The following is a 144,179-nucleotide window of genomic DNA, read 5'->3' on the forward strand; positions in this document are numbered from 1 at the left end:
AAAATTGAAGTATTAAAGGAAACAATCATTGAGCATTGAAGATCATAGCTGAAATTTTGAATATTCATAGAGAATTAAAGTCACTCGCATTTACTGTTCAAAATAACCTTTGTTAAAATCATTTGGGACTCTTCAAAAGTGCCTCACGGTTGGGTTATCAACTGAATAACATTATTATTGGCATAAACCGATTAGCCGAGTAACTTTGTACGAAAATACGGAAATAACTCAAGCTGATGTAATAAATATTTGAACAAACTGATAAACAAAGCATATAATCCAATAAAAGTGTTTGTGGGACAAAATGGTAAAAAAACAAATAAATGAAACACACAAATTTTTTTTTCGAAGTTCGAAAACCAAATCTCTATACATCTAACTTTCTTATATTCCCGTAAAGTTTCTTTCGAAACTTGATTTATACAATCCTCATGTTGTAAAAACATGATAACCGATAAGCCCAAATCTTATAGAGATTTTTAAGGATTTTATTTGTGCTTATCTAGATTTTTTATCTCTAATTATGTGCTTAATTGAATTAATAATTGTAGATTTAAATAAAAGATGAAAAATGATTAAATTTGGAAATAAAATAAATTTACAAGACTTCAAAAGAAAAAATATTAAAATAAATGAAATAAAATATTTTTATTTTATTATCTTGATATTATTGAAGTTCTTGATAAAGATGAAGTCTAATCTTTGAAAATAAAATCTACAATCTTATTATCTACAAGATTTAAGTGGAGATGAGCTTAAAAAGAATACAAGGAGGAGGCCCATTTAGAAGAATAAAAGGAAGAAAAGCATACAGAAAGCAGCCGTAACAGCAGAAAAAGAAGAGAAGCGCAGGAAAGGAAGTTCAGAACAGAAGGCTACTGTGAAGTAGCACCAGAGCGGAAGAAGAACCTAAAGGAGAAAGACTGAAGGAAGAAGCAGGAGGAGTTCCTCACACATGCTACAAATCACAGAGAATCTATTTCATTCCTTCTTGATTATGTTTTCTTCATTGAATTTAAACACTGATTTTGACTTGTATTTTAAATTTATGGAGTAGATTTTTATAGACTAAGGCCACGATAGGGCCGAGACAGATTATTTTTTTTTGTTTTGAGTTTGATTCAGTTTAGTATTTATTTTTATTCATTGATTGACGTCGTGTATCATGTGTTCTTTTAATCTAACCAATTAAATTGAATATTTGTTGGTTAATCTAAAACCGAAAGGCGATGGATTAATATTTGCTTCACATATCAATCAACACATGGTTAAATTGACTAGAAGTAGTATTCGATTTCAGTGTGCGACTTTAGGTTGAAAAACTGGAAATTCACGACGATCTAATGCGGTTGAATCTAATTAAATTCAGTTAGGAATAATTGGACTGTTAGATTTAATTAGGTTTATTAATTCGAGGAATCATTTAATAAATAATTTTGGGAATTCCGTCGTGAATTAAAAATTAATTTATTGAATATGAATTTGACACGTAGATTATAAGTTGTCTCGGTACCGTTGTGCGCCTTACTCATTTTTAAATCATTTGAATTTTCTTCTAATTTAATAATTTGTATTTTTTGCATTAGTTAATTTATTTAGATTGTTTAATTTAGTTTTAAGTAATTTATCTCGCACCATGCATTTGAACTTTATTAGCTTAAATTAGGAAAAATAATTCATATTCTAGTAAGTAAACATCGATCTCTGTAGGTACGATACCTGGAATCATCTCCAAATACTAATACTTGACCTATTCCGCTTGCTAGATTTATTTCCAACTGAAATCGTTGGTCAAGTTTTTGGCGTCGTTGCGGGGGATTGGATTGTTTAATATTAGAATCTATTATTTTCTTGAGATTAGGTTTTTATTAAATTTTGTTGATTTTACGCATATTCGTACGTTTAAAGTTTGTTTCTTATTTTCAGGATTTATCTAGCTGTGCATGAGCCGTGCTAGAGGAGACACATAATTAGAGCAATTTGATCCAGAGATTGAGAATACTTTTCGACGGAAACGTAGAGCACAAAGGGTGAAATCCTCAGACTCTGACGTGGAAGAAGAATTCAAATCAGAGGACAAGGTTGAAATAGCAGGGATTGAAGCAATGGCCAACGAGGAGGATGAGCGCATTGTCTATGATCTTACTAGACAAACTACTGGAGGTAATGGTTCAAGCATTACTCGTCCTACTGTGGAAGCAAATAATTTTGAGTTGAAGCCATCCATCATTCAAATGACACAATATCAAGTGAGATTTGGAGGATCACAGACTGAGGATCCTAATGCACATCTGGAAGGATTTTTATCTATCTATGACACAATCAAATTTAATGGAGTGACACTGATGCCATACGATTGAGAATATTCCCTTTCTCTTTGCATGGTGAAGCAGCAGAATGGCTTAGAGATTTACCAGCTGGCTCTATTACTACATGGAATGGTTTGGTGGAAATGTTCATGAATCAATATTTTCCACCCACCAAGCTAGCACAACTACGTATGCATATTTCATCTTTTCGCCAGAAGGATGGGAGACACTACATACAGCTTGGGGAAGATTTAGGAAGATGTTGAGCAGGTGTCATCGACACGGTTTCTCTTCATCTGAGTAAGTTCAGATTTTCTATAATGGAGTTGATCCTTCCGTGCGTTCCATGCTAGATGCGGCAGCCAATGGTAGCTTATACAGGAAGACTCCACGAGTTGCACTGGAAATAATTTCAAATATGGCCGAAAATAGTGCTGGTTGCTCGGACATTAAACGAGAAAAGATGGGGGGAGTTTTTGAAATGAATGTCTTGAATACACTTACTGCTAAGATTGATGGGTTGGCCCATAAATTCTCTCAGATGTAATCAAATCAAGCAAATCAAGTCCAAGGAATAGTCATCGAGGAACAACCCATTTTCGATGAAGTAGTGAATTTCATGGGGAATCAATGGAGACAGCAATCCAATCCATACAGTTCCACATATAATCCAGGATGGAAGCATCACCCTAATTTGCCTTGGAAGAATATGGAGAATTCCCTTAATCCAACACATATTCCCGGGATTCAAGCAAGAAGATCAAAGACCAATTTATAAGGATTTTATGATGAAACATGTTGTGGGAATGGAGACTGCAGAATCATGATGCTATTTTACGAAGGTTGGATGCTCAAATGGGTCAAATAGCCAATCAATTAGCAAATTGAACCCTAGGAACACTACCAAGTGATACTGAGAAAAATCCGAAAGGAGTGAATGCAGTGAGTACAATGATCAAGGTCGAGGAAGAGGCACCAAAGAGGCAGAATTCTACAGATGTGAAGGAAAAGAATGATGGAGGAGTGGAATCAAAGACAGAAGATGCTAAGGAAAAGAACACTCACACCACCCCTACACTGAAGACAGTTAAAAAAGGTAAGGAATTTGATTCTAATGATAATATTGATATTAATATACTTCCTTTTCCTCAAAGAGCAAGGCAACTACAATTGGATCAACAATTTTCGAAATTTCTTGAAGTTTTTAAGAAATTGTACATAAATATTCTTTTTGTAGAGGCTTTGGCTCAAATGCCTTCTTATGCTAAATTATTGAAAGATATTTTGACTAAAAAGAAGAAACTTGTTGATTTTGAAACTGTTAAGCTTTCTGAGGAATGTTCAGCTATTCTGCAAAATAAATTACCTCCTAATCTTAAGGATCCAGGTAGTTTTATCCATTCTTGGCACTATAGGTAATTCTAATTTTAACAAGGCATTGTGTGATCTTGATGCTAACATAAATGTTATGCCTTATTCCTGCTTTGATAAATTGGGGATTGGAGAAGTTAAACCAACCACTATTTCCCTTCAACTTGCTGATATGTCTATTAAATATCCTAGAGGGGTTATAGAGGATGTTTTGTTTAAGGTTGATAAATTTATATTTTCATTTGAATTTTTTGTGCTAAACATGGAGGAGGATCGTGAGATCCCCCTAATTTTAGTTCGTCCTTTCTTAGCTACTGGAAGAGATATCATAGATGTGCAAAAAGGTGAGTTAGTTTTGAGGTTGAATGATGAGAAGGTAAATTTTAATGTTTTTCATAGTATGAAATACCCTGGATCTTCTGATTGTTATAGAATTGATGATATTGATGATATAGTTGAGTGTAGTGTGCTGGATACTTTGATTGAAGACCCACTGGAAAAGCTTTTGGTTAGCCCAAAGTCCACGGAATCAGACAGAGAAGAGGTGGAGGAATGTATGAACTTCTTGCAGAGATCAAAACCAATGCCAAGATCGGTGAATTCGAAGATTGGGGAGCTCGGACATATTCCAAAATCACTTAAACCATCCATAGAAGAACCCTCATTCCTTGAACTCAAACCACTTCCTCCTCATTTAAAATATTTATTTTTGAAGGAAGAAGATAAACTGCCAGTAATTTTTTCTTCTTCCTTGACAGGTAATGAGGAAGATAAGCTCTTGAGAGTGCTGAAAAATCACATATGTGCCATTGGATGGAGCATAGCCGACATCAAGGGGATTAGTCCATCCATATGCATGCACAAAATTTTAATTGAGAAAGAGCACTCTCCCACTACTCAACCTCAAAGGAGATTGAATCCAGCTATGCAAGATGTCGTCAAAAAGGAGGTAATCAAACTCCTTGATGCATGTATGATCTTTCCTATATCCGATAGCAAGTGGGTAAGTCATGTGCATGTTGTTCCTAAGAAAGGGGGAATCACTGTTGTTGAAAATGAAAATAACGAATTAATCCCCACTAGAACTGTGACTGGGTGGCGTGTTTGTATTGATTACCGCAAATTGAATGATGCCACAAGAAAGGATCACTTCCTTTACCTTTTGTTGATCAAATGTTAGAGCGTTTGGCATGTCATGCTTTTTATTGTTTTCTAGATGGTTATTCTGGATATATGCAAATCCCCATAGACCCCGAAGATCAACATAAGACGACTTTTACTTGTCCCTATGGTACGTTTGATTAAATTTGTCAAAAGTTCTAAAGAGATGTGAAGAAACGAATCTTGTACTTAACTGGGAGAAATGTCATTTCATGGTAAGGGAAGGAATTGTTCTTGGTCACAAAATTTCTGAAAGGTATTGAAGTGGAAAGAGCTAAGGTAGAGATCATAGAAAAGCTTCCTCTTCCTATTAATGTCAAAGGAATTCGTAGTTTTATTGGGCATGCAGGTTTCTATAGGCGATTTATCAAGGATTTCTCGAGTATTACTAAGACTTTAACTAATTTGCTAATGAAACATGTTATTTTTGTTTTTTCTGAGGATTGTTTACTAGCTTTTCAGGTATTAAAGCAAAAGTTGACCACCACGCCGATCATTGTTGCACCAGATTGGAATCTACCTTTTGAACTCATGTGTGACGCAAGTGATTTTGCTTTAGGGGCTGTTTTGGGGCAAAATTGGGACAAGTTCTTGCATGTAATCTACTATGCAAGCATGACACTTTTAGGAGCTCAATTGAACTACTCTACTACAGAAAAAGAGTTGTTGGCTGTTGTGTTTTCTTTGGACAAGTTTTGGCCATACCTTGTAGGGAGTAAAGTGATAGTCCACACGGATCATCCAGCTTTGAAGTATCTCTTAAACAAGAAGGAGGCCAAGCCAAGATTGATAAGATGGATCCTTCTACTGGAAGAATTTGACATAGAGATTGTGGATTGCAAGGGGACTGAAAACCAAGTTGCTGATCTTCTATCGAGATTGGAGAAGCCCGAGGAAGGTAAGTATATAATTAGAGATGAGTTTCCGGATGAGAAACTTTATGCCATCTCTAATTTACCATGGTATGCTGATTTTGTCAATTATTTGTCATGTAAATTTATTCTTTCTCATCTTACATATCAGCAGAAAAAGAAGTTCTTTTCAGATTTAAAATTTTATCTTTGGGAAGGTCCGCTTTTATTTAGAATTTGTGCAGATGAAATTATTCGTAGATGTATTCCAGCGGAAGAGCTAAGTTCTATACTTTCTCATTGTCACAGTGGTCCAACTGGAGGACATTTTGGGGCAAGTAAACCGGCTACAAAAATCATTCAAGCTTGATTCTACTGGCCTACAATGTTCAAGGATGCACACAATTATGTTTTGAATTGCAATGAATGCCAACGTGTTGGTAATATTTCAAGAAGACACGAAATGCCATTGAATAATATTTTAGTTTGTGAATTATTTGATGTTTGGGGAATTGATTTAATGGGGCCTTTCCCAGATTCCTTAGGAAATAAATATATTTTGGTGGCTGTGGATTACGTATCCAAGTGGGTGGAAGCAAGTGCTTGTAGAACCAATTACTCTAAGGTTGTGATCCAATTTTTAAAGAAAAATATTTTTGCAAAATTTGGCACACCTAGAGCCATTATTAGCGACGGAGGAAGACACTGTTGTAATCCTCATTTTGAATCTCTTTTGGTTAAGTATGGGGTCACGCACAAGGCGGCAACACCTTATCATCATCAAACTAGTGGTCAAGTAGAAGTGTCAAATAGGGAGATTAAGAAAATTCTTGAGAAGACCGTTGGATCTTCGAGTTAGGAATGGGCTAGTAAATTGGATGATGCATTGTGGGCATATAGAACATCATTCAAAACCCCTATAGGAACTTCCCCTTTTTCGTTTGGTCTATGGAAAAGCTTGTCACCTTCTTGTTGAACTAGAGCATAGGGCATTATGGGCTACTAAATTTTTGAACTTTGATGTGCAAGCTACAGGAAATCAGCGTCTTCTACAACTCAATGAGCTTGAGGAATTTCGTCTTGATGCATATGAGAATGCGAAAATCTACAAGGAAAAGACAAAGAAGTGGCATGATGCAAGGATTGTGCACAGGGAATTTGAGTCTGGACAAAAAGTTCTTCTTTATAACTCTTGTTTAAAACTCATGCCAGGTAAACTTCGTTCCAAATGGTCCGGGCCTTTTACTGTTACTGAAGTTTTTCCATTTGGTGTTGTAGAAATCCGTGGAGATTCTGGAAATCCCTTTAAGGTGAATGAACATCGACTGAAAATTTTTCATGAAGGAATTGTGGAGCAAGAGGAGCATACAGTACTCCTTTGCACGATCCAACCTAATTTATAAAGGGAGTTGTCTAGATGTAGACAAGAAATTTAGCACTTGCTGGGAGGCAACCCAGTGATTTATTTTATTTCGTTTCATTTTATTTTTTTTACTTTTTCAGTCTATTAAGTGATTTTGGTGTGTGCAGAGAATATTGGAATGAAGCAAGATGTTTAGATTCTGGAAAAACTAAACTGTTGAAATAAAATATTTCCAACACTGAGGAATTCTACCATCCCCATGTAGCACTCCATGGAATTTAAAACAACACTGTCATGGAAGTGTTCTCTTACTATTCTATATACAACTTTTATATTCTTTTTGAATGGCATGACACCGAGAACAGTGTAAATAAAAAGTGGGGGAGAATTTGTGTTTGGTTTCACGTCACAACACTTAGCATGTGCTTCAATGTTTAATCCTCGAGCATGAAAATTTTTCTGGTTATTTTTTGAGAAACTGCACTTGTGATTACATGACACACTAATTGACTTTCTAGATTTTTGATCACTCAAAAAATTGAATCACACCTAGAATTGATTGAGATGAGTTGTAGTTGTAACTGAAGGACTTGAGCGCAAACTAGTTTTGTATCATGTTTTTAGACATCATCTATGCACTTTAGGTCATACTTATATGAATTAATCATGAATTGATAAAAGGTGAGCTCATAAAAAAATTGAAAAAAAAATAAGAAAAGAAACAATCTAGAACTTGTCTGATTATCCTTCGAGGCGAAAATACGGAGGAAGATGACTTAGGCTATCTTTGGACCGTTTGAGCCTTTCGAGCCTACCCAAAGCATCATTTATATCCCTAGTAACCCATTTTGAGCCTATAAAAAACCGAATGGAGTGTGTCAAAGACATACAGTTAGCCCCCATTTGTATTCCTTCAAAATCCCACATCAACTACCCAATTTTAGCATATACACTATTCCTCTACCTTAATTTTGAGAGAAATAAACCCTTTTAGCGCTTTAAAATTTTCAATAACTCCCATGTGTTGATAATTGATAAGAAAATTGGAGGAGTTTGAAAAAATCATGAAGAATGAGAAAGGGATTGATGAAAAGATATATATAATTATAAAAGAAAAGGAGGAGGAATGAATGTTGTATGATGTGGTGATTGGAAAAACTAAAAGGGAATGTTGTTGAAGATTACAGAAAAGCTGGAGAAAAAAAATGGGAGAATATGAACGAAAGTAGAAGGAAGATGAAAAGGTTAGATGAGAGAATGATGAAATTCCATAAGGGAAAGAAGATAAGAGATGAAGGAGTGCGTTGTATGATTAGATTGTTTATTTTCTTTCATTTTGAATCTCCCTACCTATATTGTAGCCGTGAGCCGTGGCATAAACATTATAAGCTTCAAAAGATCTATTGACCGAGTCATATTCCTCCAACATTTAGTGGAGAAGGATATGAAAGATAATCTTATGGAGAGTTTCTTTATATATATATATATATATATATATATATATATATATATATATATATATATATATATATATATTCAGAAAATATAAGCACTCCTTGAACTAAACACCTTTGAGGAATTTGAGTTTTGACTACCACACTACACACGTCTCATTATATTGATCTTTTTTGGTGAACGCTTGGGTTCTGAAGTTGCAGCAAAAGTAAATTTTATGATTTTCGAAGTGCGATCTTTTGATTGAGTGTGATTGTTGGGTGCAATAATTGTCCCTGCTTGGTAGAGTGATCGAACCGTGGTGCTTGTGCTGCTGTGCGGTTTACAAGATTTGAGTTGCACCATTACCACCAGCTATAGCTTTTGGTAAAGCGGCAAGCGCTCGGTCCTACAATTGGTATCAGAGCCAAGGTCACAGGTTCGATTCCCATTGATTGCAAGGAGTGCAATTATTGGAAGGGAGATTGTTGGGTGCAATAATTGTCCCTGCTTGGTAGAGTGATCGAATCGTGATACTTGTGTTGCTGTGCGGTTTACAAGATTTGAGTTGCATTACCACCAGCTATAGCTTTTGATAAAGCGGCAAGCGCTCGGTCCTACAGTGATGGAATTTGGTAGGTTGAAAAGTGTTGATTGTGTCATTTTTGTGGTGAATCATTGAATATTCCTTCGATATATTTTTATTCTCTTATTTTCTCGAGGACGAACAAAGGCTAAGTGTGGGGGGATTGATAAGCCCAACTTTTATAGAGATTTTTAGGGATTTTATTTGTGCTTATCTAGACCTTTTATCCCTAATTATGTGCTTAATTGAATTAATATTTGTAGATTTAAATAAAATATTAAAAATGATTAAATTTGGAAATAAAATAAATTTGCAAGACTTCAAAAGAAAAAATACTAAAAGAAAGGAAATAAAATATTTTTATTTTATTATCTTGATATTATTGAAGTTCTTGATAAAGATGGAGTCTAATCTTTGAAAATAAAATCTACAATCTAATTATCTACAAGGTTAAGTGGAGATGGGCTTAAAAAGAATACAAGGAGGGGGCCCATTTAGAAGAATAAAAGGAAGAAAAACGTACAGAAAGCAGCCGTAACAGCAGAAAAAGAAGAGAAGCGCATGAGAGGAAGTTCAGAACAGAAGGCTACTATGAAGTAGAACCAGCGCGGAAGAAGAACATAAGGGAGGAAGACTGAAGGAAGAAGCATGAGGAATTTCTCACACATGATACAAATCACAGAGAATCTCTTTAAGTCCTTAATTACGTTTTCTTCATTGAATTTAAACACTGATTTTGACTTTTATTTTAAATTTATGGAGTAAATTTTTATAGACTAAAGCCACGATAAGGCCAAGACAGATTATTTTTTGTTGTTTTGAGTTTGATTCAATTTTATTATTATTTTTATTCATTGATTGATGTCGTTTATCATGTGTTCTTTTAATCTGGCTAATTAAATTGAATATTTTTTGGTTAATCTAAAACCGAAAGGAGATACATTAATATTTGCTTCACACATCAATCACCACATGGTTAAATTGACTAGAAATAGTATTTGATTTCAATGTGCGACTTTAGATTGAAAAACTGGAATTTCACGGCGATCTAATGCAGTTGAATCTCATTAAATTCAGTTAGGAATAATTGGACTGTTAGATTTAATTAAACTTATTAATTCAAGGAATCGTTTAATAAATAATTTTAGGAATTCCGTTATGAATTAAAAATTATTTTATTGAATATGAATTTGACACGTAGATTATAAGTCGTCTCGGTACCGTTGTGCGCCTTAGTCATTTTTAAAGCATTTGAATTTTTTTCTAATTTAATAATTTGGATTTTTTGCTTTAGTTAATTATTTAAATTGTTTAATTTATTTTTAATTAATAGATCTCCCACCATTTGAACTTTATTAGCCTAAATTAGGAAAAATAATTCATATTCTAGTAATTAACATCGATCTCTGTGGGTACGATACCTTGATTCATCTCCAAATACTATTACTTGACCTAGTCCGCTTGCTAGATTTATTCCCAACCGAAATCGTCGGTCAATAACCATTATATCATACTATCAAGTAGCACTCGTAGTATACTCAGTCAATCGATATGACAAGTCCCAACTAACTTAGATTCGATCATCCACATGACAAGCCTGGTGATCAACTTTAACTTCTACAACAACTCTACTTCATCTACCGAGTTATTGATTCGATCATGGATGCTCCTAAGAAAGTAGTATGGGACCCGTTGGACTTACCGACATGATCAATCACGAGGGTACATAGCAAGAAGTTCAAGAAATTTCTTCAAGGATTCATGGCGAGCTATTAAGGGCATGTTAATCAAGTTTGGAGCCACTATAATGTTATCCAGATGTTGAAGGACCAAGTAAAGAGCTTTTAGGCCAAAGCGGGCGCACCCCAGCATTTAGAAACAGCTTCCCCAGCCTGCCAAGCCAACCTAGGTGCATCCTAGCGGGAAAAATGAGCCGCCCCAGTGCAGCTGCGTGCCCCAGCAGAGATTCATGTGCGCCTTAGCGTATTCTCCTCGGCCAGAACTTCAGAAACTCAAGATTTTGACACAAATTAAATAAGGAAACAATATTTTCAATTTTTGAAAGATACTTACCATATTTTTTATTAATATACCTTGTAATTTGGATTATGGAAAATTATTGAAGATTTTTATCAATTTTTTCGATTTTTTCCCTCAAATTTCAAAGGCTTTTTCCTTTGTTCATAAAAAATCAAACTTATCAAAGATCTAATATTTGTAGCGTCTTTCGATTATTTTCATGTGGATTGTCAAAAACTAGTCCTTTGAATATCCGTTTGAATTTCAATTGTTTCATATCATGTTATTTGTTACTAAGATTTTCGTAATTTAGGGGTGATTGTTACAAACAATTACTTGTTTCAAAATATCGGTAAACACAACAGTTCATTATTTCATTGAACTGAGGGTCTGTTTTTTATTTTAGATCATGTTTTCTTTTCTTTTTTGAAGAATCACATAATTTGGTATCGGATCAATTTGGTTCCTTTGATTCAAGTAAGTATCTTGTTATTTCAACTTTTCGCTTATCTATCGTTAGTCATTGTTTCCATGGATCTTGATATTCTCGAAATTCCTCGAGTCTTTCTTCGTTTGTTTTGTGTCGAACGAATTCTTGTTTTGCAAGTTAAGAAAATACAAAATTCGAAATTTTTTGTATTGTTTGATATTGAAAGTTTGTTATGGTCTCTATCATGAGTCATTTCAAGTGTGTGAGGACCTAGTCAAAGAACGAAACATCTTAAAGTGTGCAAAAATTCAGCATAGTAGAGCTCGGGACGTCACAAAAACCGACCAAAGTCGAGTATCTCGAGGATGTAAACCCCAAGCTCATGAGCTTGAAACTTTAGCTCAAAGAAGCTTCACTATTATGTCCTAAATAAACCAAAATTATATCCAAGGGAAGAGCTTAAAGATTGGAAAATTTTAATTTGCAAGAAATGGCCTTTGAGTTAACCAAAGTGACTCTTGGTTTGTGGATAAAATTTTGACTACTTGGGCACCAAGTTTTTGGACAAGACAAGCCCTTGGAGTGCCACAATTCAGCCTATAATTACATGTAAACCCTTTCACAAAACCTTGCAACCAAAATCCTCCCAAAATCCCCTCAAAGTTTTGGCCACTTCAAGCAAAGAAGAGAGGTTACATTCGGCCATTGCAGAGCTATCCAAGTGCTACCCAAATTGTGACACAGGTGCTGCCCAAAATTTTGAAAATCACGTTTATTCTGAAATCACGAGGATCGTGCAACATATATCAACATTCTAAGGTGTTGTACTATTTGTAAATCACGTTTGAGTGCAACCCGAACCCTTGTCGATATCTATCCCAAATTTTCCTAGGATCCATCAAAGTTTCGATCAAGTTTATACGATACATTTAAAAAAATGGTAAATGTGCTTTTATACGTTTTAAAGACATATGTATTTGTTAAAATTCGATTGTATACTGTATGTTTTGCTTTGAATCAATTGCTTCGTATTTGCATTTTTTGTTAAGTTCTGTTCCGATCTGATTCGTTCCATCCATTTCATTTGATATGTTCGATCCGTCTGTTTTTTCCCAATAGGATAAGTTTGTTTGATATGATTCAAATAATGGCGCACGGGGAAAGCCTATAAGTGAAAAGGGCCATAGATGGAGTCTGTCTATGAGAAAAGGTCCCCAAGGAAGCCCATTTACAGTAGAAGGTCTCACAGAAAGCCCAAGATCAAGGATAGCCCGTGGCGAAGAAATCTAGAGTTATGAAGACCAAGTCATTGATTTCATGATTATAATTTATTCACTTCTGCATTTCACAATTTTATTCGTAAGAACAACTTCTGTATTATTTTTATTTCACATATGTAAAGACAATGTTCTTTTATGAATTAGAATGTATTTTGGCTATTTGCTATGATGCTTATTGGTTTCAATAAAATTGTTATACAATGCCAGATGCATCTACGCCTCGATCTCGTGCGTGGTAGAGCTGTTTGGTTCATAATCCCTTTGGGATTGTGATAGACCAAATTTGACTGGCAAAAGCCTAGTGAAATATGACCTGAATCGGTCCAATGAGTAAAACTCTCTTTGAAAGTTCCCTTCATTTTGGCATCACTTTCGAAATCGTGTTTTTTTTTTTTGCCATTTTTTGGATCTTCAATCGCTTCATGTAAGAAACATGAATTTGATGATTGTTCCGTAAACCAAACGATGAATGATTTCAATCTATATCAAAATCTTGAGATTTTCCATTTTTTGAAAAATCTCTTAAAAAAATTCATTTCAACACGTAAATTGTACTTATTGTCGAATTAGTAATAGTTAAACAATTTTTTTTGACTTATATTTTTGGGAAATATATCTATCAAGATAAGTTGACTTACATTTTTGATAATGTACTTATCTAAGATAAGTTGACTTAAGATGAAATATTTGACTTGGAGATAATAAATTATTTATGAAAGCTGAGATAAGAATTATATAAGTTTTGATATTCAGATATAGAAGCTGATTTTTGTGTCAATAATTTATGATATGGATATTAAATTTGGGATGTTAAGTGTTAAATTTAAATATGTAAGATTTTGGAATATCTTATTAAGGTAACAAATAATAAGAAATTTATATTATTTTGGGAAAAAAGGTTGTTACCATATGTAAATAAGTAAATTATCAAATATTTGTGAGTATCGAGAAAAGTGTAGCATATATAATAAGTTTTAACTCTTCTTATAGCACAACAAAAAGGTACAATTTTAGGAGAAAGACATTCAACGAAACTTGTGTCTGTTAGAGCATGCTAGGCTCATAGTCTTGATGCGATAAAGATTTAGTAAAAGAAGAATTATTTGCCGATTATTTTCTTTCGTACAAGGTCGAATGAAATTTTAGTAACAACTAGGTTATTATTCTTGGGACTTAAGTAAATAGGCTGATAAGGATTTATGTTCCAAGATTTTATATTGGTGAAACGTCCACTACTTTTTAAATTTAAAATCCTACTAATTTTTTTAATAAACATTATTTCAAAAATTAATAATTAAAATAAATTAACAATTTTATAAATTAAAATAATTTAACATCTAAAATCTCAATTGCATAAAAATCCCAAAACCGTCAATTACAAAAATTCAACATCGACCTCTTAACATGATCGAACTATCCTCAAAATAAAACATAAAAATCTCTAATAAATTATTAATACAAATATTTTAACTATCAAGCTAATGCGTAAAAATAAAGGCTATCAGGAATGTACTGCCGGACTTTATCCACTCAAGCGTCAGCGCCTCCCTCAATAACATCATCAACTGCAACATTCAAATCTAGTGATTCTAATGACTCAGCATGTTATAAACATGAGTAAAAAATAATACATATACAAGCACATTAATTAAAATCATACTTCTATTTAAAATAATTTCGTAAGCATAAATAAATCGTAAATCGTCAAATCGTAGAATTGTAAAGTTGTCAATCATTTATCCTTTTGGGTGAAGTTTGATCCTTGAAAGTGGCTAGTGTTTGGCCTCTGGTCAACTGATCAGTATTATCTCACCATTGTGTATGGGGACGAGCGCTCGGCACCTACGTAAAATGGAAATACGATCATTGGACTCTCTCTGGACATTTTTCCTCACGATATTCCCAAATATCATATATCATATCCTTTATGTCACAGTCAATTCACTTTCTTCAAGATATTTTTTCTTTTCTTTTCTTTTCTAATCATAAAATATCGTATCCTTTCCACATTTGAAAAATAGCATTTTAACAGTAAAAATTTCACATCTTTACCATAAATAATAAAATCTCTTTTTTTCATCATAAAATTTTTAAAATTCATTTAACATACGTTATGATTCTTCGGTAGACTGCCAGACCTTTCGTACTACTCGGGACGCCAAATGACCATTTTACCATTGGTCTCATAACTTCCCGATTTTTGCTTTTTCTTACTTTTATGGACTCGAGCTCATACCAAATCATCGTATAAGCTTAAATTTGACTTGTAATATTTTTCTTAGACATAAACCCGAGAATTTCGATTTAATAACTTAATGATTAACCCATGAAGCGTTTTAAATTTCGAATTAATTCAAAACTTAATATTTTATTCTCAAAATTTAAATATAAACTTTTCACACCTAACTACCCTCGTGACCCACAAACCACGCCCCGCGAACCATGGTTCGAGCCACTTTCCTTGCCTAGGTTATAGTGGAACTGTAGTGACCCGTTCCAGAATCACCTACTAATTGAGAACTAAGCATGCAATTAACTTAATTAATAAAAATCAGAGTTAAATGCGGAAAAGGCCAAAGAATCAAACGTTATACAACCCAACCGAAATCTAGAATAACCCAGAATAAAAATATTCGGTACAACCATATCGAATCAAATGGAAAACACTGAAAACTAAACCAACCAGCTACTCAACGTCCTCCTCCTGCTCCTCCTGAGCCATCCAACCTGAGGCCTGCCCCGTGGGAATGGGGTGTCCAAGAATAAACAAAACCGAGGACGTGAGCGATAAGAACGCCCAGTACAAAAGTATGAGTATACAAACCTATATGAAATGCACATGCTATGATATGATACCAGGGTAGTCAAGAAACAGGAATCACAAAGGATCTCAAAATGCTCAGTCTAGAGGCGCCAAGTGGATAGTGCCGCGCGGTACACCTCTGGGTCACTGCATCCACTACAAGACAGACGTGGACCTAAAATGTCCCGGACCACCGAAGCCCTCCCGACCCGTCGGCCACTGTGTACTCTCGGTGTCCATGCGTCCACAAGACAGGGCTGAGCGGCCCCAAGATATAGCTTATCTCGAAAGAGATACAGCTCAACAGTAAAGGCTATCTCGAAGGAGATACGGCTCAACGTGAAATGCAACGTGCAGTAATAAACGTGACATAATAGCATGCATCAAATGACATATATCAATGCACCACATAATCATGCAACACATATATGAATGTATACTCAACCAGTATATCTCGGATAGTACTTTCGTACCTCTATCACAGCAATCCTAATCCACTGGAACAACCAGACAACAGGTCTAGAACAAGCCTTCGTCCGTCGACAGCCCTTTGATGTCGATTGCCTCGTAACTCAGACGTCGCTACGCTACCACTCCTGGCAGCTCCCGGCTATCGCTCGACCAACAACTAAATCCCTAGAAACCTTCCAAATTCTCCAAAATGAGAGAAAACTCAAGAAATTGGCAAGTCAAAATGAGGAAATCCGAGCACTATTTATAGGCCATGTTCGGATCGTCCGAACCCTCTTCGGAACGTCCGAACTCTTACGTGTCCATCGGCTCTTGACAGCTCATGTTCGGATCCACCGAACATACACTTCGGACCGTCCGAACGTGTATGCAAACTGACGTGTCGATCCACTCTTGACACCTCATGTTCGGATCCACCGAACCCACTTCGGATCGTCCGAACTCTTCGGTGCTTCCGAACCATCTTCAGACCTTCCGATCATGATTAATCACCATTAGTCCGTTGATTACCCAATTCGGCATTCGGGCTACTACATTCTCCCCCCCTTAAAAGATTTCGTCCTCGAAATCAGGCTTAGAGAATGAACAAAACGAAATAACAACATCGTTATTACAGCTCAATGGTTGTTGAATACAACTGATATTACGATTACAACTGAAAACACAACATACATCTGTAATACAACTACAGTACAACTCAAAAGAGCTCTGGATGTTCTGAACGCATACGACTCTCTAACTCCCAAGTGGCTTCCTCAGTGCCTCTGCGCTGCCACTGCACTAAGACAAGAGGAATGATCTTATTCCGCAACACCTTGTCTTTGCGATCTAGAATCCGAACTGGTCGCTCCACGTAAGACAAATCCGAATCAAGTTGAACTTCAGATGGATGCAAGATGTGAGACTCATCTGCTACATAACGTCTCAACAAGGATACGTGGAACACATCATGAATACTTGATAGGTACGGCGGCAATGCAAGTCTGTAAGCTAAATCTCCCACACATTCCAGAATCTCAAAAGGACCAATAAATCTCGGAGACAGCTTACCCTTGAGACCAAATCTCAATATCCTGCGAAAAGGCGAAACTCGGAGAAACACTTTCTCACCTGGCTGAAAATGAAGAGGTCGACGTTTAGTGTTCGCATAACTAGCCTGTCGATCCTGAGCAGTTTTAATCCGTTTCTTGATTACTGCAACCTTATCAATAGCCTGCTGGACTAACTCTGGTCCCTCCACCTGTCGTTCCCCAACTTCGTCCCAGAATAATGGAGTACGACAACGTCGCCCGTACAACGCCTCAAATGGTGCCATACCAATACTACGATGATAGCTGTTGTTGTACGCGAACTCAATCAAAGGCAAATGATCCTGCCAAGCGGGTCCGAAATCCATAACACAGGCTCGCAACATATCCTCAAGCGTACGGATAGTCCTCTCTGATTGACCGTCAGTCTCCGGATGATAAGCAGTACTCAGACTCAGTGTAGTACCCAAAGCTGACTGGAAACTACCCCAAAACCGTGAGGTAAAACGAGGATCTCTGTCACTAACAATACTGACAGGCACTCCATGCAAACGTACAATCTCCTGAATGTACAATCGAGCCATACGATCGAAAGTGAAATCACGATTATACGGCAGAAAATGAGCAGACTTGGTGAGTCGATCCACCACTACCCAGATAGCATCGCTGTTCCTCGAAGATAATGGCAAGTGAGTAATGAAATCCATCGTAATATGCTCCCACTTCCATTCTGGAATAGGTAAGTTCAACAATAATCCTCCCGGTCGACGGTGCTCTGCCTTAACCTGCTGGCAAACTAGACACTTGGAGACAAACTGATACACGCTGCGCTTCATCCCTTTCCACCAAAATCGAGTTCTCAAATCTTTATACATCTTATTGCTTCCTGGATGAATACTCAGCTTGCTTCGATGAGCATGAGACAAAATCTCGTCCCTCAAAGTGTCATCCCCTGGTACTACAACCCGATTAGATAAGCACAGAAGACCATTGGACTGATAATGGAAATTGCTATCACCACCAACTAACCGAGCTAATCTCTGAGTCTTGAGATCAGACATCTGAGCTTCTCGAATCCGAGTGAACAATTTGGGCTCAGATAAAATGGTAGCAACACGAATGCTCTCCAACCTTTCCGATGCTTGAAGTTAAACCCCAACGAGCAACTATCCTGGATGGCACTAGTCATAGCACAAGTCTGAAGTGCAGAGGCTCTCACCTTGCGACTAAGCGCATCAGCTGTGAGATTCGCAGAACCTGGATGGTACTTGATCTCGCAATCATAATCCTTCAGCAAATCCATCCAACGACGTTGCCTCATGTTCAACTCAGCCTGAGTGAACAGATATTTCAGACTCTTATGATCAGTAAAGATCTCAAACTGAACACCGTACAAATAATGACGCCAGATCTTCAGCGCAAACACAATAGCTGCCAACTCTAGGTCATGAACTGGATACTTTTCCTCGTGAGGTTTTAGCTGTCTAGAAGCATAAGCTATCACATGACCATTCTGCGTCAACACACATCCTAAGCCTTGCGAGGAGGCATCGGTGTAAACACTGAAACCATCAGATCCTGACGGTAACGCCAAAACAGGTGCGGAAGTCAGAAGTCGACGAAGCTCTCTGAAACTATCTTCGCACTCGGATGACCACTCAAATGGAACATCCCTCCGAGTAAGTTGCGTCAATGGTCTGGCTATCTGAGAGAAATTCACGATGAAGCGACGATAATACCCTGCCAGACCTAGAAAACTACGGATCTCAGCCACCGTCGTCGGACGTGACCAATTCAGCACTGCTTCAATCTTGCTGGGATCCACAGAAACTCCTTCCTTGGAAATCACATGACCAAGGAATACCACACGATCAATCCAGAACTCGCACTTACTCAGCTTAGCATACAATTGCTTCTCGCGAAGAATCTGCAACACAATCCTCAAGTGTTGGGCATGCTCTTCCACACTGTGGGAATAGATCAAGATATCGTCAATGAAAACCACCACAAACTGATCCAGAAAATCTCGGAAGACTCGGTTCATCAGATCCATGAACACCGCTGGCGCATTCGTCAATCCGAATGGCATAACTAGAAACTCGTAATGCCCATAACGAGTACGAAATGCAGTTTTGGAAATATCATCATCTCTGACTCTCATCTGATGATAACCCGATCGCAAGTCGATCTTGGAGTAAACAGAAGTACCCTGAAGCTGATCGAACAAGTCATCAATACGGGGTAAAGGGTACTTGTTTTTGATCGTCACCCGATTCAGCTGGCGATAATCAATGCACAACCGCATCGATCCATCCTTCTTCTTGACAAACAAGACTGGAGCTCCCCAAGGCGAAACACTCGGGCGAATATAACCCTTATCAAGAAGATCCTGCAATTGCTGCTTCAGCTCTCTCATCTCTGACGGAGCAAGACGATAGGGGGCACGAGAAATCGGTGCAGTCTCTGGCATTAACTCAATGCCAAATTCCACCTCTCTAACCGGAGGAAAACCAGGAATCTCATCTGGGAAAACATCAGGAAATTCACAAACCACTGGAATATCCTCTAGACCAACACTACCTGTGGATGAATCAATCGCATAGATGAGGTAGCCTTCCCCGCCCGACTCTAAAGCACGACAGGCTTTCAGAGCAGATACCACTGGCATCGGAGGTCGCGCTCCCTCACCATAGAAAAACCAACTAGAGCTTTCAGTCGTACGAAACTGAACAAGCTTCTGGTAACAATCCACAGTAGCTCGGTAGGTAGTCAATAAGTCTATACCCAAGATACAATCAAAATCTTCCATCTCTAGGATCATAAGATTCGCAGTCAACTCGTTACCCTCAAAATCTAAGGGACAACCCATCACTAGACGCTTCGCTAACACCGAATGACCCATCGGAGTAGAAACAGAAAGAATGACGTCTAGAGAAACATAGGGTAACTTATGACGCTTAACAAATCGTGCAGAAATGAAGGAATGAGAGGCTCCTGTATCAATAAGAACAAAAGCAGGAATACCGCATAAATGAAAAGTACCTGCTATGACTCTCTCCGTCTCATCTGCAGCCTGATCCTGGTTCAGCGCAAAAACCTGACCTTGGGCACGAGGTCGAAGATTCGAACTACCCACTGCCTGACCCTGCCTCCTCTGCTGAACAGTCGTCTGAGATCCAGAACCGGATTCTGCTCCACCTCGCAACTGAGGACAATTCTTCTTAATATGACCCATCTCTCCGCACTGAAAACAAGTTCCTGCGGCTAATCGGCACTGCTCCGACGGATGGTTCTTCCCACAATGCGCACAAGACTCCTTCTTCTTACCAAAACGGAAAACACCGCTAGATCGAGATCCAGATCCAGAAGAAGAACCAGACTTCTTGAAAGACTGAGATCGAGGACCCAAAGTACTCGGAGGTCTAGAAGAAGAAAGAATAGCCCTACCACGCTGGAGACTGATCTCTGCCTGGCGACACCGGTTCACTAACCCATCATAAGAAGTAGGATTATCACAGACAGTGACTCGATCAAAGATCTCCTGATTAAGGCCCTGGAGGAAATGATCATACTTGGCCTCAGAACTGCCACTGATATGAGGAGCGAAGGGTAACAACTCAAAGAATTTCTGCTGATACTCATCAACAGACATACTCCCCTGCTTAAGGTTCAGGAGCTCAATCGTCTTGGCCTGGCGAAGGGCTGGAGGAAAGTACAGCTGCATGAACGCTGCACGGAAATCGACCCAAGTCGCTCTACCCTGCGACTGAACTATCGGCGCAGAAGTCGATCGCCACCACCTGCGAGCACGGCCCTCGAGAAGAAAACTAAGGGTCTCCATCTTCTGCTCATCGGTGCACTGGAATGCACGAAAACAACTCTCCATGCGCTCTAACCAATCCTCCGCATCATCGGGAGTCTCACCGCCGACTAAAGGCTTAGGCCCCATCTGCATGAAACGATGCATATCGAAACGCCTAGGACCATCCCGACGATGACGATGCTCACGATGACGTCTATGATCGTCCTGGTCACCCCATCGACCTACACTCCCCTGACTACTCCCGTCATCAAAATGGTCAGCCATCGCTACAAGATAGAATAGGGAAAATGGTAAAATGGTCAACGGAAATCCCAAAACAGAATCTATATCCCAAAATCATACGCATGCTCTGATACCATAAATGTAGTGACCCGTTCCAGAATCACCTACTAATTGAGAACTAAGCATGCAATTAACTTAATTAATAAAAATCAGAGTTAAATGCGGAAAAGGCCAAAGAATCAAACGTTATACAACCCAACCGAAATCTAGAATAACCCAGAATAAAAATATTCGGTACAACCATATCGAATCAAATGGAAAACACTGAAAACTAAACCAACCAGCTACTCAACGTCCTCCTCCTGCTCCTCCTGAGCCATCCAACCTGAGGCCTGCCCCGTGGGAATGGGGTGTCCAAGAATAAACAAAACCGAGGACGTGAGCGATAAGAACGCCCAGTACAAAAGTATGAGTATACAAACCTATATGAAATGCACATGCTATGATATGATACCAGGGTAGTCAAGAAACAAGAATCACAAAGGATCTCAAAATGCTCAGTCTAGAGGCGCCAAGTGGATAGTGCCGCGCGGTACACCTCTGGGTCACTGCATCCACTACAAGACAGACGTGGACCTAAAATGTCCCGGACCACCGAAGCCCTCCCGACCCGTCGGCCACTGTGTACTCTCGGTGTCCATGCGTCCACAAGACAGGGCTGAGCGGCCCCAAGATATAGCTTATCTCGAAAGAGATACAGCTCAACAGTAAAGGCTATCTCGAAGGAGATACGGCTCAACGTGAAATGCAACGTGCAGTAATAAACGTGACATAATAGCATGCATCAAATGACATATATCAATGCACCACATAATCATGCAACACATATATGAATGTATACTCAACCAGGATATCTCGGATAGTACTTTCGTACCTCTATCACAGCAATCCTAATCCACTGGAACAACCAGACAACAGGTCTAGAACAAGCCTTCGTCCGTCGACAGCCCTTTGATGTCGATTGCCTCGTAACTCAGACGTCGCTACGCTACCACTCCTGGCAGCTCCCGGCTATCGCTCGACCAACAACTAAATCCCTAGAAACCTTCCAAATTCTCCAAAATGAGAGAAAACTCAAGAAATTGGCAAGTCAAAATGAGGAAATCCGAGCACTATTTATAGGCCATGTTCGGATCGTCCGAACCCTCTTCGGAACGTCCGAACTCTTACGTGTCCATCGGCTCTTGACAGCTCATGTTCGGATCCACCGAACATACACTTCGGACCGTCCGAACGTGTATGCAAACTGACGTGTCGATCCACTCTTGACACCTCATGTTCGGATCCACCGAACCCACTTCGGATCGTCCGAACTCTTCGGTACTTCCGAACCATCTTCAGACCTTCCGATCATGATTAATCACCATTAGTCCGTTGATTACCCAATTCGGCATTCGGGCTACTACAGGAACCCTAGACCCTTCCTAATGCATGTTTTTCCCAAACCCGAGCCACCCTTGAGCCATCATGCACCAGACCATTACCAGACCCTCCAGGACCCTACCCGAACTCTCTTGTACCAGCGAACTAGTCCCTAGCCCAGCCATCACCAAATTCGAGCCCTAGCTCCTAATTCGAACCTCGCACCTTATTTCTCCGAGCCACGGCCGAACCACCTTGGACCTAACTCTGAACAGACCCTCCTGGACTATGCATGAGCCCCCTTGGACCAGCGCATCTGTAATGTCAAAAAATCAGTTTACGTAAACCGCATGCGTGCAAAATTATTTTAATTGCTTAATTGTTTTAATTAATTGATTTTAAATACTAGAATGATGTTTATTATATGATTAAATATGTGATGGCATGATTAAATGATTATGTGACGTGATTACATGAAATTAAGGATTTTGCCGAATATTCGATAATAGGCAGGGAAAAGGAGACTACGGACGACCAAGACAAGAATATGTAATTTTCACTAAATAATGACAAGGCTTCCTAATATGATTTAAAAATTATTTAATTTTCTTAAATATGTTGGAGTTCGAATTATTTTACGAGTCGAGCTCGATTTTTCACAAGAAGCCGATTTTGGGCAAATAAGGAGTTTTAAAAGTTCAAAAATATTATTTTATGGAAATTAATTTTATAACATTTATCATTTAATTAAATAAGTGTTACTGGGCTCAATTTAATTAATTTAAGTAGGCCCAATTACCTCAAAACCAAAGCCCATTAGAATGTTAATTTATTTATAAATAAGTTACAGAGCTTTTAAAAACACCATAATCAACCCTAGTAGCAGCCGAAAATTCACTCTCACACACCAAGTAATTTTCATAAATTAGGAATAGAAGAAAGGCTTGTGTTCTTCGTCGTCCGGTCGTCCAAAGTAGCACCCTCGCCGAAGATCGTATATTCGAGCATTATAAACGCAAAGACAGGTTTCCTAAACCTTTTTTAAATCATCATACAAATAATAATATGTGTGTGTTAATTGATTATGCATGAAAAATATGTGGGTTTCGATTATTTTATGGTATGATACGTATTTTCGACGTTTTTACAATTTTACGCTTGTTTTAAAAGAATCGTTATGAACCCAACAGACACGCTGTCAATACATGATAAAATATGAACAAACATGACAATTTTTAAAAATAAAACCATGCTGGAAACCATAGGAAAATATCAGAGAAGGAACCGTGAGTTGTGGGTTGTGCAAAGTTCAAAGGCTCGGTTACTATGCATGGTGCTTGGGGGCTCGACCAGGTCTGGAGGTTGGGTCCTAAGGGTAATGGTTAGGTCCTAGGAAGAGTCCTAGGAGGGCTAGGGCTCGCGCTACTGGGTGGAGAAGAGTCCTTGCGTGAAGGAACTCTTCTCGCGCAGGATCAAGGGGGTGGCCGAGAGTTTCAGATGATGGCTCGGTTTTGGGCTGGGTTAGGTGGTCCATCAGGGTCCTAGAGTGATGGTATAGAACCAAAAAATCAGATTACATATATGCCATGCATAATTGCTATTATTTAAATTAAAAAATGAATTTATATATTTATATATATATATAAATATATTGTTGTTGTTTTCAAATAAATTAGAATATATGTTCTCATATTTTTGTTTAAAAAAACCGTAAAACCGACAGCAACCGCTTGAAACCGTTCAAAACCGCAAGGCTGATTTTTTTACGTAAAATCGCTATTAATTTTTCAAAATACTAACCGACCGCATATGGCAATTCAGTTTGATTTTTTTAAAAAAAACCGCAAAACCACACCGTGATCACCCCTAAGTGTGAGATTAAACATGAATGATAAGAAAAACACGGAGTTTGTTCGAAGCTTGCATGAGAAGGTCAAGGCATACATTGAAAGAAAGAATTTTGCATTTGAGAAATGAGAGGTTTCCAGATAAGAGGTGCTCAAAACTCATGTGAAGGGGCGATGGTCCATTTCAAGTAATAGAAAAAATCAAAGACAATGCAGACAGATTGGACTTACCAAGTGAGTAGAATATGAGTTAAACTAAAATGTTACTGATCTTTTGTTATTTGATGTAGGAGATAATCAAGATTTTAGGAGAAATCTTTTTTGAGAAGGGGGGTGATGCAATCACGGATGCTCCTAAGAATCTTTTTTGAGACCCGTTGGAGTTACCCACCGCATTCTGAAACATCTACTTATTTAAAATGGGGAAATATTTTTTTTTAAAGGCTCACATTCGAAAATCCCATTCAAACATTTTGCATGCATGCACTCCACTAAAAAAAATATCATTTAAAAATAATCGTAAATATTTGATAGTAAACCTAGAGCAATTTAATATGACCAATCTCATCCAACAAAATATGAGTAAATATAAACGAGTAAAAATTCTAAAAATCAACAACGTATAAAAACGGGTGTATAAAAATTCTCATGCCCTCTCAAAACTCATAAAAACATCATGTGCGGAACAAATGTGGTCCTCAGGTCGTGCACGCACATCCAATCTTGCCGAATCAGAGTTCGTCACTCCAGTCCCCTTCAAAACCATGCTCACCTGCATCACACACGCCTAGTGAGTACAAAGACTCAACACACATGTACCAGAAATAAGAACTACGTATACATAGCACAAAAGTGAAAATATACTGTAATCAACATACCTTTCATGCATTAAAAAAAACGTAAATGCAGATGTGCCATATGATATCATTACATGTCAAAATAGCTCATCATTATCATCATTCATTATACATAATTTCTTTGGTGAATTAAGTTCATTAGCTGTGACTATCGTACATCAATCATCATTTACGATGGATCCATCTTACATAGAACTGCGATACCCGTTAGCTGTCGGACATCAGTGACAGTATTACCCATCCACTGTGCCTAGGCCCCATCATCATCATTTACATATACTTCATAAGCATTTACATATACTTCGATAGCCACAAATAATCATCCTTCAAAATATCAACATTTTCATCACTTATCAAAATCATGCACATGCGTAACTTTTCTTAAAACCAAGCATGCAACGTATATTTCATAAATTCATAAAATTCATGATCGCTGCATAAAGGTAAAAAAAATCATGATAAATTGTGCTCAGGCGCTGCCAAGACAAAAATTTCGACTTGGGTGCAAAATGACCATTTTGCCCTTGGAAGCCCGAAATGACTAATTTACCCTCGGACCTCTAAATTTCAACCAAAAGCTTACCAAACTCCTTAAATCATCCCAAAACGTTTTTTAAAAGTGTTTTTTAGACGTATACTCGAGCCCGTTTCAAAACGAATCGAACCTTAATCGATTCGTTTTAAAACTTGGACTAGAGTCTCGGTTTTAACCCGAATCGACATGAAATTTAACCAAATTAATCCAAACTTAAACCATGCCTAAAATAAATCCTACCAGCCTCTAAACAACATTTTCCAGCCCACTTAAACCCACGAAAATGAGCCCATAAGCTGCTGGAAATTTCTGCAACTCGCCATTCGAACCCTAGATGCACGCAATTCGCAAACTAGCGCCCTTAGGCTCTATCGGCTCGGACCAGCCACGAACCAAGCCACCTAGGACTGAGACCAAACTCTACTGGACCTACCTTACCCACGACTACACTTCCATGCAAGCCGTCACTCACCCTCGTTCGCTAGTCCCCAAGAAACCACAACACGTTGCCAACTCTTCTACCCTACGATCGATCGGATTCATGGGTGGCTCCAGCAGCGTTCAAGCCATCCTCAACCATGACTCAGACCCATCATGGTCTGGTCTAATCCTTGGATCGTCCCTTGCACCGCCAACTCCAATCCTTTCACGCGATCTCCCAAAAAACTGTACCAAGCACAACACTACACCTCACTGCCTCTAGCGTACCGCACCATACCTCGACTCCAGCCTATTGACAGCAATAAACCACCGTTCCTAGCCTCATAACAGCATGAACTCGGCAGCCCCTTTGCAACAATTCAAGAAAAACGTGAGTTGATCAAAAGAATGCATGAGTTTGCAACAAAAACGAAAGAAGCTTTTAACACCAAGCTAGATAGATGGTTTTACATGCACTAACATAATTTTTTTATAATATCAGCGTGTATGATGCACAAAGGAAGAAACATTTGTGCCTCGATGAATTATGCTCGAAAACTTGACGAAGAACGTGTCGGGGAAGCGCCGGAGGAGCGGGAAATGAACTTTTATTGAAGAAAAGAGGAGGATCCAATTTTTTTTCTCCTCTCAATGGCTGATGAAATTTACGTGGAGAGGTTTCTGATGAAGGGGTGGGCGGCCGAGAGCTTATGGAGGGGAATTATGGTTAATTACACTAGTTTAAGATAATATAATAATTAAGTAATGAGCCCTTAATTAACTTTTAAAATGCTTAAAATTATTTTGAGCCCATTTAGCAAAAACTAACTCATCAAGCCTAATAACACTCGCGGAAAATATTTCGTTTTGGTACGTTTTTTGAAATTATCGCCCGAGCCCTTAAAAAGTCATCTGAATCGCTAAAATTTGCGTTCCGATTAAAAATATCCTTCGACGGGTAAAAATACTCAACAAGGCCCATTTCTTGGAAAATACACTTAAAACACCTTATATTAATAAATAAAAATTAAACATGTAATACAAATAATTTTTCTGATAATTCCTCAGTCTTCGTTCCTCGATCGAGCGCGAAATGCATTTAGGAACCCCAATACGTGAACTTTTAAAATAATCATGAAATGATTCCTATCATGCAATAATTATGCATCGAATGCATAATAATAAATAAATACATCATTTAAATAAAATCATAGATTTAATAATAGACCTTACATATTCCCCTCGGCCAGAAATTCAGAATTTTGACAAATATTAATTAAGGAAACAATATGTTCGAGTTTTTGAGAGATATTTACAATGTATTTTTTTTAATTAATATACCTTGTAAGTTGGATTATTGAAGATTTTTATCAAACTTTGTGAGTTTTTCTTTAAATCTAAAAAACTTTTTGCTTTGTTCATAAAAAATTAACTTATTAAATATTTAATATTTTTGGCATTTTTCGATTATTTTCACTCAGATGGTCAAAGACGAGTTCTTTGAAAGTTCGTTTGAATTTTGATTGTTTCATGTCGTGTTATTTGTTATAAAGTTTGTCATGGTTTAATGGTGAATATCACAAACGATTACTAGTTTCAAAATATTGGGGCGCACAACAGTTCTTTAATTCATTGAATCGAGGGCATTGTTTTTATTTTATATCATGTTTTCTTTTCTTGTTTGAAGAATCACATTATTTGAACTGTTGTGAAGCTTGAGATGGAGTGCAGAAACTGATTGACGCATAATGAGCATAAATGATCCTTGATTAATGATCACATTTCGACGTTGGCACGTGCTATGATACTTTGAAGTGCTCCTGAACTGAGCCGGTTAAGCAGTTATGTGTGAGCGTTCGTGTGGATGCTCCTCTTCTTCAAAGTTTAACATCATGGTCATTCGAAATCATTATATGTCCTTAATGATGTTGATAGAAAATCCTCGAGCTCTCTGAATTACCCATTCGCCCTTGTTCTTCAATTTTGTTCTTTATATTTCAAACTTCTTCAATTGTCACATTTAATTTTCTCGGGACTCTGTACCATTATTTGTATTTTTTTACCTTTCTTTATAGCCGCATTGAATGTTTTTGCCTTTTATGTCAACAGCTAGTTAATTGAATCATTCGCTTCATCAAATTTAGACTTAGAATGTTTTTTTTATATCTTTTAGCGTAGGAACCGATATTTGTAGATAGTTGATCATTTGATTCATCGGTTTTTTTACAACAATCAAACAACAGTTATTCTAAAGTCACGATAAAATTCTCTATGATAGGATCGAATACTAGGTTAAAGAGTGTATAGAAGAGGAGATTGAATAAACACTTCACTACTAATGTAAGTTTTTTGAAAGATGAGTTCAGTTTAGTGATAAACTGATACTCGGAATCTTGTCAGTCAATATCATTCAGTTAACAATTATTTGCGGAATAAAACTGACTAATAGATAGAATAAAAACTTGGATAAGAACACGATATTTTACAGATGTTTAGAGATTTCAAATACTCCTGCGTCACCCCTTCTATCACAAGGATATGATATTCATTAAAAAACTTTGATCGATACAAATGTTTGTATAGACCCACTTCAGTTTGGACTTAACATTGCCAAAACTGAAACTCTTAGTTTACAAAATGCTTCACAGTATTCAACTTTATTTAACACAACTGATATCTCACAAGATCGAGTTTTACAATGATAACAATGTGCTTGTAAGCTCGAAAGTGTAGCCTTGATTGCTTCAAATATATGCAATAAGCGTGAGCTTTTCTTTCAGCAGAGTAACATCGTATTTTTCAGAGAATAGACGACTTTAGATGTTCAGAATTTTGATGTGTTGTTCTATTTCTCAGCTGCTTCTCTCTGCTATATATAGGTTTTTCTTCAACGGTAACATTTAATAATTGAATCTTTTTGTCTGTTGGTTTGCTATGTCAACATTGTACTGACATCCGTACACTGGTACTGAATTCCGGCGTTCCCACTATCTGTTGTGGTCTGCTTTTGTATTATTGTCGGTTGAACGCCCTTTTCGTTAACTGATGACGTCTTCAGCTGAAGAATCATCTGTAGCAATGGCTAGTAAGCTCACAACTGAATGTAACAACTGATCAGTTTCCAACTGATCAGTCAGTTGACTGCGTAGGTTCAGATTCGAGTATTCGTTCAGTTACGCTCAAACTTCTTGATCAGTTTATCCAATCGATTTAAGTACTTAGTTCGTCAAACAACCGAAATTCAGTTTACAACACTTTATCTTAATTATTAATCTATTTCTAGAATTAATAATACTATTTTTATTTAAGAGTCCAACTATTTCTATTTGAATTTAATTAAATCAAAACACATTCAACAACTATAGAATTTCAGCTCTTTGCCTAAAATCGCACATCGAAACCGAATATTATTTCTAGTTGGTTTAATCACGTGTTAGTCAATATTTTTGAAGTTATTTTCAATCTATTCTCTTTCGAGTCTAGATCAACCAAAAAATATGCAATTAATTGGCCGGATTAAACGCAAGAGATCTACGAAAATATCAGTCAATAACATAAAATAAATCAAAACTCTAATCACTTTAATATGCAAACAACGATCACAAGTTTGGCTCTATCGTGTTCCTAGTCATAAGATGACTACTCCATAAAATCAAAACTAGAAAAAAATTTAATGTTTGAATTCATGAAATTAAAGAAATAAAAATAAAAATAAGAAATCTCAGCCATGATGCATGAATTTTCTCGTTAGTGCGGCTTCTCCTCTTTTTTCTTCACGTTTCGGTGATGGAAAAGTCCTATGAGATTGAAGTTTTTTTTGTGTATATAGGAGACAGAGAATATATAGAAAAATAAGTTTAAAAATAAATCCCCCTTTCTATGATAGGATGTAGTCTATTGATACCCCCGTAAGAGCCCGGGTCATGGATGACCCGGAATATCAAATGGATTCCCAAATTCGAGTAAGTCTGCAGGTGGATTCTTCTGGAGCCGGGCAGGTGGAAGCCCATGCTCTACTCTCCGGGCAGTCATAGGCTCGGGCTCTTGTATAAATCTCTTGTATAAGGCATTCTACCCGGGCACCTCGATTACAGTGTTGCATTCAAGTGGTTCAGAAGATAAGATCTTGCCTCGAGAAGCGCACCCGACATAATCCTATTGATGTGATACGATGGGAAAATAGGACAGCTTGACAGGAAGTCAACATCAAATGCTATGAGTGGTAGGTGTACACGCAAATCGAGGTCATTATTACTTCTCCTACTATAAATACCAGGTTCTCTCTTTACATATAGAGGGGATTCATTTTACACCAATCACATCACTTGGCTACATTGGTTTCTTGCTTGAGTACCCTGCTGACTTAAGCATCGGAGTGGCCACGCCGGACACCCCTCCGGCGCCCATTCACGAGTTCATTTCATTGTGTGCAGGTGACAGCCAAAGCCATCTACTTTGCTCATCTTCCTGAAATAAATTATTGATAGCAGATTCTGTGGAGCTCCCGACCCGGCTCGTCCATTTCACCAGGATTGCATCATTGGTGCCGTCTGTGGGAACTTGAGCTCAAGACGTAGATATGGTTTCCATTCGAAGCAAGTCCGACCTTGCTCAGCACCACAGTAAGCCCAACTCTGCTTGGCAAACATAGAAGTCCGACCAGATCGGCATTCAGATCTTATATGTGAATTTTATATGAGCTCGAAGCTCAGCAGTTGTTCCGGATTGACGAGGAAGAGCAAATAATCCAAATTCTCATATTACACAAGCTTGATCGTGACATTTGGTTGCAAGGTTTCATATATCTCGAAACTGGGTCTTGCTTGCTTGATTCTACATCACGATTTCTCCCATCTTTGCTATCGGGCTTCTTGGCTATCAGGCCTCTACATCTCTGTAAAAGGGGCTAAATGAAAGGAGAGTTTTATGGGTACTCTTGTCAATCTGCAGGTTGGAGCTTCTCTACTTCTCAACCTTGGGAATTTATCAAGTTTATCGGAAAAGACTCATTACTACCTTCATCTATGGATGTCGTAGCAGGGAAGATTTAAAACTTTGTTCTTTATATATCTTAATATTACATTTGTTTTTCGCCTTATATTTAACTTATCAATATGCTTAAGGATGTTCAATGCTTGCAAACTTGCTATATTTTTTTTGAGTTGTTAACATCGGGCTCGGGATGCGCTACATATCTTCCTACATGCCTTGTCTACGGTTATAACTCATGTCCTTTTATTATTGGGCACTTTAGCTCGAGATGAAACTTCGACTTCCAGCTCCGTGCAGCGCCTCAGTGCATTTTGCTATGCTCGGTGATTATTCTATTTAATTGACAGTGGCTTACTCTACTAATCATTATCGATTATTGATAATCTATTGGCAACAACTGCTTGGTTTTCTCGATTTTGAATGCATCGGACCTCTAACTTCGCGGTCCATGATGGGGTCTGGTATGTCAATTGACTTGTGGTAGATTTTAATACAATCAACGGAGGAAATTTCAGCTAGCGCTTCTTTGGGATCCATTAATTGCATCAACAGCCACTCTACATGGCTTCCATAGCTCCCCCCATTGAGTTGCGACACAAACAATTGGCATTAGCCGAGAAACATGGTTATATCATCTTTATTTCTTGGATATCTCGATATTAGCTCAACATCTTAGGTGCTCCTTCGTTCCCAGTTCGTTACTGCTGATTTTGGTGCAATTTCACGAAGATAAGTTGCATCCCTTTTATCTAATTAGTAAAATTGAGTGTTATGCGTATTTATCAATTATGCTCAGTCATAATTTTTAACTGAAAGTGTTTAAGATATATCATAACTAGCCTTTCTTTATGCTTGGGATTTTATCGGTATGAGAGCTGGAATGTTTGGTGATGGATTTCTTATATCGGGCCATGTGATTACATTGGATTCCTACTCCTTGGTATGTTGGCTTGGATATTTCTACAGCTCGAGCATACAATCTAGCAGTAAATCCCACTCTGTTTGGAAAACCTACAAGTCTGACCAGCTCGGCACTCAGATATTATATGTGGATTTTATATGGGGTCAAAGCTCAGCAGCTATTCTGGATTGGCGTGGAAGAGCATTTGCAATGCACTCAGTAGCATACAGCTGTGAGAAGCAGAATATCTTAGGTCCGGGAGATACGAGGCCCCGGCAGATTATCTTAAGTCCGGGAGATACGAGGCCCCGGCACATTCTCTTAAGTCCGGGAGATACGAGGCCCCGGCACATTCTCTTAAGTCTCGGAGGTACGAAGGCCAGGGCTCCGCACTCTGGTTATCTATTAAGTCCAGGGATCCGTAACCTGGCTCGGGGCTCCGTACCTCGACCATTTATGAAGGCCAAAGCTCCGCACTCTGGTTATCTATTAAGTCCAGGGATCCGTAACCTGGCTCGGGGCTCCGTACCTCGACCATTTATGAAGGCCAAAGCTCCGCACTCTGGTTATCTATTAAGTCCAGGGATCCGTAACCTGGCTCGGGGCTCCGTACCTCGACCATTTATGAAGGCCAAAGCTCCGCACCCTGGTTATCTATTAAGTCCAGGGATCCGTAACCTGGCTCGGGGCTCCGTACCTCGACCATTTATGAAGGCCAAGGCTCCGCACCTTGGTTATTGATAAGCCCAGGGCACTACACCCTGGCTCGGGGCTCCGCACCTCGACCATTCCAAGTCCCGGGACCTGCTCCCCGGCCCAAGGCTCCGCACCTTGGTTATTGATAAGCCCAGGGCACTACACCCTGGCTCGGGGCTCCGCACCTCGACCATTCCAAGTCCCGGGACCTGCTCCCCGGCCCAAGGCTCCGCACCTTGGTTATTGATAAGCCCAGGGCACTACACCCTGGCTCGGGGCTCCGCACCTCGACCATTCCAAGTCCCGGGACCTGCTCCCCAGCCCAAGGCTCCGCACCTTGGTTATTGATAAGCCCAGGGCACTACACCCTGGCTCGGGGCTCCGCACCTCGACCATTCCAAGTCCCGGGACCTGCTCCCCAGCCCAAGGCTCCGCACCTTGGTTATTGATAAGCCCAGGGCACTACACCCTGGCTCGGGGCTCCGCACCTCGACCATTCATGAAGCCTAGGGCTCCGTACCCTAGTTATCCAGTAAGTCCGAGAGACAAAAGGCCTCGACATCTTATCTCAAGTCTATGAGGCACGATACTTGATAAGTGCAAGATTTGCACTTAATTTACATTTAAATCCATTTTGAATTATGCTTGTTTCGAACAGAATTATGCGTTTTTTGGTTTGTTTATGTTGTCATTTCAGAAATGGAGAAAATAGCGAACACGAAGCCAAGGGGACTAAGAAGCGCACGACCACAAGCACGTCACTGGACAGGAGCTTGCGCGTCCCAGCGCCACTTCACGCGCCACCCCGCGCGCACTTTAGTAGCCCGAATTCCAAATGGGTAATTAACGGATTAATGGTGATTAAGAAGGTTTAATGTGTAATTTTGACCGTGGTCATGATCGGACGGACCGAAGATGGTTCGGTAGCACCGAGGGTTCGGACGATCCGAAGTGGGTTCGGTGGATCCGATCATGAGGTGTCAAGAGTTGATCGACACGTCAGTTTACATGCAAGTTCGGATAATCCGAAGTGTAGGTTCGGTGGATCCGATCATGAGGTGTCAAGAGCCGATGGACACGTAGGAGTTCGGACGTTTTCCGAAGTAGGTCGGTGGATCCGAACATAGCCTATAAATAGTGCTCGGATTTCCTCATTTTGCATTGCAAATTCTTGAGTTGTGTCTCATATTTGAGAGGTTTGGAAGGTTTCTAGGGTTAGTTGTCGGTCGAGCGATAGCCAAGAGCTGCCAGGATTGGTAGCGTAGCGACGCCTGAGTTACGAGGCAATCGACATCAAAGGGCTGTCGACGGACGAAGGTAACCCTAAACCTTGGTATTACTGGTTTTGCTAGTCGAGCATGGTAGTATTGTTCATTGGGTATGCTTTTGATGCGTAGGCTTGTTCTAGACTGATTGGCGGTGTTGCGTAAGGCTAGGCCTTGCTGTGATAGAGGTACGAAAGTACTATCCGAGATATCCTGGTCGAGTATACATCCTTATATGTGTTGCATGATTATGTGGTGCATTGATATGTCATATGATGCATGCTATTACGTCACGTTTATGATGCATGTTGCATTTCATGTTGAAGCCGTATCTCCTTCGAGATAGCCTTTACTGTTGAGCTGTATCTCTTTCGAGATAAGCTATATCTTGTGGGGCCGCTCAGCCCTGTCTTGTCTTGTGGACGCATGACACCGAGAGTACACAGTGGCCGACGGGTCGGAGGGCTTCGGTGATCCGGGACATTTTAGGTCCACGTCTGTTCTTGTAGTGGATGCAGTGACCCAGAGGAGTACCGCGCGGCACTATCCACTTGGCGCCTCTAGACTGAGCATTTTGAGATCCTTTGTTACTCCTGTTTTCTTGACTACCCTGGTATCATATCATAGCATGTGCATTTCATATAGGCTTGTATACTCATGCTTTGTACTGGGCGTTTTTATCGCTCACGTCCCTCGGTTTGTTTATCTTGGACACCCCATTCCACGGGCAGGGCCTCAGGTTGGATGGCTCAGGAGGAGGAGGAGGAGGACGTTGAGTAGCCGGTGGAGTTTTTATTCAGTACTCTTTGATTCGATATGGTTGTACCGTATACTTTCTTTTCATCTGAGTTGTTATGGAATTTCGATGGGGTTGTATAACTATCATTTGTTGACCTTTTCCGCTATTATCTCTGATTGTTTTTATTAAGTGAATTGCATGCTTAGTTCTTGATTAGTAGGTGATTCTGGAACGGGTCACTACACGCACACCCATACTTGTGCATGAAACAGAGATGCGCGCGCGATCGCGCCCACTTCCGCGCAGCCGCGCGCACAATGACACCCTTTCGGACAGAAGCTAGCGCGCCACCACGCGAGCTTACGCGCACCTGCGCGCGCACACAGAAGCTTGCGCGCGTCCGCTCGAGTTCATGCGCCACCGCGCGCATACACCCGAGAGGATCACGCCATCGCGCGACTTCATGCGCAACCGCGCGCAAGCCACACACAGCAGATGGCAGATGCTTGCGCGCCTCCGCGCCACATTTCGCGCCACCGCGCGCACGCCGCGTCCAGAAAAGGTATAAATGCGCGAATCGTCTAGGTCAGAAGGAAATCGGCCGCCGCAGAGAGAAAACACACGATCATCAGCCGTCACAGGAGAAAAAGACGAAGAAACGGAGCGCCTACAGGAGATAGAGATTCAGAGTGCGAAGAACAATCGCAAATCGAAGAACGACGGACAGAGACGACACTTCGATTTGTTATCTTTTCCTTTGTTTCTTTATTTTATTGCGTAGAAATGTCCAGAATCACAAACATGTCTTGTTTTCTCTTGGATTTCGTGATGAACTAAACTCTCATTCTGGAGAATGACGTAACTCTGTTGAAACGATGATTTGACACCGTTATTTATTGATTGAATTCTGCTTTCGTTTAATTGTGTTCTCTGCGTTTACTGCACTGCAATTTACTGGCCATAAATTGTTTGTTGTTTGATTAATCTTATAACTCGGGAGAGGGACTAGGGTTATAGATCATTAGAGACACATCGTTGAATGTTTATAGCGTTCGGAAGGCGTATAACTTTAGCGAGGCTTAGTAAGAACATTGTATGCGCTTATCTATGAAACGTAGATTCTAATTAGGAATAATTGAATCGAAGTTGATAGATACACTTTATTCGTCACTTGGGAAAGGTGGAATAAAACAATCTAAGTGTTCTTGGCCATTAATCGATTGGAATTCAGGAATATAAATTAAACTGTGAAAGATTGTCGTGGAAACTTTGTGAAATCATTTCTCTAGATATTTTCTCTCATTATTATCTCTCAATCCGGTGATTTAATTTATTCATTGCTTTCAATTAATTCGTTTAAACAAACAAATCTGATTATTGATTTTTCTAGATAAAGTCTTGGCTATTTTAATTACAAGAATTGATATACATTTTTATACACACTCCTCGTGGGATCGACACTTGTACCCAAAAGTACATTTTACTATAACTTGACATCGTGCGCTTGCGAGCAGTTAAGAAAACGCGCAACAAGTTTTTGGCGCCGTTGCCGGGGAGTGTCAAATTTGAATTTATATCAGTATTGTTACCAATTAGTCTAGATTTTAATTTAGAGCTTTTATTTTTATTTCATATTGAGTTAGTTTTTCATTTTTTCTGCTTGACAGTGTATGCTAAGATCGCAAAGCCCTGACTTGCTTATTTTTGATCCGGAGATCGAAAGAACTGCAAGAAGATTAAGAAAAGCAAGAAGAGAAGAGATCCAAGCAATGGCTGAGAACAGAGAAAATGACAGACACATCCCGCCAGAGGCTATTCCTATCAGAGATCACTTCCGACCAGTGATCAACAATCACTACTCTGGTATTGCAAGAGGGACGATCAACGCAAATAATTTTGAATTGAAGCCCGCCCTAATTAATATGGTTCAGCAAAACCAGTTTGCTGGGACTGCCACTTCTGATCCTCACGTTCACTTGAGGACATTCTTGGAGATAACTGATACGGTAAAGATTAATAATGTTCCTGATGATATTATTAGACTGCGTTTGTTTCCGTTTTCTCTCAGGGATCAAGCTAGGGGATGGCTCCAATCGCTTCCCTTGGGAAGTATCACAACATGGCAGGAGCTGGCGACGAAATTTCTAGCAAAGTACTTTCCCCCTGCAAAGTCTGCGCAGTTGAAGATTGAGATTAGCACGTTCAGGCAGACTGATTTTGAACAATTGTATGAGGCATGGGAAAGATACAAGGAGTTGTTGAGAAAGTGCCCAAACCATGGTTTCGAAGACTGGGTGCAGATTGAATTATTCTACAACGGTCTAAATGGGCAAACAAGAGGAACAGTGGATGCTGCAGCTGGTGGCACGATTTTTGCTAAGTCTCCCGAGCAAGCATATGACTTACTTGAACAGATGACAATAAATAGCTACCAGTGGCCGTCTGAAAGGGCAGGAGTAAAAAGGACAGCTGGAGTTTATGCGGTGGATCCTATTACGTCACTCACTGCGCAGGTGTCTGCATTGACCACTCAAATAGCCGCGATGAACAAAGTGAGTACATCTGACATCGAGGGTCCATCGATGGTTACTGAGGAACTATCCACCCCTGAAGAGACACAGTATATCAACAACAGAAATCAGGGTGGATATGGAGGATATAGAGGTAACCCTCCCCCTAACACTTATCATCCTGGATTAAGAAATCACGAAAACTTTTCTTATGCAAACAATAAAAATGTGTTGAATCCTCCACCGGGGTTCAATACATCAAAGGGGGAGGGAAAGCCTTCATTGGAAGATTTGGTAGGAACATTTGTTACTGAGTCTGGAAAAAGGATGGCGAGAACCGAGTCTCGTCTGGACAACATGGAGACTCATATGGGAAATATGGGGGCCACAATGAAATCTCTGGAGACACAAATCGGACAGTTGGCCAACGCCTTGAGAGATCAGAACAGGGGTCAATTTCCTAGTAACACGGAAGTTAACCCAAAAGAACAGTGCAAGGCAGTCACTTTGAGGAGTGGGAAGGAATTAGAGGTACAGAATCCCAAAGAGAGAGTGGACAGTGGGAAGACAGTTGAAGAAGGTGAAATGGAGAAATCCACGGCTGAAATCAAAGTTGAACCACCTCCAGTGTATAAGCCGACTCTACCCTACCCTCAGAGATTCAAGAAGAAGAGCTTGGATGATCAGTTTGCAAAGTTCTTGGAAATTTTCAAGAAGATACACATCAATATACCATTTGCTGATGCTTTGGAGCAAATGCCGAACTATGCCAAGTTTATTAAAGATGTGATGTCTAAAAAGAGGAAGTTGCAAGAGTTTGAGACAGTGAAGCTTACGGAGGAGTGTAGTGCCATCTTGCAAAAGAAATTACCACAAAAATTGAAAGATCCAGGGAGTTTTACTATTCTTTGTTTTATTGGTGGTTCTCATTGTAGTAAAGCTTTATGTGATTTAGGAGCAAGTATTAATTTGATGCCCTTTTCTATTTTCAGGAAATTGGAGCTTGGAGAAGTTAAACCAACTACTATCACCCTACAGCTTGCAGACAGAAGTCTCACATATCCACGTGGGGTCGTCGAGGATGTACTGGTAAAAGTAGATAAATTTATTTTTCCTGCTGACTTTGTGATTTTAGATATGGAAGAGGATCATGATGCTCCATTGATCTTTGGGAGACCATTCTTGGCGACTGGAAGGGCATTGATCGATGTTCATAAGGGTGAACTCACCTTGAGAGTTGGTGGTGAAGAAGTTATTTTTAACATCTATCACGCCATGAAGAGATCCAATGAGGTAAGCACTTGTAAAAGCATTAATGTTATAGACTCATGTATGTCTCTTGATTGTGCAGGAATGAGAGATCCCTTGGAGAGCTGTCTGATAGGTGCGGCAGGAACTGTCGATGAAGATAATTGGGAAGTGAAAGAGCAATTAGTGGCTCTTGACGCGCTGCCAAAAGAAAAGAGAAAAGATGCACCGCATGATGAGCTGAACGTGAATGAGAAACTAGAGGTAAAACCACCTTCCCCTGATTTGAAGGAGTTGCCAAGCCACCTGTGCTATGCATTTTTAGGTGAGAAGTCGACGTATCCGGTAATTATCTCTTCCTCCCTTTCATGTGATGAAAAAGATAAATTATTGAGAGTGCTGCGAAAGTATAAAACTGCTCTAGGATGGTCGATATCTGATATTAGGGGAATTAGCCCCACTATATGCATGCATAAAATTTTGATGGAGGAGGCGTATACTCCTTATGTGGATCACCAGAGGAGGTTGAACCCAGCAATGAAAGAGGTTGTGAAGAATGAGGTACTGAAATTGTTAAATGCTGGTGTAATTTATGCTATTTCTGACAGTAGCTGGGTATCTCCTGTGCAAGTTGTACCAAAAAAGGGTGGGATGACAGTGGTCAAAAATGAAAATGATGAGTTAATATCTACTCGTACTGTAACTGGTTGGCGAGTATGTATTGATTATAGAAAGTTGAACAATGCCACACGAAAAGATCATTTTCCATTGCCTTTTATTGATCAGATGCTTGATAGACTTGCAGGTTATTGTCACTACTGTTTCTTAGATGGATATTCAGGTTATAATCAAATTGCCATAGCACCAGAAGATCAGGAGAAGACAACATTCACATGCCCCTATGGCACGTTTGCCTTTAGAAGGATGCCTTTTGGACTATGTAATGCACCTGCTACTTTTCAGAGGTGTATGATGGCCATTTTTGCAGACATGGTGGAGGACATCATGGAAGTCTTCATGGATGACTTCTCGGTATTTGGCTCTTCTTTTGATCACTGTTTACATAACCTATCCCTTGTTTTGCAGAGATGCCAAGAAAAGAACCTAGTTCTTAACTGGGAGAAGTGTCACTTTATGGTCCAAGAGGGCATTGTTCTTGGACATAAAGTATCTTCTAAGGGATTAGAGGTTGACAGAGCCAAGGTGGTTGCAATTGAAAAACTCCCTCCGCCAAAGAACATCAAGGGAATAAGGAGCTTCTTAGGGCATGCCGGGTTTTATCGTAGATTTATCAAATATTTTTCTAAGATTACTAAACCTCTGTGTAATTTGCTTGAAAAAGAATCCACCTTTATTTTTGATGATGATTGTCTGCAGGCATTTGAGAAGATCAAGAAAGCATTGGTGACTGCACCAATCATGATAGTGCCGGATTGGGAGCAACCCTTTGAGCTGATGTGCGATGCCAGTGATTATGCAGTGGGTGTGGTGTTGGGACAGAAACGTGATAAATTCTTCAGATCAATCTACTATGCAAGTCGTACCATGGATGCTGCACAGCAAAACTACACAACCACCGAAAAGGAGATGCTCGCAGTAGTATTCGCCTTTGACAAGTTCAGACCCTACTTGGTAGGTACAAAGGTAATAGTTTTCACTGATCATGCAGCTATCCGATACTTATTTGCCAAGAAGGATGCAAAACCACGCTTGATAAGGTGGATCTTGTTGCTCCAAGAGTTTGATTTTGAGGTAAGGGATAGAAAAGGATGTGAAAATCAAGTGGCTGACCACCTGTCAAGACTTGAGCGAGAGGAGAAGGAAGAAGAGGGAGCTATACAAGAAACTTTTCCAGATGAGCAGCTCTTTGAGGTAAACTCTGTACTTCCTTGGTTTGCTGATATTGCTAATTATTTGTCTTGTGGAACCCTTCTCCCAGATATGAGCTACCATCAGAAAAAGAAGTTTGTCCATGATATCAAGTTTTACTATTGGGATGACCCATTTGTGTACAAGAGGTGTGCTGACCAAATGATCAGGAGATGCGTAGAGGGTCTCGAAGCGCAACAAATTCTGGAGAAATACCATTCTTCACCATATGGTGGACATTTCGGAGCATCACGAACAGCAGCTAAGGTATTACAATCTGGTTTTTACTGGCCTAGTTTGTTTAAGGATAGTTATACCTTAGTGAAATCATGTGATAGATGCCAAAGGTTAGGAAACATCTCTAGGCGTCACGAATTACCACTGACAAATGTTTTGGAAGTGGAACTTTTTGACGTTTGGGGCATAGATTTCATGGGACCTTTTCCCCCTTCCTCTGGCTATTCTTACATTCTGTTAGCTGTTGATTATGTGTCGAAATGGGTGGAAGCAATCGCCACCAGTACTAATGACTCTCATGTTGTAGCGAAATTCGTACAAAAAAACATTTTCACCAAGTTTGGAACACCGAGGGCCATCATAAGTGATGAAGGTACACATTTTTGCAATAGAATTTTCAACTCACTATTGGCCAAATACAATGTGAAGCATAAGGTGGCACTAGCATATCATCCGCAGTCAAATGGACAAGCTGAAGTATCCAACCGGGAAATTAAGCAGATACTGGAAAAGACTGTCAACACAAACCGGAGGGATTGGGCATTGAAGTTGGATGATGCGCTTTGGGCTTACAGAACTGCATTCAAGACGCCTATTGGGATGTCTCCCTACCGGCTTGTATTTGGAAAAGCATGCCACCTACCATTGGAGTTGGAGCATAGGGCATTTTGGGCCGTGAAGAAGTTGAATTTTGATCTGAAAGCATCTGGCGAGGTTAGAAAGCTGCAATTGAGCGAGATGGACGAATTTCGAAATGACGCCTATGAGAATGCAAAGATCTACAAAGAACAGACCAAGAAGTGGCATGACAAGATCATAGTTCGAAGGGAGCTTAAACCAGGACAACAGGTACTGCTGTACAACTCTCGTCTGAAGTTGTTCCCTGGTAAGTTAAAGTCAAGATGGTCAGGGCCATTTGTCTTGGAAACGGTGTCCCCCTATGGAACCGTCGAGCTAAAGTGCCATGACGGACGAACTTTCAAAGTAAATGGACAGCGAGTTAAACCCTACTATGGGACTGAAGCAAGAAATATCGACAGCTACAAGTTGATCTGATCAGACAGGGTATCGTCGGGCTGATGACGTTAAACCAAGCGCTGTGTGGGAGGCAACCCGCATTTATTTACTTTCGCATTCGCTCTGCTTCATTATTTCATTTAAATTTCATAGTTAATATTTGTAATTTTCTACATTCAAGTTTTTAATTTGAATCGCTTTATTTTGCAGGTGTTAAAAAAAAAAAAAAAAAAACAATGGATTTACAGACGCATGCGCGCCCAAGCGCGACATCTCGCGCGGCAGCGCGCTAAGGACCACTTGGAATTACAGAAGCTCGCGCGCCCCAGCGCCATGTCTCGCGCGATCGCGCGCACAGCAACTTTGCACGAAGACAGTAGGTCACGCACGATAGCGCGACTTCTCGCGCGCTCGCGCGTGCTACTTTATTACCGATTTACAGAAGCTCGCGCGCGGTAGCGCGATATCTCGCGCGACCGCGCGCCCTGAATTATTGCTGACAGACCCGAGGACAGCGCGACATCTCGCGCGCCCGCGCGCCGCGTTCAGCCCCACTTCTTTAAATACCCCTCCTCGCGATTTTATAACCTAAATTCTTCTCTCCCTCACCACTCAGCCGCCTCCCCCTCACAAATCCACTCTCCTTCTCAAATCAAACTCCTCCCCCACTCACAAATTTTCATTCCAACACCACCATCTACTTACCTCTCCACCTCCCTCACACCTCAACACCACAAACACTCCTCCTTCAACACACCCAACCACCACAAGCAACCACCACTAGCGCCGCCGCCGTCCTCCCAACGCGCCGCCCTTCTGCCGCCGCCACTCCTCAGCCGCCGCCTCCGCCACGCCGGTGTTCTCTCTAGTCGTTTTCTTCAAGTAAGGGTACCGCTCCTTCCACAATATTATTGTTTGGGGATAAATTTCAGAATTCTAGCTGTGTTGGTGGAATTGTGCTCTCGATTTGTTGATTATTATTGTTGATACCAAGTGATAATTATGGCACCTCGTAAAAAATCAAAGGATGGGGCTTCCTCCTCTCGTTCCTACGATGCTCACAAATTTTGGAACGAAGGAAGCCTTTCGGGTATATGAGAGCACCTTGTCTAGGTCGATTATTCCAGAAAGAGGGCTAGATATGACATACCCCGACTGTGCATTCATTAGAGAGGTCGGGCGACGAGGGTGGATGGATATAGCTCAGTCTCCACCAGACGCTGTGATATCCGTAGTCCGTGAATTCTATGCGAATTTGAGAATCAAACATGAAGAATACGGAGTTTTGGTGCGAGGGCAACTCGTCTATTTTGATTCGGCCACTATTAACGCAATCTACAATCTGCCGGAGTTTGAAAATGACGGGTACACTGAGTTGATCACGGGGGCTATGAACTACGATGAGATTATCAGCACCTTAGGCATCGAGGGTGCAGAGTGGCGATTGAATCAGGGCTCCCCAGTCACTTTAAAAAAATCTGATTTACGCCGTAAACCACGTTGTTGGGCATCTTTTATTCTATCACGGATCATGCCCTCCTCCCATCAGACTGAAATTACAAAAGACAAAGTGGCGTTGATTTACGCCATCATGACTGGGAGAACCGTCGATCTTGGGAAGCTTATTCACAGCTATATTATGCGTGCTGGCACGGGACTCATGACCGTCAGCCTTCCCTGCGCACATACTATCACTGCCCTTTGTCTTCATGCCAGCGTGCAATGGGGCGCCGATGAACAGGTCCTGAAAGCCAAGAGCCCAATCACAGTATTTGAAGTAGAGCGTTCGCGCTTTGGAGACGAAATAGAATGGCAACGGGCTAGGGCAGCTTATAATCAGAGGGCCAGAGCACGCCAGCCACCACCACCACCATCAATCCCTCGATCAAGTTTGGGAGATCGCATGTTCCGACTGGAACAGGATATGCGGGTCGAGCGCCGACAGTAGGCCGAACACCGACAGACTACTAGTACTTTCATGTCTTACATGATGGATTTCACATCGGCACTTGCCCAGCGGTTCCCACCTGGACCCGAGGATGTTCCTTACCCACCACAACCAGCCTGGCCACCACAGTACCCACAGCCGATGGATGATGATGATGAAGGATCTGGGGATGATGATTCGAGCCCTGAGTTCTGACACTCGGGTGCGAGGTATGTGTTGTCATGTTTTTCATTTCTATACATCGAGGACAATGCATACTTTAAGTTTGGGGGGTAACAAATTGCTTGTTGGAATTTTTATGATTTTTTTTATTTTGCTAAGTAGTTAATTTAGTTTCTATTTACTTTTTGCATTCTATATTTGTTAGGTAGAGTCATGGATAAGTAAAATGTGGGACCGATGATGAAAACTGAATTGCGATCCTGAAATTTATATGTGTTCATGATAACTTAGAAGTCACAATTATTTTGCACTGTCGTGTTTGTTGATATTATCGTTGTTTAGAGACAAGTTGCATGCCTGTGATGCTAAACGGATGAGGGAGATCTGATTATTGGTAATTCTTGCATGACATTGATTGACACTGTTGCAATCATAGGAATGAGCTAGGCAATTGTTCGCAATATCCTTGGGCCTGTGTTCTGTGCTTATTGTCAATTGTAGCCCTTTGAGCTTCAAGTTAATTGAGATGCTTAAATTTTCTTCGTGCACCTATTTCATATATTATTTTTATTGAAGATTGCATGTGATTGGTGTGTATGAGTTGACTAATGGATTGACGGAAGTCTAGAACTTGTTTGAACACTTTTCGAGGACGAAATACGGATAATATGTGACATAGGAATGATTTAGGCGATCTTTGAAACCGTTGAGCCTTCGAGCCTACCAAATGAACATAAAATATCCCTAGTGTCCTATTTTGAGCTTACTAAAAAATCAAGTGGTGTGTGTCAATGACATACAATCAACCCCCACTTGTATCTATTCTACATCCCACAACAACTACCTAATGAAGCCGATACACTTATTTTCCTACCTGATTTTGAGAGAAAGAAATTCATTGGTGGTGTAGTGATTCAAAAGCTCCTTGAAAAGAAAAAAAAAAAATTGAAGTGAGCAAAGAGGGAGTTGAAAATAGACAAAAAGAAAGAGAAAAAGTTCAATCAAAGAAAAATATAAGGGAGATGAAAGATATGAATGAAAAGAAAACAATAAGTGGATGGTGAATGAAAAAGAAAATGAAAAAGAGTGAAATTGATGAAGAGTTGATTATTTCTCTCAAATTTTGAATTCCATACCTTTTATTGTAGCCGTGAGCCGTGGCCTAACTTTACAAGCCTACAAGACCTATTAACCTTGTCACATTTATCCAATATACTAGTGGAGAAAAGTTGTTCAAGTTAAGCCTATGGATACCTGAAACTCATTGTCAACAAGTATAGACCTTAATCACTTGCTTGCAAGCATCTCATTTTGTGATTTCATCTTTGGCATACTTGTGTTGATCATCTTTCAAGCCAAATAATCACCGAAAAAGTCCTATGTGATCTGTGAATGCAAATGTTTATGTTGATGATGTGAAAGTTGAACTGAACTGAGGATTCCTTGATTCTGAAAGGCAAAGGGGCATTACAACTTTATTTGAGCATTCGATGGGGTAAACAAACATTGACATAACACACACACACGTGACTCTTGGGAAATCGTGAATTACATGAAATTAGATGAATCGGAGGTCATTATCATTTTTTTTTGCACATCCATGACTTTAGTAGTTTGCGTATTTTTATTCCTTCTTTATTAGCTTTTCTTATATTTTGCTCGGGACTAGCAAAAATTCAAGTTTGGGGGGTTTGATAAGTGCAAGATTTGCACTTAATTTACATTTAAATCCATTTTGAATTATGCTTGTTTCGAACAGAATTATGCGTTTTTTGGTTTGTTTATGTTGTCATTTCAGAAATGGAGAAAATAGCGAACACGAAGCCAAGGGGACTAAGAAGCGCACGACCACGAGCACGTCACTGGACAGGAGCTTGCGCGCCCCAGCGCCACTTCACGCGCACCCGCGCGCACACCCATACTTGTGCATGAAACAGAGATGCGCGCGCGATCGCGCCAACTTCCGCGCAGCCGCGCGCACAATGACACCCTTTCGGACAGAAGCTAGCGCGCCACCGCGCGAGCTTACGCGCACCTGCGCGCGCACACAGAAGCTTGCGCGCGTCCGCGCGAGTTCATGCGCCACCGCGCGCATACACCCGAGAGGAGCACGCCATCGCGCGACTTCATGCGCAACCGCGCGCAAGCCAACACACAGCAGATGGCAGATGCTTGCGCGCCTCCGCGCCACATTTCGCGCCACCGCGCGCACGCCGCGTCCAGAAAAGGTATAAATGCGCGAATCGTCTAGGTCAGAAGGAAATCGGCCGCCGCAGAGAGAAAACACACGATCATCAGCCGTCACAGGAGAAAAAGACGAAGAAACGGAGCGCCTACAGGAGATAGAGATTCAGAGTGCGAAGAACCATCGCAAATACGAAGAACGACGGATCTGGGGACAGAGACGACACTTCGATTTGTTATCTTTTCCTTTGTTTCTTTATTTTATTGCGTAGAAATGTCCAGAATCACAAACATGTCTTGTTTTCTCTTGGATTTCGTGATGAACTAAACTCTCATTCTGGAGAATGACGTAACTCTGTTGAAACGATGATTTGACACCGTTATTTATTGATTGAATTCTGCTTTCGTTTAATTGTGTTCTCTGCGTTTACTGCACTGCAATTTACTGGCCATAAATTGTTTGTTGTTTGATTAATCTTATAACTCGGGAGAGGGACTAGGGTTATAGATCATTAGAGACACATCGTTGAATGTTTATAGCGTTCGGAAGGCGTATAACTTTAGCGAGGCTTAGTAAGAACATTGTATGCGCTTATCTATGAAACGTAGATTCTAATTAGGAATAATTGAATCGAAGTTGATAGATACACTTTATTCGTCACTTGGGAAAGGGGGAATAAAACAATCTAAGTGTTCTTGGCCATTAATCGATTGGAATTCAGGAATATAAATTAAACTGTGAATGATTGTCGTGGAAACTTTGTGAAATCATTTCTCTAGATATTTTCTCTCATTATTATCTCTCAATCCGGTGATTTAATTTATTCATTGCTTTCAATTAATTTGTTTAAACAAACAAATCTGATTATTGATTTTTCTAGATAAAGTCTTGGCTATTTTAATTACAAGAATTGATATACATTTTTATACACACTCCTCGTGGGATCGACACTTGTACCCAAAAGTACATTTTACTATAACTTGACATCGTGCGCTTGCGAGCAGTTAAGAAAACGCGCAACAATACTCCGGCATTTCTTCTCATTTCTAGGAGACATGAAGCCCCCGATGCTTTTATAGAACAAGATTGATTATCTCTTTGGGAATCCAAGCATGACTGATCGGGACAGCGAGTATGACTCTAGCCCGACTATTTAAGGGATGTGTGATGATACCCCCGTAAGAGCCCGGGTCATGGATGACCCGGAATATCAAATGGATTCCCAAATTCGAGTAAGTCTGCAGGTGGATTCTTCTGGAGCCGGGCAGGTGGAAGCCCATGCTCTACTCTCCGGGCAGTCATAGGCTCGGGCTCTTGTATAAATCTCTTGTATAAGGCATTCTACCCGGGCACCTCGATTACAGTGTTGCATTCAAGTGGTTCAGAAGATAAGATCTTGCCTCGAGAAGCGCACCCGACATAATCCTATTGATGTGATACGATGGGAAAATAGGACAGCTTGACAGGAAGTCAACATCAAATGCTATGAGTGGTAGGTGTACACGCAAATCGAGATCATTATTACTTCTCCTACTATAAATACCAGGTTCTCTCTTTACATATAGAGGGGATTCATTTTACACCAATCACACAGCCATCACTTGGCTACATTGGTTTCTTGCTTGAGTATCCTGCTGACTTAAGCAACGGAGTGGCCACGCCGGACACCCCTCCGGCGCCCATTCACGAGTTCATTTCATTGTGTGCAGGTGACAGCCGAAGCCATCTACTTTGCTCATCTTCCTGAAATAAATTATTGATAGCAGATTCTGTGGAGCTCCCGACCCGGCTCGTCCATTTCACCAGGATTGCATCATCTATCAATAAGGAAGATTGAGTTTTTATTAAAAACTCAATCAAATCTTCACGTATCTTAATCTTAAAAGTTTTGTTCTCTCCAAAATATTCAACAAATCAAAAACCGCAATTAAGATATTTAAAATATGGTATTTTTATCATTAAATTCGAGAACCTTCATGCAGTTATAAGGAAGAAGTGAAGCAGACACAAGGTGTGACCACGCCTTGTTCCAATAGTTACAAGGCAGTTCTGAAGCAGACATAAGGCGTGACCACCCCTTGTTACAAGAACTCTTCTGTTTTTGTCATTTTCAAAAAATCCTTCTTGGCATACAACTTCAAATATTATAAAAATCATTTTTCTAGCCTAAGATCATAAACTTTCTCGATCCTATCATATACATATTTTTCGATTATAAGAAAAACTCTTCATCAATTATTTCCTTCATTATCGGGAATCCTTCCTACTTGGCATTAAATTATTTGACTTTATCTCCAAAATTATACTTTTTACACATTTTGGTCAAATTTACAAACAATAAAAAAATGATGATTTAAGCATAAATCTCGAAAAAAAAAATATATCAGATAAACACGAGTACGACAAAATAAAGTTCTAAAAAGGCTATATGATTTGTTCTTATAATCTTAACAGTTCAATATCCGCATTGCTTCCGAATCAGCATTTTCAACATGCGATAGAATTCATGGCGAACAAAGAACAAATTTAAAGTCAGATATGCTTAGCATGCTAAGTTGTCTATAAGATTGGTTTGCGACAGAAAAAAATAGGACCACCCGAGCGTTAGATGAATCAAGCTCAAATTCTGAGAAAGATCGAAAGGTTTCCAAATATATTTTAGTAAATTGTAATGTATTTTAAATATTTAATGTAGACATCAATATTTCATTTATATACCATTTTGTATGATGTATTTTCTCAACTCAAAGTACTTAATAAAAATAATGTTTTTTCTACTATCTAAAAATAATTTTTCTGGTGTGTCTCATTCTGGAAATCATTGAATCGAAACGCATTCAAACCAGCTCGAAACTTGCCCGTCTACTACCAATTCGGGTGGTAAATTGGATTAGTATCAAGGTAATTCTACCTTGGAACCGAAACCGCTTGAGAACTAATTCTGAACCGATTCCAACCGGTTTTGGCACCACTGGTTTCATTTCCAACCGGTTTCGGCACCAGTGGATCTGGAACCAGTCGGAACCAGAATCAATGAACCAATAAGCATGTCTAAATCAAACACAAATTTGGAATGAAATAATATCAAATTTTAAGATCAAAATGAATTTTTTTATCTTATATTTTATTTATACTAGTAAATGAGATACACATAAATATGTGTACCATAATATATGAATATTATTAAATAGGGTGTGTTTGGTTGAGTGGATTAAATAAGGATAGATTAATAGTCCAATATTTATCGTTAAAATTTTAAGTTGTTTTAATAATCATTTTGACCCGGTTTAAGATCCAATTTATTAATCAAATAGTTATCCATAAAATTGGATCTTAAACCGGGTCAAAATGATTATTAAAACAACTTAAAATTTTAACGATAAATATTGGACTATTAATCTATCCTTATTTAATACACTCAACCAAACACACCCATGTATATATTTGTCCTAAAAGTATTTTATATAGGTACGAATATTCTAGTTCTATGAAGATTGTACATATATATTCTAATCAAGGGGAGAAATTGGATAGAACAGAATAATTCATATTCAAATTTTATCTTGACTATTGATTTGAAATCTTCATTAGACCATACTAACGCCACTGTCAACTCTACATGGATCTCATGCTTAACAAATTCCATTTAATTATGCTATTGTCATGTCTAGAATACAAATTTAGGTAGAAAATAAATATGCACAACCTGAAAATTATCAAATGCATACTTTTCATCAACTCTAATTGCTACTTTAACATAAGACCAAGAGAAAATAACAATAATTCTCAAAAAGTGGTCAAAAAAATCCCAAACAATGCACTAAAAAATGTATGCAAATCTTTACATTTCCATTAGAAAGTGAAACTCAGCAACATTAGCCAACACTCCCAAGACATTTCAATCTATATCTGCACAAATAATGCAACATGAAAAATGGGAAATTAGATTTAGCAAGTCAATCAATGCAAATAACTTGGTATCGAGTAAGCAACGTATATTCAACATCAGTGTTCTAAAAAGAAATAGATGGTAGGTGAGCGGACACTCACCACCTAAATATTTCATTATTCTTGTTTATCTCTATATTATGTTGGTAATATATTTTGGACCAAAATATTTCTTTATTTTTGTTTATCTCTATATTTTTTCAATAATTCTTTTATGTCGGATTCAAACTTAAAATTAATGATATTTTATGTTTGTAACAAAAATAATTATTCTACAGAATGGAGGTAGGGGCTTTATTAAATAATAGAGATAGTAAAAGAAGGTAGATATTGTGACAAATGTTTTATATTATAGGTAGTGTTGACCCGTGTCACAGATAAAGATTCGTGAGGTCGTCTCACAAGAGACCTACTCTATTTAAAATTTCAAAAAATTTAAATTAAATACAAAGACACACTCTTATAATATTTTTGGTTACGTAAAAAAATTATTGTGAAATGATTTTATTAATTAATTTTATGAAAAATTTGAAAGAAACATATTTTTTTTATGTTTTTGATAATCAGCCCTAGCTACTACCATAAGTAACTGACAAATTGGGGACTCCACTTATTTCTTTCTGCTTCCCTACTTCTCCCTGTTGGATTGCAGCGGTCCAGAATTCTATTTGATTGGAAGGTGCGTGCGAAATATAGCTTCAATCCAACCATTTAACTGATTTACCTTTGCGGTTAATGAGAATATCTTTATTTTTATTTTTGTGGACAAATTTCTGCGATCGGAAACCTAATTTATTGGCTTTGCTAACCGGCAGATTGGTTATCTTTGTTTTTCTGTGTATGTGTTCATATCTGTTTGTATTTACATGAATTGCAGCTACCAATTTTTTAATTTCTGTCTGAAACGAAATTTGGAGGAGAATGGATCGGGAATGGGACTTTTTTAGATTTTAGTTTAATTTAATTTACGTCAGAATTTTTTATGAAACGGTGTTTTGTGAGGTCAGTGGACCCGGTTGTGTGATATCTGTAATTCATGTTTTTGTATTTTATGTGATGTGATTACGAACACATAAGGTGTGCAATTTTATCTGCCAATGAGAATACAGTATCTAGGATCTGATTTTCGTGGTTTCTAGTTTCCAGCTTTAGGTTAACAGTGGAACTTAAATGTAAACTCGTTGAACTTGATTAATAGTTGATCAGGTGTGTGAAATATTGTATCTGATACTCTTTTGCAAACAGTTTTGTGACTGTTCAATTTTTTTGTGTTCTTTGGGTGGAGATCAATGAATAGTTTTACTGAATTTCAAATTCTAAAGTACTGCATTTAATCTTATCTAATTGGCTGTGTGCTCATCTCCTGAATGCTTCTCAATGTAAAGTATTGTAAACACATTTAATGTGTATCTACGACGTTGCATTTTGTGGATGCCAATTGATTAATATAATTCGTTAATGCGTACTTCTGCTTATTATATCCACCACACCTTGATCTCTTTAGGTTTGTTGACAACATATGTATATTTGGCTTAATCTAGGTGTGACAGTAGTGCTGAGATGCTGGTTGAAGATGACACTCCTACAAAGGAGAGGTGGACCGGAGACTACGATGATTCAGAAGGAAATGAGTCTGACGAAAAAGCAGATTTGGGTAAACAACGAAGCAAAGATAATAATAAGAACAATGGTCACAGGGAGGAGAAAGATTACAAAAGTAGGGATAAAGAAAGACTAAGGATGGTTGAGAGCTCGAAGGAAAGAGAGAAAGAGAATAAAGATTCAGCATCCAGTAAGAGTAGAAGGAAGGACAGAGACGAGCGAGTAAAAGATGAGGTTCGGGATAGAGTCATGGATAAAGACGTTGATCGTGAAAAGCGCAAGGAAAGAGAGAGAGATAAAGAACGAAGGGATCGAGGAAAGGAAAAGGAGCAAGAGCGGAGGAGGGATAAAGATTTGGAGAAGGATGGTGATAGAGGACGTGATACAGACAGAGGCCGTGAGAAGATTAGAGACAAGGATAAAGACAGGGAAAAGGAAAGGGATAGAGCAAAAGATAAAGAGCGGGAAAAGCAAAAAGACAGGGAGAGGGAAAAGGATAATGGCAGAGAAAGGTTTAAAGAGGCAGATGAGAGAGACAAAGGGAAGGAGAAAATTAGAGAGAAAGAAAAGCAGACAGCTCAAGAGAAGGATAGGGCGAGAGACAGAGGTAGGAGTGATCGTAGACAGAAGGATGGGGGTCGTGAAAGGAGCCAAGGTGTGGAGGAGGATGTTGTTAATCATGTTCAAGATCATCAATCTACTAAGGAGGGTAATATCCCTGATGATGATAATGATCCCAAAATTCTCCAGCGCCAACAAAATTCTGATGCTGAGCTTGTTGCTGCAGTACCTCTTGAATCTTCAAACTTGGAAGAACGCATTTTAAAGTAAGTCACATTTTACTGCTTATTGCTAAGATTCATTACTATGTTCCTTTTCCCCGCCTATTTAATATGCAAATGTCATTTGCACTTCCCTTGTGTGCTTTTTTTTTATTACAAAACAAGAATTACATATTTTAGGAATACTTTTGTCTGTTAATTCAAATTTCAATATTACAAAAAATGCCTGATTTTATCCATGATGATCAGATACATAATAATCTTTATGAAGTTAAGTGGTGCTTTATGGTTGCATTGAATTTATGATTAAAGAATGCACTATAGGAAGACATTTACGGGAGAAATTAAAGATGTCAGGTTATTGAGTGATATCTAATTGGACTGTTAGATGTGATTAGTTTCACCTTTAGAAGAGGCATAATTAGCTTCCATTCTTAGTTGTTAATGTGCAAGGATCACATGGATTTTGCAGGGTTCACCATGAATTCATTATAACTTCTTGTTTTCTTTTAAATTTGAGGCATCAGTCAACAATCAATAAACCTAACATGGTTGTTTGTTTGATAGAATGCGGGAAGAAAGATTGAAGAAGCCATCAGAAGGTGCTTCTGAGGTTTTATCATGGGTGAAGAGGAGCCGAAAAATCGAACAAAAAACGACTTCTGAAAAGGAAAGAGCATTGCAGCGTTCTAAAGTATTTGAAGAGCAGGTAGTCTGAAACTTTTATAGAGTTTCGTATTTTATAATTGAGTAATAACAAATGGCATGCACACATATTAGATTTTACTATGAAATATAATTTACGTACATTAAATTATTATATAAAGTGTAATTATGTTGTAATAATATTTTCGCATCTAATGCTATGCTAGAGTTTTATTTTATTATGTTCTGTTTTCTCATGACAATAATAGTATTATGAGAACGGGTATTTGGGAAGAAAAATTCGGTGTGTTTTAGAGATTAAAGTACATTCCTTTGAATGGAAAGCTTTGATCATATATTTCTTCGTTTGTAACAGGACAATATGAATGATGAAGGAAGCGATGATGAGAAAATAACACAGCACACCTCTGGTATGTCTTATAATTTATGCATACTCTTTTCTTGTTGAATTTGAGTTATAACACATTCATTTTTGTGCCTGGAGACAAATGTGAGAAGTTCATTGTTTAATCTGAAATTTCATGAGTGATTTGAAATTGTCACTTGGAAAAAGAGATGTGTATTTTGATTCTTAAATTGTAAAATTTGGATACTGAACTCCGTGATTAATTCCGTGGCTGTTTAATTATGAGCTTTGCTAGGACATTTGTCTTCATTTTTTTGGCAGAAGATTTAGGTGGGGTCAAAATTCTTCATGGTCTCGATAAAGTTCTTGAAGGTGGGGCAGTTGTCTTGACACTCAAAGATCAGAACATACTTGCAGATAGTGACGTCAATCAAGGTGAATCATTGGTTCCTCCTTTCTTGTCTATCCTTGTGCTTAATTTTTCCTTTTTTACCATTTGGGTATTTTTCGGCTCAGATATCTTAAGGTGACGTTACGTTGTATATACCAGAGGTTGATATGCTTGAAAATGTGGAGATTGGTGAACAGAAACGAAGGGATGAAGCTTATAGGGCCGCGAAGAAGAAAACGGGTGTTTATGATGACAAGTAGGATTAATCAAATGTTAATCTTAATTACTTTATATGAGGTCTAGATGCCTAACTTTCTCTTTCTCGTCATTAAATTAGGTTTAACGACGAACCTGGTGCCCCGAAGAAAATGCTTTCGCAATATGATGATCCTGTCACAGAAGAGGTTAATTTAATTCTTTTTTCTTACTTACAGTTGTAATTGTGCACAGTTTTACTTTCTTTATCTGGTGACAGGGGGTAACTCTTGATTCAAGTGGACGTTTCACTGGTGAAGCCGAACGAAAATTGGAAGAGGTAAGTTGTTATGTTGATGTTGCACTATTAGATTAAAATTTCTACATTTAAACCAAATATATGTTGGCTGAGGCTATAATTTAATGACAGCTCCGAAAAAGAATTCAGGGGGTTCCTACTAGCAATCTAAGCGAAAATCTCAATTCAATTGGGAAAATATCGACAGATTATTACACTGAGGAAGAAATGATGAAGTTTAAAAAGCCAAAGAAAAAGAAGTCCCTGAGGAAGAAGGATAAGCTGGACATAAATGCCCTTGAAGCAGAGGCGATATCCTCTGGGTTAGGTGCTGGAGATCTTGGTTCAAGAAGTGATGGGAGAAGACAAAATCTTAGGGAGGAACAAGAGAGGATGGAGACAGAAAAGAGAAGTAATGCTTACCAATCAGCATATGCTAAAGCAGATGAGGCTTCTAAAGCGCTTCGACGAGAGCAAATCAATTCCATACAAACAGAAGAAGATGATACTTTTGTGTACGGTGATGATGATGATGAGCTTCGAAAATCGTTGGAGAGGGCAAGAAAAACAGCCTTGAAAAAACAAGATGAAAAAGAAAAATCTGCTCCACACATTGTAAACTTTCTTGCTACTTCCACTAATGATTCCCCAGCAGACAATTCAAATTATGGGTCTGGAGACCAACAAGAGAATAAGGTTGTCTTCACAGAAGTGGAAGAATTTGTCTGGGGTCTGCAGATTGATGAAGGTATTCAATTGTGATTCATCACCCCTCTTCTTCCGTTGTTTGTTTTTCTTTCCCTACACTAGAAATGCAGTTCAATATTTCTGGGAAGTGAGAAGAGAGGGGATCATACTGGGGTGAGCAGTGATTAAATGGTAGGATATGTGCATTGTTCCACTAGACCTTGTTGGTTTCAAAATGTTTCAGCTAAAAGAACAGACTATGAGCTCTTCTCCTGGCAACTTTTTTTTTCTTTTCTAAATTCTCTTTTCTTGTATACTTGAGACAGTGCTTGTTGGTTTGGGGCCAGTATACTGCTTTGAAATTATTTGTGGTTATCAACACTGTCATCATAAGATTAAATGTTATGTGTAATCTCAGTTTATTCTTGTGTATTTTTTCCCTTTGTTTGTCTATGGAATTTGTTTATGCTTGCGTTTGCCGCAACTCTCTTTTTGGTAAATCGAGTTCCATGTTGTTAAGTGGTATCTTTTTTATGGTTGTAATATTAATTTTTCTTCTCCTTTCAAACAATCAGCCATGGATTCTAGAGTTTATTCTTCTTTTTAGTTTGACTGATTTCTCAAGCATGGTTTATTGTTAAGTGTATTTCTGATACTGTTTACTCTTCAGATGCTCAAAAGTCTGACCAGGAAGATGTTTTCATGGAGGAAGATGCAGCTCCAGATACCTCTGATCAGGAAATGAAAGATGAAGATCTTGGCTGGGCAGAGGTAAAAGAAACTGCAAAAGATGAAAGGCCTGCTAAGGAGGAAGAAGAGGTTGTTCCAGATGAAACAATTCACGAATCTGCTGTTGGGAAGGGTCTAGCTGGGGCTCTCAAACTTTTAAAAGATCGAGGAACACTCAAAGAAACTATTGAATGGGGTGGTCGAAACATGGACAAGAAGAAAAGCAAACTCGTTGGCATCTATGATAATGATGGAGCTAAGGAAATACTCATTGAGAGGACCGATGAGTATGGACGAATTGTGAGTGATCTTTTATAGACAAGTCTTTTAACTTTCAGTACATTCAATATTTATTATCTGTTGCTGCCTGCTGGTTATTTTTTGGAGTTTTTGTATATAATCTCTTATCATTTACCTACAAGGATTCGTTTAGTTGATGCAGAAAACTATTTGTCAGTAGATTTCTATTATTTAGCTCATTATACAGATGGTTTGGTTATTGCACATGATTGATCATTTGAGTCGCCACTCCCAAGTTTGAGGAAGAAATTATGCTTTATTGTCTTTGTAACCATTTATTCTGCTAATATTTGTTAGTTTATTAGGTGTTTGATAGATGGGTCCTGACATACGTATTAGAACTGTAGGAGTAAGATATCAAAAACTAAATTTGAACTCTGTTGAACATGTCTTCACAGAACCGATATTCAAGAATCAAGATTGGCAACTAGGATATAAGTTGAACCATTCAAGAGTAGTAAAATTGTTAAAAATGCTTCAATCTGTCATCTGTTTTTGCTATTGACTTAAAACTAATGTTAAAAATTTTGTTTTGTCGAGTTACTGAATTGCAACCATTCATTAGCTCTTTTGGAACATATTAAGAGAAGATGATTACGATAGAACCACCTAGCAGCTAGCAAAACTTTGATCAGATGGATAAGATCAAGATTTGAGTTCATACTTGATGTATAACAAAACAAGGTTTTGCTGAACACTCCATGAAGGAATTTTAATCTTGTTGTATTTGCTGAACACTCCATGAAGGAATTTTAATCTTGTTGTATTTGTTGTTTCTAATATTTTAATTTAGAGTTTTTGATATAACAGCATCGGTTGATTTGGATATTATTGGTTTGCTTTGAAAGAATAATGTCATGAAATGTTGTTGGTGATGTGGCTATGGTTTTCCACTGTTCATTTTCTTGTCAAAATTTTTACTTAATGAGTTCTTATTGTGGAATCTCCTCAAATGAATACCCATTGCTATTTCATTTATGAATTATGTAAATGTTTATGATTTCTTACCCCGAAGTTTATCCATAGTATTGGAGCACTTAAGTGGTATTAAATTAAAGAGCATGAGAATGTCAACTTCAAGCTCTAATGGATGCCTTATCATCTGCTGCAGTTGACACCAAAAGAATCTTTTCGGCTTCTTTCACATAAGTTCCATGGGAAGGGTCCTGGAAAAATGAAACAAGAAAAGCGTATGCGGCAATACCAGGAGGAATTAAAAGTAAAACAAATGAAAAATGCAGACACTCCATCTCTTTCAGTGGAGAGAATGAGGGATGCTCAAGCTAAACTACAAACACCGTATCTTGTATTGAGTGGGAACGTCAAACCGGGGTATGATTCACCTTTTTCTTCATTCACAATAAAATCCTGTGTAAGATTATTTTTTGCCTGAACTTTGTGATGTCATGAGTTATTCAAGCACAAGATTCTAAATCTCTATGCGCTAGTCGGGCTAGGCAGAATTCACAATATCAACATAATAAATCGCATGCTTTAACTCCAACAAAAAAACATCAAATTTAAAATAAGTCCAAAATTACACAATTAATGGAATATCACAAATGTACTCAACTTTTGTTCCATAATTACTTTTCATTTTTTAAAATTGGGCTTTTAATTTAAAAGACAAAAAAAACCTAAAAGCCCTAATCGGTCGCGGCACCTATGATGCATATGCCTATTAGTCCGCGCCTAGGGCCGCCAAACGCCTCCTAGGCGGCAAGGATGCCTAGGATAGCCGACTAGCACTTTTTCCGTGCCGGCCAATTTTAGAACACTGTTCAAGAATCAGAATACCAACCAAGTCCCTGTTTCCAGTTCTGGAAACATAACACAAATAATAGTTGCATGTGCAATATAGTGTTCTCAATTCTTTTGGTGGAATTGCCTTCTTACAAGCACCCAATGAGGAAAAATCGCATTTGTGTATTCTGGCATTTGTGGGGCATTTTATAAAATCTGGTGCTATTTCATGGAAAAATTCTAAATTTATTGGTCGTGGGATCTGCAAAATGTGTGCTGATTTTTGCTTGTGTATAGTTCTGCTCATTTTATATGCAAAAAATGTTGTTTAAGCCGCTGCTTTTGCTGTTATGTTGTTCTTTCCTCTGTTTAGAGCCATGCTATTACTGTTTTTCTTACTATTTCAATCATCTCCTTTTCAGTCAAACAATTGATACTGGAAGTGGCTTTGCAACAGTTGAGAAAGACCTTGCTGGAGGCTTAACCCCCATGCTTGGTAATAGGAAGGTCAGTGTTGCTAAAGATTATTTGTTTTTTTTTTCAGTCTTTAGTTTCCTTTTTCTTTGCGGGGGTGTTCGTGTGGACACATATGTTGGAGGACTCCTCCGGCCTTCTCTCTCTTTCGATTTGCTTCCTCACACACTAAAAAAAAAAATTACATTGTACATCCCTTGTGACCTTGTCTCTGTTTCCGTAGTATCGTATAACTATTTTCATTCCAGGTCGAGCACTTTTTAAATATCAAACGCAAGTCCGAGCCAGGAGATGCAGCTGCCCAAAAGAAGCCTAAAACTTGAGCGACACGAGGTAGCCAGCATCATGTCCCCGCCTTTGAATTGTACTATTTCGCGTGCTAGACATCAACTTTGGAGTCACCTATTCTCTCTCCATATGGCATTTATAGATTTTGTGACCGTAGATTTGATCGATATATGTACTTTATTTCTATACGTTCCATTTTATTTTGTAATCAATCTATCCAAATGTAGAGGGCTACTTGAGCTGGCTCGTAGTGTTTGTTTCTTTTTAAATAATGAAAAATTTGTATTCGAACAGTAAAACTATTTGGTTTTTTAACGGTAATACAATTTTTCATAATTTTACACTAATAATGATATTTTTTTATTAAAATTTATTATTTAAAACTACATTCCTACACTGGATAACATGTACAGGGCCTTCTTTGTATGAATTGTCATCAAGCATATTTATGGCATTTTATAAAGTATTTATTTTTTACATATAATATTTTTGTATACACATTCAAATGAACAAATGCAAGCAGCCAAATGGTTGTTCAAATTACACGAGCACAATCACTAGCATCACATATCAAGACTACCTTGCCTTCATTAATCTGGCTTGCTAGCTTCGGCTGAAGGGTGGTATACTTTTTCTCGACAAATGACGCCGCTTCTAAAGCATGGTTAGCGTCTACAAATGCAACGCAGCAGCCTCGAAATCCTGCTCCACTAAATCGAGCTCCATACACTCCCGGGGCCTTCACCAGAATCTCGTATAACTGAATAAGTGGTTCGCTACCTATAAGAATTTCAATGAAAAGTGAACCATTCTACAGCTTTGCTGGACTGGAAAACGATAATATACAAGTCAATCATACCACATTCGTAGTTCTGTATAGAACTCAAACCAGATGCTGAGATTAGTTTTCCAAATTCCTCAAGATTCCCAGAAGCCCAAGAGTCGAGCCCTTGAATTATTACATCCAATCAAAATATAAAATAATCCCATCAAATTTTGAGACTAGCAGCTGGTGGAGAGGAGGGAAAATTGTTTACAAGGGAGAATGGTACCATCCAAAACTCGCTTATTCTCTGAGAAATAGTGTTCTGCTCTTTTAGCAAGAATGGGATCCAATTTGCACTGGAAGCAAGTTGTGAAGATTAGCTTTAAACACACTAACATGTCTCTAGAAGTATAAAAGCCATGACAGTAAATGAGTGAATCGAATAAATGTTTCTATAAGAATGCATTAAAATAAGTACCTTGTGTTGTTCATAAACTTCGGACTCAACTGAACAAAAAGCATCAGATTACACATATCATGGAATCTGTTGTACAGAGTATTTGAAACGACAAAGTTAAGTCTGTGTACCGTTTGATAGGCGAGGCTCTAGTCCTTCATTTCCTGAAGCCCTGTAGTTATAACAAATGCATCAGTAAGGAAATTAACGCGAATTGCATTGTTACCTCATCAGTCATTATGTGCAGAAAATTGAATTGTTAGTGGTATCTTTTTTATGGCTGTAAATTAATTTTTCTTCTCCTTTCAAACAATCAGCCATGGATTCTAGAGTTTATTCTTTTTAGTTTGACTGATTTCTCAACCATGATTTATTGTTAAGTGTATTTCTGATACTGTTTACTCTTCAGATGCTCAAAAGTCTGATCAGGAAGATGTTTTCATGGAGGAAGATGCAGCACCAGATACCTCTTATCAGGAAATGAAAGATGAAGATCTTGGCTGGGCAGAGGTAAAAGAAACTGCAAAAGATGAAAGTGTTGGAAATTTATAGTTTTTGGAACAATTCCGGCTATAAAAATTATTATTTTTTATTTGATCAAATCGAAATACAGCGGAAGCGATTACATAATTTCATAAATTATAATCGAACATGTAATATAAATTAATGATGAATTCAAAAAAAATTATTTTCTAGAAAAACTAACCTCTTGTAGTTTTCTTTCTTTTTGTGAATCCGAGATCTTTAGAAACCACAGCCTTCTAGTACAATCCTTTCTATCGATACGTTAGTGTGTGGGCACTCAGAAATATACAAACTTAGAAATCAAAATTTTTTTATTCTCTTAGAGAATATATTATGCTCGAATATATTTTCATCAAATGAAAATATTGTCTCAAGATGGCTTTTCTTCAATTTTTCTTATCACTTGAATTGCTTGTACTGTTCTATATAAATAATTGAGATTCAACAGTAGCAAATTAATTGTTATAGAAAACCATTTTTCTACGTAAGTTTCAATCATTTATAAGGCCAATTGATTGCCTTGATTTTTAAAACAATGAAAACAATTTTCCCACGTTTAATTCAATTTTTTTTAAAATAATAATAATATACAAGTTGATCAATTTTGACTACTTTTTTTTTAAAAATAAAATCAATTGCCTCTCGTATTTGAAAAACGTGTATGTCCATTTATGATTTATCACAATAACTAAATTTATAATTATCTCATAATTATATTTTAAATATAATTAACAACTCATATTTAATTATATTTATATCTAAGCCTTTGATGATATGGAAACAAATTTCCATTATCTCGTGTAATTTTTAAATTGCATTTCTTATCATTAATTTGAAAAGCGTACTGGAGACCATGAACTCATAATTAGAAGATCCAATAAATTAGATAGATAATTAAACTCTTTAAATAATTTACCCGACTTATTAATTCCATAATTACTCCATTAAAAATATGAAATTGCACTCTTCTTCATTATGAAATATTTACTTTACAAAACGAGTAGTCCATTGATATAATCATTAAATATGAATTAATCTTCCATAGACAATTCATAATTGTAAGGCCTGAGATTACTGATATTGTAATCAGAAAGTAATTATTGATGATTAATGTGATTATATATAGAAGCTTGAAGAAGATATGGATGATATGGAATAAGAAGTGAAATCATGTGCATGAGTGGGAGGCCAGAGATTCGGGTGCATATGTGTGGTTGTAGTGCGCGCATATGCGCAAGCTATGCGAGAAGCCATTGTGCCGGACAGAACATTGTGCGCACGCGCACATGCGCGAGGTGACCCGTAGCCAAGATGCGAAGGCATAGATTTAGGCGCACATGCGCGACGATGGGGCGCGCATATGCGCGAGAAGATGGGAAGCCAAAGTTCAGAACAGAACTTTTGGCGAATATGCGCCAAGTGGTGTCGCGCATATGCGCCAGCAGTTGTGAAGCCAAGCGCCGAGACCAGTAGGTCTCGCACATATGCATCGAGGGAGATCGCGCATATGCGCGAGACGTGTTTTGTGAAGAATGAGCCACTTGCCCCGTGCATGCATGATATATATATATATATATATATATATATATATAGTTCCAAATGAGAGAAGGAAAAGACCGAGAGCTTCAGGGGAATTGCCAAGTTTCTTTTGAGTTTGAAATTGTGATTTCGAGCAATCCATCTATCAGAATTTGAATCCAAGCACAGTTCTGTGCTCCTCTCGACACGAGCTACTACATGACGTAAGTTTTATTGATTTCTGATATCGTTTGAAATTATGATATGGAAGGAATTGGATATGATTCATATATGATGTTCTTGACATAGTACACATTGTATAATAGAAACCAGATTGAAGAATAGATACTGTACGGAATTTTTATGATTTTCGGAAGGAATTGATTGAGATTTGATATAAGATTTGTATCGTTACTGATTATGAATTGAGAAGTGCTTATTATTATGTGTTCTGAATATACTGATCAGTATATAATTGAAGTCAGATCGAAGAACAGATTGTTTATACAAGTGTTATGAATTATCAGATTTGAATTGATTGAAATTATACATATTGGAGATCAGATTGAGTTTGATTATGAGTTGAGACTGATATCTATTGATATTTATATTGTCGAGTATATTGAGATTGTGCGGTTATGCAGTTGAAACAGAATTAGACTGAGTTCTGATTTTATCTGGTATTGATTGGGATATATGTTGATATTGTATATTCGATTGTCATTTCCAGAATGATATTGACAGGCTTTGGATTCAAGACTGTGACAGAGTCAGATTGACAAAAAAAAGGTATAAATCAATGTTACACGGGAGAGCGACTTGAGTTAGATTTAACTCCAGTTTCCCTAAACCACATACTTTACGTATTGCATTGAGGTTTATGATTTCTAAGATTATATGCTTTGTCTATTGATTTATAGCAGAGCATATATCGAGTTATGGGCTGATGTGCCTAGTCTTTAACTGATTGTTTTCATACCTTTGCATTACCTTATTGAGTATGCTTATTCTATGGATGTATAGAAAAGCAGTGAATAGCGGATAGCTATTGAGTGAGAGTCACTGACAGAAGGGCTAGATTATGACATAATGGTCAATGTTCCATTGCACATTGTCAGAATAGGATTGGCTGATACGCCAAGTCTTTGGCGGATGTGCCAAGACACTGGACGTTTGGTATATCGATGTACTTAAGAGACAAAGCGGTCCTTAGTACTGATTACTCGATATTGAGCATACCAAGTCCAGGAATAGGAACGTACCGCCACCGCGAACGGGAGAGTAGGTGGGAGACTTGTTACGTTCTTATTCAGACCGGGATCCCTAGATGAGAGATGAGTAGAGTATGAGAGATCGAGTTAAGAGTGTGATTTACAGATTTGTATTGATTCATATTTCGTAGATTACGATTCATGTTTTTATTACAGTTTTATATCGATTCATGTTTTTAGATTATGATACATGTCTCGATATCTGTTTTATGCTTTTATATGATCGCATGTATACTTGATTTATACTGAAATTTATTCTCACCGGAGTTATCCGACTGTTGTCGTGTATGTATGTGTGCATGACAACAGGTGGGACAGGAGGTCAAGAAGAAGATGAGAGATCGAGATTAGCGTGGTGATTCCGGACTTGGATATAGATAGGTTTCAACACTGGATATGTAATAGTTGAACCTTAGTTTGATTTGAATATATGTTGTATGAGATTGTACTTTTATACTGATTTATATATTAGATGAATTCCATTACGTTCCGCATTTAAAGAAAAAAATTTTATGACCCAAATTACTTGATTTGTATATTGATCCTAATGATGATTAAGAAGATTATTAGCGTTCGGGTCCCCACAACAGGTGGTATCAGAGCGATAGATCCTTTAGATTGAGATAGAAGATAGAATAAGCGGGGTAGATTGAGTTTCTTTCATGCTTTTGCGATGCTAGCATGTGAATTTATACGTTGTTGAATTACATTGTATATGCTAGTATTACAGTATGTTTTACTGTTTTCAAAAATACATGTTTACCCGAATATCTGAGTTGATGTGGTAATACATGATTACCTGAATATCTGAGTTGATTTGGTAATGTGTATTATTTGAGAATGAATCAGAACTGATTCTTGATCAGGGGTAAGCTGATCAGAAAGGGACTGAGACTGATTTGTCTCATGTGATTGCTAACTCTTTTGATACAGATTGACCTGCTCGAGGAATCCCAGAACAGGGTAGTATCTCGACTGATCAGATGGATATGTCAGAAACTCCGATGGAAATGCAGTTGAAAAGGTTTCAATCATGTACACCGCCGATTCTGAAGGGTACTGGGGCGACTGATGATTGTGAGAATTGGCTAGATGATATAGAAATTCTATTTGATTCACTTGAATACCCAGATGAACGAAGAGTTAAACTGATTGGACACCAATTAAAGGAGGTCGCAAAGAGTTGGTGGATCGCAACCAAAGAAGCCTTAGAACATGATGGTACATTGATTACGTGGGAGATCTTCAAAGTCGAATTCTATCGAAGGTTTTTCCCAGTTTCGTACCGAGAGGATAAGAGGATAGATTTTGAAACCTTGAGACAGGATCAGCTAAACATTGAAGAATATGTTGCCCAATTTTCTACTTTGCTACGTTTTGCTCCTCACGTAGTTGGAAATGATGAAGCTGTGACTGATCAATTTGTTAAGGGATTGAATCCTGAGATATTGACATTGGTAAACATAGGCTGACCCTATAATTTTAATGATGCTCTGAGTAGAGCTAAGAGAGCTGAAGCCAGTCTGATGAGACAGAAAGGAGCTTTGTTTGGGCATCCAGCATCAAGACCACCGCAACCCTCTTTCAGATTTGAGACAGGTAGTAGCAGCAGTGGGAAGAAATATTCTCTGAAAGTTAGAAAGAAGCAGTTTAAGAAGTTAAGGAGCGGTTCATCTAGCTCTAGTAGTTATAGCCAGAGCTTTACTGGAGAGTACTGCAGAACTTGCGGAGGGAGACATCCCACCGAGCAATGCCAAGGAGTGTTTGGTAGATGCCGTATTTGTCGACGACCAGGACATTTTGCGAGAATATGTCCACAAAGAGGTTCCCGAAGATTTCAGGGAGCAGAAGCATCTGGTAGTAGTGACAGAGGAATAGATCCATGATGCACTTGACGATATAGTGACAGGTACTCGTTCTTTTATGATTATTCTGTGTATGTATTGAGAGATCTTCGTACCTCTTACACATTATTTCTGAATGAGTTGCATTGATTTATACACTATCTGTTGAGTACTTATCTGCTGTAATATTTATCTCTTCATCTTTTGGGGAAATGGTTGATATCAGTGAACTCTGTGAAACATTATATACTGCGGTAAAATGTGAATGAGATTGAGTTAGCTTGTGTTGTACTTTGACTGGATGATTTTGACTGCATGATTGAAATTGATATGCTGAATAAGTACAGAGTACCGTAGACTGATTCCAGAAGATGGTAAGATTCGGACCTGAAATGGCCGAAGAATGAATATGATACGGTAAGGATTCTAGATTTAGAATTCCTTTGATATCCGTATTATCTATTATTCGATTGTTATAGAAAGGGGCAGATGGACTCCTTGTGTATTCAGTTGATTTACTGAAATCGAGCTTATCATTGGTTGATTTGCCAGTGATGTAAGAGTTACTGATGTTTTCCCAAATGAGATTCCGGGTTTGCTTTCCAGTCAGAGAAATAGATTCTAGCATTGAATTAATGCCAGGTACAGTCTATCTCTTTAAAATACTGTACAGAATGATACTGATTGACTTGAAAGAATTAAAAGAGCAGTTAGAAGATTACTGGCCGAGAGTTACATCTGATTGAATGTTCTCTTCAGGATCCTTCAGCTATGTTTCTGGGTTGACGAACCATGTGTATTCAGAAATGTTTTGATGATTTTATGCTTGTCTTATCTATGATATCTGATATATTCGAAGCATATGACTGATCAGATCAAACATTTGAAACTATATTGTATATTCTGAGAACTGAGGCATGTTATATCCGAAGATGATATATCGATTGATCTTAGCACAATTGAAGACGTGATCAGTGACTGAGAACAACATCAGTGTCAGAAATTATAGTTGCATGAGTTGCAGGCTATTATATATATGATTGTTGTTTTGAATCTGATTGAGAAGTGTTATTTTTCTGAATCAGTATTTGAGATTATATACTGTTTGAATCGAACTAGAGCTGGTTTTGAGGATTAAAGCAGCTCAGAAAGTTGATCAGAATGTTCAGAACTTGATATCGATAGTCAGAATAGAGTATCGATCAGAATATCAAGTATGGGATACTGCATTGTATGTAAGTAACCGATTTGTTTTGCCAGATGTTTCGGATTTGAAACGACAGTTATTGTCAGAAATGCACAATAATCGATTCAGTATTCATCCTGATGGTAGAAAGATATATAGTAATTTGAAAGGACAATTTTGATAGAAACAGATGAGATCAGATATAGCAGAGTTTGTACTGAAATGTCTGAATTGCCGACAGATGAAGACAGAAAAGAATGAAACCAGGAGATTGGTTATATAGCTTATCGATTCTTGAATGGAAATTGGATTACATTTCCAGGGATATCGTGATGAAGCTACTGCAATACTCCCGAGACTGGGTATCGATTTGAGTTGAGAGTGACAGACTGACCAAGTCTGTGGGTTGTATTTCGTACATGAATACGTACAGATATGATTATATTACTGAGATATCGGTCAAAAAGGTGATCAAAGTACACAGAGTGTCGAAAATTTATTATATCAGACCATAATTTTGGTTAACTTTGCACGTTTGGCAAAGTGTGCAGCAGGTTCTTCCATATGTCGCCCACAGACTGAGGAATAGTCAGAGCAGACTATCCAGATACTGGAAGATATAGTTTAAGCTGTAGTGCCTGACTTAGCACCAATGGGCAAGAATTTTTGCCACTTTGAGAATTTCGTACAACGATAGCTATCAGATGAATAGTGAAATAAATTCTATGGAGGCATTGTACGGTAAAAAATGTAAGTCCTTCTTTATTAAAATGATATCTCTAAGGTTCCTGAGATTGGACCTGACATGATCAGAGATATGACAGAAAAATGAAGCTGATTCAAAAGAAAATGAAGACAGCTCAGAATCGACAGATTAAAGATGCTAGTGTCAGAAGACGACCGATGGTATTCGAGACAAGAGACCTGAACATTGAACTGATTGGGATAAAACTGATTTGGTAGCCGATGATGGTATTGACTTGATATGAGTTGTTGATTAGTATATACGGATCTCGTATAGTCAATATGTTGAGATCGATTCTATCAGAGTTACTTCGAGTTGTATTATGATATTATACTTCTTGAATTATTATTCTCGATTTTGAATCAGAATCGGTAGGGAGAAAGATAATTCAAAACGAAGACTAGTCCGCTGTTGGAAGTATAGTGAAGCCATCAGGGCATCGAAGAAACTGCCTGGGAGACTGAGTCAGATATGAGACAGAGATTCCAAGAGTTATTTTATAGATGTGAGTTTTCTTTTAACCTCTGTATATCTCCTTCTCGTATCTGATTTGATATCTTATTTGATTGCCTGAGATTTCGAGGACGAAATCGTGTCTTAGAGGGGGAGAAATGTAAGGCCTGAGATTACTGATATTGTAATCAGAAAGTAATTATTGATGATTAATGTGATTATATATAGAAGCTTGAAGAAGATATGAGTGATATGGAATAAGAAGTGAAATCATGTGCATGAGTGGGAGGCCAGAGATTCTGGCGCATATACGCGGTTGTAGTGCGCGCATATGCAGGAGCTGTGCGAGAAGCCATTGTGCCGGACAGAACATTGTGCTGTTCTCCTCTCTACACGAGCTACTACAGGACGTAAGTTTTATTGATTTCTGATATCGTTTGAAATTATGATATGGAAGGAATTGGATATGATTCACATATGATGTTCTTGACATAGTACACATCGTATAATTGAAACCGGATTGAATAATAGATACTGTACGGAATTATTATGATTTTCGGAAGGAATTGATTGAGATTTGATATCAGATTTGTATCGTTACTGATTACGAATTGAGAATTGCTTATTATTATGTGTTCTGAATATACTGATCAGTATATAATTGAAGTCAGATCGAATAACAGATTGTTTATACAAGTGTTATGAATTATCAGATTTGAATTGATTGAAATGATGCAGATTGGAGATCAGATTGAGTTTGATTATGAGTTGAGACTGATATCTATTGATATTTATATTGCTGAGTATATTGAGATTGTGCGGTTATGCAGTTGAAACAGAATTAGACTGAGTTCTGATTTTATCTGATATTGATTGGGATATATGTTGATATTGTATATTCAATTGTCATTGCCAGATTGATATTGACAGGCTTTGGATTCAAGATTGTGACAGAATCAGATTGACAAAAAAAAGGTATAAATCAATGTCACACGGGAGATCAACTTGAGTTAGATTTAACTCCAGTTTCCCTAAACCAAATACTTTACGTATTGCATTGAGGTTTATGATTTCTGAGATTATATGCTTAGTCTATTGATTTATAGCAGAGCATATATGGAGTTATGGGCTGATGTGCCTAGTCTTTAACTGATTGTTTTCATACCTTTGCATTACCTGTTTGAGTATGCTTATTCTATGGATGTATAGAAAAGCAGTGAATACCGGATAGCTATTGAGTGAGAGTCACTGACAGAAGGGCTAGATTGTGATAGAATGGTCACTGGTCCATTGCACAATTGTCAGAATAGGATTGGCTGATACGCCAAGTCTTTGGCGGATGTGCCAAGACACTGGACGTTTGGTATATCGATGTACTTAAGAGACAGAGCGGTCCTGAGTACTGATTACTCGATATTGAGCAGACCAAGTCCAGGAATAGGAACGTACCGCCACCGCGAAAAGAAGAGTAGGTGGGAGACTTGTTATGTTCTTATTCAGACCGGGATCCCTAGATGAGAGATGAGTCGAGTCTGACAGATCGAGTCAAGAGTGTGATTTACAGATTTGTATTGATTCATATTTCGTAGATTACGATTCATGTTTTTATTATAGATTTATATCGATTCATGTTTTTAGATTATGATACATGTCTCGATATCTGTTTTATGCTTTTATATGATCGCATGTATACATGATTTATACTGGATTTATTCTCACTAGAGTTATCCGGCTGTTGTCTTGTTTGTATGTGTGCATGACAACAGGTGGGACAGGATCAGTGTCAAGAAGAAGATGAGAGATCGAGATTAGCGTGGTGATTCCGGACTTGGATATAGATAGGTTTCAGCACTGAATATGTAATAGTTGAACCTTAGTTTGATTTGAATATATGTTGTACGAGATTTTACTTTTATACTGATTTGTATATTAGATGAATTCCATTACATTCCGTATTTAAAGAAAAAAAATTTATGACCCAAATTACTTGATTTGTATATTGATCCTAATGATGATTAAGAAGATGATTAGCGTCCGGGTCCCCACAATAATTGAAGCTAGGACTTTTCCGTTTACCTCTTCAATTACTTCTTATCCTCATTTACCATTAATTTATTAGTGAATAGTTCAATTTATAATTCAATTATAAATTAATTGGGCCTACACTCAGTTCTAGAATTAACAAATGAGATAATTATCTTTCTACTTCTCGCAAGAAGGAATGAATTCCATGTCTGTGAATTCATATTCACAGCCATTAATTTCAAATGTAAATCTAAAATGCAAGTATTGATAATGCATAATTGCAGACTTTAAACAAGCAAATCAAAAATCACATTGAAATGAACATGGGTTTATAATCACATCAAGATTCATATTTATTCATATATGATCATCTTTATGATTTAATTTAAATTTCATAGTAACAACGAAATTTATTATGAAATGTCTAATTAAATCGGTCTAAGTCCTACATAATCTCATTATATATAAATGTCCCCATCTAGATGTCTCTACATCGATAGTCCGGATAAGACGGTCACATTCTTAATGTTCATGGGCCGCATTGTTGATGCTTTAATTAAAGATATCATAATTTAATTAATTTCATCACGGACTTAATTTAAGTTTATTATCTATAATTTTAATCCTATTGCATATATAACTTTTATATATACTAAAATCATGGTTACATCCAATAAACTAGGGATTTTTCTATGATATTTAAGACAATAAATTTCATGTAAATATGTTCAATAATAAATGTCACTTTTATTAATAATATAAAAACATAGTCTAATTACAATGCTTTTAGGCCACTATTCTCAACAATCTCTCTCTTGCCCTAAAGCGTATGAGACATGTCTTTAAGTCCCATATTCATCATATGCCTCTCAAACACTTTTGCAGGCAGTGTCTCAGTGAATGGATCGGCGAGGTTGTCACCAGACGCAATCTTGAGAATGGAAATGTCACCTCTTTGTACTATCTCTCGAATCAAATGGTACTTTCTTTTTATATGCTTCGATCTCTTGTGAATGCGAGGTTCCTTTGAATTAGCCACCACACCACTGTTATCACACCACAAAGTGAGTGGATTTTCTATATTTGGAACAACTTCCAAATCATATAGGAACTTCTTAAGCCATACAGCCTCTTTAGCAGCTTCAGAAGCAGTTATGTCTTTGGCCTCCATGGTCGAGTCGGCTGTGTTGGATTGTTTTATGCTTCTCCAGACTATGGTATTGTCACCAAGAGTAAAAACTGATCCAGATATCGACTTTCGAGAATCTATGTCTGATTGAAAATCAAAATCAGTGTAACCGTCTATTTTAAGGTCTCTACCCTAATAGACAAACATATAATTTCTCGTTCTCCGAAGATACTTGAGAATGTTCTTTACCGCTATCCAATGATCCATACCAGGATTCAACTGAAAACAGCTGACTATCCCCACAGCATAACATATGTCTGGCCTAGTGTGCGTACATAAGGCTGCCTACTGCAGAGGCATAGGGAACACGTCTCATGTCCTCAACTTCTTGCGGTGTCTTAGAACACTGCTCCTTGGAGAGGATGATTCCATGTCGGGTTGGTAGATAACCTTTCTTGGAATCTTGCATTCTATAACACATTAACATCTTATCAATATAAGAAGCTTGAGACAATGCCAACAATTTGTTCTTACGATCTCGAACCCAATCCTTTACTATAGACAGTTTTTCTACATCATTCCCAATGAGCAGAATATCATCTACGTAAAGCACTATGAACACCACATTTCCATCTTTGATGTGCTTGTATACACAAGGCTCATCAACACTTTGATCAAAGCCCTATGATTTAATTGTTGCATCAAATCTATGGTTCCAAGATCTTGAGGCTTGCTTTAGTCCATAAATGGATCTAAGTAATTTGCAAACTTTTTGCTTTCGACCTTATGTTGTAAAACCTTCTGGTTGCCTCGTGTAGATTTCCTCATCCAGATGACCATTCATAAAGGCCATCTTGACATCCATATGCCATATCTCATAATCAAAATGAGCAACAATCGAAAGTAAGATGCAGATAGATTTAAGCATGGCTACAGGAGAGAAAGTCTCTTAATAATCGACTCCCTCTCTTTGGGTATAACCCTTTGCAACCAATCTTGCTTTAAAAGTCTCTACTTTCCCATCTACACCTCTCTTTCCCTTATAGATTCATTTACACCCAATAGGTCTAATCTCTTCAGGTGTATCTACAAGAACCCAGACAGAATTAGAGTACATCGACTCCATTTCTTGGTTCATAGCTTCAAGCCACTTTTCTTTGTCAGGATCTTCCATTACATGTTGAAATGACAATGGATCATCTTCCACCCCATCAGTGACTGCAACATTTGCCTCTTCGTCTTGACGATAGCGGATGGGTAGTCTCACTACTCTCCCACTGCGTCAAGGTGAGAATATATCTTGACTTGGTTTAGTGGTATCGTTAATGGTTTCCTTAACAATATTTGTTGTACGTGGAATGATCTCATCATTAAGTAACTCCTCGAGTACAATCTTACTTCGAGGTTTGAAATCGGTCATATAATCATTTTCAAGAAAAATGGCATTTGTCGATAAAATTACCTTTTTTTCTTGAGGATCATAAAATCAACCTCCTCTCGTTCCCTTGGCGTATCCCACGAACAAACACACTTTTGAACGTGGATGCAATTTCCCAGTCTTTCCTTCCATCACATGTGCTGGGCACCCCCATATGCGAAAATGAGATAAACTAGGTTTTCTCCCATTCCACAACTCTAGAGGTGTCTTCTGCATTCAAAATGTAAGTGACCGTCTCTATTGCATAACCCCAAAACGAGATTGGCAGTGAAGAGTAGCTCATCATAGATCTCACCGTATCAAGCAAAGTACGATTTCTCCTTTCAGCGACACCATTTTTTTGAGGGGTACCAGGTGCTGTGAGTTGGCATAAAATACCATGCTCTAGCAAATAATATTTGAACTCAGTATCAAGATACTCTCCATCTCGATCGGATCGAAGACATTTCAAAGATTTTCCTAGTTGCCTTTTGGCTTCCACATGAAATTCTTTGAACTTTCCAAAAGTCTCAAATTTTCTATGCATGAGATAAATATATCAATAACTTGAATAATCATCTATAAAAATGACAAAGTACTCATGACCACCTCCAGCTTGTGTAGCCATAGGACCACATACATCACTATGTATAAGCTCTAGTGGTTCTTTGGCCCTATTTCCCTTTGCAGAGAAAGGTCTCATAGTCATTTTTTCTTCTAGACAAGATTCACAAACAGGAAGAGTGTTAACATTTAACTCTTTTAAAGGACCATCCTTTACAAGTCTGTTTAATCTTTCTAAGGAAATATGCCCTAACCTTAGGTTTCATAAATATGTTTTATTTTCATGAAAAACCTTTTGCTTTTTAGTTTTAGGATGTTCTACTTTAAATATTTCGACATTAAGCAGTGGTTGTTCATTTGGTCTTAGAATATATAACTCATTTTTCATTAATGCAGTACAAATCATACATCCATTTATTAAATAACAATCTCATTATTATTAAAAGAAAGCGAATAAAATTGTTCATGCAATTTTGATACAGAAATCAAATTTCTCCGAAAACTAGGTATAAAATAAACATTGTTCAAAACCAAATATTTATTATTAAATCTGAGTTTAACAACTCCCACTGCTCTTGTCGAAACCACTAAACCATTGCCTACTCTCATCGTGAATGACCCATCGACAAGCTCTTCATAAGAACTAAGTATCTGCAGAGAAGAACAACGTGATTAGTAGCACCCGAATCAACTATCCATACAGAAGAATCAATGGTTACTAAACAAGATTCTAGAACAAGTAAATCATATTTATCTTTCTTCTTCTCTTTTAGGTCAGCAAGATACTTGGGACAGTTTCTCTTCCAGTGACCATCAATCCCACAATGAAAACATTTTCCTTTGGGCTTTGCAGTGTTGCCTTTCTTTCTGTCTTTGGAACTCTTCCAATTCTTTTGCTTTTTCTGAATTCCATTTCCTTTCCATTTATTCTTCCTTTTCAAACTAGATTTGGAGGAATATGTCTTATTCTCGACAACATTTGTCTCACCTTCTTGAACTTTTCCAATGGAAATAGCCTCAAAGGTTTGCAACTCGTTGAGCAATTGTGTCATGTTATAATTGAGCTTGTTCATGACATAGTTGCTCTTGAATTGCAGGAAACTAGGAGGCAATGATTCTAAAATCATACTCACTTGTGTACCATCATCTATGGTCGCACCATGAGTTTCAGCTTCAGTTAAGAAATTAACCATTTTCAAAACATGCGCACCAACTTATTGCCCTTTTTTCATTTTAGCATTCATAGCATTCTTAATGGCCTCATGCTTAAATTGACTAGATCGCTGGCCAAACATTGCTTGTAGAGAATCCGTTATCTGATAAGCATTCTCTACATGCTCGTGCTTTAACCTAAGCACGTCATTCATTCAAGCTAACATGTAGTCTTTTGCTTTGTTGTTTTCCACGATCCATCAAGCATAAATTTCTCGTACACTACGAGAAGCATTCAAAGATGGATAAGGAGGACATTCTTCCGTTAAGACAAACTTGAGGTTCTCATAGGCGAGGTCAATGTTAATGTTACTCTTCCATTTTAAAAAATTTTCGCCAGTCAACTTTTCATTAAGTAAAGCAAAAACGGGACCGGAAATCATGATTGCTGAAATATAAAAGTGACATTTAATCAATTGAACAAATATCAAATTTAGGAATAATAAATATGATGTATGATACAATATATTTATTTCATCAATTCCGAGGAAATTTAATCTCGCATTTAAAAAGTAATCTTAGGGTCGAACGAATTAAATGACGATTAAATTAGACTATCTCTATTAATAAATAAAACACTAAAATATCTTATATCTTCACTTTTATTTATTAATTACCATTTAATTTAGCCTAGATGCATTTAAACAATTTAATTGCATCTTTATGAGTGTAACCCACAATTTCAGATTTTAAAACTCAATCCATAATTTCCACCTTAGGGTAGATAAAGTATGAATTCAATTAAAAATCTTATCATTTCAGAAACTAAGCCTTGAATTTTGATTTAAATGAAAACCTTCCTTAAGGAGGACATCCTATGCGTCACTAGGCGCAATTTAAATATCACGTTGCTTTTGTTAATAGTGGAGACCATAGAATTTATTGTCATATATTAATCTCTCACTCATTATAATAATTAAAGTTTCTCAAACTTTTAATTATTTAATTAATTAAATCATTTAATGATTTAATTATAAAAATTACGATCTTATTTTTTTTTTTAAATACAACATGTGTACATTATCACATAATGAATATCATAAAATTTAAATCTAATTTAAACATGATACAAGATATAAATAAATATAAAAGTAGATATTGTTGAAACTCGTAATTTTCCTTATTAGCATTAATTGAAAATAAAATTATCAAATTAATTAAACCATTTATTTAATTTCAAATTAACTTCATAAATCAATTAATTGTAAAATATTTTACATTTTAAAAAAAACTCAATGATATAAGTTAATTGGGCCCAATACACAATTATTATCTTAAAAAATGCTTGACCCATTTTTTTTAAAATTAAAAACGTTGCATCTGTTGAGACCGGGCTTCTAGCCCAAGATTAGCTGGCCTCCCACCCCGGGTTCGATCCCCCTCCCCTGCGTGAGTTGTAATCAAAAAAAAAAAAAAACGTTGCATCTGTTGAAATAATATATTTTAATATGGAAAAAGTAATAGTTGAATATTTGAATGTTGAAAATAAGAGTTGTAAAGTTAGAAATTTGTGTGTGATGATGTAGGTAATGATGTATTTTATTTTTGGATTATGTGTAATGAAACTCTATAAATAGATCTCTCATTTGTGAAGAAAATCACAATTGAGTAGAGAGAAAAATATTATAAAGTGTGTAGTTTGGTAAATTTTGAGAGTTTGAGATTTTTACTTTTTACCATAAATTTTTACTTTTTCACAACACGTTATCAGCACGAAGCTCTAAAAGTCCTACATACTATTCCAAGCTCCAAACAGAAGAAAAAGGTAGCAAAAGTAATAATATTTATTTTACTGTTATTTATTTATTGTGTATTTATTTAATATACAATATAATGTTATTATTAGAAATAATAAAAATAAATTTTTCATAAACTTGTTATAAATCCTGGGAGGATGTTAAGACGACATCCCACACTCCCGGTAAGGGATACGACAAGTATAAAAGCCTATACGGTTTTTAAACAAAAAGTAATAATATTTATTTTACTGTTATTTATTTATTGTGTATTTATTTAATATACAATATAATGTTATTATTAGAAATAATAAAAATAAATTTTTCATAAACTTGTTATAAATCCTGGGAGGATGTTAAGACGACATCCCACACTCCCGGTAAGGGATACGACAAGTATAAAAGCCTATAAGGTTTTTAAACAAAATAAATTATGACACTCATTATAATATTATGATATGATATACATAATTATTTAAACATGTCTAATATTATATACATCATATTATTACCATAAAATTATACAAATACATACATTTATTTTTTGTACACCAACGGTCATAAACGGTAACAAACGGCTAGTTTTTGCCCTATAAATATCATCTCACAAACACATTCAATCACTCCAACTTTCTCTTCTTCTCTAAAAATTATTCATCATCAAATTTTTCGAAGAAAAAAGAAGATGACTTTCTCGAGGATATTTTTAATTATTTTGGTTATCATACTCACGAGTCTTGTATTTATCCAAGAATATCCTCCTCGTGCGTTTTCTTTATTTTTACAAATACTTGTACTTGTTGTTTATCCGTTACTTTGTATTGCAATATTTATTAACTAATAAAATGCATCGTAATTTTTTTTTAGTACCACCATGTCAAATTTAACAAAGCTCGAATTTATTGCGCTCGACATCACGGGAAAGAATTATATGCCATGGACTCTAGATGTAGAAATGCATCTTGAGTCATTGGGTCTAAGCGAGACCATTAAAGAAAATGGCATATGCACGTCACAAGAAAAGGCAAGAGCCATGATATTTTTCCGTCGACATCTCGACGATGGATTGAAATGTGAATATCTGACTGAAAAAAATCCCATGGCTTTGTGGAAGAGATTAAAAGAAAGATTTGAACATATAAGGGAAGTTATACTTCCGACCGCCCGGGATGAATGGAACACACTGAGATTCCAAGATTTTAAAAAAGTCAGTGATTACAATTCGGCGATGTATAGAATAATCTCGCAATTAAAATTTTGTGGACATGAGGTCACAGAATCTGAGATGCTTGAAAAAACATTTTGCACATTTCATGCATCAAATATTACTCTACAGCAACAATATAGAGTACGTGGATTTGCGAGATATTCTGAACTCATCGCCTGTCTTCTTGTGGCGGAAAAGAACAACGAGCTATTAATGAGAAATCATCAGTCCCGACCCACTGGATCAACAGCATTTCCAGAAGTAAATGCTGTAAGTAAAAATGAATTTATACCTGGAAACCAAAATCAATTTCAAAGACAAGGTTTTGGTCGAGGTCGAGGTCGAGGTCGAGGTCGTGGACGTGGACGTGGACGTGGACGTGGACGTGGACGTAGAATTGGTCGTGGTCGTGGACGCGGCCGTGGTTTTGAAAATAATAGAGATAGTTATTTTTATAACTCATCTCAAAAGAGCGTCCCAAACCATCCACAGAAAAGACATCATGAGAATACAAGTGTTAATGAGAATCACTCAAAAAGATATGAAAGTTCTTGTTACAGATGTGGTACTCCAGGACATTGGTCCAATGTTTGTCGAGCCCCTGAGCACCTTTGTAAACTTTATAAAGAATCATTAAAGGGGAAAGAAAAGGAGACCAACTTCACGGAACGCAGTGACCGTTTGAGTGATTCAACTCATCTTGATGCTGGTGATTTTATGAATGATTTCTCTGGAAATGATCAACATGTTGGTGGGATAGAAATGAACAATTTTGATGCTCTCAATGATTTTTCTGAAAATGAACAATATAGTGGTAGAATATAAATGTACAATAATTTGTTTTTCATGTATTCATATAATAATGTTTTATTGTACAATTATGATATGTGTTATATTTATATATGTATTGTCAGTAATTTTATTTCATTGCATATTTTTTTGAAGTACAAATATGGAAAATGCTATGAGCAAAGCTGAAGTTTGCATACCCGATAGTGGTACAACGCACACTATCCTCCGAGATAAAAGATATTTCTTGGAACTAAAACCAACAAAAACAACGGTGAACACAATATCAGGTCCTGTAGACTTGATTAAAGGATGTGGTAAAGCACAATTTTTGTTACCTAATGGTACAAAATTTTTGATCAATGATGCTTTATATTCACCACAATCGAAAAGAAATTTGTTGAGTTTTAATGATATATATTCCCATGGGTATGATACTCAAACAATGAATGAAGGGAATGAGAAATATATGTGTCTTATCACATATAAATCAGGAAAGAAATATGTGATTGAAAAACTATCAATGCTCCCTACTGGATTGCATTATACACATATAAGTCCCATTGAATCAAACATGGTAGTTGATAATTCCTCGATATTAACCAATTGGCATGATCGATTGGGACATCCTGGTTCAACAATGATGCGAAGAATTATAGAAAATACACATGGTCATCCACTGAAAGACCAGAAGATCTTTCAGAATAATAAGTTTCAATGTAAAGCATGTTCTCTTGGAAAACTTATTATAAGACCATCACCAGTCAAAATCCAAACTGAATCACCAATGTTTCTTGAACGTATTCAGGGTGATATTTGTGGACCAATCCATCCACCATGTGGACCATTCAGATACTTTATGGTATTGATTGATGCCTCCAGCAGATGGTCACATGTATGTTTATTGTCAACTCGAAATGTTGCATTTGCAAGATTACTTGCTCAAATAATAAAATTGAGGAATCAATTTCCCGATTATACAATCAAGAAAATTAGACTTGATAATGCTGGTGAATTTACTTCCCAGACTTTCAATGATTATTGTATGTCTATGGGAATCATTGTTGAGCATCATGTTGCTCATGTACATACACAGAATGGATTGGCTGAATCATTGATTAAACGTCTGCAAATGATTGCTAGACCAATGATTATGAAAACAAAGCTCCCTATTTCTATATGGGGACATGCAATTTTACACGCTGCTTCATTAATTCGCATCAGACCAAGTGCATATCATAAATACTCCCCATTGCAGCTTGCATTTGGTAAAGAACCAGACATTTCTCATCTGAGAATTTTTGGATGTATGGTATATGTGCCTATTGTCCACCACAACGAAAGAAAATGGTACATCAAAGAAAGGTTGGAATTTATATCGGTTATGATAGTCCATCAATCATTCGATATCTTGAACCTCAGACAGGAGATGTGTTCACAGCACGTTTTGCTGATTGTCATTTTAATGAGGAAATCTTCCCAATGTTAGGGGGAGAACAAAAACATACCGAAAAAGAAATTACATGGTATGTATCATCATTGTTACATCTGGATCCAAGAACAAACAATGTGAAAAAGATGTACAACAAATTGTACACTTGCAAAGAATAGCAAATCAAATACCAGATGCATTTGCAGACACAAAAGGGGTAACTAAATCATATATACATGTTGCAAATGCCCCTGCTCGAATTGAAATTCCAAAGAAACAAATGGAAGATACTCATGATGTCATTAAACGCCTGAAACGTGGAAGGCCAGTCGGTTCCAAGGATAAAAATCCTCGAAAAAGAAAATTCATAGAGAAACATGATGATCACAAAATAGAGAATGTTGTTCCTGAAGAAACACATGATGATGAAAATATTCTGTCAGAACCACAAACTGACGAGAATCATGAAATCTCTATCAATTACATTAATACTGGAAAAATATGGAACCGAAAAGATATAGATGAAATTGATGATATATTTTCTTATAATGTGGCAATCGACATCATAAATGATAATGAAGATCATGAACCAAAATCTTTTGGTGAATGTAAAAATCGGCAGGACTGGATAAAATGGAAAGAAGCCATCCAGGTTGAATTGGATTCGCTAAATAAACGTAATGTTTTTGGACCTATAGTCCTTACACCTGAAGGTGTAAAACCTGTTGGATACAAATGGGTTTTTATTCGAAAGCGAAATGAGAAAAATGAAATAGTAAGATATAAAGCTCGACTTGTTGCACAGGGTTTTTCTCAAAGGCCTGGAATTGATTATGAATAAACGTATTCTCCTGTGATGGATGCAATTACGTTTCGGTATTTGATTAGCTTGGCGGTATCTGAAAATTTAGAAATGCGTCTTATGGATGTTGTTACAGCTTACTTATATGGATCACTTGATAGTAATATATATATGAAAATCCATGAAGGATTTAAGATGCCTGAAGCACAAAGTTCAAAACCCAGGGAATGTTATTCTATGAAATTACAAAGATCATTATATGGGTTAAAGCAATCAGGTCGAATGTGGTATAATCGACTAAGTGATCACTTGATGAAAAAGGGATATGTAAATAATTCAATATGCCCTTGTGTTTTCATTAAGAAAACAATATCCGGATACGTAATTATTGCTGTATATGTTGATGATTTAAACATCATTGGAACGAATTAGGAAATTCAAGAAGTTGTGTCATACTTGAAGGAAGAATTTGAAATGAAGGATCTTGGAAAAACCAAGTATTGTCTGGGTTTACAAATTGAACAAAAAGAATGTGGAATGTTTGTTCACCAGACAAATTATACAGAAAAGATCCTTAAACGTTTTAATATGGATAAAGCAAATCCTTTAAGTACTCCAATGGTTGTTAGATCATTAAACATAGAAAAGGATCCATTCTGTCCATGTGAAGATGATGAAGATATTCTTGGTCCAGAAGTACCATATCTAAGTGCCATCGGTGCCCTTATGTACCTTACAAATTGTACAAGGCCTGATATATCTTTTGCCGTGAATCTGTTGGCAAGATTTAGCTTATATCCAACAAAGAGACACTGGAACGGAATTAAACATATATTCCGTTATCTACGAGGAACGACAAACTTGGGACTTTTGTATTCAAAAGATGCTAATCCAAGTATAATTGGTTATGCCGATGCTGGATACTTATCTGATCCACACAAGGCACGTTCCCAAACTGGATATGTTTTTACTCGTGGAGGCACTGCAATATCTTGGCATTCACAGAAACAAACGCTCGTAACAACTTCATGAAATCATGCCGAGATTATTGCACTACATGAAGCAAGTCGTGAATGTGTGTGGTTAAAATCAATGACCCAACATATCCAAATTTCATGCGGATTATCATTTGATGAGAAGCCTGTGATACTATATGAAGATAATGCTGCATGTGTTGCTTAAATGAAAGAAGGATACATAAAAAGCGACAGAACTAAACATATTCCTCCTAAGTTCTTCGCATTCACCAAGGAGCTTGAGAAGAATAAATGTATTGATGTTCGTCACATTCAATCAAGTGAAAACTCATCAGATCTCTTCACAAAGGCACTACCTACGTCAATATTCAGAAAGCACATATATAATATTGGGATGCGCAATCTACGAAATTTGTGAAGAGTTGTTCGTGTCAACATGAGGGGGAGTTCACGTGACTGCACTCTTTTTCCCTTACTATGGTTTTTATCCCAATGGGTTTTTCCTAGTAAGGTTTTTAACGAGGCAGTACAAAACACGTAATGAAGACATCATCGTATCATGATCATCATCACAAGGGGGAGTGTTGAAATAATATATTTTAATATGGAAAAAGTAATAGTTGAATATTTGAATGTTGAAAATAAGAGTTGTAAAGTTAGAAATTTGTGTGTGATGATGTAGGTAATGATGTATTTTATTTTTGGATTATGTGTAATGAAACTCTATAAATAGATCTCTCATTTGTGAAGAAAATCACAATTGAGTAGAGAGAAAAATATTATAAAGTGTGTAGTTTGGTAAATTTTGAGATTTGAGATTTTTATTTTTTACCATAAATTTTTACTTTTTCACAACAGCATCAACCTTTTTTTCTTCTTCCTCAGGTAGCTATGCTGCCATTTAAAAAAATTGCAGAAACTCATCTTGCAAAATGGAACATAGGTTCCATCTTCCTCAAGAACTCCATCGAATTTTCCGTACTATAACTCGTCCGACGAGCCACTTTTCTCGCATAAGCAAATTTACACGAAGTACTGTATGCGAGAAATTCTTGAGACAACAGACACGAGCCATGGCGGTCCAACCATCCATTGCTCATACCGTCGTTTTAGTGCCTGCACAACTCGTGCGCGAGCCGATGTCTCGATCCAGCGAGTAGAATCGCTTGAACCAGCAAATACAGGGGCGGAGCCAGAATTCTTAAATACCTGGGGCTGGCTCCATCATGTGTTAAACAGTAATAGATTCAGTTAAAATTGAACCGAATATTCTAAAATCGAATAAACTGACCTTTTTCCTAACAAACCGAACCGACCGAACTTTACTACGAAAACCTAATAAACCAAATCGAAAAAATCGATTATTTCGATCAGTAACACAATCAACCGAAATTTTAGAATTTTTTTTAAAATAACTGTATTTTAAATAAAAAATTGCGATATAAAATTGGATTAAATAAATTTAAATTTTGTTTTTATTTTTTAAATTTAGTACTATTGTATAATAAATTTTATTAGAAATTATAATATTTATATCCTTGTAAACTTTATTAGAAACTTAATAATATTAATTTTATTTATAAAAGTTCAGTTTGTCATGTTGACCGAAGTTTTATATTAAAAAATGACATCTAACTGAATTAACTTATATTTTAAAAAAATTAAACCGATCTTCTGAATTAACCGAATGTAGGACCAAACGTTTGTTGCTTTACCAAAAGCTATAGTTGGTGGTAATGGAGCAACTCAAATATTTTAAATCGCACATCAGCCCAAGTGTAATGCCCAAGATTTGAGTACTATAATCTGAAATTGATTAATTGACAAGATTTCGATGAATGAAGGTTTTAGGAGCTCAAGTGACGAAGCCGGGCGTTGGTGCATTTTACACCAAGATGTTGGACCGAACATCTGGCGCTCGAGCGGTAGAATATAACCGCCCGAGCGCCAGTCTTTAACATGAGGAGGAATCGGGCAGAAAGTATGGCGCCCGAGCGGTAGTTTTTGACCGCCCGAGCACCAGTAGATGTTAAGTTGAACATCTGGATAGAACATGCCGCGCTCGAGCGGTACTTTCTAACCGCCCGATCGCCGCTGGGAATTATGAAAAATAGACACGTATCATCGCCTTGCTTGCTGGAGGTATATGAGTGCTTTTCCCTTTCAGAATCACAAAAAGAATGAGATTTCATCCCTGGAAATCCTTTAAGCTTCATCGTATCTTAGTTTTGAGATTTTACAAGAACCAATTATCCGATTGTCGATCTGAATATAATTTTGTGATCCTCGTGTTAGTAGCTTCACACGGACGTAAGTTTTATTATGTTTTGATATGATTTGAAAATATGGTATTACAGGAATTGGATATAATTCATATATGGTGTTCTTGTGATACTAAACATCGTACAATCGAAGTCAGATCGAAGAACAGATTGATTATGGAATTGTTATGAATTTCTGATTATATTGACTGAAAATCGGGCAGATTTGGATTATTGATTGATTATGGATTGTATCAGATATGAGTTATGATTGGTAATTGATATCTGTTGATATTATATTGACGGGGATATCGGGATTGTGCCCTTATACCGTTGATTTGAATTAAATTCAGATTGATCTGATTCAGTATTGAATTGAGAATGGAATATTGATATTATTATTCTCGATATGTCATTTCAGATTTACAGAGACAGTCTTGAGTTCAGAACTGATATTGCTTCAGACCGAGACTACGAAAGAAAGGTATAAGTCAATGTGGTATTGGGAGAACGACTCGAGTAGGATATACTTGAGTTTCCCTAAATCACTTACTGATTGTTATTATATTCCTTAATTTGAATTGATATGCTTGTTCTATTGATTTATAGAAAGAATGTTTTAAACGAGTATTAGATGAGTAATCTTGTGACAGAAGTGCCAGATATTGATGGAATCGTCATTGGCACATTGCACTCTGTTACAGGATATTGTATTGGCGAAAGTACCAAGGTCTGTGACGGATAGGTCAAGACACTGGATGTTTGGTTATATCGATGTAGAATAGAATTGGAGTTTCTTCTATCACGGATATTCGATATGGAATGCCAACATCTGAAAACCGGGATCCCTAGACTAGGATTGAGTCTAGTCTGAACTGTGGAGTCACGAGTCTGATTGACAATTTATATTGATTATGTTTCAGATTTGATATGTATTTCTGACATCCATTCCATGCTTTTATATTGATTATATAATCGCATGTTTCGTTGATTTATACTGGGATTATATTCTCACCGGAGTTATCCGGCTGTTGTCTTGTTTGTATGTGTACATTGCAACAGGTGGGTCAGGATCAGGGTCGAGGAGATGAGGAAAGATCGTGATTAGAGTGGAGACTGCGGACTTTGATGTACATAGGGTTTTGACACTTGATATTTAGTTGTTGAACCTTAGTTTTAAATGATTGTATGTTGTACCAGATTGTACTTTTATACTGAGATGTATATTAGATTGATTTCAATACGTTCCACATTTAACAAAAAAAATTTTATGACCCTAATTACTGGATTAGTAAATTGATCCTAATGATGATTAAGAATTGATTAGCGTTCGGGTCCTCACACCAAGCGTCATGGTTCGATCGCTCTACCTAGTAGGGACAATTATTGCACCTCAACACCGAACCGAATTTTCAAATTAATTCATTCCGATCTATTATTTTGGTTGAAACCGATATTGTATTCACTCATAGACTGTAATTGATGTTTGCTCGTTATTTTTTTATATATGTTCTTTTGTTTAAAAATAACTTGACAGTTTTATTTTCTCCATTCTCTGAGTTACTTAACTAGAAAAATTCAATATTCTCAAAATTTTATAACAAAGAATTATTTTTCAAATTTCATACTTATTCAATTTTCGGTTATTATAAATTGAAAATTCACAAAACAAGTCCAATAATAATTGCACATCAGTAATCATTATACATTTCAACCAATTGATTATTATTCCGAAAATATGCAACAATAGATTTTTAGGGTAAAAATTCAAATTCCGAAATTCATATACATCATAAGATAATATTATTGCAACTTGAATAATCACATCTAAATATTCAATATAATTTTAGAGTCGTTGAATTTTTTTATCTCAAAGTTGCATAATTTCATAGCATACGATAATAAACAACTCATAAACAGTAATGAGTTATGATTTATGAGAATTGTTTTATTTTTAATTTTTAAACATGAGACTAAAAAAATTAAAAATTTAAAAATTATAAAAATTTGTTTTAATTTTAATATGGACTGAAAAATATAAAATTTAAAATTATTTTTTTTTATTATAAAAAAGTAGGTGGGGCTGGAGCCCACCCTAGCCCAAGGGTGGCTCCGCCCTTGAGCGAATACTAATACTCGACCCAGCGAGCATCTGTATTGGAGCCAACGCACACGAGTCATGGTTGGACGAACCATCCATTGCGCTGCCGCTTAGTTCCAGTTCTCCAATACTGACATCGATCGGAAACCGTTCCCGATAAAGACCGAATTTTATGGTTCGAAGAAGTCAAGCTTTTTACAAAGAAGAACTATTCTTTCTTCTGTGCACAAAATAAGAATTCTTCTTCCAACTCATGTAGGACACGATAGAATAAATTTATATTTTATATGTAAATCATCTTATTTGATTTGTTCTCATAATTAAGATAATCAAATATAATCGGCAATCAAAATTTTAACAACTAAATTTATAAGCTTCAACAATATCCCATTATCATAAATTTAAATTATCGTGATTTATATTCATATGAAAATAATGGCTCTGATACCATTTGTTGGAAATTTATAGAGTCTTTGGAACAATTCCAACTATAAATTTTTTTTATTTGATCAAATCGAAACACAGCGGAAGCGATTACATAATTTCATAAATTATAATCGAACATATGAATATAAATTAATGATGAATTTAAATAAAATTATTTTCTAGAAAAACTAATCTCTTGCAGTTTTCTTTCTTTTTGTGAATCCGAGATCTGTAGAAACCACAGCCTTCCAGTACAATCATTTCTATGGACACGGTAGTGTGTGGGCACTCAGAAATATACAAACTTAGAAATCAATTTTTTTTATTCTCTTAGAAAATATCTAATGCTAGAATATATTTTCGTCAAATGAAAATATTTTCTCAAGATGGCTTTTCTTCAATTTTTCTTATCATTTGAATTGCTTATATTGTTCTATATAAATAATTGAGCTTCAATAATAGCAAATTGATTGTTATAGAAAACCATTTTTCTACGTAAATTTCAATCATTTATAAGGCCAATTGATTGCCTTGATTTTTAAAACAATGAAAACAATTTTCTCACGTTTAATTCAAATTTTTTTAAAAATAATAATAATATACAAGTTGATCAATTTTGACTACTTTTTTTTTAAAAAAAATATCAATTGCTTCTCATATTTGAAAAAATATATGTCCATTTATGATATTATCACGATAACTAAATTTATAATTATCTCATAATTATAATTTAAATATAATTAAAAACTCATATTTAATTATATTTATATCTAAGCTTTTGATGATATGGAAACAAATTTCTATTATCTCGTGTGATTTTTAAATTGCATTTCTTATCCGTCTTTAATTTGAAAAGCGTACTGGGGACCATGGACTCAACTCCAATAAATTAGATAAATAATTAAACTCTTTAAATAATTTACACAACTTATTAATTCCATAATTACTCCACTAAAAATATGAAATTGCACTATTCTTCATTATGAAATATTTACTCTACAAAACGAGTAGTCCATTGATATAATCATTACATATGAATTAATCCTCCATAGACAATTCATAATTGAAGCTAGAAATTTTCCGTTTACCTCTTCAATTACTTCTTATCCTCATTTACCATTAATTCACTAGTTAGTGGTTCAATTTATAATTCAATTATAAATTAATTGGGCCCACACTCAGTTCTAGAATTAATAAATGAGAGAATTATCTTCCTGCTTCTCGCAAGAAGGAATGGATTCCATATCTGTGAATTCATATTCTCAGCCATTAATTTCAAATGTAAATCTAAAATGCAAGTATTGAGAATGCATAATTGCAAACTTTAAACAAGCAAATCAAGAATCACGTTGAAATGAACAGGAGTGTATAATCACATAAGAATTCAGATTTATTCATATATGATAATTTTTATGATTTAATTTAAATTTCATAGTAACAATGGAATTTATTATGAAATGTCTAATTAAATCGATCTAAGTCCTACATAATCTCATTATATATAAATGCCCCCATCTAAATGTCTCTACATCGACAATCCGGATAAGACGGTCACATTTTTAATGTTCATGGGCCGCATTGGTGATGCTTTAGTTAAAGATCCCATAATTTAATTAATTTCATCGCGGATTTAATTTAATTTTATTATCTATAATTTTAATCATCTTGCATATATAACTTTTATATATACTAAAATCATGGTTATATCCAATAAACTATGGATTTTTCTATGATATTTAAAACAATAAATTTCATGTAAATATGTTCAATAATAAATGTCACTTTTATTAATAATATAAAAATATAGTCTAATTACAATGTTTTTAGGCCATTATTCCCAACAGAAAGGCCTGCTAAGGAGGAAGAAGAGGTTGTTCCAGATGAAACAATTCACGAATCTGCTGTTGGGAAGGGTCTAGCTGGGGCTCTCAAACTTTTAAAAGATCGAGGAACACTCAAAGAAACTATTGAATGGGGTGGTCGAAACATGGACAAGAAGAAAAGCAAACTCGTTGGCATCTATGATAATGATGGAGCTAAGGAAATACTCATTGAGAGGACCGATGAGTATGGACGAATTGTGAGTGATCTTTTATAGACAAGTCTTTTAACTTTCAGTACATTCGATATTTATTATCTGTTGCTGCCTGCTGGTTAAAAAGTTCAAACATAAATTTAGTATACATAATATGATAATTTATATTAGGACATCAAAACTTCACAAAAATCTACAAAACGACCATCTTTCAACAGCAATGAATCATGACTAATTAAACCCTTTTGCCCTCCAAAGTTTCCATCCCCTAGGTAGAAATTCTACCTTTTGAAGGTCATGACTAATCAAGACACCTTCGATATGCAGAGACCACTGTTATTGATCATCTCAAGAGATTTCTTCAGCAAATATGATGTCGAATATGTATTGCACTGAAACAGCAAAGTGCAGATATCAGTACGCGGTTCACCTAAGGATGTCGTTAAACTGTGCGAAATTGGAGAACAAATTGGGGTGACGAGGGAAAATTTGGGATGTTAGAACAACGGACGCATATTATTTATTGTACAGTCTTAACAACAATATACTCAGCAAAAGGTTAACCACTGAGCATTTTCACGAGAAAACTCGTACGATCGAGTCATTTAAAAAAAAAAATTATGACACATAAGAACCTGTAACACATGCAAATTCTATTGAAAGTAATTGTTATTGTTTCAATGTCATATATTGTGCACAAAATACAAAGTAGAGACGCCTTGTATGCTATTTTCGTCTTCTTTAAGTTTAAAAACATTTGTTTTCTTTAATATCTGAAGCAATTCATGATACCATGAATCATGTAATTGCTAACTAAAATTGGATTTCAAGTTAGGAACATTATGGTACATTCCACCATTGGATTTCGGCAGGCAACATGAATTCACCTTCTTCTTGATGAATGTTTGGTTGATCAACCAGGAGCTGCTGAAGGGCTCCTAAATCAGCACTTGCACTGAATCGGAAAAGGGCAATAATGCATGAATATAAATTAGCATAAGCTAGTTGACATGTAAGAATAACAAGCATAAGAAAATCGATAAGAGCAAAATAAGCTTGGTTTGGCAACTTCATATAGTTTGCTGATTTTTAAAGCTCAACTTGAGCATGGTCTACAGGAATAGAGAAATACATCGAACTAAATTGAGTCCAACTCAAGTACAGGTCCAGTTTCGTGCTATCAAAACTTGTTCGAGATTGACTTGTTAAGACAATCAAGCAGTCAATATATGCTCAAGCTTTATAGAAAATCACAATCACACTTAAGAAATATGTTTCTAAGCTCAACTCGAGGTTTTAACAACCATATTTCCGATTGAAATTACATTTTTTTTGAGCGAGATGGTACCTTGCGGATCTTAAAATCAATATACCTGGGTTTCAGTGCAAGAGCCGGAAGTGCAGATACCACAGATAGTTTAAGCAGATACCTGCAGGAGAGGAGAATATAGGTGAATATATACCATGCCACAGAGCTCAAATGCATACACCCTCCCATCGCTTATATATCTTAGAAGTAGGGACAGAATTGATTAAAAAATTGAAACTTGCAATGTACGATCCAAAAACCGCTAATTTCAATAATGATAAAATATTGAAAATGTGCAGAATTTCCAACACACATACTCTGCTTCATGCATATCTTCAAGAAGCCTAAGTCCATCTAAACAATTTTCAAGACTTGGTTTTATGCCGATCCGTTGCCTCAGCTGCTTTGTGGTTGACTGGGAAGAACCTACTCCTGCCAGTTGCCGACTATCATGAACTATCATCCCGAGCGATGACACAACTCCACGAAATTCTTCCCTTGAATTCAATTGCCAGTAAAGAAAAGAAAACAAAAACAAAACTGTCGTTATTTTCACATTACAAAGGTCAAGTTATGCACCAAACATCTTGTGTCCCAAAAGTTTTACAAAAATGAATAGTAATCTTCGATATGCTGTTACATAAATATAGTTCTACCACCAGAACAATACTTACAAGGTGTCGTTCATTGAGAGCAAAATGGTTTGCAGTGACTCCATTTGCTTCCCCAACACAGCAGCTTCAATGCCCTTAACGCATTTCAAGATTCCATAGTTTCCCGAATCTTGGATTACCTAAGCATCAAATTTCCAGAAAGAAGGGAAACTTCAAATTAATACAAACCGTACAAAGATAGAATAGCAGTCTTCGATATGCTGTTGTTACATGTATGCACTAGCATGAAACTTGTACATTGATAAAAACACGTCATTAATATACACATGAAAAACCATGTGTAATTCAATTATATGCATGTAACATGCTTATTAGAATACATTTGCTTGGATGCATTCACCTAATACAAGGAAAGTTGATTCGAGCACAGAAATTTAGCGCGAAATAATTGAACCTGTAACCTCTGAATAATGGAAGCGGCATTAGAAAATTGTGAAGTCAGCCGAGTTTGAAGCTCATCCCAGCGGCTCAATTCCGCCTTGACTTTTCTGAATTTCTGCTGATATTTTTTTATAATCGAGTCCATCTTTTCAGAGCGCTTGATCAATTAAACCTCAGAAAGGGGTCAACTGATTTTTTTTCTTACCTAAAAACAATGATAGAAAAACCCACTCGACAGGGTTAACTGAATTCTCCGCCGACAACCGGCGGCTGAGACGGGGTGACGAGATGGTGAGAGAAAGATATGTGAAGTGTTGTGGGGAAAAGTGGGACGAGGTATTTATCGAACATTTGCGACGGTTTAAAGAAACCCGTCGCCGATCTAATTTTAGCGACAGGTTTGTTTAACCCTGTCGCTAATATAGCGACGGTTTTAACAAACCCGTCGCTCAGTTTAAATCCGCGACGGTTTAATTTCCGTCGCTAAAATATCGACGGTTTCCACAAACCTGTCGCTAAATTAAGCTCGGCGACGGTTTTAAACCGTTGCAACATTTAGCGACGGATATAAAAAAGCCGTCGCTAAATATGGAAACATTTTAACAAACCTAAATCATAAAAATACAGCACGTCTATTTCTTGTACTTTTACAAGATACAAAGCAGTGAAATCACTATATATATTAACGAGCTAATGTGAGTTCAAAATTTTTAGTAATGCGATTTCGAAGAGATGATTTTGCCATGCCGCATCGGGATAAAATATGAATCATCAACTTAATAATTGAATCATTTGAAGTTCACATGTTACATGAATTAATTCACTGTAATGGATAGGCAGGCAACCGTGGATTAATTAGAAAACAAGCTATGAAACACATAAACAAGATGACAAGTTCATGAATTAGAAGCTAAGATCATATCCAATAATACACATCTTGCATAGTGGTCCCAGTGTTTTCGCAGAGGAATGCAAGATACGTACATCTGTTAACGAGGGGACTTATAATTACATTAATTTAGCAAAATAATAGATTTTGAAAAAAAATCGAACTGAGCAGATCGAGTCGAGCGTTACATGCATATATGTGGCAACATGGTGATTGAGTGGTATTTAATGTGTATAGGCATAGACGGATCTACGCTAGGGCTATACTGGGTTGTAGCCCAGCCCATTTTTTTTTATTTAGCGACGGTTTTAGCGACGGTTTTTTGATAACCGTCGCTACCTTGGCGACGGTTTTAGTAAACCCGTCGCCGATGTGGATCGGCGACAGTTTTATCAAACACCGTCGCAAATATTAGCGACGGTTATTGCTAAAACCGTCGCTAAATTATTAAAAAATAAAAAAAAGTAGATCGGCGGTTTTAATTAGCGACGGTTTATTCAATAGAACATCATTACCACTTTGATGTTTTTAATGCAGCAATAAATTTCATTTTGATGGAGTTAAATACTCGGTTCAATGAGTTATCGGTGAAACTTCTTTCTCTTAGTATAGCTTTAGATCCTAAAAATTCATTTGACTCATTTAACAATGATGATATTTGCAAGCTTGCGAAGAAGTTTTATCATGGAGATTTCACAGATCAAGAAATTGTTGTTTTGAAGTATGCATTGATACATTTATAAACTCGATGTGATGCAGAATTTAAAGGTTTCTACACTTGTTGAGTTGTGTCAGCAATTGACCGAGAGTGGACGGTCAAGTGTTTATGTTATGTTGACTAGATTGATTCATCTTGTTTTGCCATTATCTGTGTTTACTGCCACTATTGAACGGGCTTTTTCAGCAATGAAGCATGTGAAGACGGCACTTCGCAATAAAATGGAGGATGACTTTCTTGCCGATTGTTTGACACTCTATATTGAAAGAGATTTAGCTAAACATATTGATGTAAATTCTATTATTGATGAATTTTCTGTTTTAAAATCCCGTAAGACACAACTTCGTTGAACGATATAATGTACTTTTTTTTAATAATATATAATTTATCATATTGAGTTCAAGCCCACCCCAACTCTTATTCCTGGATCCGTCCCAGTATAGGTGGAGGCACTTTCGAGTAGTTGGGAAAGAGAATGGGGAAATGTAAGGTTGTGTTGGCATTCCAATGGAATGTGAGTATGTGAGGCAGAGAGAGAGAGGCGGCAGAGGTGGGGGATCGGGGCGAGGGACACTGAGAAAAGGACGTGTGCATGGAGGGCCTTATTAATTTTTTCCATTCATCTGTTGTTTTCAAACTCATCACCCCCTAGCTAGCTCCGCTCCTTTTTATTATTTCCTTTGATACTCACGGGAAATTTAGGGTCCGATTTCAGCAAGTGTCACTAGTCCAGACGCAGGTTTTGAAATTACCCTGAGCCTGAAATCACAAATAAGACCGTTAGGAGGGGGCCAGGAGGGTGTCCTGGCGTAGCCCCTCCGACGCTCAAGTCAGAGACTGAGGATATATGGGGAGAGCAGCTAAGGGTGCTGCTGAAAACAATATTGAATCCTTAATCATACGCTCAAACTTGGTATTTATAGGAGAATACCTGGGCTTCTCATGGGCCACTCACCTACGAGCCTTATATATGGGCCAGGAGTTTGGGTCGGATCTTGATGAGTTCATCCCTGGGATATCATCCTCTATTTTCGATTCCAAGATTGATCGTTAATTCGACCGTCCATGAAATACATGTATTCCGAAAATCGTGTTAGACGGTGGATTTACTTTAATCGTACAACTATTTGAAAGTGCTAATTTATCTGTTTTCCTGTATTAGTAATAGCTAAATGTGCTCAGTTTTTTCAGTCTTTTATTATTATCTTTTGAGTGAAGAAGAATTATTTTTTATTTCTTAATTTGTGGGGAAGAAATTAAAATAACGAACTCAGATGAATTTGAAGTCCACATTTATTATGTCTTCTATGACATGTTCCCCAAAAGTAGATCTGTCTATATTACATTTTAGCCAAGCATTGGACCACTTTTAACAATTAGCCCTTCAAATTTTATAGGTGGGAATAGGGATATGAACGAACCGAACTTGTCGAGAGTTTTTCGAAATATTTGATTCATATTCGAGTTTATCGAACTCAAAACAAACTTGAACATGTTTGAATTTTTTTCGAGTTGAACTCAAGCCTAGATTATTTTGTTTGATAGTTTGTTAGTCACTCACAACATTCATGTTTCTTCGATCGGTATCTCCCCAAAATTCTTCCTTCCAAATTAAATTCCCGATAATCTTGAAAATAAATTTGAATAAACAGCAAATGTATGACCCGGGAGATTGAAAATGAAGAGTGTAGTTATTATTATTATTATTATTATTATTATTATTATTATTATTATTATTTTCTTTAGTTTCCTTTTGCCATTTTAGCATTAGAGGAGAGACACAAACCCTAGCTAGGTTGGCTGAATAAGATGGGCATGATCTGTCATTTCTAACTACCATATATATACAACCGAAACTATCACATCAAATTCAAACCTTTGTGTATATATTTGTTAATAAAGGGAAAAAAATAGGGTTTCAATCTATCAAATGTTGTGTTTGGATTGATGCATTTGAGAATGAAGAATTTTCAAATGCATGGATTTTAAACTATTTGAGTTGCTTTGATGAACAAAATTCAAGTGAATTTCAAATCCACTTCAAATAAAGTTATGTAATTTGTAAAAATAATTGAGATGATTTTCAAATACACCTAAGATATATAAGTGTCATTTGAAATGCATCCTTCAAATCCTTCATAAAATCAAATCACTTCTTACAAATCAAATCCATCCATCCAAGCGCAACTTAAGTTAATTTGTTTACCGAAATTTGTAGTCTATATAGTATTTTTGTGAATTAGTTCATATTTTGGGAAAAATAAAAATATAATTTGAAATGAAATTACTCAGCACGATTTAATTCATGTATTTTAGGACACTTCGATCGTACGTTAATATCACGAGAGATTCATGTCGTATTGAACCAAAAATTAGGATTTATAATTCGAAGTGGTCCAACTTGAAATCAGACAAGTGATATAAAAAAAATACATTTTGTATGAAATTTAATGTACATGGAAACGACTTTTTTTTTTTGGTCCAATTTTGAGTTTTAGTCTATTAAATTTTCAAAATTTGGTTTTGATATTCTAACTTTTTATTTTCAGTTATTGTGATCAAATTATTGATGAATGCATGTGTCATCTTAAAAATCAGAAATTTCCCATTTTAACAGTACCACATAAACAATGTGAACAAAATACTTTAAATTATAAGTTAATGTAACAAAATAAAACTTTGAAAACAAAATTATTTGAATTTTATGAAGCCAGCATAGTACATTGTATATATATATGGATTTGAACAATCTCTTCTTGAACTAGATTTTAGGATTGAGTAAGATTAAAATCTCAATCTTAACAAACAATAATTATTTATATCAAATTAAAATTAAATATCTAATTATTCTAAAATTATATTTAGGTTTATCTTTTCAGGATAAATACGCGAGGTGGGACCAGAGTTTGGAGATTTGAGATAAGATTAATAATAAGAAAATATTCCTAAATTTAATTTAAGTCAAAGGATAATTTAATTTAAAGGAAAAGAATGTATTAGGAGTTATTAAATTAATTAGAGCTAAGTTATTAAATAAATTCTTTTAGATTCAATATTTACTTAAAAGCTTAAATTAAAATGTGTAAATAATTGAGGATGAATTAATCTAAGCATAATATATTCAAGAAATTGAAGTATAACATTTAAATACTTAAATCATAAGAGTTTAGTCTAACTTAATGTGAAAATGCACTAAAGTGTATAATGAGTATTTAAAACCTCAAACAATTAAAATACAAAGTTTAAACCATAATATACCATTCAAAATTTGTAGGAAATCGGTCAACACTTTTAAACAAATGCAAATGTGGTGTAAACCCATTCAAACCATCCTCAATGACCTTTAAGGTGGATTCAATTCCTCATTTTAAATCACTAATTAGTAGTAGATTCAAATACTATAATTCATATAATTTCCCTCAACCTATTAGACTATGAAATGAGTTTGAATGTTGCAATAATTTGAATGACATGCAACGGCAGCTGGGAGAGAAAGCATGCAAATGATATTCAAAGCTTTCATTTGTAACCTTCCACTTTAATGCATTTTATGGCATCCTTAAAACCTCTTGTAACCATCATTTCCCCTTACATAACATTCCTACATCCTATATACTCGAAAATATTATAATCAATAGGCAATTGAAATCGCGAATAACAGCAAGAAAATGAGAAAAGTTATCGGCCAACAAGAGAAGAAAATGCAATCCGAACCCATTCAAATACTCATTTGTAACTCTCAACTAAATGCATATTATTACATCCTTTAACACCGCTTATAACATTCCTCTTCCTTAACCACATATCTCACTGCACTGAGGTGCGGTCGCCTCCATGTCCATTTCTTGGAAAGCTATAGCAAAAGGAGATGGCGAGCAAGGCAAAAGAGGCAGTTGCATGCCTATTTATTAGTGGCGAGCAAGGCAAAAGAGGCATTTCTTGGGTTTTGCCTTGCTCGCCTTTAAACCCATTACTTGTAATAAATATGGTTGTTCACATTCAACCACTATATACACACACACACACGCATACATCCTTCTTGTTTAATGTTTGTGCATATAATATTTGGTATAAATAAAAAAGAAAATTGTAATTTTAGTCATCTGACATATTTGCGATTTCAGTCGTTTATACTATCAAATTTCAGTCTTGGTCATGTATATTTTGATTTTAGTAATTTTAATCATTTTTCATCGAAAATAGTGACTTGGAATTACACACCATCAATGTCGAACTAACGTAGTTAGGCTCGTATCTGGATTTGCAGATGTTACTCATATGAGTATATATATAATGTCTTTATTTACTTAGCACATGACACGTACGATGAGTGATGAATCATGATCATTCATCCATACATCATGATTGAATGAATGTCTATAATTTATCCACTCATCACATATGACATGTACTGAGTGGATAAGAGCAATACACATGTGAGTAGTATGAACAAAACTCCTGTGTATATGAGGCGAGTTTCATGAACCAGTCGACTTAGGGCTCATACTGTAAGGCTATGTTTGGTGAGTAGGATAGGATAACTAATTGGATTGATGACAAAACTTAAGGTAAGGATATATAATGTGTAGTGATAAAAAATGTTTTGTTTGGTAAGATTTTATTGAGTATGATAAATTTTACATTTTTTGTTGTTGAGACAAAAATATCCTAAACTAACATTGATGACAATTTGGTATATAAATAATATTTGTAGCAATGTTTTCAAAATCATGTTTTCAACTATTAATAAATAAATATTTTATAAAGTTTTAAATTATGGATTATATATTTATCTGATAATTTATTTTTGAATAAAAATTATTATGATTTTGCATTTTATCTCTTTTTTCCACTATTTTTTTAAGCGCGGAGGATGATATGTGGATTTCTAATTATTTTTTTCTCTATTTTTTAAATTTTATTTAGTTTCATCATGAAATTATTTATGTGATGTGCGTGCAAATAAAAAATATAAACCATCAAAGAATAGAGTCCAAATCACGTAGGTTTTAACCTTCAAAAGTCATAAATTTCAATTCAATTTATATATCAACTAGTTGATAAAATTTTGTGGGTAAAATGGTAATTTATGTTATATTTTAAGAATTAGATTGTCAATCTTCCCAAAACAATGAGATGTCTTTCCACCCAAATAAGTTTTTTTTATCATGGGCTTCTTGATTAATTGAGCCCATAAAAAATGAGACAACATGAGTTTAACAATCTATCCTTAGTTTAGCACTCATACCAAACATACCCTAAAGGGAAATATAGTATTGGTTCAAATACATACCCATTTGTTATAAGACACCAACTTAACAAGGTCAAAAAAAAGAAGGAGACTTCACTTTTCTTAACTATAAATTGATTTTATATATACAAATAAGGGATTTTTTTTTTTTTTGTCTTATATATTTGCTTCTTTGTGATTTTGTTATTTTATGTTGTCAAAATTCAGTTTTATCCACCTATCTTTTTGTTGTTGTTGCAATTTTAGTCTTTTTTTGACAAGAAGTTGATGTGACATAGATGTAATATTGACGTGTTGTTGTCGTATATAGTGTCAAATCGAAATTGCAAAATAATAAAAGATAGCATAATAAAACTGAAATTTGACAATGTAAAAGAGTAAAACCGCAAAGCCACTAAATTACAAGAAAAAAAATACAGTTTTCTCATACAAATAAATATGTTCATCGTATGATCTCACACTAACCAGTTATTTAGGTAATCGAATAACATCATTATATTTTTATTTTAATTATAAAAAATTGATATTGAGAATTCCTGAAGCAATTTTGTTTGCAAACTTTCATTATTTTATGTTTTGTTCTGTATTATACTACACAAATCATAATTTTTTTTTAAAAAAATTATGATTGATTTTTGGTTAGTTGCATTAATGAAATTAATATTAAATAAGTAAAACATGTGTGTGGTTATCCACATACATATTAATTTACAAATATATTTCAAATTTTCTAAGTTATCTATTAATTTATAATAGGTATATATATATATATATATATATATATATATATATATATATATATATATATATATATATAGTAAATAATCAATTGGACCAAGGTTTTTTTTTTGGGGACAATAAATAGAAAGGAAACAAAGAAAAATAAGCTTAACTCAAAGTCAAATTGAAGTTATTGATAAATATTTTAGCGACAATAACAAAATAATGAAAAAAGAAACAATTGATAATTTTACGTAGGTGTAACGAGAAAATCAAAACAACAATAATGATAAAGAATTTGATCATCTATGAATTACATTGATGATAAAAGTTATTAAGCTCTTGTTATGAACGAACTGAATGGAAAATATAATTTTAATATTTATCAATTGGAAGCTCATATTGAGTCGATCGTCTGATGAATTTGTTACAATGGTGGAACGAAATTGTTAGATAATAGCAAAATATGATTTGATTCATTCTTGTATAGATGTATATGTAAATCAATGAATAAGACAACTATGAAATCTAATTATCAAATTGTTCCTCTTTTCTTTTTATTTTTTGTTTTATAATTTTATCGAAGATGTTTAACATGAAAATATGAAAGCAAAAACTTGTGTAATACGGTCTCACGGGTCGTATTTTATGTGACAGATCTCTTATTTGAGTCATCAATGAAAAAGTATTACTTTTTATGCTAAGAGTATTACTTTTTATTGTGAATATCGGTAGGGTTGACACGACTCACAGATAAAGATTTGTGAGACCGTCTCACAAGAGACATACTCAAATATGAATTAAGAGAGTTAATTTTTCTCTAAATGTTCATAAACACATAATAGTGAAAAAATGATAAAAAAAAAAAATATTAGGGAATTCTACATTGAAAATGATTCAACACAAAAACTTCAGTGAAACGGTCTCACGGGTCAATTTCGTGAGACAGATATTCTATTTGGCTCACATTTTAAAAAGTATTATTTTTTATGTCAAAAGTATTGATTTTACAGTAAATATGAGCATGGTTGACTCGTCTCACGAATAAAGATCAGTGAGACCGTCTCACAAGAGACCTACTCGTTATCCAAATAAAGATAATGACATTATGTTTTGAAAAACTCTTTTCTAAATAAAAAATGGTGACTTGTTATTTCTAAAATCTCAGTATGACACTCAACATAGTAGTCCTTAAACCAAGTTAGTTAGTAACTATACATGACAAATTCTGTGCGATAGACTCACCTGAAAAGCTATTGGTGAGAAGAATCGAACTCATAGTAAAAAATTGACCTATTCCACTAACAATGAAACTGAAACCCTATTTCATTTGAATATTTAATTTTTTTTTAAATTGATATTCTAATTTGCGAAAGTTTGACAATTTTTTTAGAAAAGTGAAATAAGTGATGCATTAATAAATATTGAACATGTTTGGGGGGGCCGATTTGAAATTAATCCAACATTGATAACTGACGAGCTGCACAAAATCTCTCCCAAACTCAAATGGCGTCAATCGTCTCCACTCTATCTGCTGGATTATTCCATCCTAACCCTGCAAGCAGTGCCTGCAGGAGTACATCCAAGGGCCGGAATTTTTTCTGGCCCAATTTTTTTTTAATTTTTTTTAAGTGGAATCCCAGCCATTCATATGGGGTGTGTGCACTGCCCCAACACCCAGAATCAAACGAACCCTATCTACCACTGTTTCCCGCTTAACTATTTTGCGCAAGCCCTCACTTTATGCCCACTCTAACCTTAGCAGACTCGTATATCCAGCTCTCCATAATTCTTTCAATCCAATTACAGCCCATTTATCTTTTTTCTCAAAAGCACAAGCAATAAACTTATCAGGCATAGTTGAAGATTTAGTTGTTCTGGGCATCGAAACTAGTTGTGACGACACTGGTGCAGCCATAGTAAGACGTTTTTAATGCTTGTAGAGCGCGGTCTAGCGACAGCGCACCCCACAATTTAGTTGATATTCGTTGTGTGTGTGTGTTTTTTTTTTTTTTTTTGGGAATGATTCTTTTATTTGTATTGGATATATTCTGTAACTTATTTTTGGGTATTGATTATCTAATTACACAATTAAAAGAATATCACAAATGTACTCAACTTTTGTTCCATAATTACTCTTCATTTTTTTAAATTGAAAAAAAAAAAACCTAACAGCCTAATCGGCCGCGGCACCTAGGATGCATATGCCTATTGGCCGGAACCTAGGGCCGCCTGCGGCAAGGATTCTAGGATAGCCGCCTAGAACTTTTTCGGTGCCGGCCAATTTTAGAACACTGTTCAAGCAGCAGAATACCCACCAAATCCCTGTTTCCAGTTCTGGAAACATAACACAAATACTAGTTGCATGTACAATATAGTGTTATCAATTCTTTTGGTGGAATTGCCTTCTTAAAAGCACCCAATGAGAAAAAATAGCATTTGTGTATTCTGGGATTTTATAAAATCTGGTGCTATTTCATGGAAAAATTCTAAAATTTATGCTAAAGATTTGGAGAGCAAGTAAATTTATTGGTCGTGGGATCTGCAAAATGTGTACTGACTTTTGCTTGTGTATAGTTCTGCTCATTTTATATGCAAAAAATGTTAGTTAAGCCGCTGCTTTTGCTGTTATATTGTTCTTTCCTCTGTTTAGAGCCATGCTATTACTGTTTTCTTACTATTTTAATCATCTCCTTTTCAGTCAAACAATTGATACTGGAAGTGGCTTTACATTGCACTTCCCTTATGACCTTGTCTCTGTTTCCGTAGTATCGTATAACTATTTTCATTCCAGGTCGAGCACTTTTTAAATATCAAACGCAAGTCCGAGCCAGGAGATGCAGCTGCCCAAAAGAAGCCTAAAACTTGAGCGACACGAGGTAGCCGGCATCATGTCCCCGCCTTTGAATTGTACTATTTCGCGTGCTAGGCTTCAACTTTGGGGTCACCTATTCTCCATATGGCATTTATAGATTTTGTGACCGTAGATTTGATTGAAATATGTACTTTCTTTCTATACGTTCCTTTTGAATTGTAATCAATCTATCCAAACGTAGAGGGCTACTTGAGCTGGCTCGTAGTGTTTGTTTCTTTTTAAATAATGAAAAATTTGTATTCGAACAGTAAAACTATTTGGTTTTTTAACGGTAATACAATTTTTCATATTTTTACACTAACCAGCAAGAAGCACGTGCGATGCACGTGTATATTAATTATTTAATAAAAATTAAACTTTGATTTTTAAAAAAATTAATTTGAATCATTTTTTTATTTATATTGTGTTGGTAGAATAAGATTCACAAAACACGCATTTAGTAAAACACATTTTTTCTATTTTTACTTTAGTATAAATAGTTTCTTTTCTTCCTTTGGATACTATTTTGGAAGCTCATTTCTCGCTGTAAGACGAAAATTGAAATATCTCCATTTTCTGAGAAAAGTTCTTATGAGTCTTAACATATTGGTCTAGTCTTTTGTCATATTAGACGAATAAATTAATTAAGAACTTATGTAAAGGCCCGAAAATTCGTGCTTGAAAATTTTTTGCGGAAATATTTAAAATTTTCTTTTAAACTAAATGAAGTATCAACTTCATAAAATAAACTGTTAAATAATGTTTAATGTTTAAAAAAAATAGCAGCGGAAGAATTCTAATGTTTGCAAAATAACGACTTAAAAACAATTCAACAACATAAAAACTTGATTTGAATTAAAAATAATAAATGCTGAAATGAGGTCCTCGGGTTCCACTACTGCCGACCAAGCTAGCTCACTGGTCCCCGCCCTCAGCCCCGACATCAGCAGTACCTGCAACAATCAAGTCTAGTGAGCCTAAAGACTCAGCATGCATAAATCGTATATAGCGAGTACATAAATAAATAGTAAAATTTTTCATGAGGTAAGATGTCGTATCAGGAGTCATAAAGTGAAAATACTTCGCCATAAACAATTATAATACGTGCATAACTAAACTGAACATCGTAGTAAAAATGGTTGCTCCATCGAGCCCTGTCATAAATATCCAGTAATAATTTTCTGGTGAGATTATGGTATCCGCAAGTGGCCACTGCACTAATATAAACTGCAAAATGACCGGTGACTGGCGACCGGACCGATAACTGGCGATCGGATTTAAATATGCTTGTCTGATCAGACAAAATGCCACAGTATACTGGGTGGTACAAACTGAAACTGACCAGTAACTGGCGACCGGATTTACAAAGTCTCCCATGATAGTGCTACGGCCACAAGCAATATCGCATAAATCTAAAAAATGAACATTTTAAATTTCTATGCACGTAATATAATTAAATGGCATCATCAAATCTGAAAAATTTCAATCTCCTGTATTAAAATCATTTACTTGCGATAATTTAAAAAATATCTATGTGACTTGATTGAAGAGTCAAAGGAGATATAAGCATGCCTGAGTTTGTTTTGACTGAAAACAAACGAAATACTGACGCGGCGCGGCGGAGACGGAGTGCTCTTCACTTTCTTACTTTTTCTCTCTTAATTTCTTTAAACCAAGCATGCACCATAATTATTATAATAGCGTAAAAATCGTAAACGTGATGCATGAACATTTAAAAATATCATGATTTGTGCTCAGGGCGCTGCGAGGACCAAAATCTCACCCCGGGTGCAAAATGACCATTTTGCCCTTGGAAACCCAAAAATTATCGTTTCAACCCTGGACCTCTAAAATTGACCCGAAGCTTACCAGACTCATTAAAATAATCCAAAACATTTTTAAAAATATTCCGAGACGTAAAATCGAGCCCAAATTCATAACTTAACTGATTCGTTTTAAAACTTGGATCGGGGTCCCGGTTTTAACCCGAATCGAACCAAAGCTAAACCGAAACTTTCCCAACTTCTTATCATATTTTAAAAACACTGTAATGCTAATAATATTATAACATCAGACCCAAAAACCATCGGCTGATATTCCGAGAAAAGAACAAAACTCTCGGCCCCCTCTTTGTAAAATCATCTTCCAACACACGGCCACAATTATTAAATATATTGGTCCCAACTTTTACAACACTTACCACACATCTAAAAGACCTTAAAATAAATAAGACTTCACTCCTAACCCCCTCGGCCACTCTCCAGAACATGCAAAATTCTCGGCCAACACATTACCCATATTCCTTGCAACACATGGCTCCATTTCTTAATTTTTCCTTCGGTCCCCTCTAAACTCAACACCTATCCATCCTTTAAATCCCATTCTTATGGCTCTAAGAGAGCTCCTAAACCAAGCTTAGCCGAAACATAAAGCTGCCGAGCAAACCAAGTAGAAATGATCGCTTACACCATGGCAACCGAAGACCCTATTCCCTTGGCTTGCAAGATTCGATCCTAGCAACCCGATGGCTACCTGCTCTCATACTCGACTCTAGCATAAATTTCCTTAAACCGAGACATGGTTCCACCCTCTAGCATCCGCAACCCACAGCCCCTTGCACAGAAATAAGTAAAACACGAGCTGCAACCACAACCCGTGAGGTATAATGCCAAAACCGAAAAAGAAAATCCATGAATAAGTAAGGACCGAGCAATTTATACACAGCACACATAACACAACACATATATGACGCAAATGATGCGAGAATGGAGATACTTAGCGTGCCTTTGATGATTGATGAACAAAAATGAGAGTCAGGAGGCGCCGGGAGGATTTCCTAAGCAAGAACAAGTGCAAACCGAATCCTCTCGGCTGGTGTGGTGATGAAACCAAGAAGAAAAGCTTATGTAAGTGAGGGTTGTCGGCTGGTGGGAGGTGTCGGCTACTTTGAGTATTAGGTTTAGGTTAAGTGAGTGATTAGGAGATTATTATATAGTAAATAAATAGTTAATGGGCCCAATTTTGTTTAATTAAAAGATTAAAAGATAATTAAGCCCAACGAGCTTAAAAGTTGGCCCATTAAATCCAAATACAATCTCGAAAAATATTTCATGTGGAAATGATTTTGAAAATATTAGCCGAACCATTAAAAGGTCATCCGATTTGATAAAATTTGCGTACCGCTAAAATAAAAATCTTGCAGGTAAAAATACCCAAAAATTTCCCAATTTTGAAAAGTACACTTAAAAATATTTTAACTTAATTTATAAAATTAAATCATGTAATAAAATAATTTTTCTGAAAGTTCTCCGGTCTCCGTTCCTCGATCGAACGTGAAATACACCTAGAAATCCTAATGCATTAATTTTTTAAAATTTTAAGAACTAAATTCTATCATGCATGAATTATGCATAAAATGCATAAAATAATTAAACATAATTTAATGAAATGAACATGCTAAATTATCACATCTTAATTAAATCTTTATTAACTTATCTCAATACTCCATCTCCAGTCCGGCCTCACTTATTTAACTGAAAAGATAACAATTAAACTATTGCGTAAAATAAATAAATTTAAAGAAAAGAATTAAATACTCATACAATAAAAATCATTTTAATTTTAAATACTAAAATTATGCATGGCTTATACGCAGTCTAATTTACGGGTTCTACAACTTATATACCTTAATTTCAAAATTGTTTCTCAAATTAAAATTCAAGCAATTGATTTTATGTTATATAATAAATTATAATGAGCATAATATATAGAACTAATTGAACTGATTTTTTTTTTTAAAATATATATATATAAGCACCACGTATAAGTTATAATAACCTAAAAATCAACCAAATTATGGAATTTATAAATGCATAAATAATAATTTATATAAGTGAAGCACACTAAAGATAAATAATTATCAATTTAAAATATTTGTGACTAGCTCATCAAAATATTATCAAAAATAATGAACAATAATATTGATAATAAAATATAACTTATAATATTCAATTTAAATATTATTTAATCTCCTACAAAATTTTTTTACTTTTTGTTTTAGAATTATATATCATAGATAAATTAATTTTTATATACATTAGTTAATGAATATTTTTTTAAAAAAGTATATAATTTATATTTTTCATTAAGCCATCAATTACAATTATATATATATATATATAATGTATTTATATGTATAATGATTGTATATTGTTGGGATCAGAAAAAAAATATACATTACTCTTTTAAAAATATTTGTTTTTAAAATTTGTCTTCAATCGTTTTTAGATGGTTGAAAGATTTTCTCAAACGGTTAGAATATGAACCACGTAAAAATTGTGGAAGACGATTCAATATTTCTAATGATATTTTTCAACCGGTTGGCAATCTAAACAACAAGATATAGTTCGAAATGTAAAAACTAGTGAGAAGTAAAGACACGAGAATTTTATGGATGTTCGGAGAAAAACACTCATACCCCTTTCTTCCTCCGTAAGAAAGATTCCACCAAAAGACTTGTCTGATATATAATTTTTTTAAAAAAATTACTACTAAAATATTTAAATTTCTTATTATATAGCTAACTCTCTTAATTTTTCTATCAGATTCATATTTTATGATATTATTAGTACATTAACATTCATGATTATTGATATAAATTATACTAAATAATTTAATAAAGTATTTACTTTCAATTCTCAGTTAAAAAATCATAAAATATATTATTATTAAATTTAATATTATTATATTATTATATATTTATCATGTTATTGTACTATTGCATATATAATTATTTTGTTCTTATATCTTCTTGTGATACTATGATTTATTATTAATTAGAAATTACACTAAAATATAATTATAAAATTGCATCAAAATCACAAAATAACATGTAGAAATAAAATTAAAAGGATAAAATATTTAAAGTTGGTATAAAGTTGAAATATTTGAGAAAATTAATATAGAAATTACATTTTATTCTTGAAGTGATATAAATTATTACAATCAATGTATATTGTAGTGATAATTCATTAGCATTTGTTAGACTATTAATTATATATTATATGAAATTATTAGGCTACTAATTAATTATATATTATGTGGAATAAATAAAAATATTTGATATTTCATTTTGACACTTACAACAATTAGAAATTTACAAATATATCTTTATTGAATCTAGGATTTGTATTGATGAGAAGGTCATTTTAATTGTTTGATAATTGGAAAACATGACCAATGATCTACACTTTTGTAGGTATATAAATAAAAAAATATTTTTATTATCAGACATATATCCATTCTTAATGCATAGATTTCCCATAAATTGTATAGAAAATTTTCATGCAATTAATCTAAAACACACAATTTAAAGGGATAGTAGAAAATTTACAATGAAAAACTTTGTTATTCTTTTTACACTGTTATAAGTATAATAGTTAAATATATATTCTTTTAATATTTTAATGATTTTTTTAAATTAAAAAATCTATTCTTTTAATCTTTTTTCTAAGAATTATGTATCAAGAAAATGTTATTTCTCTAATGTATTTTTTTTTAATCAAATATCAATTCAATTTTTATGTAATATTATTTTCAAAATTTCTTATGTAGCAATTTTCTATTAAAAACTAAAACACTATTATGATCTTCATGTATTTAATGATTGTGTAGAAATTTTTTTGCAATTAATCTAAAAACACACAATTTATGAGAATAGTAGAAAATTACAATGAAAAACTTTTTTATTCTTTTAACACTTTTATAAATATAATAGTTAAATATATATTCTTTTAATATTTTTAATGATTTTTTTAATTTAAAAAATCTATTCTTTTAATATTTTTTTATAAGAATTATGTATCAAGAAAATGTTATTTCTCTAATGTATTTTTATTATCAAGTATTAATTCAATTTTTATGTAACATTATTTTCAAAGTTTCTTATGATGAAATTTTATATTAAAAAATAAAAAAAAACTCTATTATGATCTTCATGTATTTAATGATTGTGTAAAAAAAATTTCATGCAATTAATCCAACAATACACAATTTATGGGTGTAGTAGAAAATTTACAATGAAAAACTTTGTTATTTTTTTACACTTTTATAAGTATAACAGTTAAATATATATTATTTTAATATTTTTAATAAAAAAAATATATATTTTTATTAAAAAATATATTCTTTTAATATTTTTTGTAAGAATTATGTATGAAGAAAATATTATTTCGCTAATGTATTTTTTATTATCGAATGTCTATTCAATTTTTATGTAATATTATTTTCAAAATTTCTTATTTTACAATTTTCTATTAAAGAGTTTTTAAATTATAAAATTATGATAATATAAACTCTTCTAATAAATTTATTAAACTATTTACTTTCAATTTTTGTTTAAAAATCCATAAAATATGTTAGTATTAAACTTCACATTATCATATTATTTTATATTTATCATGTTATTCTACTATTGGACATACAATTAATTTTTTTTTATAAATCTTTTTGTAATATTATAATTTATTTATTATTTAATTAGAAATTACACTAAAAATATAATTATTATAATAAAATCATTAAAAAAACATAGAGAGAAAATTAAAAGAATAAAACATTTAAATGTAGTATAAAGATCAATTATTTGATAAAATTAATATAAGAATTACATTTTATTATTGAAATGGTAAAATTAATACAATCAATGTATGTGGTAATGACAATTTATTAGCATTTATAACAATTTGACATATATATCCTTATATGATTTTTTGAATTCATATTAACAAAGTATATATCCTTATATGATTTTTTGAATTCATATTAACAAAGAAGACATTTGTGTCTTTTCACAATTGGAAACAAATGGTGATCCACACTTTTATAGGTATATAGATAATGATATTTTTTATTAAAATTTATTATTTAACACTACATTCCTACACTGGATAACTTGTACAGGGCCTTCTTTGTATGAATTGTCATCAAGCATATTTATGGCATTTTATAAAGTAATTATTTTTTACAGATAATATTTTTGTACACACATTTCAAATGAACAAATGCAAGCAGCCAAATGGTTGTTCAAATTACACGAGCACAATCACTAGCATCACATATCAAGACTACCTTGCCTTCATTAATCTGGCTTGCTAGCTTCGGCTGAAGGGTGGTATACTTTTTATCGACAAATGACGCCGCTTCTAAAGCATGGTTAGCGTCTACAAATGCAACGCAGCAGCCTCGAAATCCTGCTCCACTAAATCGAGCTCCATACACTCCCGGGGCCTTCACCAGAATCTCGTATAACTGAATAAGTGGTTCGCTACCTATAAAGAATTTCAATGAAAAGTGAACCATTCTACAGCTTTGCTCGACTGGAAAACGATAATATACAAGTCAATCATACCACATTCGTAGTTCTGTATAGAACTCAAACCAGATGCTGAGATTAGTTTTCCAAATTCCTCAAGATTCCCAGAAGCCCAAGAGTCGAGTCCTTGAATTATTACATCCAATCAAAATATAAAATAATCCCATCAAATTTTGAGACTAGCAGCTGGTGGAGAGGAGGGAAAATTGTTTACAACGGAGAATGGTACCATTCAAAACTCGCTTATTCTCTGAGAAATAGTGTTCTGCTCTTTTAGCAAGAATGGGATCCAATTTGCACTGGAAGCAAGTTGTGAAGATTAGCTTTAAACACACTATGTCTCTAGAAGTATAAAATCCATGACAGTAAATGAGTAAATCGAATAAATGTTTCTATAAGAATGCATTAAAATAAGTACCTTGTGTTGTTCATAAACTTCGGACTCAACTGAACAAAGAGCATCAGATTACACATATCATGGAATCTGTTGTACAGAGTATTTGAAACGACAAAGTTAAGTCTGTGTACCGTTTGATAGGCGAGGCTCTAGTCCTTCATTTCCTGAAGCCCTGTAGTTATAACAAATGCATCAGTAAGGAAATTAACGCGAATTGCATTGTTACCTCATCAGTCATTATGTGCAGAAAATTGAATTGTTTGTGATTGTTGCAAATCACGATCAAGTTGAAAAGGCCTCTATTTGCCATGCTTTTAGAATTCCAAAAGGCCACAGTTATCAGAAGATAGCATGGTAAACTGAGCAAAAGTCCAATCTATAACAGAGATGAAGGATCTTACTGAAGCAGAGTTCTTGCAGCTTCTTGACATTCTGCAACTCGTCGATTGTATCCAGGATTAGTTGTCAATGCCTGCTTCAAGCCGGAAAATGCCAGCAAAATCTTGAATTTCTTGTTAATCCCGATGTTACATTGACTATTCATTTCTGGAGCCCGTACGAGTTTGTGTTCTTTGGTCTGCACAGGAAAAATAAGAATTAGAAGAAAGTTTTTCTATAATCCCGAAATCTTGTGTTACCACTAGTTGTGACGAACAGCACATGCAACTAATGGTAGGACACTGAAAACCAGAAAATGCAAATATAATCAAACCAATAATAAACTGCAGTCTGAATTGAAATCATCACCTTGCAGTTCATACAAGTTAAACATCCATAGCTTGAAAGCAGTATGGCTGACTGATCGAGTATGCCATTTTTCAATCCAAGATATTCATTTTCAATCAGCCTGCTTGCATGAAAATTATTTAAATTATGAAACAAAACTAGTTATTTCCTCTGTTTTCTGTAAGGATTACCATATCCATAATCCTCATGAACTTAATAAAGGAAGGAAAGTTACAATTTTCACATCAAACAACCATACCTATCATATTCTATATTTTCTGCAGGATCAACTGTAAGGTTATTTGAACTTTCAAAGGCCAGAAGATATGCCACACCAACCTGTCAAGCACGTAATGTAGAACCCGTTAAATCAGACTACGTATAAGCCATGCATAATTATTATTATTTAAATTAAAATGATCTTTTTATGCATGAGGATTTATATTCATTCTTTTAAATTTGTTGAGTTATTTTACGCAACAGTTTAGTTATTATCTTTTCAGTTAAAGAATAAGTTATTTTAATGAAAAAGAACGTTTAGGGGATTTGTTTAATTAATTGAAGTTAGTCGTAAATAAGTTCTTTTATGTCCAATAATTTAATTAAAAGCCTAAATTAAAATATGTGACCAATTGTGATAAGTTAATCTAGGCTTATTTTATTTAATAAATTATAACTTAACATATTAGTAATTTACTTTAAGGAATTAGCCGTGCATGCAAGATAATGCTAATGTCTATCTTAAATTAAATTATTGATTCACTAAAATACATAATAAGTGTGTAAAACTTTAAAGATTTAAAATTCAATAATTTAGCAATATTTCACCCCATTTATCTAGCAATTTTCGGCCACCTCATAGGAGATTTGATATTTATTTGGCAACTCACCATTTTGATTCTTTCCTTAATCTTTTCTTGGAGATAATTCCCTCACCATTTAATCTTCAATAATTAACATTTAAGCAATATTCCTACCTTGTACCTAGACTAATAATCGGCCATTCACCCCTCAATTATCCCTCAAATCTTTTGGTATCATAGCAACTTCCTTATCTCTCAAACTCTAGATAGAAAGATTTGATCTTGCCATTTAATCCCTCATTCATTCCCTAGCCTTCCTCCCTCCTCATTCCACCGAAAATATCAGTAGCAAAACCTCTCAAAAGTCGTGAGAAACAAGAGAGAAAAACAAGAAAGCAAAGCAACTCCGTCTCCTCCGCGCCGTGTCGTCGTAATTGATTTGTTTTCGTTTCAAACAAATCCAATGCATGTTTATATTATCTCTTGCTCTTCAATCAAGTCATATACATATTTTTAAACCATGTTTCATTCAGCAAAACCGAAATCATGGTAGAAATTTTCGAAATCATGTGCAGATTTTTTCGGCTCTCACTTGTTCTTCACGGTTTTGGAGCGTTTTTGTGATTGTAGGGGTTGGTTCGATTCCAGGCATTCAAGGCTGCATCTAGGAATGTCCTAGGATGTGTTAGGGAGGTGCTGGTCCATCGGTTTGAGTCCCCTCGCCAAAAGCAAGACGAAATGGACAGCAACTCCCATAGTGCAACTTTTTGTGTTTCGATTTCTTGTTAGGTGTCTAAGGGAGAGTTCGGACCTTGGCTGCCCTAGGGGCTGTAGCCATGGTTAGAACCCTTCTTTGACATGTCTAGGACGTGACCAAGATGACCTTTCATGGCTTGGTTCACGTTCCCATCGGTTTTTAAAACAAACAAGAACAGCACCCCATCGGTTTTTCAATTTCTGATTTTTGCTGTGTGAGTTGTCTTTCGGTTTTGTGGTGTTAGGTGGGTTGTGGTTAGCTTCTAGCCCTTAGCCATGACTCATACAACACCTTAGCATGTCTAGCATGGACCATGGTTAGCCTCATAACCATTGGATCCTTCATTTGACAGCAAAACAAGCTACACCCCCACGGTTCAGCATGTGTTCTCGGTGGGGCTTCGGGTTTGTCGTAGGTGTTGGCTTGGATTGTGATTGGCCTAGGGCCCTTAGCCATGGTTCAGATCATACCTAAAGATGTTGGTAATAGGCTTTGGTCGGTGGTTCAAACCCCAATGGCCGATAGTCTCAAAAACGAAACACGAAAGCACAAGAGGTGCTGCTGTATTTTATTGGACAGCAGGTTTAGCTTCGGTTCAGAGGTGTCGTTTGAGTTCTCGGTTGGCGTTTAGCCCATGGTCTTGGACTGGACAGTACCTTATTGAGTTAGGAAGGTCATGTTTTTGGCCGTTCATGATTTGGTTAAGTTTAGAGGTCGTATGAGAATTTACGGTGCGATATGCCAAAGTGACTCTCGAAAGAGCGTTTCATGATTTTGGCCCCCATGCACAATTTTCGTGTATTACAGCCCTTGGTATTTATTTTCCAGTATTTTAGGCGTATTTTAATCATGACTAAATGATGGTTCGATGTAAGTTCGGGTTGGCACGGAGTCATGGTTAGATACTAAGTTTGTTGGCGTAATAGTCTCGTTTTTGGTTCGATTTTTTTGAAGTGTTGGTCAAGTTAAGTTTAATTTTCATGTTTCTCATGTTAGAATTAGGTCGCAGCGAGCCTGGAAACGGTCCAAACTCAGTTTTCACGTTGATGAATTATTTTAAGTTGTCATTTTGAAAAACAGTATTTACTTCCGCTGCTACTTTGAACATTTAAACTTTTTATCAGTTTATTTTATGAATGAGGCAAGCTATTTACTTTTAAAAAAAAATTTAAATAATTCCGCAAATTTACAAATACGAAATACGGGCATCTACACGTAATCCGACAGACGATAATATATTAGTTTTAACCAAAGCCTTGCAACTCAGTCACGACAACAAATGAGTGAACAAACTAGTTTGGTAGGTTAAATAAATCATCAATGCAGTTGGCCAGCAAAGAGAAGTAATGCTTACAGCTGCGGAAGAGCTAAGGCCTGAACTGTCTAGCCCCTCAGCACCATAAATAAATCCAATAATACCCTGTAAATCAATACAGAGACCGTCCTATACTGAGCGAAAAGAATAGAGCTATCCAAACATCATGAAATAACACATGGATGGGCTATGCAAATAAATGACAAGCTCTTAAAAATACAGAAGAACCGAAGCTGTCCGGTTAAAAAGTATAGAACATAGAAAATTTCAACTCCTTCGTCAGCACAATAGTGAAATAATATTATTCACTACAACTCTGATTATTTTAAATAATTTGAACAAATTGATTGCCAAATAAAGCAAACCAAATCAAATGGAATGGATTAGCTCACAGAAAAATTACTTACAGTTTGAAATCATCTTGTGCTCATTTCTAGTGTACCAAGATCTTTCCATCTTTCAGTAAAATCATTCTATTTCAAAATCCTAAATCCTCTGTGTAAAGATAAAGGGAAAAATACATACCTTTTTAATATGGTTACCGCTCTTCTGTAAGGCAAAAATCGCTCCTCTGGCATAATTTCCCCAGCTATATACCTCCCCAGGACCAGAACCATTTGGTTGGCCTGAATTATTCAATTTGATAGCATTCTTTGGCAGCTGTATTTCATCTACACTGGGAATCAATGGTGTGAACATACCATGTCTTATAATATACTAATTAGTTCGATTTATATTAAAGATTTCAATAGAGAAAACAGTCTTCAATCACTAATATCTCAACTAAACAGAAGAGAATAAAGAAGTATATTATAGAGAAGAAAAAGTTCGTGAAACTACATCTTTCAAACATTATCAATTGTTTTAGCACTACTTATTCAGTGTTTTTCAGCTGATGAGAGGTTTCTTGATTGGGTAGCGGAATAAATTCAAGCGAAAAAGATTGACAATATAAAAAGGAAGTTACAGAACATAAGATATCATGGCAAATTATGCACAATGAGATGGAAAATTTCCCCTTTTTCAATTAAGAGTAGCATCAAATTATATGCTTTTGATCATTACCAGAACCTAACTTCTCCCTTGAACTGTCCTGATTGTATTACAACCTACAAAAAAACATATTTTTCCTGTCATCAGGCATTGTACCAAGGAAATAATGTTGATGCTGGTGAAATATCTAAAACATACTCATTTGTTAAACCAACCATACTGATGTATTACATTATAAAAAGAATCTTAGAAAGTCGTAGACATTCTACATCATTCCTATGGTCTCAATATCTCTTCAAAATAGCAAGTGATATAAATGGAGCTGACTGTCTTTTCAATGCCCACAGCTACAAAAGAAAAATACCTCAGAGTCACTGGATGGAACAAATCCTAGAAGTATACCCTTATTGATTGTCATAGCTGAAACAGTTCCGCCCTGTGACGATACAACATTTATTGAGTAATAATTCGAGAATCGGTAACTAAAAAAAGCAATCGGATCAGATCCCTGAATAACAAAAGCACTGATGTACAAAAAGAAATATTAGAGGTAGGATTTAGTGTTTTCTATATCAAGTCATTCTGAGTACAAGATAACCGTTATGATGTCCAAAAAATAATGCGACTTTACAGCTTAAATTGGGTTTCAAATACATCAGACATAGTCGCCGTTTATTAACTTAAAGATGAAGTATGAATGTTAAGCCAAAAGTTAGAGGAGAACACAAACACAAACCTGGTGGTCAATATGAGCACCTAGTGGACAAATCCTATAAGGGGATACGACAACTCTGACCTCTTTGGCATCTCTACCAGACATTTCAGCAACCTTTGTCTTGATGAAATTTAACTGCAACAATAACAAATTGGTAATAAGATACAACTAAACTAGCAGTCAACTGCAGAATCTGCTTGCAATGTAGAAAACTACACATATTTACTTCGATTAAAATTTCACAAAGAAATGATAGAAAAGGAGAAAAGGTACCAAATATTCAATTTTAGAAATGATCAAAACTGGAAATATAAATTCATTTAAAATTTGGAACTTGGATTGGTTACGTATAGTTGGATCTAGTGAATCCCTCTTCTGTATATTGTATATTCTCATTCCTGTTTGAAAAATAGATTTATTGGCAACTGGAAGAGATGCGCTCTCACTTGAACAAGTTCACGGCAAGTGGCGATGCCCAAAACACTACTAAACAGGTTTAAAGTTCCTCGGAATTTCAATGTTGGACAAAATTCCTTGCTTTAAGTTCAAACCCACTACACTTTTGAAAATAATCTATCAATTTCTTACCCAAATAATCTCTCAGATTTCATCAAAAGTCGTTACAACAACCAGACATCAGTACAATGACAGAACAAAAGGCAGAACGAGATTCATTCTTTTGATTCCAAATGCACTATGACATACAAATCATACTAAGATCAATCATACTTTGATCTCCTGTGAATCATGAAATCTATCGTCAAATCACTATCTTTAAACGGTCAAGTTGCACAAAAAATAAAGAACTCAAGAAAATTATATCCCAAATAAGAAAAACAACATACACATTGCATACTGCAAATGCCCACGACCCAGTATTAACCAACCAAATCAAGATTAAAAGAAACTCACCTCTGATTCAGAAGGCCAAGACATTTCACCCATTTTCCGAAACAGGACACAGAAATTCCAATCCAATGGCTTTTTTCTTGAACTGGGTTCTCTCCTGTACACGTTTATTTTCGCAAAAATTACGTGAAATTAAAGCAACAAGCCAACAACGGATGGTAAAGATGAACTGTGAGGATGAGGGTCGGTTGAAGGGGCATTGTTGTGAATGGATGAATTTTGGATTTGATTGGACATTGATTTGGATCCATTAATGTCAAAGAATATTGATTTGGATTAATTAACATCACGTCTTATATATTAATCAAATTATATATTTGGTGACATCACGTCATCTAATCAAATTATATTTTTTGGTGAAATCATGTGTTTAAGTTGGCAGCCGTTCTATTCTTCTAATAATATTTTTTTTCATGTGCGAATGTGTGATCGAACATGATCATCCAACACTGAGAGAAGTATTCGAGTTGTTGGAGTATCACATCTTATATCTAATCAAATTATACATATTTGTAACATGACGTGTTCAAGTTAGTGGAGTAGGTGAATGTTTGACTAATATTCAGAAGTTCAATGCTTTTAACGATACTTTATCGGATGGGTTTGTCGCACATGGTCATCCAACACCAAAAAGAGTGTTTGAGTTGACATAGGAGGTAAGTGTTTGACTAATGGTAAGGAGTTCAATTCCCTCTGTCAAAATTTTTTCGGACGAACTATCGCAAAAAGTTTGTTCTATATGATTTAATTGATAGGCAAAAACTTGTGTTAGACGATCTCACGGGTCGTATTTTGTGAGACGAATATTTTATTTGGGTCATTAATGAAAAAAATTACTTTTTATGCTAAGAGTATTATTTTTTATTGTGAATATCGGTAGAGTTGACCCATCTCACATATAAAGATTCGTAGACCGTCTCACAAGAGACCTACTCTAATTGATATTATTTGCATGCTAATACGTCAACTTAAGAACTTATCGAAAATAATCGATTTTCAACAATTAAAATATGTATTATTTTATATATAAAATATAAAATACTCATAATACAACAATCTTATAATATTAGCGGAATATGATAATAAATAAATACTTAAAAATATATATATATATATATATATATATATATATATATATATATATATATATATATATATATATATATATATCAATCAATATTTAAAATATTCAGATATCATATCACGTGTATGTTGTCATTTTGCAGTAAGTTTCTAGTAATTTAACATCGACTAATTATTTGGAAATTCAAAACGCAGTGCAAAACATAAAATCATTAAAGTAAACCTAAAACTAGCATTTTTCAAAAAATAGCATAAACTCTTAAATACTCTCAAAACCACTTAAAAGCATAAAAGTCACAAAATCTTTAAAGTACTGTAAAATCATCATGGAAAAACTAGCATCGGTTCTCGGGTTATGTGCACCATCACCACAGCCAGTTCAACCATCAAGTCCTCCAACATCATCATTAACATCCTCACATGCATCATTCACACCTATTGAGTCTAATGACTCAGCAAACCCTAACTATGATAGCAAGTAATACATATATTTTTCACATGCAACAATGAAAATACTTTTAATAAAATAACTTTTCATGAATATGCATAACTTTAAAACCTTTTTCATTTCATCATTTAATTTTCCTTTCATCATATACGTATATGTTTCTCTTAATTGAATTCAGATCATTAATTGTAACTTTCGTATCAGCTGTTAGTCGATTGATCAATATTACGTATTACCATAGTACTAGGCGGCGAGGACATCAGCGACACTTACACCCGTCAACTGAGCATTGACCTTACATGTCATCGTGTCATTTCGTATTCATATTCGGCAGGAACACCATCAATACTTTTCATTACTGAGCCTTGGCCTATGGAAATTCGGTATTGGGTTCCCACGGGGCTTAGTCCCTCAAACGGGTTCCACTGGGGTTTAGTCTCTCACGAATCCCCAATTCCTTACAGTCATAATTAATTCACTTAATTCAAAACATTTTCAGCATTTCCATCACTTTTATAAAATTCATGCATAGATATCATTTTTTTTAAAACCAAGCATGCAATACATCTTTTTAATTCTATCGTTTTCCATCATACAATCTCTTAACCTTTCAAAATAAACATTTTAACTTTCAGAACACTGCCAGGATGTCTAGCATTTTTCAGGTATAAAATAATTGTTTTGCCCATGATACCCTAAATTTCCTAATTTACTCTTGGACCTTAAAACGACGACCCGAATCCATCCAAACTTACCATAACGCCTTAAAATAAAACCACAAACATTTTTTTAAATTTAGACTTAAGCTCCTCGACTAATTTCATAATTCATTTGAAAACTTAAACCTACGTCCCCATTTTAACCCGAATCAACTCGAAAATTAACCAAACATTATCAAACTTTAACCATAGATTATTAACACATAATCATACCCTATGCGACCCAAATCAAGCCGTTTAGAACCTTTGGAATCACCTAGACAACCTACTGAATTTTTTTGCCCTTGTTCAAAATCCCTAGCCCAAAACCAACTTCAAATACTTCGATCCTAGACCTTAACTAAGAGGACTAAACCCTGACCAACTCTCCTAGGACCTAGACCGAACCCATTATTACCCACTTGGACCAGCCTCTACATCCCATGCACGAGGACGAGTGTGAACCTTCCCCCCTTGCTCGTGGCTTGTCCTTATGCGGCCAAACATGCGCCTACCTTTCCTATCCTCTCTAGCCTTGTGTGGACCACCATGGATCGATGCTAGGACCCTCAAGAGCCCAGCCCCTATCCTGGAAGGTACTCTGCGCGCCTTATCCCCCCAAAATCGTGCCCTAGCAATCCATAATCCCAAATTTTCGTTCTCTTTTTCCCCTCACAGTCCAGCTGACGTCTACTATTTTAAAAGTGCGAAAATATATATATATATTTATTAAAAAGCGCACATTTTGAAATTAAACATTTAAATAATTTGCATGCATGAAACCCTACTAAAGAAAAATTTCATTTAAAATAATCGTAAACATTTGACAATTAAAAGACATACTGCAACTTAAAATGATCGATCTCAACGAAGCAAGAACAATTAAAATGCTAGTAACCATCAGTAAATCAACAACAGTGTAAAAATATTAATTTCCTCTCATCTCTCCTAAATTCATGATGTATGGAAAAGTGTGGTCCTCGGGTCGTGCGCGCATCCAGGCCTGCCTACTCAGAGGTCGGCACCTCCAGTCCCCTCAATAACAAGATCACCTACATCACACACGCCTAGTGAGTCTAAAGACTCAATGTAATAGCCAAGCCTGGTGAACGGTACGGTTTAAGATTTCGTATGTTTATTGACTCTTTGGTTAAGATTAAGTATAGTTTGATGTTAAGAGTTGTGATTTATGGTTTATAGTATTGTTGGTTATACTTGTTGTGTGGTTTTATTGTAGCGTCGTTGTGGTTTAATTCATGGTAAATTGTAAGTTAAGCCAATTGGTATGAAGCCAATTGTATTGGTTAGATAAGATATAGAGGTGCAACTTTCTTGTTTGGAGTGTTGCCAGATTATGAGGAGTAGCGACGTTACGATTCGATTTTTAGATGCAAAGTTTGTTGTTGGCTACAGAGGTGACCACACCCGCGGTAAGTAAGACGCCGCACCCGCGGTGATTGGGCAGAGGTGGCACCGCACCCGCGGTCGCTTGTTTCAGATTTTTGGCTGAATTCCAATAGGCAGAGCGCACCCGCGGTAAGATCTCAGCGCACCTGCGTTCATCACTTTCAAATTTTCGGATGTTGTACAGACAGCATAGCGCACCCGCGGTCCAAGGCTTAGCGCACCTACGGTGCATGAACAATAGAGTCGTGTTTTACGGTTTTAAGTGATTAATGCAAGAGTTGGCTTCATTTCATTTTCCTCATTTCTTCTCCCATTCTCTTGGTTCTTCTTCTCAAGGGAAGCTAGGGTTCCATTTCCTTTCTTTGATTCAAGCTTATTGTTGGATTATTGTAGTGAGAACAAGGTCATTGTTGGTTCAAGGAGCTAAGGTAAGCTTGTGGTATAGTTTATTCTTGGTTTTTGGTGTTGAGAGAAATCATGGGTTTGTTGATGGTGTTGGTTTTATGGATTTATTGGTATGGTTGCTTAATTATTGGGTTATTGATGGTGCACTATAAAGTTTATTGTTGTAGGTTTTCTACCAAGAGATTATATTCAAGGTTTCAATTGGTTGTAAGTGGAATTCATTTCCTTGTGCTCACATGATAATATATGTATTGTGTTTCAATGGTTTTAAAATGTTATTCCCTTCCATTTGATTCATGCTATGTATTAATACACTTTGTTGTAGTCTCAATTATGTCAAAGGGAATACAAAAGAAAAAAGTATGCAAAGTGTTTGGTTTAATGCCTAAAAGTGAGTTCAAATGATTTATTGGATTGATAGATACACAGTCAGAGATTGCATGCAATTAGTTGATCAACGACCATAGGCTTATATCCCAACAGAGCATCGATTCATATCGATGGGATATATGTACAGAGACAGAGATACTATTTAGATATCAATCCATCAGAGAAAAGAGAAATATCATCGTTATTATTATTCATGTTATGATATTTATGTTTCAGAGTTGATGGTATTTAATGTTTTCAAAGTCAAGTTTTTCAGAGTATGATATGTATTCATTGCTATGTAAGAGTTCCACTTGCTGAGTTTTATACTCATTTCAGTTATTTCATGTGATGCAGATAAGAGCGACGAGCCGAGACGTTGGTTGGAGCCAGGGTCATATGCATAAGAGAAGTAAGGAAGAAGGCTATTTTGCTAGCATTTTGGACATGATCACAAAAATGATATTTTGTATTTTGTTGCATCATTTTATTGATCATGTATATACTTTTGATTATATATTGAAATGTATTTTAAATCCTTCTTTCATTTAAGAAAATTTTAAATTCCGCTGCTATTTTATTAAAATTTGGTCAGAGGTGTTACACTCAACAAACCTGTACCGTGATAACAAATATGTATACATAACAAGCACCAGTGAAAAATATCGTAATCAACATATATTTCATGTCTGCGGTAAAATCGTATGCATAATCGTGACCTGTCAAAGCATGTTAATATTCATAGCGCATATCATCATAAAACATATGCATGTTCATTTTCTTAATTTGAATTCCGTTCGTCAGCTGTTACTTTCGTATTATTATGTCATTCGATGGATCCATCTACGTATAACTGAGGTACCCGGCGGCGGAGGCATCAGCGACGTCATTACCCGTCCACTGAACCCCAACCTTTTGTGTCATCGTGTTAGTCACAACCAACTCTCATACTTCAAAAATGTTTCATCATATTCACTACTTAAATAAAAGCATGCATATACATAATTTTTCCTTTAAACCAAGTATGCAACATATATATCTTAGTTCCTTAAAAATCATGAACATGATGCATTAACATTTAAGACATGATAAGTTTGTGCTCAGGACGCTGCCAGGACCAAAATCTCACCCCGGATGCAAAATGATCATTTTGCTCCTGGAAACCCAAAATTACCGTTTTACTCATGGACCTCTAAATTTTTACCCGAAGCTTACCAAACTCCTTAAAACGTCCCAAAACATATTTTTAAACATTCCTAGACTTAAACTTGAGCCCGTTACAAAACTTAACCGATTCGTTTTAAAACTTGGACCGGAGTCTCGGTTTAACCCGAATCGACTCGAAACTAAACCCAATTTTTCCCAACTTTTTACCACACCTAATAAATATCTAAAAAAAGGTCCTAAAAATCTCAAAACCAGCCCTTAGACACTCGTATAATGCCCTGAACGGTTGCTGGAAATTCCAGCAAGCCCCCAACCAAAACCCTATTGCCCGAACTCTCATTTTCACCATCCTAGACCGAAACATCAAGGACCAGCCATGACTCGACCACACCCAGACCACTCTAGGACCCTACTGGACCCCAACCAATCGAGGCTTGTAGCCCCCAAACGTCCCAATGGCCGAACACTCTACCACGCTTTATTTTAGCCTCGGCCAAGCACCCTTCGAACTCAGCTCCTTCGCTTATATTCGCTACGTGATCAGCTGTTCCCAGCCCCATCCTAGCCCTAATATGGACCCAAGGGTTCGACTTTGAAGGTTGGAATTGAGCCATGCTCGGCTTTCCACCCAACGTAAAACCCCCGCTAAACCCGAGCAGTTCCCTTTCGAGCTTGGCAAAAATCGAAGCTCCCAAACTTGTCACCCATACACACAATAGGAACATCCCTTAGCATCGAGAACTAGCTGCCCTTGCACGAAAATACAGAAAAACATGAGCAACATAACATGGAATACAAGGAAAACACATGAAACCCGAAATCTCTTATGCATATGGTTGGATCAAAATTTTTCATGCAAAAACACATTCATCAGCATATAAAACATGTGTGAGGCATAAAGATGTGAAACAAAGTGTGCCTTCAAGAATTCTACGCAAGAGGATCAAAGAATGAGTGTCGGGGAAGCGCCGAGTCAATTTTCTTGCAAGAAATGGGGTGGCCGAAGTCTTGCTGCTGAGGGATTTCTGAAAACGAGAAGAAATCTGAGTGGAGGGGGAGGTTTCGGCTGAAAGGGAGCTTAGGTTTAGGTTTAGTGGTGATTAGGTATTATTTAAATAGTTAATTAAGGTGCAAATGGGCCTTAAATGATCATTTAAAAAGTTTAACAAAATTTTTAAGCCCAATAAGCTTAAAACTAAGCCCATTAAGTCCAAACACACTCCCAAAAAATATTTCATTTTGGCAAGTTTTTGAAAATATTACCCGAACTCTCAAAAAGTCTTCCATTTCGATAAAATTTACCGCTGAAAAATATGCTATGACGGGTAAAAATACCCGACAAAAATTATTTCTTGAAAAATAGCTTTAAAACATCTTACATTAATTAATAAAAATTAATCATGTAATAAAATAATTTTCCTGATAATTTCCAGATCTTCGTTCCTCGTTCGAGCGCGAAATGCATCTAGAAACCCTAATGCATGAACTTTTAAAATTTCATGAATTAAATTCTATCATGCAATAATTATGCATAAAATGCATAAAATAATTAAACACATAATTTAAATAAAAATCATAGATTGCATGCATTCAGGTTACGTGAATTAAATTCCTAGACCTTACAACTCTACCAAACGATCATGGGCCATTAGGCTGAACCAACATATGCCTCAGCACATACTCATGCACCACTACTGATCAAGGATCGTTAGGATTGTCCAGCATCACTCATAGAATATCCCACTCTTAGAAAGTGATTTCTTTCGCCTTCCCCGACACTTGAACCTCCAGGCTTAAGTACCTAGATTTTTAAAGTGTGGGTACCGGTTGGAGTCTAGAGGTCCTGGGTTCAAGTGTCGGGGAAGGCGAAAGAAATCACTTTTCAGGAGTGAGATATTCTATGAGTGACGGTGCATGGGCATGAGCCGAGACCCATGTTGGTTTAGACTAATGGCCCAGGATCTTGAGTCCTAGCTTGGCTAGGACTCTCCCCCTGACCCATGACAGACACTGGCCGTGCCCTGGCCCAAGCCAAGGCCAAGCCAACCCCTCCTTGTTAAACCCGATCACTCCAAACCCATAACAACACAAAAAAATCGTTTCATGCACTGTTGCTTGCTTCCTTCGGATTTGGTGTTTAGGGTGTGTGTTACGACCTTAAGTCATGTATAAACACCACTTGTTCATAACCTAAGATCATGGCAGCCTCTTTACATAATAAAACCATGAATTTGCATAAAAAATCTCAAGTTTCCCACATGTGAATGCAATATTTCGAAAATAATCATAGAAACTTCATGCTTTTCATACACACGATATTTAAAACGATATTACGATCTGATAGATTAGAAAAGGAGAAGTATGATGTGCCTTTGCGTTTTAAACGCACGAATATTCGATGGCGATGTGAAGAATGGCGGTGAAGAAAAACCCTTGGCTGAATTCCTTTGAAATTTTGGAGCTTTTCCTTGAATAAATATGATGTGTGTGCCGTGTGGGTTTGCTGGAATTTTCAAAAAAGTGGCCTGTGAAAAGTGTAGGGTTTGGGGTGAGTTTTAATGCATAAATAACTAAATAATTCACTAATCAAAGCTTAGGCCCATTAAGCATGTAACTAGGCCCATTAGTGCTTGATTATGATTTAATTAAAATATTAAAATAGTTTTAGTAAAATAAGTTTTTGAATTTATTAGTCGGGTTGCCCATAAATTCGTATTTTTGTTGAAAATCTAACACCGATAAAAAAATGACGTCCCGGTGTATAAAATCACCTCAAAACCCCTTATTTTCAAAAATAAGAAAAAGCAACCCTCATATTTTAAATAATTAAAATAATTATTTAATAAAAAAATTTCTATTTTCTAGCCCCCGGTCTCCGTCCTCGATCGCAACTCGAATAACCTTTTAAAAAATAAATTTTAATGCAACCATGTAGAAAAATATAATTTAAACACATCAATATGCACAACATAATTAATCCATGCAATTAACCCATTTAATTAAAATACACGAGGAATTTAATAATTACATGCATGTGGTTTGCGTGGACCTTCAAATTTTCGGGGCGTTACAAATAGGCCCATTATAATGTACGCAAAATATTTCGTTAAGAAAATTTTTCGAAAATATTAGCGAGTTCCCAAAAAAGCCTCCGTTTCGTCGAAAATCGATTACCGGTATAAAATACAACTCGGCGCGTAAAAAAACATCCAAAGATACCATTTTTGAAAATAACATATAAAATATACTATATATTAAATAATTAAAATTAATCATTTAATAAAAATATTTTCCTTTTACGCTCTCCGGTCTCCGTTCTTCGATCGCGTCTCGAGTAGCCTTTAAAAACACATGATGGGATCGGTTCTCGGCACCTGCGAGGGTGGTTCAAACATAATATTCTCAATGAGCTGCAATAGCTCGTGTTCTAAGAATGTAAACACCCATGAATTAAATCGAGTTTGATTTTAAACCAAGCGGAAAATACTCGAAGTAATCATTCGTTAAAAAAGCTGATCAGTTTAAAGCTTTTAGCTTATGCAAACTAAATAAATAAAATAAAGGGGATCAGTTCAGTTATGGTGAGAATTGAACTGATCAAATCAGTTTTAAAACAATAGTTAATTAAACAGTTAGGAACAAAAGATATGTTTATGGATGTTCACAGACTTCAACTGGTTTTACGTCACCCCTTCTACCACCTTGGGTAGGATCCACTAGAAGAATTTGATTTATACAACACCTTGTATAAATCCACTCAGCTTTGAACTTACGCTACTACCTAACTGAACCCCTAGTCTAGACTGAAGGCATCACCTTCCAGCCAATACTTGTATAAAGTCTATGTGTTAAATACTACATACACAAGTTTAATGTCTTTGTGCAAAATTTTCTTAGCTATTCAATAGGCTCGATTCTGTGTATATGTGAGTGAATGTGCGTGCGTGTGTGAGAACTGATCTATGAATACAACACGAATGTGTTCTCACACACTGAGGGAATTGTGCTTAAGTCTAAGCCGGTAACACTTTGAAGTATTCTCTCAAATCTGGGCCGGTTGCTTCTTGTAAGCTGATATGCATTATACGTGTCCTATCTTATCTGTGTTCATCCGCACACACTTTTCTTTTTGTGTTATCTCTTATATTTGTTCATGGTCTTGATCTTGTATGTATAGGGGTAATGTATCCTTGCATTGTGAGAACCTGAAATTCCAGCAGTAGCAGCAGCTAGCAAATTTCAGTAGAAGTTAAAAATTCCAGCAGAAGCTAATATTTCAGAAGCTGGTACTTTTCCAGCAGATTAGAATCCAGCAGCAGCACGAAATTCCAGCAGACAGTTACCAATTCAGCCATGACTTGTAACTGAAGCATTTAACACGGAATAAAAATTGTTAATGGCAGATTATTGCCATTAATTGAGAGGCTAACAGTCAGAATTTTGCCTATATATAACACTCTCAAACCTCTGAATTGGTGTTACACAAATCTTGAGTTATCACTTGAAATATTTGAGCTAAGAGAGTGCTGATTTTCGAGCAGCAGAAACCAGTAGCAAGAACAAGCAGATTTCAGACGTCAATCGAAACACTTTTAGCAAATTACGGTAAGTGGGCTTATGTATAAATATCTTAAAACCCGTTTGATGATTTCTGATTTAAAGCAAAGTACTCTTGATTTCTGTTATCTGATTTTGAAGCACTGAAACTTAGTGAACTAATGGTAGGAATATATATTCTGAACATTACTGATTACTTATTACTGGCCTCACCCCTTAGAGGAGAGAACATATAGGGGACTCATATCAGTTTAGCCATGAAATTCACGAACGTGCTCAGTGCTTATTTGATAAACTTTTGATTTCCGATTACTGATTACTGATTACTGCACTGATTTCTGTTATGAAAATAGAATTTCTGTATATTTTCGTATTACTGTTCTGTATGAAAATGATTTCGGAAACTGGGAGTTATTCCCTCCCCCGCTTACTGAGTGACAACCATATCACTCACCCACCAAAACATCTCAGATAAGAACGAGGAAGAAAAGCTAGAAGAAGAGGAGCAGATCCAGTTCTGGGGCTGGTGAAGAAGATTGTTAATACTCAGTTTTATTTATGTTGTTTTCCGCTGCGTCTGTAAGACATTGTGATGTCTGGTTTATTTTACATTTCCACTGTAAAACATTAATTATTCGAGTTTGTATCAGACATTGAAATATTCAGTATTTATGAATAAAAGACTGGTTCCTGAATTTCGTACTTCTGAGGCTTGTTGTTTTCGAATGTAAATTTGAGAGCAACGCCGGTGTCAACCAATCCCCGTCCCGGGGCGTGACATGCATAAAGACCTATCAAATGTGTTCGTTGTAGTTTGAATCTGTTCCTCAAAATTTGTGTCTTGTCCTTTCTGATGTCCATTCTAGAATGTCTCTATTTTAAGCTCTGGTGCAACGTTCATTATTGTCCTTTGATTGAACAATTTCTTTTATACCTTTGTGCAAAGCTAGATTCCATTTAGATAAGTTTGTCTTGTTTTGCAAGCTAATCGGATCATAACTGATGCTCTGAATTGGTCAGTTGAACTGGTCTTGATCTGGTCTGGTGAAATCAGTTGGCTCGTCAGCTGGACTGATTTCACTGAATAAGTTGAGCTGGTCAGCTGGACTGTTCATCAGTTGAACTCTTCATCAGCTGGTCGGGCTTCTGAAGGTCTTTTGTTGAACCACCTATCAGCTGAACAATCAGTTGAACTGGTTTTTGATATTTCAGTTGGATTGGTTCAGTTTGGGTAATCAGTTGGCACTTTCAGTTTTTTCAGTTTGGCTCGGTAACTGATCAGTTCGAAGCCTGATTAGTTTCAACTTTCTACGCACTTAGGTAAATTCGTTAGAAACAAAACAACAAGTTTTGTTAACATCAAAATCAAGATTGCGAAAATAAAATGTTCCAACAACACAGTTTTATGCATTTTCATAGGAAATTATATTTTAACATGTAAACATGCATATCACATTCAATGATTGCAATTAAAATAATTTAATTAGACATTTTTCATATTTTCTAGATTTGAATGCAGTTGGATTACGTTATCGTATTTTGGGTCTTACGAGAGTGGTAAAATATTAATAATTAAATAGCCATCAAATGACAAACAAAAAGAAGAAGTTGTTGGGTGCAATAATTGTCCTTGCTTGGTAGAGCGATCGAACCATGGTGCTTGTGCTGGTGTGCAGTTTAAAAGATTTGAGTTGCACCATTACCACTAGCTATAGCTTTTGGTAAAGCGGTAAGCACTCGGTCCTACAATTGGTATCAGAGCCAAGGTCATGGGTTCGATTCCCATTGATTGCAAAGAGTGCAATTATTGGGAGGGAGATTGTTGGGTGCAATAATTGTCCTTGCTTGGTAGAGCGATCGAACCATGGTGCTTGTGCTGCTGTGCGGTTTAAAAGATTTGAGTTGCACCATTACCACTAACTATAGCTTTTGGTAAAGCGGTAAGCACTCGGTCCTACAGAAGTGTTTGAAATGACCCATTTTCCTGATAGTTTTGGTTGTGATTAAAATTAAATTTCGATAAAATAGTAAATTTCTCTAAAGTTTACCAGATTAACTAAGAATCAGCTTTTAAAAGATGCTGAACTTTAATATAATAAGATTTTAACTGAACTTTTAATAATTTTCCTACCGTAATTCAGCATCATATATATTTTATAGCACAAAATATCTCACTTAAATTCTATAATAATTTTATAGAACCATTTTAAACCAAATTTGAGAGTAGCATGCCTGACAATCTCGATGATTGTGATCAATTAAAAAAAGAAATTTTTTATTATTATTTTAATATTAAAATTATTAATTATTGAATTGAAATGATTGAACATAAGAGATTAAATAAATTATAAAATATGAAATTGAGTGGTTAAAAATATTTTTAAAATAAATAAAAAGTTTTCCATCGTTTTAAAAGTTGGTTAATAAAAAATTTCAACTTTAAGTAATACTATATAAATATACAACAATAATATAATTTTACTTCCTTAACATAAAAGAAAATTAAGTTTCATTTTCTAAGAAATTTTTGAATTTGTTATCCATAATAATTTTTCCAAAATTTTAAAATAAAATCCAAAATTGTGTCCCTGCACTTGTTGTGATATCTTCACTGTTGTTATTATTTTAATTATTAATATTGTTATAAAACAATTATTAAAAATATTTATTGGTTTTGTATATATTTTTTTTGGATATTTTATATCATCAAATTTCAATATTAATTATATATATTTCATTTTTTTTTACAGTTTTATTATTTTTTATTGGAAATGATAATGTGGCATCTAACACATTATGTGTCATATATGCATCGCATCGGTGTCATATGAAACAATTTTGGAAAAAAATATAAAATTGAGAGAGAGAAAAATATTAAAGACTAAAATTGGAGTTTGATGACTTAAAATATCAAAATCGTAAATTGACAAAATTGCGGATAAAAAATATGCAATATGTCTATGGCCAGTATATGGCATTTTGGCATTGTTAAGAGGTTAGAAATGAGTTTAGAGATTAAAATAAAGTCATTTATAAACCTTTTATAAAATCCATCATATCCCAAAAATGAGCGAATTTCTTTAATTGTTTTTGGATGGAGTAAATTGGCAATGACATCAGCTTTTATTTTATCAACTTCAATTCCATGAGATGACACGACATGTTCCAAAATAATTCCAGAAGTAATCATGTAATGACGTTTTTCCCAATTTAAAATAAGACAGTTTTCCTCACATCTTTTTAAAACATTTTCCAAATTTTCAAGACAATTATCAAATGTATTACCAAAAACAGTCAAATCATCCATGAAAATTTCCAAACAATTTCAACCATGTCGCAAAAAATGCTTAGCATACATCTTTGAAATGTTGCTGGGGCATTGCATAAACCAAATGATATCCTTCTGAATGCAAATGTTCCAAAAGGACATGTGAATGTAGTTTTTTCTTGATCTTCGAGAGCAATGGGAATTTGATAATATCCCGAATATCCGTCAAGAAAACAGTAGTAGGGATGACCTGCTACTATTTCTAAAATTTGATCCAAAAATGGTAATGGAAAATGATCTTTTCTAGTGGCGTAATTTAATTTTCTATAATCAATACACATCCGCCAACTAGATGGGACTCGACTTGTTAACAATTCACCTTTTTCATTTTTTGTATCACTGTGATGCCAGATTTTTTTTGGAACTACTTGTGTTGGCTTACCCACTTACTATCAGAAATATGGTAGATAATTCCAACATCAAATAGTTTGAGAACTTCGGTTTTCACAACATCTTTCATATGTGGATTTAATCTCATTTGTGGTTGTTGAGATGTTTTTGCATGTTCTTCTAAGCGAATTTTGTGAGTGCAATTTAGTGGATTAATTCCCTTGAGTTCTTTTAGTGTCCAACAAATTGCATTTTTATGTCTTTTAAGCATATCAACTAATTTACATTCTTGATCACTTGCTATTTTGGAATAAATTACCACCAGATATGTTTTATCTTCTCCAAGAAATGCATACTTCAATTCTTCTGGCAATGGTTTTAATTCTAATATGGGTTGTTCGTCTTTGTTCTCATATTTTGCCTCAAATTCTTTCTCTGATCCTAGTAATGAGTGATATCTGATAAAATCATCAAGATCAATTTCAATATTTTCTTTAACAGTATTAATTGAATAAATATCTAATTGGTCACGACTACTCAGTTTTTCAATGTTTTCTTCCACAAGATTTTCAATAAGATTTTCATCTTCAATTTCATCTTCTTTGTGATGTGGTTGCTTACAAAGATTAAAAACATTAAGCTCCAAGGTCATGTTACCAAATGTCAACTTCATTATTCCATTCCTGCAATTTATTAGAGCATTAGAAGTTGCTTATAAAAATGGACGACCCAAAATTACAGGAATTTCATTACAAGCTTCGATAGGTTGTGTATCTAAAACAATGAAATTGACAGGATATACAAAGTTATCAACTTGGACCAACACGTATTCCATCATACCTCTTGGCACCTTAACAGATTTATCGGCAAGTAAAAGTATTACCGAAGTAGGTTTTAACTCGTCTAGATTGAGTTCTTGATAAACTGAATATGGAAGTAAATTCACACTAGCTCCAACATCAAGCAAGGATTTTTTAATCTTTCGTTCTCCAATAATACATGAAATAGTAGGACAACCAGGGTCTTTGTATTTCAAAGTATTATTATTTTGAATGATTGCACTTACTTGTTCGGCTAAAAATGCTTTCTTTTTCACATTCAATTTTCTTTTCACAGTGCACAAGTCTTTCAAAAATTTGGCATATGATGGTACCTGCTTTATTGCATCTAATAAAAGAATATTAACTTTTACGTGTTTAAAAATATCATATATATCAGAATTCAAATTTGATTTTTTTTTTTGTATTTTTCAATGCATGAGGGAATGATGGTGACACTGTGTGTTGATCCTCCTCTTCGCAAGTTATGGGTTCCACTTCTTTACCCTTTGGAGTTGATTTATAATCATCTTCACAAGGTTCAAGAATGGATTTTTCCACAACCTTACCACTGCGAAGGGTAATAACAGATTTTACATGATCCATCGGTTAAGTTCCAGAAGTTCCAGTTTGTGAATGATGATCCTTGGGATTAGGCTATGGTTGTGAAGGAAATTTACCTTTTTTATGAACATTTTTAAGTGCATATGCAAATTTAGCAAGAATATCTTTCAAATCTGTCATGTTTTGAGCAGTCTGAGTATTGATAGACTCTTTCTTTGCAATGAAATAATTCAATATATCTTCCAAGTTCCTTTTAGGTGGAGAAACATAAGGTGCATAATTTTGAAAATTCTGTTGATTTTAGAAATGTGGTTGTGAAAATTGTGCAACATTATCATTCCTCCAACTAAAATTTGGATGATTTCGCCATCCTGGATTGTAATTTTGAGAAAATGGTTCAAAATTTGGACTTTTGAAATTGTTCAAAACATTGGTTTGTTCATGGAGACATTCTTTTAAAGAGGACAAAGTAGGACAATCTTTTGTAGAATGATCACTTGTGTCACAGATATGACACGCAATTTCTTGAACAGATTTTAATTGATCATTCTTTTTCAATTCAAGTGCCTCAACTTTTCTTGCCAAAGAGGTAAATCTAGATTGGAGATCATGTTCATCTTTGAGGGTGTACATACCTCCACCAGATGTGGGAGATTGAATCTTTTTTGATGGTTCGATTGTACCTATAATGTCCCAATTTTGAGTATTTTCAACTAATGAATCGAGATACTCAATTGCCTCGTTTGGATCTTTATCTTCAAATGTTCCATTACATATAAATTCAACCATTTGCCTATCTTTAGGTGTTAAGAATTCATAAAATTGAAAAACGACTCTCCAAATTTCAAAACCATGATATGGAAAAAGATTAAGCAATTCTGTATATCTATCCCAACACTGATAAAAGGTTTCTCCTTGTTTTTGAGTGAAAGTGATGATTTGCCTTTTGAAAGAATTTCTTCAATGAGATGGAAAAATCTTTTTCAAAAATTTTTGTTGCAATTCTTCCAAAGTTCGAATAGATCCCGATCTAAGATTTTTTTGCCACGTTTTAGCTTTATCTTTTAAATAAAAAGGAAAAAGCTTAATTTGAATGGTGTTCATGCTACAATTTAGATCATTATATGTGTTGCACACTTTTCAAATTCTCGTAAATGCATGTATGGATTTTCAGAATCTAAGCCATGAAATTTGGTAAAAGTTTGATAACACCAGGCTTAAAATTGAAATGAGATGCATCTGGGGGGAAAACTAGACATGAAGGTGTACTAGTACTTGTAGGATTCATGTGATCTCTAAGTGTTCTTCGCTTATCATTATAATGTTGAGATTGAATTTCATCTTCATTTTCCTGGATGGGTTCTTCCGCCATGTTTTGTAATAATAAAGGGTTATTTCGAATGATTCGACCACTAAGTGTACGTGACCAAATGTTCATGCAAGTGAAAAATAAAAACACACAAAAGCAATAAAAATTCAAAGAAATAAAAACAAACTATAAACAAAATTAAATAGACTTGAAATTAAATTATACTTCCCCAGCAATGGCACCAAAAACTTGTTGCGACTTTGATTGTTGCACTCCCAAGAGCAGGTTGTCCAAAGTAGTATAATTAGGTAAGTCCGATATCGTATCCACAGGGAAGCTAAGGTAATTATCTTATCCACATGGAAGCTAATGGCACCAAAAACTTGTTGAACTTTGATAATGTATTTTTGTTTTTGTTTTTGTTTTTTTCATTTAATTGTTTGAATATTTAATTGGTAATTTTTAATTGTTCAAATTTTAACTTAAGTAGTTGAGATTAAATGATCTACTCTTGGTATTTTAATAAAGTTAACATTAATGAATATTATTGAAATCCACTTAATAAAATGGTTCCAATATATTAAATAATCATTATTTATATTATGTTATATATTATTATCTTATAAGTATATAATATATACCAAAACTTATAAATGTTGTCAAGTATTTATTGTGCTATATATATATTTGAAAACAATAAATTAAGGTTACCACTTTAAATTGTTCCAAGAATTTAGTGTAACATATATCAACAATAAATCAAAACTACCACTTATAAGTAGGGTATAATAATACTTAAAGAAATAAATATAACATAAACAATAAATAATGATTAAATAATATAAAACATAGATTCTTACATTTTAATAACCTTATTATCATGCCAAGAGTTTCACCTTTTCATCTCAACTTTGGGAAGTTAGCTATTCATTATTCAAAGTATGAAACTTTGAATATGAAATTAACATGCTAATTATATTTTTTGAAGAAATAAAGGAAAAATAAAGAGAGAAATATTATGAAATCAAAGGTTTGTTCATAAAATGAGGGATATCTCCATTCATTACAATGCACCCCTATTTATAGCCAAATTTGGGGAGACAACCACAAATAAAATATTATTTTTTTTACACATAAGTCTTCATTGGTGTTCCAAGAAATTATATTTTAATACATATCACTTTTGAAAATCTTTCCATCCGAATTTTCTTTTCCACATAAAACAAAACATGTAGATATCTAAGTTGTTTGAATTGTGGTATTTTTTTTTTACAATTTGACCAAGTAATTTGAGAGATATGATCAAAATGCTAGAGCATGGTAAAACTGTCACTCCTTTGGTCACTTTATTTGTTGCTTAATTTGATCCCAATTGTGAGAGGAATTTTATCTCATGATTGTCACTAATATTTTAGATATTATCATCAACCTTGTACAGGTCTAAGAATCATCTTAATCCTATTTGAAAACGCCAAGGTTATTGTTGTTTTATCGAACCTATAAAAATAGTAAAAACTTTTAATTACACAACTTATTTTTTATACAATTTATTATAAAACATATAATATTTAAACATTTAATAAAACAAAACTATAAATTTAAATTATAAAACATTTAATTAATGTACAATTTTTATGTTTATCACGTTACAAGGAGGGATGAGTGAATTTATTGACATTGACTTGGGAGGATTTCAAGAGGGTGTTCTACGATAAATATTTCACATCTGAGGTTCGTTCTAGGCTTAAGAGAGAGTTTATGAGTCATGTCAGGGGGATTGGTCTGTTGATGAGTTTGTGCAGAAGTTTGATAGTGGCTGTCATTTTGTGCTCTTGATTGCGAATGATGCTGTGGAAAAATTACGACACTTCCTAGATGGTTTGAGACTGACTATCCGTCGTGATGTGATGCTCGGGGATCCTACTTATTATACTACTGCCGTTGCCAAATCTTTTAGAGCCGATCAGTTACTCAAGGATATTGATTGGGAAATGTAGCGAAAGAGGAATCGTGCTCAGCAAGCTAGTCAGCAAAATAAGAAGCCTTATACGGGACCAGCTAGGCAACCGAAACGACCAAAACAACAAGGACAACCACCTAGAGAGAACATTCCAAAGACTACTGAGAAACCACTATGAAAGGAGTGAAATTGTCAACACTATGGCAAGTGCATGTGGGTCACCTACAAGTACTTCAAGTGCAGAGATTTGGGACACAAGGCTGGGGATTGCACAAAGCCCAAGCCACCCACGACTGGAAGGGTTTATGTGATGCAAGCTGAGGAGTGAGGTAGAGCCGACACGACACTGATTACTAGGTAAACCGAGCTGTTACATTTTTACGATGCTTTTATTGCATGAAATGTTAAAATTGGTTATGGGAATTGAAGGGGATAATGAAGAACTTAGAGGAAAAATATGTTCCATGCCCTACTTGAGCTGGATTTAGGAGACAACATTGAAAATTTTTGGGTTAGTAGTACAGTTTTCGTGATCGTGAAGACCGAAATGAAAATAAAATTTGAGGTAAGAGGGTTAAGTTTGAAGTGAATAGGGGAGCTAAGCTTTTCATTTATCAAGACAAGGCAAATTTTGAGATTTGTAACGTCCGAAAAACCAAACTTACGTAAACCACATGTATGCAAATTATTTGAATTTCTTAATTGTTTTAATAAAATTGGTTTTAAATGCTTGCATGAAATTTATTAAATGATTAAAGGTATGATTGCAGGATTAAATGATTATATGACATTATTTCATGAAATTGAATGATTTTACCCGAATATTCGATCATAGGCTGGGGAAAAGAGACCAGAGACGGCCAAGACAAGAATATTTATTTATTTTTCACTAAATATTTTCAAGGCTTCCTACTATGTTAAAAATGATTTAATTTTTCTAAAAATGTTAGAGTTCGAATTATTTTACAACTCGAGCTCGATTTTTTCCGGGAAGCCGGTTTTGGGCAAACAAGGAGTCTTAAAAGAACCAAAATATTATATTTGGAAACTAATTTTTATAAAATTTTATGTTTTAATTAAATAAGAGTTATTGGACCCAATTTAACTAAATTGAGTAGGTCCAATTGCTCCTATACTTGAAGGCCCAAAACCAAAGATCATTATCATGTTAATTAAAATTATAAATAAGAACCTAGGGCTTCTTCCACCCCATAATTCAGCCTTCAGCAGCTGAAACACACACTTGCACACACATAGTTTTTAAAAATATTAAGGAGAAAAGCTAGGGTTCTTCGTCGTCCGGTCGTCCATCTTCGCACCCTCGCCAACGATTGAATATTCTAGCGTTTTAAATGCAAAGACACGTTTCTGACGCATCATTCAAATCATATTATGCATGCTTTAATTGTTTATGAAAGAAAAATATTTAAGTACGATGGTTTAAAAATGTGATGAATATTTTCAAAGTTTCCAAACGATTTTACATATATGTGGTCATGATATGATTTCTAACGAGTAAGCTGCCAACGTAGGATGAAATATGAATAGAAGATGAATAAGTTAAAGGGAAAAGAGGTCTGGACATGGTTGGGAAAGGGCTGTTCATGGCGGTTAGAAGAAGGGAGGGTTTCCTTGCATGTTTTGTGTCATAGGGTTCGGGTGAGGGCTCGAAAACGACTGTTGGGAGAAGAGCCCACGCGTACAAGGACTCTTTCCATGCACGTGTGGGGGGCGGATACTGCAGGAAGGGTTCGTGTTTGGTTTGGTAGGTCTAGGCTGGTCCAGTAGGGTCTAGGAGGATGGCCAAGGGTTCAGGTCATGGGGCTGTGCAGGGTGGCTCGACGCGGGCTCGAGCAAAACGGGAAAGAGCAACTCGCGCGACTTGTTTTTGTGAAGCATGCTCGTAGCGTGGTTCAAGGACTTGGGCTAGGTTTGGCGGGGGCTGAGCATGGTCCATGGCCGGTGAGGGCCAGGTGGGCTCGGTGGTGGCTCAAGTAGGAGAGTCCTAGTAAAGGTAGAATGAACGTGCGCAGCTTGAAGTCTTGGACACCGGGCTCGTGCGTGAGTTTGGGGCTGGGTCCTTGGGTCAAGGCTAGTCAGTAGGGTACCTAGATGGGTTGGCTAGGGACAGGCTCGACTGTGGCTCGACTAAATTGAGAAATGGCTCGGTGGGCTCAATTAAGGACCAAATCTTGAAATTAATAAGGAAATTTTCGAACCATGAGTCCACAGGGGTGGTTCATGGCTCACAAGGGTAGTTTAGGCACTACAAGAAAAATAATTTTCCGCATCACGTTATCAACAGCGTGCATTAAAAGCACGCTGCGAATATGCTTTTAACGGCGTGCATCAATATGTGCGTTGTTAATATTATTGCACTTGACAGAAATAACGGCGTGCATCAGAAGCACGCTGCGGAAAGTAATATCTGCAGCGTGCATTTATGTGTGTTGTAAATATTATATACTTTCCGCAGCGTGCTTTTAATGCGCGCCGTTAATAACATATACATTAACGGCGTGCATTAAAAGCATTCTGCGGAAAGTAATATTATATACTATCCGCAGCGTGCCATAATGTGTGCTGTTAATACCCTATGCATTCACGGTTTGCATTGATAGCATGCTGTGGAAAATGTTGCGAAATTTTAAACTAGCGACGGTTTTAAAGAAACCGTCGCTAATTTAAATATTGCGACAGTTTTTAACAACTGTCGCTATTTAAACCGTCTCCATTTTAAATCGGCGACGGTATAATAAAACACCGTCGCTTGTAGCGACAGTTTTTAGTAAACCGTCGCTAATTGCCATAAATCAGCGACATTTATATTTAAACTGTCGCTAATAGCGAGTGTTTGATGGGAAACCGTCGGTAATATTCGCAAATTGTCTATAAATATCCGATTTCTGTTCCACTTTCCTACACACTATTTTACAACACTTAAAAATTTTTCTTTCTTATACGATTTTAATTTCGATTTAGGTACTTTTTTTTGTTTCAATTTTTGGTTAATTTTTTAAGTGTTTTAATTAAGATTATGAGTTTATTTATCATAGGTGTATTGTATTTTTTAAAAAAATTTACTAAAATATAAAATAATTTTTTTTATTTTTACGCAGATTGTAGCGACGGTTTTATAAACCATCGCTAAATTTAAATACCGTCGTTACAGTTGCAAACCGTCGCTAAATTTAAACATCGTCGCTAATATTTAGCGACGGATTTTTCACAAACGGTCGCTAATATTTAGATGTTTCTTTAACATTAACGGCGTACATTGCACGTTGCAGATAGTGTATTAACGGCGTACATATGCACGCTGCCAATAGTTTAACTATCAACAGCATACTCTGCACATCGTTATTAGACTAAACCGCAGCGTAAATCGCACGCCGCCCATAGTGTCAAAGTTAAGACGGCTTTCAACTTTACATCGTGCGTCGCAGCGTGCCTTGCACGCTGCGGATACCTTTCTGCGGCGCAAATCGCACGCCGCGGAAACCCACTTTTTTATAGTGAGGTAATTAAAAGTCTGTGTTTAAAGTTTAAGAAGAAAAAATTAAAGTTTGAATTTATTCGAAAATTAATCGCCTCACGAATCATTAATTAGGGAATTAAATCTTAAATACTCGAATTAAGTTGAATAAAATTATGAAAAATTAGATTTAAGCTTAAATAATTATTTTGGATAAGTCCATGTCGCTAAAAATAAGAAAAACTCAAAATCGAGAAATTTGACGTCTAGGGACAAAACAGTCATTTTACACTTAGGAATTACGTAAAATCTTGGCTGCGTCCTGAAATAACATAATGCATGTTAAATGATTTAAAATGATGATTTTTATGAAAATGTGATATTTTATGATTTATGGTAAAGCTGTGTAATTTTTACTGGTAAAATGCTATTTTTGGAAAGTTATGATATTTTATGCTTTTAAAATAATAGGAAAAATATTTTGAGGGATGTGAATTGACTATGACAAGTGATAAATGATATATGAGGGATCCGTTTTAAGAAGGAAGGATGCATTTAAAATTTTGTGGAGATGTCGTGAGGGAAAAGGCCCCAGAGAGAATCTGTTTACGGGAAATGGCCCTAGAGGGAGCCCGACGATCGTATTTCCATGGTGGAGCCTAGGGCCCGCCCCGGACCATGTGGAACTGAAGAGTGATCAATCGACCAGATGATAAAAGCTAGTCACTTTCGAGGATCAAACTTCAGCCAAAATGATAAAGGATTGAAAGCTTTACGATTAAATGATTTTACGATTTACAATTAATTTATTCTTAAAAGCTATTTTAAATAAAAATATGATTTTAATGGTTGTGATTGTATATGTATTATTTGCTGATCATGTTTAAAACGTGCTGAGTCATTAGACTCATTAGGTTTGTGTGATCCAGGATTTGATGATATTATGGGAGGCGCTGACGATTGAGTGGATCGAGTGCGGCAGTACACTCCCGAGGGACATTTATTTTTCCATTAGCTTGATAGATAAAAGATTTAAAAGATTATTGTTAATGATATTATTAGAGATTTGCATGCTTTATTTAATTGTTAGTTGATCTTTTTAAAAATGGACGTAGGATTTTGGTTAGTTGACGATTTAAAGATTTTTACGCACTTGAGATTTTAAATGTTAAATTAGTTTGATTTATGGAAATGTTAAGTTATTTTAATTAGTAATTTTCGAGTTTATGATTTATATAAAAAAAATAGAGGACGTTTAAAATGAACTTCAAAAAGTTATTATAACCGTTAACGCAAATGATAAAAACATTTAATGCAGCTATAGTGAAAGAAAAAAGACCTCGGCTTTTAACATATAATGGTATGGGATCTCGAGAAGATGAGCTAGCTGATTATATGTAACAAGTCCAAATATATCACAACAAATCATTATTAGAACTAGTAGAAAATTCGCTTTTTACTTCGCGTATTCAATAAAGTAATAAGGTAGTTAATTGCCGAAGTATATGGACATGAAGTAATAGATGTACCTTTTACTTCGCATAATAACCGAAGTTGTATGATTGAAAATACTGAAGTCTTTGGCCGGTTTTCAGAGGAAAACCGGTCCAGAATTGGACCGGTGCCGAAGTAAGAAATGTGTTTTACTTCATCGATTATTGTAAATAATGAAGTAATATATTATATATAACTTCGTCTTAATTATTATTTAGCGAAGTAGTTTATAATATTTTACTTCATTATTTACAATAATCGACGAAGTAATTCATCTGAAAGACCTCGTAGTTATGTATTTTGATGAGGTAATAGACACAAACAACTTCACAATTTATCCTATTTGTGGAAGTAAATATAATCTATAACTTCAGCATTTATCCTATTTGTTGAAGTATTTTATATTATGTTACTTCACAATTTACATTTAGTGAAAAAGTAAGTGGTTCGAAAGACTTCAGTAATTTGTATTTTGATGAAATAATTGCACAAAACAACTTCGCTTTAACAGAACAATGTTGAAGTAAATTAATTCTATCACTTCGTCTGATTTCTTATTGACGAAGTATTTAATATTATGTTACTTCACAATTTACAAATAACAACGAAGTAATTTACCTATTACACTTCATTTTTTTTTTTTATTTTGATGAAGTAATTGTTAAAAAAAGATTTCGCAATATATGTATTAATACACTAATATAATTAAAATCATTAATTATCCATCTAAAAATTATTAATATCCACGAATCCAAAATTACATATTCATCAATCCACAAGTAACCCAAAAAATGTATCCACAAAACCAAAAGTATATACAAAAATCCACAATGACAAACAAAATATTTGTCCCAACATACACCATCCATCTAAGCACCTACATAGGAGTAAACAAATTCACTCCATTCTCTTCTAACCTCGTCATATTGACATTGGGTGTAATATTTGTTCTTGATGCATCCTGCAAACTGAAATTTGAAACATAAAAAACGTAAGGCTGGATGATTAAAACATAAAAAACGTAAGGCTGGATGAGTCGCCAAGCTAGCTAGGAAAATTAAAACTTAATCTTGGAACACAAATATAATTAACCCATGCTTAAAAACAATTATAAGAATTTCCCATTTACAACATAATTTTTTTCGAAGAACAAGCGGTCACTGATAAGTGCAAGATTTGCACTTATTTTATATTAAATTCCACTTTTGAATTATGCTTGTTTCGAACAGAATTATGCGTTTTGGTTTGTTTTGATTGTATTTTCAGGAATGGAGAAAATAGCAACACGAAGTCAAGTGGACCAAGAAAACGACATACCAAGCAACCGAGAGCACACCAACAGACAGTGGTGCGCGCGCGATCGCGCCATTTCATGAAACCAAGCTAATCGACAGAAGTGCGCGCGCGGTCGCGCCACATCACGCGCAGCCACGTGCGCAAAGATGAGTCACCCGATCAGAACATCGCGCGCCATCGCACCAACTCTCGCGCACCCGCGCGCGCCCATACAAGCGAATGACCAGACGCCTACGCGCCATCGCGCCAGTTCTCGCGCTAACGCGCGCCCACATGCACGGCCAAACACAGCAGCTCGCGCGCCACCGCGCACGCGCCGCGTCTTAGAATAATATATAAGGTGCGAGTAGGTCAATCTGAGACGACACGCCGTTTTGGACGAAAATACAGAGGGAAGACTCGGAGCGAAGGCGAGACGGAGGCAAGACACGCGAAGATCGATTACAAAGACGAAGAGCGACGAATCTGGGGACAGATACGACACTTCGGATTTGTTATCTGTCTTTTGCATTTCTATTTTCTCATATGTCAATGTCTAAAACTTTGAATATGCGTCGTTTTTATTTCGATTTCGTGATGAACTAATCTCCCATTCTAGAGAATGATGTAGCTTAGTGGGCACGATGCTTTGACGTGGTTATTTTACAAGATTGAATTCCATTTCATGTTTACTTGTGTTTCTCTGTGTTTGTTGCACTGTAATTTACTGGCCATAAATTGTTTGTTGTTTGATTAATTCTACAACTCGGGAGAGGGACTAGGATTACAGATCATTAGAACACATCGTTAAATGTTTATATCGTTCGGAAGGCGTATAACTTTAGCGAGGCTTAGTAAGAACATTGTTTGCAATTATCTATGAAACTTAGATTCTAATTAGGAATAATTGAATCGAAGTTGATAGATACGGTTATTCGTCACTTGGGAAAGGGGGAATAACATAACCTAAGTGTTCTTGGCCATTAAATAATTGGAATTCAGGAATAGAAATTCAATTGTGAATATTTATCGTGGAAACTTTGTGAAATCATTTCTCTAGATATTTTCTCTCATTATTATCTCTCAATTCGGTGATTTAATTAATTCATTGTTTTCAATTAGTTCGTTCAAACAAACCAACCTTTTATTTTATTCTTCTGAATAAAGTTGAGACTATTTTAATTACGGGCACTGATATACATTTTTATACACACTCCTCGTGGGATCGATATCTGTACTCTAACCAGTACTAAAACTTGAAACCGTACACTTGCGGTAGTGAAAACACGCAACAAGTTTTTGGCGCCGTTGCCGGGGAGTGTCTAATTTGAATTTATATCAGTATTGTTACCAATTAGTTTAGATTTTAATTTAGAGCTTTTATTTTTTATTTTATTTTATATTGATTGAGTTTCTCATTTTTTCTGCTTGACAGTGTATGCTAAGATCGCAAAACTATGACTTGCTTATTTTTGATCCGGAGATCGAAAGAACTGCGAGAATATTAAGAAAAGCAAGAAGAGAAGAGATCCAATCAATGGCTGAGAACAGAGAGAATGACAGACACGTCCAGCCAGAGGCGATTCCTATAAGAGATCACTTCCGACCAGTGATCAACAATCATTACTCTGGTATTGCAATAGGGACAATCAACGCCAATAATTTTGAACTGAAGCCTGCTCTAATCAATATGGTTAAGCAAAACCAGTTTGCTGGGACAACCACCTCTGATCCTCACGTTCACCTGAGAACCTTCTTGGAGATAATGGATACGGTAAAGATTAATAATGTGCCTGATGATATTATTAGACTGCGTTTGTTTCCGTTTTCTCTCAGGGATCAAGCACGAGAATATCTTCAATCGCTTCCCTTAGGAAGTATCACTACTTGGCAAGAGCTGGGGACGAAATTTCTGGCAAAATACTTTCCCCCTGCAAAGTCTGCACAGTTGAAGATTGAGGTTGGCACGTTCAGGCAGACTGATTTTGAGCAATTGTATGAGGCATGGGAAAGATACAAGGAGCTGTTGAGGAAGTGCCCGAGCCATGGCTTCGAAGAGTGGGTGCAAATTGAATTATTCTACAACTGTCTAAATGGGCAAACAAGAGGAACAATAGATGCTGCAGCTGGTGGCACGATCTTTGCTAAATCTCCCGATCAAGCTTACAACTTGCTGGAACAGATGACGATAACTAGCTACCAGTGGCCATCTGAAAGGGCAGGAGTAAAAAGGACAGCTGGAGTTTATGCTGTGGACCCTATTACGTCACTCACTGCTCAGGTATCTGCATTGACCACTCAAATAGCAGCGATGAATAAGGTAAGCACATCCGAAACTGAAAGTCCATCAACTGTTGCTGAAGAACAATCTATTCCTGAAGAAGCGCAGTACGTCAACAATAGAAATTTTGGAGGATTCGGAGGATATCGAGGTAACCCTCCCCCTAATACTTATCATCCAGGATTAAGAAATCATGAAAATTTTTCTTATGCAAATAATAAAAATGTGTTGAATCCTCCACCGGGGTTCAATAAATCAAAGGGGGAGGGAAATCCTTCGTTTGAGGATTTGGTAGGAACGTTTGTTGCTGAGTCGGGAAATCGGATGGCAAGGACTGAGTCTCGTCTTGATAACATGGAGACTCACATGGGAAATATGGGTGCCACAATGAAATCTTTGGAAACTCAAATTGGACAGTTGGCTAATGCGTTGAAAGATCAGAATAGGGGTCAATTTCCTAGCAACACAGAGGTTAACCCAAAAGAACAGTGCAAGGCAGTCACCTTGAGAAGTGGAAAGGAATTGGAGGTACAAATTCCTAAACAGAGAGTGGAAAGTGAGAAGACAGTTGAAAAAAGCAAAAATGAGGAATCCAAGACAGAAGTGGAAGTTTAACGACCTCCAGTATATAAACTGACCCTTCCATACCCTCAGAGATTCAAAAAGAAGAATTTGAATGATCAGTTTGCGAAATTTTTGGAAATTTTTAAGAAGATACACATCAACATACCATTTGCTGATGCTTTAGAGCAAATGCCGAATTATGCAAAGTTTATCAAAGATGTTATGTCTAAGAAGAGGAAGTTGCAGTAGTTTGAGACTGTGAACCTTAGTGAAGAGTGTAGCGCCATACTGCAGAAGAAGCTACCACAGAAACTAAAAGATCCAGGGAGTTTTACTATTCCTTGCTTTATTGGTGGTTCTAAATGTAGTAAAGCTTTATGTGATTTAGGAGCAAGTATTAATTTGATGCCATTTTCTATTTACAGGGATCTGGAGCTCGGAGAAGTCAAACCTACCACTATCACCTTACAGCTTGCGGACAGAAGTCTCACGTACCCACGTGGGATCGTCGAAGATGTACTGGTAAAAGTGGATAAATTTATTTTTCCTGCTAGCTTTGTGATTTTAGATATGGAAGAGGATCATGATGCTCCATTAATCTTTGGGAGACCGTTTCTGGCAACTGGAAGGGCATTGATAGATGTGCACAAGGGTGAACTTACCATGCGAGTTGGCGGAGAAGCAGTCATTTTTAATATCTATCACACCATGAAGGGATCAAATGAGGTAAGCACTTGTAAAAGCATTGATATTTTAGACTCATGTATGTCCCTTAATTGTGCAGGAACTAGGGATCCTTTGGAGTGTTGTTTGACAAGCGCTGCAGGATATGTTGATGAAGACAATTGGGAAGTGAAAGAACAGCTGTTGGCTCTTGAAGCATCTCAGAAAGAAAGAAAAATAGATGCACCGCCTGAAGAGTTGGATATAAATGAGAAAATTGAGGTAAAAGCACCTTCGCTTGACTTGAAGGAACTGCCAAGCCATTTATGTTATGCATTTTTAGTTGAAAAGTCGACATATCCGGTAATCATCTCTTCTTCTCTTACTTGTACTGAAAAAGATAAATTATTGAGAGTATTGAGGAAATTTAAAACTGGTTTAGGATGGTCGATTTCTGATATTAGGGGAATTAGCCCCACTATATGCATGCATAAAATTTTGATGGAGGAGTCATATACTCCTTCTGTGGACCACCAGAGGCGATTGAATCCAGCAATGAAAGATGTGAAAAATGAGGTACTGAAATTACTAAATGCTGGTGTGATTTATGCCATTTCTGATAGTAGTTGGGTGTCTCCTGTACAAGCTGTACCGAAAAAAGGTGGAATAACTGTGGTTAGAAACGAAAATGATGAACTGATATCTACTCGCACTGTTACTGGTTGGAGAGTATGTATTGATTATAGAAAGTTAAACAATGCCACACGTAAGGATCATTTTCCACTGCCTTTTATTGATCAGATGCTAGATAGACTTGCTGGTTATTGTCATTATTGCTTTTTAGATGGCTATTCAGGTTATAACCAAATTGCTATAGCCCCAGAAGATCAGGAGAAGACTAGTTTCACGTGTCCCTATGGCACGTTTGCTTTTCGGAGAATGCCGTTTGAGCTATGCAATGCACCTGCCACTTTCTAGAGGTGCATGATGGCCATTTTTGCAGATATGGTAGAGGAAATAATGGAAGTATTCATGGACGATTTTTCGGTATTCGGTTCGTCGTTTGATCATTATTTACATAACATATCCCTTGTTTTGCAGAGATGCCAAGAAAAGAACTTAGTTCTTAACTGGGAGAAATGCCATTTTATGGTCCAAGAGGGCATTGTTCTTGGACATAAAGTGTCTTCTCAGGGATTAGAGGTAGATAGAGCCAAGGTGGTTACCATTGAAAAACTTCCTCCACCAAAGAGCATCAAGGGAATAAGGAGCTTCTTAGGACATGCGGGGTTTTATCGTAGATTTATTAAAGATTTTTATAAGATCACTAAACCCCTATGTAATTTACTTGAAAAAGAATCGACTTTTATATTTGATGATGATTGTTTGCAGGCATTTGAGAAGATCAAAATGGCATTGGTGACCGCACCGATCATGATAGTGCCGGACTGGAAGGAGCCATTTGAGCTAATGTGTGATGCAAGTGATTATGCAGTGGGCGCTGTCTTAGGCCAAAGAAGGGACAAGATGTTTAGGGCGATTTACTACGCAAGCCGCACGATGGATGCTGCTCAGCAGAATTACACTACGACCGAGAAGGAGATGCTTGCAGTAGTATTTGCCTTCGACAAATTAAGGCCTTATTTGATTGGCACAAAGGTAATCGTTTTCACTGACCATGCAGCTATTCGCTACCTTGTCGCCAAGAAAGATGCAAAACCACGCTTGATAAGGTGGATTTTGCTATTACAAGAATTTGACTTTGAGGTCAAGGATAAAAAAGGTAGTGAGAATCAGGTAGCTGATCATTTGTCGAGGCTTGAGCTAGAGGAGAAGAAAGAAGAGGGAGCTATACAGGAAATTTTTCCGGATG

The 144,179-nt window shown here is 35.9% G+C and overlaps 5 protein-coding genes and 1 long non-coding RNA gene across 10 annotated transcripts; 3 read left to right on the plus strand and 3 right to left on the minus strand.

The window, feature by feature from the left end:
* The first annotated feature begins 3,260 nt into the window (after positions 1 to 3,260).
* LOC140817817 (uncharacterized) lies at positions 3,261 to 7,237 on the plus strand. The gene is made up of 9 exons (XM_073177605.1): positions 3,261 to 3,648; positions 3,725 to 4,855; positions 4,897 to 4,971; positions 5,062 to 5,739; positions 6,229 to 6,317; positions 6,435 to 6,533; positions 6,616 to 6,904; positions 6,971 to 7,062; positions 7,223 to 7,237. Exons 1-9 carry the CDS (start codon positions 3,261 to 3,263, stop codon positions 7,235 to 7,237), a joined length of 2,856 nt encoding a protein of 951 aa, XP_073033706.1.
* Positions 7,238 to 32,047: 24,810 nt separating this feature from the next.
* Positions 32,048 to 33,413, minus strand: LOC140818817 (uncharacterized). Its single transcript, XR_012115067.1, has 3 exons — positions 33,310 to 33,413; positions 32,906 to 33,056; positions 32,048 to 32,570 (listed from the first exon to the last, which is right to left on the minus strand). It is a non-coding gene; the product is annotated as an uncharacterized lncRNA (long non-coding RNA).
* A 17,080-nt stretch (positions 33,414 to 50,493) lies between these two features.
* LOC140818806 (SART-1 family protein DOT2-like) lies at positions 50,494 to 58,700 on the plus strand. 3 transcript variants are annotated; one of them, XM_073178857.1, is made up of 13 exons: positions 50,494 to 50,628; positions 51,491 to 52,378; positions 52,901 to 53,042; positions 53,355 to 53,409; positions 53,667 to 53,780; positions 53,896 to 53,992; positions 54,074 to 54,140; positions 54,212 to 54,271; positions 54,362 to 54,977; positions 55,587 to 55,945; positions 57,057 to 57,277; positions 58,111 to 58,195; positions 58,411 to 58,700. In XM_073178857.1, exons 2-13 carry the CDS (start codon positions 51,510 to 51,512, stop codon positions 58,483 to 58,485), a joined length of 2,760 nt encoding a protein of 919 aa, XP_073034958.1. In that variant the 5' UTR covers positions 50,494 to 50,628; positions 51,491 to 51,509; the 3' UTR covers positions 58,486 to 58,700. The 3 variants fall into 3 exon arrangements, with proteins under 3 accessions (XP_073034958.1, XP_073034960.1, XP_073034959.1); XM_073178859.1 differs by having other exon boundaries at positions 53,670 to 53,780; XM_073178858.1 differs by having other exon boundaries at positions 50,538 to 50,628; positions 51,454 to 52,378.
* A 5,291-nt stretch (positions 58,701 to 63,991) lies between these two features.
* LOC140817818 (uncharacterized) lies at positions 63,992 to 64,459 on the plus strand. Its single transcript, XM_073177606.1, has one exon. The coding sequence runs from the start codon at positions 63,992 to 63,994 to the stop codon at positions 64,457 to 64,459; it is 468 nt and encodes a 155-aa protein (XP_073033707.1).
* Positions 64,460 to 87,474: 23,015 nt separating this feature from the next.
* Positions 87,475 to 90,016, minus strand: LOC140818495 (uncharacterized protein At5g43822-like). Of its 3 annotated transcripts, XM_073178464.1 has the most exons (6): positions 89,706 to 90,016; positions 89,312 to 89,430; positions 88,955 to 89,134; positions 88,702 to 88,758; positions 88,216 to 88,283; positions 87,475 to 87,720 (listed from the first exon to the last, which is right to left on the minus strand). In XM_073178464.1, exons 1-6 carry the CDS (start codon positions 89,835 to 89,837, stop codon positions 87,677 to 87,679), a joined length of 600 nt encoding a protein of 199 aa, XP_073034565.1. In that variant the 5' UTR covers positions 89,838 to 90,016; the 3' UTR covers positions 87,475 to 87,676. The 3 variants fall into 3 exon arrangements, with proteins under 3 accessions (XP_073034565.1, XP_073034566.1, XP_073034564.1); XM_073178465.1 differs by lacking the exon at positions 88,216 to 88,283; XM_073178463.1 differs by lacking the exon at positions 87,475 to 87,720 and having other exon boundaries at positions 87,727 to 88,283.
* A 17,072-nt stretch (positions 90,017 to 107,088) lies between these two features.
* LOC140818548 (galacturonokinase-like) lies at positions 107,089 to 114,371 on the minus strand. The gene is made up of 14 exons (XM_073178543.1): positions 114,115 to 114,371; positions 113,224 to 113,337; positions 112,852 to 112,923; positions 112,560 to 112,603; positions 112,020 to 112,170; positions 111,534 to 111,599; positions 108,879 to 108,958; positions 108,641 to 108,740; positions 108,295 to 108,470; positions 108,025 to 108,065; positions 107,915 to 107,943; positions 107,726 to 107,795; positions 107,533 to 107,622; positions 107,089 to 107,452 (listed from the first exon to the last, which is right to left on the minus strand). The coding sequence occupies exons 1-14, from the start codon at positions 114,145 to 114,147 to the stop codon at positions 107,208 to 107,210; spliced, it is 1,311 nt and encodes a 436-aa protein (XP_073034644.1). The 5' UTR covers positions 114,148 to 114,371; the 3' UTR covers positions 107,089 to 107,207.
* Positions 114,372 to 144,179: the final 29,808 nt, after the last annotated feature.

This window comes from Primulina eburnea, chromosome 17 (assembly GCF_022965805.1).
Source record: "Primulina eburnea isolate SZY01 chromosome 17, ASM2296580v1, whole genome shotgun sequence".
Classification (NCBI taxonomy): Eukaryota; Viridiplantae; Streptophyta; class Magnoliopsida; order Lamiales; family Gesneriaceae; genus Primulina; species Primulina eburnea.

Excerpts from the sequence above, each read along its gene's own strand:
- LOC140818806 (XM_073178857.1), top strand. The coding sequence starts at position 51,510 with ATGCTGGTTGAAGATGACACTCCTACAAAGGAGAGGTGGACCGGAGAC. Across the intron at positions 52,379-52,900 it reads TTGGAAGAACGCATTTTAAA|AATGCGGGAAGAAAGATTGA; the intron begins GTAAGTCACATT and ends TTTGTTTGATAG. Across the intron at positions 55,946-57,056 it reads CCGATGAGTATGGACGAATT|TTGACACCAAAAGAATCTTT; the intron begins GTGAGTGATCTT and ends CATCTGCTGCAG.
- LOC140818495 (XM_073178463.1), bottom strand. The coding sequence starts at position 89,837 with ATGGACTCGATTATAAAAAAATATCAGCAGAAATTCAGAAAAGTCAAG. Across the intron at positions 89,135-89,311 it reads CTCTCAATGAACGACACCTT|GGAAGAATTTCGTGGAGTTG; the intron begins GTAAGTATTGTT and ends ATTGAATTCAAG. Across the intron at positions 88,284-88,701 it reads GCTCTTGCACTGAAACCCAG|TGCAAGTGCTGATTTAGGAG; the intron begins GTATATTGATTT and ends TTTCCGATTCAG.
- LOC140817818 (XM_073177606.1), top strand. The coding sequence starts at position 63,992 with ATGGAAATGCAGTTGAAAAGGTTTCAATCATGTACACCGCCGATTCTG.
- LOC140818548 (XM_073178543.1), bottom strand. The coding sequence starts at position 114,147 with ATGGGTGAAATGTCTTGGCCTTCTGAATCAGAG. Across the intron at positions 107,623-107,725 it reads GAATAAGCGAGTTTTGAATG|GACTCGACTCTTGGGCTTCT; the intron begins GTACCATTCTCC and ends TAATAATTCAAG. Across the intron at positions 107,453-107,532 it reads TATACAGAACTACGAATGTG|GTAGCGAACCACTTATTCAG; the intron begins GTATGATTGACT and ends AATTCTTTATAG.
- LOC140817817 (XM_073177605.1), top strand. The coding sequence starts at position 3,261 with ATGATCAAGGTCGAGGAAGAGGCACCAAAGAGGCAGAATTCTACAGAT. Across the intron at positions 4,856-4,896 it reads TTACCTTTTGTTGATCAAAT|ATGGTTATTCTGGATATATG; the intron begins GTTAGAGCGTTT and ends ATTGTTTTCTAG. Across the intron at positions 5,740-6,228 it reads ATTGGAGAAGCCCGAGGAAG|ATTCCTTAGGAAATAAATAT; the intron begins GTAAGTATATAA and ends GGCCTTTCCCAG.